The following is a 102,568-nucleotide window of genomic DNA, read 5'->3' as shown; positions in this document are numbered from 1 at the left end:
AAAGTTTGGGGCAGATGGGCAGAATTTGGGTGGGAAAAGGTTACTATCGACAGCAATTCAGTCTGAAAGGCTGAAAACTGCAGAAACTCTTGAGCAGCTTGTCTTGCTCAAAAAAACTGGTGTGAACATCAAGGGTTTTGAAAATGTACAAAGACTGAGAAAAATGTTAAATCTATTGCATTTTCCATAATTTCAAATTTGAAATATGTAGCCCTCAGGTTGTTTACACATTAAAATTATAATTACATTGAGGGGAACATGCTATATAATGTTAGGAGACCGTACAAGGAAGGAACCAAGTTGGCCATTCGGCCCATTGAATTTGTTTTGTCATTTTAATGAGATCATGCTGATCTGATAATCCTCAAATGCACGTCCCTGCCTGGTCCCCATAACCTTCGATTCCCTTACTGATTAAAAATATGCCTATATTCTTAGTGGCCAGCCTTGATAGCTCTCTGCCCCCCTGAGAAGAAATTCCTCCGCATCTTTGTGTTAAATAGTTGACCCCTTCCTCTGGGGTTGTGCCTCTTGGTCCTAGATTCACCCACAAGAGTAAAGAACCTTTCTGCATCTACCCAGTCAAGTCCCCCAAGAATCCTGTATGGTCCAATGAAGTCACCTCATTTTTCTAAACTCCAATAAATAACATGCCTAACCTTCACAACCTCTCATAAGAAAATTCCTCCAATACTGGGATCAAGACCATAAGATTTAGGAGCAGAATGAGATGCTTCAGCCCATTAAGTCTGCTCTGCCATTCAATCCTGCTTGGTATGTATCTCAATCCTATTCTCCTGCCTTCTCCCTATAACTCTCGATTCCCTTACTCGTCAAGAACCTGTCTGTCTGTCAGAAAGACACTCAATGACTTGGCCTCCACAACCCTCTGCGGCAAAATGTTCGGCAGATTGAGCACCTTCTGGCAAATCTCAGTTCTAAAGGGTTGTTCATTCACTCTGAGATTGTGCCCTCGGGTCCTAGTCTTTCCTACTAGTTGAAACATCTTCTCCATGCTCACTTGATCCAGGCCTCTAGGGGATTCTATGTGTTTCTATGAGATCCCCCTCTGCCTTCTAAATTCCATCAAGTACTAACCAGAGCTCTCAACCACTCTTCCTCATATTCCTTACATGACAAGCCCAGGATCATTCTTGTAAACCCCCTCCAATAGCAGCACATCTTTCCTTAGGTACGGGGCCCAAAACGTCTCACAATATCCCAAATACGGCCTGATCAGAGCCTTATGCAGCTTCAGCAGTACATTCCTGCTCTTACATTCTTGTCCTCTCCAAAAGAATGCTAACATTGTAATTGCCTTCCCAACTGCGAACTGAACTTGCATGTTAACCCCTACAGAATCCTGAACTAGGGCCTGCTTTTTGCTTCAGAGTTCTGAAGCCTTTCCCTGTTTAGAAAATAGCTTATACCTCTATTCTTTTTACCAAACTGCATATCCTCTCACTTTCTCACGTTGTATTCCATTTGTCACTTCTTTGCCCACTCCCCTAGCCTGCCCAATTCCTTTTGCAGCTTCCCCACTTTGTCAACACTAACTGCCCCTCCACCTATCTTTGTGTCATCTACAAACTTAGCAACAACACCCTCAACTCCAGATCATTCATGTAAAACATGAATTAACTTAGTGAATCTTCTCTGGACTGCCTCTAAAGCAGTTTATCTACCCTGAGATAAGAAGATCAACACTGTTCACCATATTAATAGGTATGGGCTAACTAGTGCCTTGTATAATTTTAGCCAGATGTCTCAACCTTTATAAATCAATTCCCTTTGAAATAAAGGCTAACCGTTTAGTTTGCCTGCAGAACTTGTATATTAGTGTTTTGTGATTCATGCAGGAACACCCCTGAATCCCTGGGCTGCAGCCTTTCACTAATTAAATAACTTACAGCTCATTTCTTCCTACCAAAGTGCAGAACTTCAAATTTTCCCCACATTATATGCCACCTGCCAAATATTTGCCCACTCACCTTAACCTGTCTATGTCAATGTATCGCGCCTCACATCATCCTCACCCAGTCATAGAAAGAAAGCAGTTTGGCCTATCATGTCTGCACCATTCCATTTTCATTTCTCTACCTATTTTTGTTTCACTTGTAAACTTGGTGACACTTCTATATTTTACATAACTATGACCCCAGCACTGATCCCTGTGGGACTCCACTAGTTACAGGCTGCCATCCTGCAAATGTCCCCTTTTATCCCTCTGTCATCCAATACCTAGCAAATCCTCGATCAGTGCTAACACGCTGTTCCCAAAACTGTGTTCCATGTTTAACATTTCTTGGAGTGCTTAAGTTTTAAAATATCGCGAGTGGTTTATTTAAAATAAATCACTGAAAGTTAACTGTGGGCATTTTGTTTTAGCAAGGGTCCCAAGAAATCACATCACTGTGATAACTGCTTGCCCTGTTGGTACTGCTGGAGCTATCTGAACGGTGACTGGATGGAGGATGAGTTGGTATATTTGGAAGACAAGAAGTCTGCGAGGAAGGGCTACTCAGCTGATCTCTCCTACCTTTCATAAAGAATACCCTCTTATTGAGTTTGGAGTGAAATCTTCCTCTTCCCCTTCTGAGTGATTGGAGGTACAAAGCAAGATTGTATTTCCTGAGAAAGTTGTGTCTGCAAGACTCCATTTAAGGTTCCAAGCAATACAGCCACCACGTTAAGTGAGTGGGGAGCAGTCCAGTAGTCGGAGTGTAATATAGGAGAATTTGAAGTAATTGTTTTAAAAAAATGTTTTTAAAAAAAAAGCAGGGTATTACCTAAATAGAAAATGACTGTGGTACTCCAAGATGTAGGGCTTGAGTCACAAAAAGTTAATACGCAGGTACAGCTAATGATCAAGTCATCCAATAGAATGCTAATCATTATGAGAGGAATTGAACAAAAAGGCAACAGGGCACTGGTGAGACTATATCTTGAATAATGTGTTCAGCTTTGGTCTCCTCACTTAGGGTCGAGAGTGTGGTGCTGGAAAAGCAGGTCAGGCAGCACCCGAGGAGCAGGAAAATCGATCTTTCGAGCATAAACCAACATCGATTCTCTTGCTCCTCAGACGCTGCGTGACCTGCTGTGTTTTTCTAGCACCACACTCTCGACTCTGATCTCCAGCATCTACCGTCCTCACTTTCTCCTCATTTAGGGAAGAACGTAAATGTGTTGGAGGAGGTGTTCAGAGGACGTTTACTTGATTGATACCTGCAATGACATAGGAGGGAAGGTTGGACAGTCTGGGCTTGTTTTCACTGGAATTTGAGTATTGGTTCGAGGGATATAAACAAAATCCTGAATGGGCATGACAATCTAGACTTAGAAATAGTGTTTGCTTTTGTGAGTTAATTAAGAATTAGAGTTTTTTTTTAAATTGGTGTCACCCTTTTAGGACAGAGATGAGGAATCTTTTCTCAGAGGATTGAGAGAGACTTGGAACACTGCATCAGAGGATCATTGCATATTGTTAATGTGGATTCCTTTGACTAATGAGAATATAAGGTAATCAAAGGTAGACAGGAATGTGGAACTTGGAACACAGATCAATCAGCCATGATCTTATTGAATAGAGCAAGCTTGAGAGGCTGAAAGGCCAACTTCTGTTCCCAATTCATAGTCCAGTCTTTTCAGTAACTTAGCTTCATTTCGATTTCTGAATGATTTGATATAGTTTTACACTGCAAGCCTCTTAATCCTTGATTCAGTTTGCAGTATTTGTTAGCTTTTAAATAAGAATTTAATCAGGGTGCAACTCCAAATGTGCTTCATGATTGGATTTTATAGTAGCAAATAGAATCTTACTGTAAAATGCCAACTTGTTGCCTATTTGCCCCCACCTACAGCAAGTACTTGTTGCAGAGTTGGAGATTGAGTGAACAGATATGAACTTGCACAGTGCTACAGATATTGACCTCCTTATCAATTCATATCACAGTGAAATAACAGAAAAATGTGTTGGGGCCAGTAGACCAACCATCATAGGTTATATTTACTGTCAACATGTAGGTGACTTGATAAGGACCACGAGAATTGGACCGAACATAGCACTGTTATCAAAGTGGAAGAGTTTCTGGAGGACATGTGACTGTACATTCATGGATCTGCTGTCCAAACAGCCTGCACTTCATCGACACAAGAAAATAAAAAAGATGAGCTTTGCAGTGAAAGGCAACTGAAGCCTCTGAAGACTGATATAAATTTAGAATTGATTAAATCAATGTTATGAAAGCATTTACTCTGTATATTTAAACTCCGACAAATGCTCAGGCCATTGTATCAAAATTAATTCTGCCTTCATTACAAAAAGGGTGAGCCGTAGCACAGAAGAAACCCATAGTAAGATGCAACTACCATAACATGCTCACTAGTCTTCAATATGGCCATGCTTCAGGATAGATGATCCTCCAGATCAATCTAAGACTCAAAATTACAAGCCATAAGCTGTAGTGCTGTAACCTCTCTCCTGCAGAGGATATAGTAGGCAAAACGTAATCCCAAAGGTGATCTTGGTTACTCGGTCAGTGTTAATATCACTCTTTAGTTCTGTTGTAGGGATGAGAAAATACCAAGTTATCCAAGTAGGCAAATAAAACAATAGGAATACAATAAGCAGGAATAGACTGCACAGAAATCTGAGACGCCAAGAAACACAAGACAAGGGGAAATTGTATCTGCAGAAATGTTACATTGTTCAAGGAATGAAGCCAGCAATACAAAAAGACAAATCCTTTTTAGCCTAACAAACAACTAAATTAACTTAATTTTGAAACAGTTACATTCCAAAATGCTCGACAGCCAGAACTGGCAGAACAATAATCCAGCTTCAAATAAATTACTCACTTAGTAATGTTGAAAATAAGCTCAAGGAAAACCTTTGTCCTATGGCTCAATGTTCAACTTTCCTCAGTGGTCCTTAAAATTCACAGATATACATAAATAAAACAAAAAGGGAGTCTGGTTTAGCTATTTAAGGAAGAGAGAGAAGCTGCACAGGTCATTCCAAAGTGCTTTACAGCCAAAGTGCTGGCAAGCTTCTACAAAAGAAACTTGGAACTCAGTTCAATATTAAGAGTTTAAATAAAGATTCACCACTGAACAAAACAAAGTTTGGCACACATTGTACAATCGATGTGGAGATGAGAGAGAGAGTACGGAAAAGACACATTAGAATATGGTTCAAGAAATGATGGACTTCAGCCATGCAGATAGATTGGAGATGCTGGTGTCCCCCTACTTATAAAAAAAATTGAGAGGTTTGATAGGCGTTCAAAATCACGAGAGGTCCAGACAGAGACAGAAAAACTAGTTTGATCATCAAGAATCAGAGAAGACTGGTGTCAACTGACTGGCAAAACTTAACTGTGACATTAGGAAAGATGTGTTAATGCATTAAGTGGTGAGGATCTGGAATGCACAGTCTTGACACTGTGGTGCAGTGTGGCACATTGAGATTCAATTGTGAATTTCAAAACTGAACTGAAAAAACATCTAAAAAAAGAAAATTTGCAGTGCTACAGGGAAAGGATGGGGGAGTAGAATTCAGTGGCTCCTGCAGAAAGCTGGGGTGGACATGACAGTCTGAATGTCCTCTTGCTGCACTGTAGCCATTCCATGAAATACCAAAAGCCCTACCTCTCACATTCAAAGCTCTGCTTCAGAAATTGTCCAAGCCTCCTCCCTTACCTGAAAAGATGCAGCATTGCTACCAAAGCCCTGTTCTCAGAAATTCTGTCTCTATGTTCCTCAGTTCAAATCCTTCTTCAACTTCAAAAGCTTTCCAAAAACAGAGGTCATTGTTGATCACTTCCCCAAACCAGTCTATGTGAAGTGCCATGGGACATTTGACCATGATACAGACACCGTATAATAATCTGCATCAAACTTAATGCATCTATTCAATGTCAAAAATGGATTGGGGGTCTGCTTGCTTAGTTGGCTGAACAGCCAGTTTGCAACGCAGTGTGATGCCAACAGCATGAGTTCGATTCCTACACCAGTTGAGTATGCTGTTGGTAGAACCGTCGCTGATTCTTCAGCGTATTTGTTTTATTCTTTTATCAATTTTAGTTTTGAGCTGCGAACTGAGAATTGTGAGCTAAAGTTGACTTTGGGACTGTTGCAACAGCTTGTGTTCAAAGGAAAACAGACCAAACAAGCTTTTGTTTTGTTCAAGAGGCCCAGCCAGGAAGTTAATTGCAGGTTGGCTCCTGATCAAAAGTTTCTGGAGACACTTTGTCACTGGGGAAGAGCATTACGTTTAAACAGATCGCAGATGAGGTCAGTACCTGGGAACGGGTTCCAGCAAGTCTGGAGAAAACCTTATATTCAAGCAGATGGCAGATGTTGAATGGTAACAGAGACCTTGTGGAGGAGATGATCAGTTGTCAGGAAGTGGTCAGAGTTCGAATCGGGTTTTGAACTAGTGTCTTCTATGAAAAAGGGATCTGTCTGTTGATGCTACAGGGTTAAAATTTGAAAGCTCTTCACCTAACCTCGCTTCTCAGCTCCTGGAAGTTCAGGGAACAGAAATTCAAGTTATAAGTATTACTGCCGTTTTCTGAGTAAACCAATGGACAACTTCAGAAAAATCAACTAAGAAACCATCATTTAACGCTGTGAAATTGCGCATCAAGAAAACCACTTACATAATCCGGCCAGTTTTGTTATTTTCTTCTATTTATCTCTTAGCTGTATTTAGGAGACAGTGAGGAGTGCAAATGCTGGAGATCAGAGTCAAAAAGTGTGGAACTGGAAAAGCACAGCAGGTCAGGCAGCAACCAAGGAGCAGGAGAGTCGACATTCTGGGCATAAGGCCTTCATCAGGAAGGGCCCGAAACTTTGAGACCCCTGTTCCTCGGATGCTGCTTGACTTGCTGTGTTTGTTCAGCACCACACTTTTCGACTCTTAACTGTGTTTGCCTGTCTTTTGTGTAAATGAGGCAGAAAACAAAGGGTTTTGGATTTCTCGCATAGACAAATTAATTATTTTGTTTAATTTTGCTCTACTAAAGTTACTATTGTTAATAAATTGCTAAATGTTTTAATTAAGATACAAACTGGTGAATGGAAATAATTATTTGCAGAATCTGGGATTGGTTATTTAAAAATCTGTTTAGAAACCACTGGGGTCAATTTTGAGAGTCTTGAAGGTTTTAATTTCACTTTGCTGCAAGTTGAAATTCTGATTTGGTTCAGCTGTCTGCTTCTGTGTTGTAACACCATGCAGGGCTCTCCTTCCTCTCACCTGAGTTGTGGTGATCCTCAGGTCAAACCACCATCAGTTGTCTTTCTTTAATGAGACAGCAGCCCGATGGTCCAGTAGGACTATAACAACTTTACCTATGTTAAAAATACTACACCTAATAGTAATGATGTCCACTGCCATTTTAATCAAACACACTGGAACGAAAAAAGATAACACTTTATTTGGTCATGTGAAAAAAGCATCAGCTGCTTTATTTAAATAAACCAGATCCTTTCATATGGAAAGAGCTATTACAAATCACATATTTGAAAGGATAAACAATAGGTACTGAACTGTAAACCAGAGGCCAGCACACACTCAAACAGTTCAAGCCTCATTAATAAATAACTCCTCAGTGTACACAACATATCCACTGTCTGTCCTTTCAAATATCAAATCTACACGAAAAAAACAAGAATAGATAAGGCCAAAAGACTAAGATGCACGTTTCTGGTTATAAACAAACAAAATGTTCCATGTAAATGTCTATCAAGCAATCTTTTCAGAGCTTCTAACTCTTATTGGAATAGAAGTCGAACTTTATAAAAAAAATATAAAAGGATATAGAGCTGGGGACCAGAACATTCGTAAGATATATAACACATCAGGGAAGTGTAGAGAATGTAAAAATGTCTCTGCTTCCCATCCTATAGCAGGTTTTGATATGAATTTGATTAATCTAGTCATAAACATAAAAAAAATCAACTATAATACACTTCTCCCTTTCTGGCTGAACAAGCTTTTCTGAAAACAAAATAAAAAAAATCATTGAACTGACAAAGGTAATATGTTCAGCACCACAACAGGGGCATACACATTATGACAATGTTGAAAGTGAACCTGCATCAATTAAAATCATGCTGAATATCTGCACTGCACAGGATGCAACAGTAACACACAAGGTAATTGAGGGAGATCTTTTCCTCCCATTGTGGAAACCCTCCTCTGAAAATATCCATGGATTGTTTTGTTTCACAGCAGTATAATTACCGCACTGTCACTGCCTGGAAATAACTCTTGTTAATTGAGCCACTGTACATTATAAAATCAAAACAATTAAAAACTTTAACTACATAATGCTGTACAATATTTAAGTCATTCACTTGACAGCAAAGAACTAAATCAGACACTTTGCAAGGGTTAGTTTAGGAAGGTACAAGCCAACAGATTTCTGAAAACGTGCACATGTCTTTTGGCCCCACCATTACACAGAGTTGTCAGACAATATATAAATAATTGATCACTGTGAAACATACCCTTTTTGCTGGCATATTTCTGCACATCAGTACATATTAAATAATGTAGTGTTCAGAAGAGACCATTGATTCAGAGGAAGAACTCTTCAGTGGGACAGTTTCACTGATTACACGAGCACTCCGAGCAATGCATTAGGGGATATCTATTTTGTAGCAAAACCATTGCCCTTTATAGGGAAAGTTTTTTTTAAAATGTGAAAGGAATCTGTTTTCTTTTATTTAGTCTGCTCGCCATGTTGAATCTGAGGTGAATTATTCCTGCTTAAACAAAAAGCGAGGAGCAAGCCACAGGTTCCCTATCTACAATAATGTCAGACAGTAGCACAAAACAGTTGGGGACTGGCAGCTGTATTGTGGGCTATGGGAGATGAACATCACCCACTTGTTGGCTAGACTGCGACACAACACACACACACACACGCACACAGTGGTGCTTAGGGTTTCAGTGGCAGAAGCTCAGAGACAGAGTCTCAAGCAGAGCATCACAGATCTGTTCATTAGTACTGTAAAAGAAAATAAATCCGTGCGAAATCCTTAAAGTTGTGGAAAAAGCCCAATTAAAATGGGTTACAATGCCAACAGCACACAACTAAAAGAAAACAGACAACCAACTGGATGGCCAAGGATCCAAGTTCCAGAGCTGCTTGCCACTTCACTCCTTGGGAATGCACCTCAGTCGACACATCACTCTCTCTCTTAGGAGGAAGGGAGCAAAAGAAATCAAATATAACACAAGTGTCTGCACTCAGGTTACAAGTGCTTCTTGTGCCAATTGAGCAAAAAGCTTTACCAGAATTGTCATGGAGGGCTTTACAATTTCAGATCACTATGAGCCATGAGCAAGTTTGCTTTCCCCATTTAAAACCTGCAATTCAAACAAACCGTTTTGCCAGAACACAGATGACACCATGTCTACCCGAGCTCTCAGTTAAGCTGCACAGGGAAAGAGCACCATTGCTACTTTCTGAAGCTACAATAAAAATCATGGTGAAGACAACCTCATTTCACAGGCGGTGGCTGTGTCTCTCAACTAAAACACCAGAATCTTTAGGGAGAATCAACAGGCTGATTAACAATGACCTGCAGATGAGTGATCAATAGGCTAGCTTTCGACAAGAGGAGCCCAGGTGACCAGCTCAGGCTCTTGCTGACTCCTCAACCCAATTGAAAATTACTTTTTTCTTTGATGTTCTTGCAAAGTCAATTTCAAAGTAAATACTAAAGTCAATATTCTTAAGAAGCTGACGAACTTGCCAAATTTATAATCTATTGTAAGATCCTGGTCCTTCTAGTTACCCAAGTACTGGTTAATTTTGCCACAATTAATTTCAGCATTTCACAAACATGGTGGGAAAAGATATTAAATTTTAGAGTCACAAAAAAACATCTACAAGAACAGATTAGAGTTAGAATGGCACTGAATGGGGGTTCTGTAAAAATAGGGGAAGACACAAGCAACTCCATTTCTCCTCTCCCACCTGAGAAAAACAAGCTCAATGTGAAAATTATAATCGTTTTAAAGGAAGTCTTGTCAATTGGGCTCACAAACTGATAGATTTACAAAGTTATTCACCCTTTTGTTTGGGCTCTTACCAACCACATGATTCACTGTCTCCTATCTGACCATCTTCCCTTTTCTCTAATTACACATCATCTGTCGCAGGTACTTAAATGACCTTCAGCGACACAGCTTTGTACAATGTTGATCGACACTATATGGAATCCGATGCAGCCAGCATTAGAAGACATTAAGTTTAGACAATCATTAAAATGTTAAATTGGACTTTCCTCATTAGTGCTTGAGGACTAATCATGTTAAAGGAATTACTTTAGTGACAGTCCTGATTAAGTCCTGCAATTTTACTTTCCAAATTTAATAACTATAATCAAATATATAAAAATTATAATTTGATACAACACCAAAGAAAAAGTGAATTGGTAGCTTCCATTTCAGTTAAAATGTTAACTGTTCTGCCAACCTCTGTCACACATTCCATCTGCATTGACAACTTGGACATAACCTGTGTCACACTTGAAAACAAAGGACGCAATTCAGTCTAGAGAATGTCTGCAGTTTTGAACTGTTGTTGCAGAGTTCAGCGTGGCGCTATATTTAGTTATATGCATCAGAAAATCTTGGGATGGCCTATTCCTAACAGCTAGAAGTTCAGCTGAGACACAAACATGAACTTACAGCAGCACTCTGAACCGTTTGGTGGCAGCAAGTTACTGGAACAGCCCCGACCAGAGGCAGGAGCCCAGGTGAAACGTAGCGCACAAATCACATTCAATAGTACAATGTAGTGCTAACTCCAACCCAGCAACAGTGTCAAATAGACCAGTTTGTACCAGTTTGGTGGTGGCAAGTAAGCTGAATTAATTCCTCCCACTAAGTTTGATTTTTACAATAGAGGGCAAATGTCAACACAGATCACTTAGCAGAATACCACTGTGGAACTTCAATCCTTGGATTCTAAATTTCATGACATGGGATTCAGTTGCTTGCAGACAAATGGAGGACAAAATTCATGTTGGATGTGCGCTAGAGAACAATGTACAGTGGAGTGTAAAAATCTAAATACCAAAGATAAGGAAAGTTTACCCTTAACAGGACTATCTGCAGTAGTCCATTAATACTGATGTTAAAGTTGCCAAGTTATTGCAGGAGCCCAGAACTACATATGCACATTTATTTACTGTATTTATCCACATGCATTATACAGGTCATGACTGAAAGCATGGTACTACCTTTAGTAAATGAGTATCTATTCCTTATTTGGTGTCATGCTTCTTCAGGAAAGGATTCTTGATTTGCAAAGTCTCTCTTCTCAAAGTAGTCACATGAACCTCTGTGCTGGATTAGAACCATTTATATTTTACACTTTAAGAAAATACGTGTTAACGGCCAACTTAAAATGGTTCAACTGTCTATTTTGGATATACAGTCAATGACTCCATAACCCATTCTTAATTGTTTTAGGGCAAAGTGTATAGCATGAAGTGGTTCACACAGTCAACAAACTCTCAGGATAGAATTAATCCGTTTATCAAAATTGCAGGCAAGCGAATTTGGGAGTCAATTTCAAAATAAAAAAGTGAATTATTATTATTGATATTTTTGTTGCTGCAGCATCTCAATGGTGCACACATGTGCAAATGAATAGCAAAAGACTACGCAATGAAGTAATCTCACAGCCACCATTCTGTCAAGTGTAAAACGTCTGCTGTGATTGTAATTTAATACTGTTAAATATTGTGCTGTACTGTTGAACATGTACAAAATGTGATGCTTTCAAAACCTGCTACTGTAGAAGTTTAACTTGTCAGTAACGAACAAGCTGAAACAACTTATCCTGAACAGCCTTACTTCTCATACAGTGTGCCCAAAACAAATATAAGTGGATTATTGAGTGACAACCTACAGCTGTGTTCACCTGCATGAATGTCATAGAAATATATTACATATGCCACCATATTTCTGATTTTTGTCCCCCATTCATAAAGTAACTGGTCACTTAAAGTTAGGTAATGCATCAGGTTTTGATGCAGTGACATCAGGCACACCACACTGTATAGGAAAGGAAAACATGGCAACATGCCAACAGTCAGAACTCGAATACATTGCTCTGTATAGCCAGACTACACCACTTCAAAAGGATGCTCTCTTGCCTTAGTGGGGTGGAAATCCTGAATTCAACTGTGTAAGAGTTATTCTCCAATGAGTAGTACAAAAACCTCCAAGAGTTCACATTACCTTGCACTGGTATCCGTTTAACTCTCTGCTTTGTCAAGACTGAGCAGCAAATGAAACATCAAACCTTTTTTTAAAAAAATGAAGTCTTAGCATTCCAGAAGTCCCAAGTCCATTCTGATTTTTATATATAGATATATATCATTTTTTTTTAAACTGCAGGGGATCATTATGCTTCCCCCATCTTCCACTTTAATGTCATGGTACTCGACTGGTCCAATTCAAACAGCTCTCTCCTGTGTCACAGCCTCACTGGCTGGGTCCTGAATATTCGGCACATTTAAGCTTGGGCTCTCTTCTCCACGATCAGCAATAGTGGTGCCTGGTTCTATTTTCTGGCCAAGGTTAGCGAGCTTTCCCTGCTGATGCTGCTCAAAGAACTTCTGGGTTAACTGCAGCACTTCAGCCCTCTGTTTAGCCTTCAAAAATAAATTTAGGAGGCTTTTAGAATACTACTATAAAAATGCCCAGCTCACAAATGACAAAAGATGCGGATTTGAACTGTTCTTTTTTGGAATCGTGCACTCTTCAATTTGACCATTTTATACAACGTCAGATGATATTTGTCAAGTTTACAGTCAGTTAAAAGGCAAAAATTGAACATGTGAGATTTCAGATTTCTGCCTGCAAGTGAGAACAATCCTGTGGGGGGGGGGAACACTATTTTATTTTAGTTTGGTTTAACAGGACGTTGATGAGACCACTTTTGGAATACTCCCTAGTTCTGGCTGCCCTGCTACAGGAAGGATATTTTTAAACTGCAGAGGGTGCAGAAAAACATTTACAAGGATGTTGCTGGGAATGGAGTTATAAAAATAGATTGGATAAGCTGGAACTGTTTTCACTGGAGCATAAGAGGTAGAGGGGTGACCTTACAGAGGTCTATTAAATCATAAAGGCATAAATAAGGTGAATAGCAAAGGCCTGTTCCCCAGGGTAGGTAGGGGAGTTGAAAACTAGAAAGTATAATTTTAAGGTGAGAGGAGAAACATTTAAAAGGTCCTGAGGGGCAGGTTTTTCACACAGGTGGTTTGTGTGTGGAATGAACTGCCAAAGGAAGTGGTAGATGCAGGTGCAGTTGCAAAATGTAAGACATTTGGACAGGTACATGAGTAGGAGAGGTTTAGAGGGATATGGGGAGAAAGTGAGGTCTGCAGATGCTGGAGATCAAAGTTGAAACTTTATTGCTGGAACAGCACAGCAGGTCAGGCAGCATCCAGGGAACAGGAGATTTGACGTTTCGGGCACAGGAAGGGCCTGTGCCCGAAACGTCGAATCTCCTGTTCCCTGGATGCTGCCTGACCTGCTGTGCTGTTCCAGCAATAAAGTTTCAACTTAGAGGGATATGGGCCAAGTTCAGGCAAATGGGACTAGTTTAGTTTGGGAAACTCGGTCAGCATGGACAAATTGGACCGAAGGGTCTGTTTCCATGTATACGACTATCTACAACATAAAGGAATATGATTTAGAGATGCCGCTCTTGGAATGGGGTGTACAAAGTTAAAAATCTCACAGCACCAGGTTATAGTGCAACAGGTTTATTTGGAAGCACTAGCTTTCAAAGCGCTGTTCCTTCATCAGGTAGTTGCGGAGTATAAGATTATAAAACACAGAATTTATAGTAGAAGTTTAGTGTGATGTAATTGAAATTATATGTTGAAAAAGACCTGGATTGTTTGTTAAGTCTCTCATCTTTTAGAATGAACATGTTGGTTTCAGTTCTTTCATATGTAAATCACAGAACGTTTTTAAAGTTACATTCTCAAGTGAACTTTAACAATTGGTGTCATGTAGGCCCAGATAATGCATTGAAGGTGTGAGGCTGTCTGTGCCACAATGTTCAGACTGACTCTAATCTAAAAAAGGAATTTACAGAACTTTACATGGATTCATGTAGTTTTTTGAGCAAAATAAAATGTAGTTCTGTAAGTACAAATTCAGCCCACAAACCTGTATATATGTGTGTACACGTGGGTGGGGTGTTTGCGCGCACACGCGTGCGGGGGAGGGGGGGGGGGGGCAGCGGCCTGAGGGATGGGACATTGGTGAGACCGAGCAGAGACTACAGCAACAGATGAATGGGAACCACACAACAATCACCAGACAGGAGTGTTCCCTCCCAGTCGGAGAACTCTTCAGCGGTCCGGGATATTTGGCCTCAGTCCTTCGGGTGACCTTCCTCCAAGGCGGACTTCAGGACAGGCAACAATGAAAGGTGGCTGAGCAGAGACTGATAGCCAAGTTCAGTACCCATGGGGATGGCCTCAGCCAGGACCTTGGGTTCATGTCACACTACAGGTGACCCCACCACACTAAACACTCACATGTGCACTCATAGACACACATACAGACACTCCTACAGACCCATATACTCATACAGACTCTCTCTCATACACAAGCTCTCTTTCATACGGGCACACATACATTCCCACACTCACTTTACACACGCACCCTCTCACAGACTTATACCTCTTTACAGTCTCACACACATACACACTCACAAGCAACTGACCCCCAACAGACACACACACACACAAATACAGGTTTGTGGGCTGAATTTGTACTTGCAGAATTACATTTTATTTTTATTTTGCTCAAGAACTGCATGAATCCATGTAAGATTCTGTAAATTCCTTTTTTAGATTAGAATCAGTCTGAACATTGGGGCACAGACAGCCTCACACAGGGCACCTCACACTTTCAATGCATTATTTGGGCCTACATGACACCAATTGTTAAAGTTCACTTGAGAATGTAAGTTTAAAAAATTTCTGCGATTTACATATGAAAGAACTGAAACCAACATGTTCATTCTAAAAGATGAGAGACTTAACAAACAATCCAGGTCTTTTTCAACATATAATTTCAATTACATCACACTGTAAACGTTTGCTATAAATTCTGTGTTTTATAATCTTATACTCCGCAACCACCTGATGAAGGAACAGCGCTCTGAAATGTAGTGCTTCCAAATAAACCTGTTGGACTATAACCTGGCGTTGTGTGATTTTTAACTTAATAAAGAATATATTACTTTTTCCCCCTCCCTAGCGCTCAATGCATTGTACACCTCGTTCCAATTTTAACTCAGGTTACTTTGTAAATTGAGGTTTAAGCTAAACATCCGTGCATTACGAAGAATCTAACTTCAGAGCTGTCATTAATGACATCCATATGTTCTATATACAGCATTCAGGTCACACACTTTGCTGCAGCCGCTGTGGCATGCAGACATATGCCCACTGAGAAATTTAAGGTGGGACGGGGAGAAAAAAGGGTGTTGGTATCTCTGCAATATTTACATTTGCTCACCTTGAGATCCTCTTCTCCCCCCCTTTCAGAGTTGCAAGTTCGCATTGTGGCTGCTGGATTCTCTCGACTGGAGCTGTGCATTCGAGGTGGTCGTACTGCAATGGGAGGTGCAATGGGGCCCTTGTTCATCTGTATCACGGGGCGCTGAATGGGAGTAGGGTAGGTTCCAACATTGGGCGGCCTCATGTGCATGATCATGTTGCCCTGCGGTGGGGGTGGCATCTGAGAAACATGAAGTGGGTGATAGTAGGAAAAGAAATTTATAGGCTTTTCAAGAGTGGAAAGTTCATAAGACTCGGTTTTATATTTCTAGAAATTAAATTGTGCCTGCTGTTCACAAACAAATTATGTCAATTGTATTGCTGATATAAATTTGACTGATTGTATCCGTCCAGATGGCCTGTCAACTTCAATCAAGAATACCATGTGGCTCACTTTTACTCATGTGAGAACTTAGAAAGAAATGCTATTCACTTAGTCCAAACGTCTATTATTTCCCATTTCCCACATTCCTCCCACCCCAAAACATTTATGCATTTTCCATTGAGAAGTGTTATTATTGGATCTGCTTTCAATGTCCTTCTAAAAAAAAGTACATGCTTGGTCATGAAAATTGTAAAAAAAATCCTACTGTCACTTGGTTCTTTTGTCAATCACCTTCAATTCATGCCCTCTTGTTACCAGTCTTTCTTCTGATACACTCTTTCCAAACCCTGTATTATTCTGAACACCTTATTAAAACTTCCATAAATCTTCTATGCTCTCAAGAGAACATTCCCAGTTTCCATAATCTCCCTGACAATACTCTATACTAAATTTAATCTGCACGCTAACCAAGGTTCTGATGTTTTCCCCAGGGTGTGCTGACTTGCGATATGTCAAACTGCCTCCATTCAAAGAACTCTATCTTTTTGTGGAACCCTTTGATGTTTTCCCATATGAAACTATTCCCAAACCCCACCCATCCCAATTTTCTGGGTCAGATTCATTTTTGAACTTGCTAATAAATAATTGCTTGGTAACACAGAACATAATCATTAGTTTTGTTTTGTCTTGCCCTCATCAGGATTGGGATGTATGAAGAACCGAAACTTAGAAGAGGAAAACTAATTTATATGATGAAAGACAGCGCTGCTGGACTGGACCGTGGTGGGCATGGAAGGGTGGCAAGAGCTGCTAACTGACAATGTTAGCTGATCAAATACAGACCAATCAGGCAGACTGATGATGAGGGTGTTAAATTATGGTAAACCATCAATCAGAGTCTAATTTCTAAACAAAAAAAAAACAATGAACTGTGGATGCTGAAAATCAGTAATGAAAACAGAAATTGCTGGATAAACTCAAGTCTAGTAGCACCTGTGGATAGAAGTCACTGGACTAGAAATATTAATTCTGCTTTCTCTCTACAGATATTGCCAGAGCCTAATTGTTGGTGCATAGATATCTTAACCACTTACTATCCCCCATCCTTTTCAATTCTTGTTAATTTAATCAACCTTTTTTGACATGTTATGACACAACTTCAAGGCAGGTGGGACTTGAACCCAAATCCTTTGACTCAGACGTAGGGACCTTACTACTGTCAAACGTCACTCCCTTTCAACTCTTACACTTAAACTAATTCTTCAACGTTGCCTTCCTATCCTTATTCATTAGATTCACTTCCCAGAATGACATTCAGCAGTAATAGAACTTAAAATCAAGCAATCAGCTCTTCCTGCACTAGAAGTTTTACTTTTACTGCAGTTTAGTTTTGTATAACTGAAACTACCCACTTTGTCACATAGGGTAATAAAAATAGGAGCGGTAGCTGGCCATTTAGCCCACCGAACATGCTCCACCATTCATTTTAATCTCAGATGGGCTGTAGAAGTTTGGTTATTGAGTATGTTCAAAGTGAGAGGTCAATTGATTTCTAGATATTAAACACATTATGGGAAATGGGATAATATGGTAAAATAAAGGTGAGGCAGAAGATCAGTTGAATGGTGGACTAGTATCTAGGAACTAAATAGCCAAGTCCTGTGTTCCAGCTCAACAATTTTATTCAGAATCCTCTAAATGTGATGCTCAAATCTTGTATTTTCACATTCAATTGAAACTAGCTATCGGGGGGTGCAATTACCAACCTGTTGGGGATAGTGCCCCTGGATGGCTCCTGGTATATTCAAGCCCATTGAGTTAGCAGCTGGTCCAGCTCCAGATGGTTTCCCATTTGGACTTGTGCAACTGGGTCTAAAGCAAGACACAATGTGAACAGGGAATTGTAACAAAATAGGCCTCATTTCGCATATGGATGACAGTTCTGAGCCTTCGCCACTGATGTTAAACTCAAGCACTGTTTAATGAATCTCAAGTTTGCCAACCTTTTAATGATGGCATTTGCTCTTCACTTGGTCAGGTTTCACTACCTTTGGTTTTGTCAATTGGCCAACTGTTCTTTTCCCTTAATAATGCTAAGCTCATAGAGACAGCCTAGCTTTTCTACCTATGGATGCCAGCATTTGAAATAACCACCCTATGAATATTTGCCAGACCAAGAGTTTGAACAAATAAATATTATCATGTTGTAATATTATTCTTCATGTAAAGATGATTCATCACTGACTATCTTTAGCAAGGGTCCAGTACATTTTTCTTTTTTATCTCATAGATCTTAAGTTTACTGGAATTCCATAGGCAACCATAATTTGGCACTGGGTTTCAGTAATAGATCCTGACAAAATCTATTAAAATCACAATTCTGTTTTAAAAAGAAATCGGCATTACATTTAAAACGTCCCCTTCTCGATATCATTAGGAAGATTTGTACCTGAAGAGATTTGGGACAGGACCTCCAGACATCCCAGAGGAAACTTGTTTGTTGTCTGCAAATTGAAATGCTTTAAGATCCATTTGGGGAATCTAAAAAAAGAAATAAATTCATGACACTTTAAAATGGCACTAACTTTTATTCATGCCTACACACTCGTATTAATGCACTATTCTGTAACTTTGGTCATTCAAAATCATAAAAAAGTCACCATTTAGTCCATCAAACTTGCGTTCTACTACTTTTGCTGTTTACTTCTAACCTTTAAAATTTTTTTAATAATTAATTTTCATTTCCTCAATCATAATGGCAAACTTGACTTCAACAGCCAATTAACAAAGCAAGAAAATGCTACAAAAGGCTATTCAGCTCAACTAATCAGTGTTGGTATTTACACACCAGGCCAATAAGCATTCCCAATCACTTTGATCAACACTGCTCTTTTATTCCTTCATTCTGTTTTTCTCTGGCACCTGTCCATTCTATTCAATACAAACCTAGTTTTTTGCCTCCATTTTTAACCCTGAAAGTGAATTGCACTGTCTCACAACCCTCAATGGAATGGAGTTTACCATGCCCTGGTTTTAAATCTCTTGCATTGAATTTTGCACTTATGACAACTCTGCTTTGGATCCCCTCCATCCACTGAAGGGGGGAGACTTGCTGTTGACACTATTTTTAAATGTTTTGCATCACCGCGCTTTCAATCTGCACTGCTGTAATGATAGAAGCCACAACCATTCTGTTTTTGTTCCAGTTTGTACTTTCTAATAGCAGGCAGCGCTTCATTGAATCCGGTTAGCTTGTTTCTGAAGACTTAAGCGTCAGCCTATCTTAATCTGCACTATTCTACAGTGCCTTCAACATATTACCAAGTTCCAAGGTTCTTCATAAAAGCATTACAAAACATGACTGACATGTTTAGAGTTTCGTAACAGCTTCTGATTCTCTGTTTTATATAGCATCCTGCAGCTTTTGTCATAAAACCTGTAAGTCAATTAGCTTTTCTTATTTGGTCAACTGGAAATGTTGCTCTTAGTGTCCTGTGAACCTATACCTCAAAGTCCCTCTGCTCTCAAATAGCACCAAGACCATTTCCATTCTGAACATAACTATTGTTATTTCTTAAAAACTGAAATGCATCAGCTCACATTCACTATCACTTCCCAGCCCACTTCATTTGGTCTTCTACAGAATTAACAAATATTTCTATTTTGGTATCATTTGCAAGCTTCTTCCAGGGTTCAAGTCAAATCATTAACATACAATCAATGCAGCACATTCTACACTGTAATAAAATTACTCATAAAAGGGTTGAAAGACAAGGAAACTTTGCTGCAATTCTATGGGACCTGGACTGGTTATGTACAAATTTGGTCTCTATGTACCTAAGGAAGGATATACCTACTTTAGAAAGGATGCAACAAGTTTCAGAATTTTAACTAGTGGGATGAGAAAACTGACCTATGAGGAGAAATTAAGCAGAAATGGGTCTTCACACTGATGTTCAGAAGCATGAGAGGTTATCCACTGAAACAATAAAATTTTGATCAAGCTTGGCAGGGGAGATGCTGAGAATTTAGGAGACGCAAAGTCCCAAGACAGAAATTACCATTTTCGACAGAGGCAAGCAGTAATTTCTTCATTCAGAAGTTACGAACCTTTGAACTTCTCTATCCCAGAGAGTTATATCCATGCTCAGTCAATCACAATAGGTGCAGGAGTAGGCCATTCTGCCCTTCGAGCCTGCACCACCATTCAATATGATCATGGCTGATCATCCTTAATCAGTATCCTCTTCCTGCCTTATCTCCATAACCCTTGATCCCACTCTCCTTGAGAGCTCTATCCAACTCTTTCTTAAATGAATCCAGAGACTGGGCCTCCACTGCCCTCTGGGGCAGAGCATTCCACACAGCCACCACTCTCTGGGTGAAGAAGTTTCTCCTCATCTCTGTCCTAAATGGTCTACTGCGTATTTTTAAGCTGTGTCCTCTGGTTCGGCACTCACCCATCAGCGGAAACATGTTTCCTGCCTCCAGAGTGTCCAATCCTTTAATAATCTTATATGTCTCAATCAGATCCCCTCTCAGTCTTCTAAACTCAAGGGTATACAAGCCCAGTCGCTCTAGTCTTTCAGTGTAAGGTAATCCCGCCATTCCAGGAATTGACCTCGTGAACCTACGTTGCACTCCCTCCATAGCCAGAATGTCCTTCCTCAAATTTGGAGACCAGAATTGCACACACTACTCCAGGTGTGGTCTCACCAGGGCCCTGTACAGCTGCAGAAGAACTTCTTTGCTTCTATACTCAATCCCTCTTGTTATGAAGGCCAACATGCTATTAGCCTTCATCACTACCTGCTGTACCTGCATGCTTACCTTCATTGACTGGTGTACAAGAACACCCAGATCTCTCTGTACTGCCCCTTTACCTAAATTGATTCCATTTAGGTAGTAATCTGCCTTCCTGTTCTTGCCACCAAAGTGGATAACCATACATTTATCCACATTAAACTGCATCTGCCATGCATCGGACCACTCACCTAACCTGTCTAGGTCACCCTGTAATCTCCTAACATCCTCATCAGATTTCACCCTGCCACCCAGCTTAGTATCATCAGCAAATTTGCTAATGTTATTACTAATACCATCTTCTATATCATTAACATATATTGTAAAAAGCTGCGGTCCCAGTACTGATCCCTGCGGTACCCCACTGGTCACTGCCTGCCATTCCGAAATGGAGCCGTTTATCACTACTCTTTGTTTCCTGTCAGCCAACCAATTTTCAATCCAAGTTAGTACTTTGCCCCCAATACCATGCACCCTAATTTTGCTCACTAACCTCCTATGTGGGACTTTATCAAAAGCTTTCTGAAAGTCCAGGTACACTACATCTACTGGATCTCCCTCGTCCATCTTCAGAGTTATATCCTCAAAAAATTCCAGAAGATTAGTCAAGCATGATTTCCCCTTCATAAATCCATGCTGACTCTGACCTATCCTGTTACTACTATCCAGATGTGTCATAATTTCCCACCACTGAGGTCAGACTTACTGGTCTATAATTTCCTGTTTTCTCTCTCCCACCTTTCTTAAAAAGTGGTACAACATTAGCCACCCTCCAATCTGCAGGAACTGATCCCGAATCTATTGAACTCTGGAAAATAATCACCAACGCATCCACGATTTCTCGAGCCACGTCCTTCAGTACCCTGGGATGTAGACCATCAGGCCCCGGGGACTTATCAACCTTCAGACCTAACAGTCTCTCCAACACCAATTCCTGGCAAATATAAATTCCCTTAAGTTCAGGTCCTTCAGCCACTGTTACCTCAGGGAGATTGCTTGTGTCTTCCCCAGTGAACACAGATCTGAAGTACCTATTCAATTCTTCTGCCATTTCTTTGTTCCCTGTAATGTATTCCCCTGTTTCTGTCTTCAGGGGCCCAATTTTAGTTTTAACCATTTTTTTGCCTTTCACATACCTAAAAAAACTTTTCCTATCCTCCTTTATATAAATATATATGAGTATATTTAAGGTCGACACTGATAGATCTTTGGACTCGAGAGATCTCTAGATCAGACAGGAAACTGGAGCAGACTGCAAAACAGGTTGGAGGTCTGAGTGGCCTACTCCTTTTCCTTATACTCTTACATACGTATCCTTTATATAAGTTCTCAGTTTATGTCTTTTCACTTCACCTTTTATGCTTCTAGCATCTAACGTGCTCTGAATATGCTACTATACAAATGGAAACTTCTATTCTAATCATTCTAATACCCAGAGTGGACATAAAAAAACTTTGGGCAAGGAGGTGGGATGCAGTGGCAATGTCAGTAGACTGGTATTCTAGAGCCATATGCTAATGCCCTGCGGATGCATTCAAATCCCTCCATTACAGCTGGTATAATTTAGTCAATTACTAAAATTTGGAAAGGAAAGCTAGTTTCAGCAATGGTAACTATAACACTGTGGCAAAACTCCATCTGGTCACTAATACCTTCAAAGATGGGTATCTGCCATTTCTACCCAGTCTGGCCTATGTGTGACACTTAACTACCCTCTGACACAGCCCAGCAAACCATTCAGTTTAAGGGCAATTAGAGATGGGCAACAAATGCTGCCTAACCAGCATCACCTATGGTATAAATAGGATAAGAGGGCCCCAAACATAGATTTTTCAAGAAAAACTTAATTTTAGTTGCTGCTTCATTTGTACTATTTAGAGAATCATATAGAACAGACCCTATAGTCTGTACTGCAAAAATACACTGCTACCTAAACTAGTCCCGCCTTCCTGTTCTCACTGGCAGCGGCGATTACTAACAAGTACCATTATCCACCTCGGAAATTCTGTGTCACTGGTCATGGATTCTATGGGTCCTTGTGTGGGTGGTGATCCTGCAGCCACATCTCTGACCACTCACTGGTAAGAGTTTCAGGGAAGCAGCATTGGCCCTTGACCTTGAGATAGCTAGCATTCCCTTCTCCAGTTTATTTTCCATACTGCCTCTTGCTGATGGGTCTTCTCAAAGAATTGTGCCCCTGCAAACAGGAACTTCCTCCAAGACAGTTTCATTTGAACGAGGGTCTCCCACGCATTGACATCTACGTTCCATTTCTTGAAGGAAGCCTTCAGAGAATCTTTGAAAACTCCTTTTGTCCTCCTCTCATTCAATTGCCTTCCTTGAACTTGGCAAAGACAATTTGCTTTGGTTGTGGGAACACAGACACCCTAAGAGCAAAGCCAGCCCAATGCAGTTGGTTTCGGATGACCATGGCCTTGATGCTGGTGCTGTTGCTGCTTTAAGGATGCTGACGTTAGTAAGCCTGCCCTCCAAGCTGACGTGAGGGATCCATCTCAAAAAGCATTGATGGGACATTTCAAGGGTCTTGAGGTGGCATCTAAATATTGTCCCAAGTTTTGGAGCCTTATAGAAGAGTCAGAGGGGTGACGAAAGGATCTTGGTATCAGCACGGATGTCACAGTCATTGAAGACTCTCACCCAGAGATGTCCGAAGGCACCGTTTGCAGACTGGATGCAATATTGAATCTTCGCATTGATGTCAGCCTTAGATGAAAGGTAGCTTCTCTAATTGGGGAAATATTCCAGATCTGGGAGGATTTCTCTGTTAATCTGAATGGAAGGATGGACTAAAACTTGACCTGAGGTGGCCTGGTAAAGCATTCTTGAAGTTCAGGCTGAGACCAATTATTCAGTATGCTTTCATGAAGGCATTAAGCAAGGCTTGAAGATTCTCTTCCAAGACAGCAGAGATGATATTGTCGTCCTCATTCTGAAGTTCCACAAGTGAGGTCAGAGTCAATTTCTTCTTGGATTTCAACCAGTTGAGGTTGAAAAGTTTCACAGCATTGGTAAGATTCTGCTTGATAAGAAGAAGAATAGTGGCGATGAACATAGAGAAAAGGGTGGGTCCAATAACACATTCTTGTGTGACCCTTACATGACTCAAAGGATTCTATCATATTGGCGTCAGTGAGGACCAATCTGACATCTTGTCATGGAAGACACAGAGGATGTTGATGAATTTCTCTGGACTGCCAGCTTTTGAAGATCATCCTGAGTCAACAGCCTTGGTCAGGTCACTGAAGGCTAGATAGACTAATTGGTCTTGTTCCTGGCATTTCTCGTGGAATTGCCGAACAGTGAATATCAGGCCTACAGTTCCATGACGTGGTTGGAAGCCAAACTGGTTTTCAGGAAGGATTATTCTTCAATTGGGAAGTATTTGGGAGAAGGAGCCTAGTGAGGATTCAGGCAATAAACTTCTTAGTGACAGAGAACAAGAAAATGTCTCAAATTTCCTACAGTCCACTTTGTCTCCTTTCTTTAACACTGAAGCGATGATAGCATCCCTGAGATCGGTCTTTTCCTCCACTACGCTCATTCCATTAAACGTTATGGCACTTCAAGTGCTCATTTATGCACTTCTTAAAGGTTGTAAAGTTTCCTATCTCAACTACTCTCTTAGGCAGTACATTTCAAATCCCAATCACCCTCTGGATGAAAAACCTTTTTCTCAAATCCCTCTAAACGTCCCACCTTTCACTTTAAAAATTATGTCCCCTTGCTATCGACCCTTCGACTGAGGGGAACAGCTGCTTTCTATTCACCCTGTCTATAGCCCTCATATCCTTACACAATTCCTTCAGGTTCCACCTCAATCTTCACAGCTCCAAAGAAAACAACCCGCACTTATCCAGCCTCTCTTCATAGCTGAAATGCTCCATCCAGACCACATCCTTATGAATCTTTCTCCCATCAGTGCAATTGCATCCAGAAAGCTATTTGAGTGAATAGAATTGCAATCAATTTTTAATACAGTTTTATAATTATTTAGAGTTACACATTACAAACATACACTCCCTAACCCAACGGTGACAGTTTTAGTTTCTATTTATAGACGCTTAAGTAAATCTCCAGTTAAAGCCCACTATCTGCATAAAATCAGAAAATCAATGTATAATCAACACTATTGACCCATGTCACTACTCAATCTCCAATACCACAGGCTTGAAACTTCACATCTTGTAGTAGTACTCTGTCAACATTTTTTGTTAGACTAAATATACCAGATCACATACATTCTCATTGGCTATGTGCTCGGTAAATTTTCCCACAAGAACCTTTACATTTAATTCTGCACTTATTTACAACTACTGGGCACCCAAAGTAGTTTACAGCCAGTGATGAATTTTCTTCTGAAATATAGTCACTATTGTAATATTCATTTCAGATTCAAGCAACACAATGTGTCCTTTTCAAAGCTGTCCCTGATAAAACTACATCTCTCAAATTTACCCTATTGTGTCTTTCCTTCAAATGGCAGGATTCTAACTGGGTTTGACCCTTTCAAAGCTGGGTGCAACAAACACCACCCACCAACTCTTTAATTCAATTCCTGCAGACAATAAATTTTGATCATGGTTAGCAAGTTAAATTTAATAAATGGTTGAAAAAGGAATCAAAGGGATATGACAAAAGGCAAGAACATTGGATTTGGATGGCCATTTATGGGGAGGATAAACATCAGCAGGGACTGGGTGGGTTTCAGTGTTGTCATTTCTATGTATTTAATAGATTTTTTATCGGTCTCAAAATTAAGCCAATTGATCTGACCTCTCTGCCAGTGGGTAGAATAGGAGGCTGGGATCCTGGGGGCAAGAGCCTTCTGGTCCCACCAACACTCAAGCTCTGTGCTTGGGGAAGCTGGATGGATTGAGTTAACGCAATCAGTTGCTGCTGGCCTGAGCCAAACCTAGGCAGAGTCAGCTGGGATCCGGGCATAGACATGGTCACCTGCACAAGTAGGAGATATAATGAAGACAGTTTAATACGTGAATCAAACCGTACTATTGTCAACTGCACAATACATACATTATATTCAATAGCTATATGACTAGGTGGTGCATTGTGAAAATATTCCAGTGATATCATTCAAGTGTAAAGGGAAGCAGCAAACTGTCATCTGCTCAAATCGCACCATCCAGCACTCACTTCACTGTCATACAATGCAATTTCAGTGATAATTGATTTTCAGCTATGAAGAAAATAATTCTTATTTAGATAACTCTCAAATATATAAAAGCAGTGACTATTGTGAGAGTCCAAGGATTAGATTAAGAGAAAAGGTAACATAAGCTCAGTTCATCTTCCATGAAATATAGGTTAGAAGGTGATCTGATTGAGATTTTTAGGATTTAAGGGAAATGACTGGGTAAATGTGGAGAAACATGCACCACTGGGTCTAGGATACACGAACATCACTTTGAAATCAGAGCTAGGCCATTCATGAGAGAAGAGAGGAAACAGTTCTTCACACAAAGGGTTGTATAAAATGTGGAACACTCTCCCATTAAAAGCTGATGTTGGTTAAATTGATCATTTTAAAACTGAGAGCAATAGAGCTTTTGCTAGACAAGGGTCTCGCCTCAAAGGATATGGAGCCAAGCAGTTGAATGGAGTTAAGATGCAGGTCAGTCATGATCTTAATGAACGTGGAATAGTCTCAATGGGCTAAATTAACTAGATCTCTTCTTGGTGTTTTTAAAAAAAGCTATCTTGCCATATTTACTGGCAGAATCTAATTACTGCAGGAACAAGACCCAACACTGCCATCTGGGATCAATCTGAAAATGTCAGAGGTTACACGAATACATTTCACTTTATTGAACTTGTTCTTTTACAATTTTTCCATTCATTGCTTCTTCTGCTTTACCAATATTAACTTCTCAGTACCGTGACATCTCTCAAACTTGGCTAATCCTGCTTTTCTCACCACAATTTTGCCAAAAATATTTTCTGCATGACCCACTCCTTAGTTCCATCTAACAATGATGTCCACTCAACTCGCACTAAAATTTTATAAACATGTGTCAAGTCTAACCACAAATCCAAAGCCAAAACATAAGTCAAATTGCCAAAACCCTGATTTCACACAAGGACATAATTGATGGAAGGAGTAGGCCATTTAGCCTCTCAAGCAGTTCAGACTGAAGTCATGCCTGATCTTTAATCTCAACTCCACTTTCCTGCCTAAACCTTGTCACACAACTCCCTTCATGACCAAGAATCTATGGATCTCAACCTGAATTCGCTCAACCACTGATCTCTGGAGGAAGAATTCTGAAGACTTCATCTCTCATTCAACTGTTCTCTCAGTCCAGGAATCAATCCAGTGATCCTTTATTACATCCCTCAGAATGTAAGCATGTCCTTCCTTAGTGAAGGTTTTGCGATGCAGTAATAGCGTTCCTACCGCTGGGTCAGAAAGTCCAAGTTCAAGTCCTACCCGCCCCAGAGTTGCATTATAACATGGCCAAGCAGACTGATTAAAAATAACTATTCTTCCTTAGGCATGGAGACTGAAACTGCACATAATTAATGTATAGTTTACATCAGTAAGAATTTTCTGAACCTGTATCAGCTGGGAGTCCATGATCTGTGAAGTGGTGAGTCCAGGCTGGTTCAGTTGGCTTTCATACATGAGGGGCTGATTTCCACCGATTGCTTGGTAATGAGACCCAGGCTGTGGTTTAACCATATCAGAAGCTGGAACAGCAGGGAACGCTGTGTATGGAGTTTTCAGAGGAGCCCCCGAGAGGACCATTGTGGATGGTTGAGACAGGCTGGGGTGCATGTACACTTGGGATCTGTGAACAATGATTTGATTTTAATCGCAAGTGCAATTGACTAAAATCTTCATTTAATCAAATACTCAAGTGGAATAAACCTTCTTGATATCCCAATTTTCACAAGGTGATGCAATTAGCTACAATCCAATTTTAAAGCATGCTAATTTAAAAAAAAAGCGACACATAAAAAGAACAAACTTTTTAAACCCCAAAGTTGAATTTGTGCATACAGAAATTAAATACTGCTATGGGTACCCAATGAACACAGTCCACCGATTTCTCAGCAAAAAGCCCGAACAAGCAGACAAAACATGTCCAGAAACCCTAGCCACATTCCCCTACATCAAAGACATCTCGGAAATGACCGCCAACCTACTCAAACCCCATGGCATCATGGTAGCCCACAAACCCACCAACACACTAAAACAGCAGCTAATGAACTTGAAAGACCCTATACAGGCAACGAGCAAAACTAATGTCATTTACAAAATACCGTGCAAGGACTGTAACAAACACTACATTGGACAAACAGGCAGAAAACTAGCCACCAGGATACATGAACACAGAATACATGAATACTAGCCACAAAAAGGCATGACCCTCTCTCACTAGTATCCTCACATACGGATGAGGAAGGACACCATTTCGACTGGGACAACACATCCAGCCTTAGACAAGCCAAACAAAGACACGCACGAGAATTCCTAGAAGCATGGCATTCCAGCCGGAACTCTATCAACAAACACATCGAGTTAGACCCCCATCTACCACCCCCTGAGAAAAGGAACAGGAAGTGACTTCACCACAAGAAATAACATCACCAACCCAAAGAAATCCAAACTTGTAAATAGAAAGCAGGAATTTTCAGCACTGCTTTGCCTGAAGCCCACTGAAGATGTTACCGAGTAAGGTAACGAAACGTCTGGAAATGAACCTTGCAGCTCAGCGAGCAAACCTACATCCAAATTTACTGAGTATCTGTAAAAATAGGGTAGTATGCATTGGTCCTTATAAAACAATCACTGGAGCCTCAACAATTCCCAACTTTGCTGAAATGATGTAACTTGTACCTGAACGGTTGCATTGAACTGAACATTTCCTGGGACTGAGAGACGGGAAGCCCATTTCGCAATCCAAGGGGTGCCTGGGCTTGTAAGGAAGTGTGCATGGGAATTGGAATCTGATGTGTTGCAGCAGCCTAAAGAAAGGAAAGAGAAGTAAACAGCAACTATGATAACAAACATCCAAGTTCAACAGAATAACCGTGCCCGGTTCCAACCCATCAGCAGTCTCCATGAAGTGGTCATGTTTTAATACTTTCAGTTATGCTGCAAGTACTGGTGTCTGCATTTTGTACAGGGTCGCGCTGTATCTCAGTGATCAGCCATATCTCAGTGGTGCCAATGTTTCAGAACAATCACACATTCAGACTTATCGCAGCAGATGCTGGCACACTACACTGTTTCTCAAAATTTGAGTTAAAAATGCCACTAAGTCAAAGGTATTTTCACAAAAAGATGTGAATGAAAACTTCACCCTTACCTGCGACAGTCCAGCTTGGAAACCTTGCTGTTGTGGAATTGATTGAGGGAGGAGACGGGTCTGACTGGCAAACACATGGCCATCCATATACAAAGGAGAAATATGACTCCCTGAAAAACCACACAGAAAAGGAGTATTTTCTATTTGTAGTGTCTAGGTACACGGTATGAATTAAGGAAATCAAAACTGAGGATTTTTAAAAATAGGGAATTATCTTTGTAAGAGACAATGTGATGCGCTTATTCTCTACAGGAGATTCTTTTATACAAAATGGCTCAGGTTGTAAAGAATTTTCATTTTCACAAAGTGTTGGATCATTTTCTTTTGTAAATTAAATTGTGCATTCAATTGTTATGCAATATGCAGATTTTACAAGTAGAATCTGGGAAACCTACACTTTACTCAGAAATGGGAATAATGACATTTGAAGTAAGCAGATCTCGGAGTATATTTCATATCTTTTTAAAAAGGTAATTATTGTAGATCATCAATTAATTTTATTTACCCAAAGCAGCCAATAAGAACCAGTCACTGATGTGCAACATTAAATTGGAGAATCCATGTAGCTATTTTGCCATTTAATTCTATGATAAACTGATTAAACACATTCTAATAGAATAATCGTGCGAAAGATTGATCTAATTAATAATGGAGATCATTTTCAAAAGCTGTCAATAGGATATAATCCCAGTTAGTACAGAAGATTAAGATGTCACATACCTGGCAAAGACACTGAAGGTGCAACTGACACCATGGGCATAGGTGGTACAGAAGAACACCCAATTGAGCTGTAGCCTACCCCACTAGGAGGTCCTGTGTTGCATGGGGTCTGCGTACTTGTACTATTACTGCCAGGAGAACTCTGTTCAGTAACATTAGGAGAATTTTCCCAGGCCTTACGGGCAGATTCCATCTGACCATATAAAGAAAATGGCATAACATTCAGCTTCCAAATACCACAATGGATCCAGATACATATCATCAGGTATCACTCAATGTCATTCGGGCAGCTTCAAAATTTTAAAAATTCTCAGCTGAATGGACAGCTAATTAGCTCACCAGGTGAGAAAGAATTAACTCCACTCATCAAGTGGTATTAAAAATTATGCTTTTTAACCCTGTAGCAAGAGGTGAGCTTCAAACCAGCAAAACACATTCAGATCATTCCTCTAAATTTTCACTGGTTAAAAACTAACAACATCAGAAATAGAGCTGGAAATGTGTTGCTGGAAAAGCGCAGCAGGTCAGGCAGCATCCAGGGAACAGGAGAATCGACGTTTCGGGCATAAGCCCTTCTTCAGGAATGAGGAAAGTTTGTTCAGCAGGCTAAGATAAAAGGTAGGGAGGAGGGACTTGGGGGAGGGGTGTCGGAAATGTGATAGGTGGAAAGAGGTCAAGGTGAAGGTGATAGGCCGGAGTGGGGGTGGGGGCGAAGAGGTCAGGAAGAAGATTGCAGGTTAGGAAGGTGGTGCTGAATTCGATGGATTTGACTGAGACAGGGTGGGGGGAGGGGAAATGAGGAAACTGGTGAAATCAGAGTTCATCCCTTGTGGTTGGAGGGTTCCTAGCCGGAAGATGAGGCGTTCTTCCTCCAACCGTCGTTTTGTTGTGGTCTGACGATGGAGGAGTCCAAAGACCTGTATATCCTTGGTGGAGTGGGAAGGGGAATTGAAATGTTGAGCTACAGGGCGTCCTTGGTGGAGTGGGAGGGGCAACATCAGAAATAGAGCCTTACAACTGGCATCTTTCAACATGGTACCATAATAATTCAGCACTAAATTAATCATGACCTTGCTAAAAACACCAAAAGTCTGATTTAAACACAAGGATTAAGAGCAGGAGTAAGCCATAAAACCCCTTGAGGCTGCTGTGCTGCTCTGTCTCTTCTGCACAGAGAAGGTAATGGAAATCTAGAATTCTTCCTCAAAAAACTACTGAAACCAAATTAACTGCATGTGTCAAAACAGAGGTGATTTTGTTAGGTGAAGAGCATCAAGGCTTACAGAAGCAAGGCAGATAAATGGAATTTGACACAAATTAGTCATGATTTCACTGAATGATCGAACAGACTCAAAAGTGCGAATGGCCTTCACCTTTTCATACAAAAGCACCAAGATTAGCCCGTTCTAAACCTGAGGCCCATCTAACCCAATCGGGGTAGATCAATAAATTAAAGGAAAAGTGGAACCAAGGTGCCTGGCCAGATCGTTGCTTGGGCACTCCAAGATTAATACAGACACAGTCTATGCAATTTAATGTGTGTCAGTCTGAAGTGATGCATTCTGGGTTAAATAACATGTAGAGGTTGCATAATCTAAATGATGTAATTTGAGAAGCAAGCAGAAGGATCCAGGAGTATACATTCACAAATCTTTGAATGTGTCATGACAAGTTTACAAGGAGGTTAAGAAAGCATATGGAATGCTTTGCTCTGCTCATGGGACTTTGAATAACAAAAATAAAAGACAGATTAACCCTTTTCAAATCTCTGGTTAAGCTTCTGTTGGAAGCCTTTTTGTAGAATTCTAAGCAAAACACTTTAAGAATGGCAAGGCTATGGAGGTGACACCGAAGTGCTTTATCAGGACATCACCAATAATAAGACTTCAATTAAATGGAGAGACTGGGTAAACTAGGATTCTTCTCCCAAGAGCAGAAATCAAAATTTTGAGGTTTGATAGTGCAGGTAGATAGAAATGGTTTCTTCTAAACATGAGTAATTGTCAATAATTACACAGTGGTAATGATCCTGAATGTACGCCCTAAAACTTTTTGGGAGGTGGAATCAGATTCCATAGAAACTTTGAAAGGGCATTTGAACAGAACTACTTTATTGTGTCATGAGGAAGATTCCAGGGTTTGCAACCAAGCTGGACAGCTCTATCAAAGGGGTGGCACAGGAAGAAATAACCAAATGGATGTCTGAACTGTAAGATTTTATGATTTTGAAGATCGGTAATCAGCCTTACACATTAACCTACCTTTAAAGTGAGGTCAGTGCTTGGAAGAGACACTGGAGTGAGGTTGGGACCCTGCTGCAGATGCTCCCTTCGGAGAATCGGGATTGATTGGCTCAGAGTAACCTGGAAAACAAGAGCCTGGCATTAAATAAAAAACTGGAAAAATATCTTTGCACCATATCCTGAGTTCCTTAAGTACTAACAGCTGTAGAAAATTGTTCAAGTAATAGATTAGCCTATGCTTGCATATTAACAACCTTTTAACAGTTCAGAGAAATTTCAAGGACTGCTTAACAGTTGCCAGGTATATTCAAAACATGAGTAAGACAATAATGTATAATTGTTGTCTCTGCACAACAAGCAGCATGTAATCACAAAACAGCAAGTACAGAGATTTACAATATTGTTACCAGGAATGGAGAATTTTAGCTGTGAGGAAAGACTGGATGAGCTGGCAGCATTTATTTTGGAAAAAAAAGTAGCCGAAGGGAGATATAATTGAGGTACATAAAATTGAGGGACCCCAACGGAGTGGATAGGAGGGCTGTTCCCCTTTATGTCAAGGTCAACAATTATTGGCACCAATTTAAAATAATTAAATAAATGGATCAAAGGATTGTTACGGAGAATCATTTCTTCTTCCGGAGGTTGCAGGAGTCTGGAGTTCACTAACTGAAAGGGTGATGGCAGCAGAAGCAGTCATTACACTTAAAGTACTTGGGTATGGTCATGATGGGAAGGCAATAGCCTAATGACATTACTGCTGGACTGCCTATCCAGAGACACAGATAATGTTCTGGGGTTCAAATCCTGCCACAGTAGATGGTGGAATTTGAATTCAATAAAAATCTGAAATTAAGAGTCTAATGAGGACCATTGTTGACGGATGGTAAAACCCATCTGGTTCACTAATGTCCTTTAGGGAAGGAAACTACCATCCTTACCTCGTCTGACCCACATGTGACTCCAGACCCACAGCAATGTGATTAACTCTTAAATGCCATCAAGTAGTAAATGCTCAGCTAGCTAACAACACCCTCATCCCATGAATGAATTTTTTAAAAAATGAAGTGCCACTATGTTCAAGACTAGCAAGAACTGGAAAGTGGTATTAAAGTGGATAGGTCTTTCAGAGTAAATACAGACATGCTGAGCTCCCTGCTGTGAGTTACTTTCAATTTGACTTGATTTTCTTGTGCCCACTTCTGGTAAAACCTTAATGATGCACTCTCTTCTTCTGGCCTCAAATACTGAAATATATAGATGACATAGCAGCTGGAGATCCAAGAATATGGTCAGCAAAGTTCACAAAATGCTCAAGGGTCTAAATGAATGATGTGAGGAAAAACGGTTTGCAGCTAAATCCTACCGAAAGCAATGGCATGCAAATAGACTTTGGTAGACATCAGCATGTGTGCCTCGATATCAAGTTAGTTATTAAATCCTAATGGAGACAGAAGCCTCAAAAATGTAGGAGCATGCATGTTCGAGTAGACTTTTAAGTAGGATATTTATTCTCGACCTTGCATCCCTTTCAGACTGACTGCCTGTGACCTGTTGTTGATCTCCACTGGTTACATTTGCTCCTGGTCTCACATATGTGCACAAGCAATTCAGATCGAAAGAACAGACAAGCATGCACTGAAATTGACATACCAGTCATACAACAAAGCCTTGCATATTGCAAAGCTTGAAACTCTATAAACAAGACCACTAAAGCTTTATAAAATCCTTTATGCAATCTAACTAATTTGAAAACTGGTCACCACCACCACCTCACCCAACCGATCATGGTACCCATAATGGTAGGGATGTCACACCATTCCTTAGCTGGCTTAGTTCCGCAATTAAGTATTTAAGTGACGAAATCTATTGGTAATTCATTGCCTGTCATGTAGGAATGGTGTATTGGCTTGTGATTGTAACTTAATACTCCGCCTTTTGGTCTACCATTTTTGTGTAACCTCATGAATTTATTTGCAACTTTTGTTATTAGAATCGTCACGTCCACATGTTTAAAATTGATTACTTAGTCTATAAACTTTACAAACTTTTGACGCAACTTATATTGCAATTCAGATTTTGGGCTACGAACAGGTTTCTTGAAGACTAACCTACGATAATATACTACTCACATTGTTAGCCAAAACATCCTGCAATTTGGTGATCGACTTGGAAACAGGATTTGGCACTGAATTCTGCGGCAAGTTGAAATCAGAATCCTAAAACAGCAACCAACAAACACTTCTCAGTTCAATCAAACACAATGCATCTTGAACACATCTGGTAAATTATCATTGACGCACACACTCATGGAAAAATTACAAGATTAACTGAACAATAACAGAGCTTATGCGACACAATGCAAGCTAACCAGGGAACTGACCTATTACCGAGTACTATACATGCAAGCTAAGTCAGAAATTTCCAATAAAAGTAAAATGCTAGATGCTAGAGATCTGAAATAAAAATGGGAAGTGCGAGAGAAACTCAGGTTTCTGTGGAAAGATCAGGCATCTGCGGAAAGAGAAACAAAGTTAATGGTTCAAGTCCAAACATGACTGTTCTTTGAAACTGAAGGGGTCTGAAACATGATTTTTAGGCTGTTGACAGGATGAGAAGGAACAAATAGAAAAGGTAGTGACGCTGCTCAAAACAAAAGGCAAAGGGAGTGCTATTGGTGGTAGAGGAGAGATATAGAGTTACTATGAATGGTTGGTAGTAATAGTGGGAAATAGGTCAGCTCTGCTGACAGTAAGCTGAAAATGTGTTGCTGGAAAAGCGCAGCAGGTCAGGCAGCATCCAGGGAACAGGAGAATCGACGTTTCGTGCATAAGCCCTTCTTCAGGAAGGTAAACCCATGAGGGCAGTGGGCATTTTTCAGTCCCTTCAGTTCTGAAGCATCATCATATCGGAGTCCAAATATTAACTTAAATTTCTCTCGTCACAGATATTGCTAGATGTGCTGAGTTTCTTCAGCACTTTCCTTTTATTTCAGATACTTTCTTTACTGAACTTCCAAATCAATCCTACTGCAACGAACATTAAGATTATAGTTCACATTTCGCCTATCTATAGCCATCCAAATTGGTCCATTAGTAATAGACTTCAAGAGGATATAGCTGGTGAAACAAGGTGGAGACATAGCAGATGAAATTCAAAGGAGAAAGATTTGAAGTGATATATTTTGTTAGGAAAACTGAGATAGATCACAATAAATGGTCTAATTTTAAAGGGAGTACAAGACAGAACAAAAGATTAGCTTGGCCCAACCTAAAGAGTTGTGTCCACACAAGGTGCTCTAGGAAGGATGTGAAGGATGTGCCGATAGTACAGAAGATATTTAGGGGAATGATTCCAGATTCTGAGGAACTAGCTACATAAACAGACTCGAGATGCTGCGACTGCTCTCCTTAGAACACTTAAAAGATCAAAGGGCATTTGATAGTAGTTTAAAATCATGAAAGGTTTGGATAGACTATGTGAAAAGCAATTATTGCCTGTGACCGATGGGTTAGCAACTAGAAATTAAGGTGACAGAAAAATCAGAGGTTACATATGGAGACACATGTTTTTAAAACAAAAGTGATGAGAATTTTGAATGCATTGCATGATGGGTTTGAGAATACTGATACAACAGTAGCCTTCAAGAAAGAATTGAATAATTCTGAAGTAGCCGGCTCAGACTTAATGGGTGAAACAGCTTCCACCTGTGCTGCCTTATTCAATGATTCCAGGTGATAAATATCATGCAGCAGATGGTGATGCAATTGAGAAATTAATGAAATTGAAAAACGACATTTAACTTAGATAAATCTAGTATTACACAAATAAAAGGAAAGTGCTGAAGAAACTTTCAGGAAGGCAACAATTTGGTAGACCTGAAGTCAGTTGAAAAAGAAAAGACCTTGGTATTTACAATCATTTTACATCAGTTCACATCCAAACAAACAAGAGTTAAAGGCTGCACTGCTTTTTTTAAGTTCACCAATTTCGCTTGTGTAAGAGATTGGTTAGACCAATATAGAAAGCCACGCCCCACTTTGCCTTCCTCACATAATGACTGAAACAGACTTCAGAGATGACAGCTATGAGAATTATATCCATCTCAAAACAACTTTATTACTCAGATAGGTTTTAATAGCTGTAGCTATTCATTTCTGAGACTTTCAGACTGATTGAGGAGTTTGAGGTAATGAAAGCACTATATCATCTCAATGAGATAGGTGACATATAAAAAGGAGCTATAAGTGCAAGCAATGCAAGTAAGGAACATGGAAATGTCAGTGGCTCTTCATTTCTCAGAGGACTATTGATCTAGTAAACCAACTGCAGACTTGTGCAGCGCATGTTGATTTATAATGGACTTCCAAATGCCCAAATGACATAATATTCAAGACATATTAGAATCAAAACGTTAACACTGTTTCTCTCTCCACAGATGCTGCCGAACCTACTGAATGCTTGTTGCTAATGTCCCTGCAAAATGCAATACCATGTGGACAGGAGCAAAATCAAAATCAGAATGTTGCCTTTAAATGTTCATCAACCAATAGCGGTTAGGAGCAAGAAATTAGCATGGCAATTATGGTAGAAGAGAAAGTCGTAAAGTCATAGAGACGTACAGCACCGAAACAGACCCTTCGGTCCAACTCGTCCATGCCGACCAGATATCCCATCCTAATCTACTCCCATTTGCCAGCACTTGGCCCACATCCCTCCAAACCCTTCCTAATCACATACCCACCCATTTACCCATTTAAATTATGTAATTGTACCAGCCTTCACCACCTCCTCTGGTACCTCATTCCATACACGCACCACCCTCTGTGAAAACATTGCCCCTTAGGTCTCTTTTATATCTTTCCCCTCTCACCCTAAACCTATGCTCTCTAGTTCTGGACTCCCCCACCCCAGGGAAAAGACCTTGTCTATTTATCCTATAAATGCCCCTCATGATTTTATAAACCTCTATAAGGTCACCCCTCAGCCTCCGACACTCAAGGAAAAACAGCCCCAGCCTATTCAGCCTCTCCCTATATCTCACATCCTTCAACCCCGGCAACATCCTTATAGATCTTTTCTGAACCCTTTCAGATTTCACAACACCCTTCCAATAGGAAGGAAAGCAGAATTACACGCAATATTCCAACAGTGTCCTAACCAACGTCCTGTATAGCTGTAACATGACCTCATAACTCCTATACTCAAATGCTCTGACAAATAAATGAAAGCATACCAAACGACTCTACTTTCAAGGAACTATGAACCTGCACTCCAAGGTCTCTTTGTTCAACAACACTCCCCAGGACCTTACTGTTAAGTGTATAAGTCCTGCTAACATTTGCTTTTCCAAAATGCAGCACCTCACATTTATTAAATTAAACTCAATCTGCCACTCCTCAGCCCACTGGTCCATCTGATCAAGATCCTGTTGTAATCTAAGGTAACCTTCTTCGCTGTCCACTACACCTCCAATTTTGGTGTCATCTGCAAACTTACTAACTGTAACGCTTATGCTCACACCCAAATCATTTATATAAATGATCTAAAGTCATGGACCCAGCACCAATCCTTGAGGCACTCCACTGCTCACAGGCCTCCAGTCTGAAAAACAACCCTCCACCACCACCCTCTGTCTTCTACCTTTGAGCCAGTTCTGTATCCAAATGGCTAGTTCTCCCTGTATTCCGTGAGATCTAACCTTGCTAATCAGACTCCCATGGGGAACCTTGTCGAACACCTTACTGAAGTCCATATAGATCATGTCTACTGCTGCCCTCATCAATCCTCTTTGTTACTTCTTCAAAAAACTCAATCAAGTTAGTGGGGCATGATTTCCCACAGACACCATTCTGACTATCCCGAATCAGTTCTTGCCTTTCCAAATACATGTAAATCCTGCCCCTCAGGATTCCCTCCAACAACCTGCCCACAACTAATCTTTTGTTCATTGACACCTTGTAAACTGTGAAATGAGGAACCAGGGATTCTCTCAGTGAACAGGATTAATGTTGTGACAAATAGCATGGGATTAGAGTTCTTTAACTCAAAGAATGCGACTGCCTTGTCTGGATGTAGCAAAAGTTTACTTCGAAATGAGTCAATTCACAAGTGTGGGCCAACACAGCACTGCATGATAAAAGCTTTAATGCCATGGAGGTTTCTTCCATACTTGTGGTAAACTTGCTTGTTGCAAATCGTGGTGACCATATTAATAACTGTGCCTTTTCTTGGGAGTGGTAAGCGACATTCCGCTTTATTTAACATAAAGAATGGGTTTAACAAGGTTGAAATGAAGTGAATGTTTCCACCTGTTGGGAATCCAAAACCAAGAGGCTTGATACTAGTTCGTTACAAATAACTTTAATCGAGAAATTTCTTTGCTGAGATTAGATAGACTGTGGAACCACAGAAAGTTAGTGAGACAAACAACTTAGATGCATTGAAATGGAAACTAGACAAGTAATTGAGAGAAAAGGAAATAGAAAGATATGTTGAAAGGCTGTTACAAGATAGTGGGAATGGGAGGAGGCTCACTGAATATAAACACAAGAACCGATTGGCTGGACTAAATGCCCTGTTTCTGTGCTGTCTCTGCTACTTTAAGTGCCACACTGGGTATCCTTCTTGCTCTCTATGTTTGCTATTAACACCTACTGCTGAACAGAAATGAGTTTGTAACTCAAGTCAGTGAAATATTATGAAACTGTTATTCTGTGACTTCACTGGTCAAGTCATTTAAAGCAAATGCTACACACACCAGTCTTATTTATACAATTTACAATGTTGGTTATCCAATGAAAATTACCTTTGGGCTCACTCCAAACTCGATTGGGGGAACTGGGATGACAGCGTCTACATGTAAGTCCAAACCTGACTTGGTGTTTGGTCTGCTGTCAGCTGTGTTGGTTGAAGTGATGCCACCATCACTGCGCTCTACTCCCTCTGGTTCCAGGCACTCCTTAGCCTTCTTGTTTTTCAGAGACCGTTCATTTCCTATTGGTCCTGGCTTGTGGTCCTTATTCTGTCCAGCGGCTGGCTCTGAAATCTGAGCAAAATAAAACAAATAAAAACACTTGCTCCTGTGGGAAAAGCTGGGCAGCTCTTTGAATACAGGGTCGAGATTAACTATGGAAGATCATCAACCTCGGAATAATCAAATCTGCTTTCCACCCAAAGGCAATCTGGAATCAAGGTGAAATAATATAAAAAATGGGTTAGAAAGAATATACGTGTTTATAAATTACCTTGTAACTTGTTTCAGGACATATCAAAGTGCTTCACCTTCAACTATTTTATCTCATGGGTATATGAGAATCATTGAATTGAACACAGCAGCTAAATAATGCATCGCAAAACGCAGTTACCTATCAATTGTATTCTTGAATCAATCTATCCTAGGCAACAGCACTAGATTCTCTGAACATCCCCCCTAATAATTTCACCAAAAAACAAATGAAAAAGCATTTTGAAGAATCCTCTGCCATTCTGGGGGCTCCCATATTATGATTTCCTAACTTGCCTCAGTTCCGAGCCCGACTGTCAAATTTCACAGCAACCATCAGTGGGCTTCCTTCCTCCATCAACAGCCTCAGCCTGCTTTTGTTTCTTTCTGAACTCCTGTTACAGTTCCAACTTCTTTCTTTGTGCAACTGTACAAACATTTGATCTTTCTGCATGGCAGAGCTGGGTGCAACCAAAATGTGCGTAGTTTGTCAGTGACAGGGTTTCCAACTGCTTTCAGATCATTGCTGTGCTCTATCCAAAGGCCAGAGTTCATGGCTAACAAGATCTAAGAATCCAGCACTAAGCAATGATTTTGACATACTGCCTTACCTTGTTCTCCGGTCTCGTTGGCTTTTGCCGTTGTTCCTTGGGATCATCTGTTTTCCCATTTGATTTATCAACTGATGTGTCTGTGCTAGTTCCATTGATTTCAGTCATTACACCTCCCTCTGGTTTGAGTGCACCGTAAGGTGAGCTTCGCTGAGATGAAGTTGCAGATGAACCTTGGGAATCAGCACTCAGTTCGACTCCGCTGTCAGGCTGACTTGCCTTAAAACTCTGCAAGATGGAGTAGTCGAATGGTTGGGATGCCTGGGCATGCACCAAACAGCAATCATGCATCTCAAATACTTAGATAATTAGCTTTATTCAAATAATTCACTGTATTAGCATATTTTAATATATTAACTATGCTGCCTTTTTGAAAAGGTCAACAGAGGATGGCTTGAGTCATTAACTGCATAGAAGAACCAGCAACATTGCACTATATCACCTGCTGGCGTGATAGAATGCACAACATTTGAAAAAAAATCCTTGCTGAGAGATATTTAAAAACAAACTCCATTAATCTACACAGACCCACTTTATGGCCACTGTACTACAGTCATATACTTATTTCTCCCAAGGGTGTTTACAATGTTGGATTTTTGTACATGTCAAACTGGTTTTGTTCCCTCATGACAATGAAGAAGCTTACTGAGAACCTACAGCCACCTAGCAACTTATACAGTGATTCCTCTGGTGTCAACATTCATAGGTTGGCAGTTAGAACTGAGACAAGGGGAACTCTCCTTACTCAGAGGATCTTAAGTCTTTGGAATTTTCTCGCCCAGAAGCCTGTCGTTACTCAGTTGCTACTGATATTCAAGATGGAGGTCAACAGATTCTGAACACTAAAAAAAATCATGTGATACAGAGGACAAAGGTGGAAAAAAGTGGGGTCTAGGTAGATTAGCTATGTATATTTTTGAATAACAAAGGAGACTCAAAAGACAGAATGGTTTGCACTGCCTACTATTTTCTAAATATTTAAAATGACCAGATCTAGCGAATTCTACTTACTGTTGCAAGATTTGAACATACAACCTTTGACTACCATTTTACTGTATAACCTGGTATTAAATGCAAACTAAAACTTTGCAAAAACCTCCTGGGCCATAGACACATCTTGGTAAAAAACAGTGTTCTCAACTATTTAAAAACAGCATTTTGATAGTCTGATGAGAGAAGTTGGCAATTTATGAAAGTACCTCAGTGCATGCAGATTCAGATCCTGTAAATGAGTTCAGAGGTTTCACCCATGTGTCACCATTGGCAGGCTGAACAGGAACAGCTGTGAAAAGAGACAAACCAGTATTTTCTTGTTGATTCTTTTATGGGATGGGTGCAATAACAGCAATGCTAACGTTTGTTGCCCATTCATTACTGCTCGTGAACTGAGTGGCTAGATGGGCCACTTCAGAGGACAGTTCAGAGTGAACCACGTTGTTGTGGATCTGGAGTCACATATAACAGACCGGAAGAAGATGGCAGATTTTCCTTCCCTAAAGGGCACCAGTTAACCAGGTGGATTTTATGACAAGCCTTGCTATCTTTTATAATCCTACATTTATTAATTGAAAGCAATTTACATGTATAAACATAAACAGAATTTGCAAAGAAGCTGAACATGGTGAAGATCAAGACCTGAACTGTCTGTTGCCATTACATTTTTATTAACTGACTTAAAGTGCTTACTTATTTGTGCACTGGAGAAAAGTACAACCATACTTTGTGCGGTTTACAAAAACAATTGCACAACAGTCTCACGAATGGATGACCTCCTGTGCTCATAAATACAGTACAGTTGGTGTTTCTTACTGAGAGCATGAGGATTATGAAACCAATTGATCTCTTTAGTTGGTATATCAGTGAATCTGTGTCCTCATATCCCTCTCCTTGAGTACAAGTGATGGAAGGGTCAGAAGGATCTATTGGAGCATCATTTATACCAACAAAATGAAGCTGTATAACCAGATTTCTTCAAATCCCATTCGAAAGTTTCTTGAATGGTTAAGCCTTGCAAACAAGCTGGAAACACTCAACAGATCTGACAGCATCAATAAGCAGAGAAAAGCAGGTAACATTTCAGGTCTATGGCCTTCTGTCTTGTGTAAGTTTGGAAGTCATCAACAAAGCTCTGTTTCTCTCTCCACTAACACTGCCTGACAATTCAGCGCGTAGCATCTTCCATTCAGACCTCTGTCACCACTTTCATCTCTGAAATAAGCTGCAAATTATTAGGTGGTCTATTGCCACCCAGGCTTTGCATGGACAGTACTTTAGTAACCATCTTACTTGCACTGGAGTTTTCCCAAATCTCTGTTCCTAGACTATTGGCCTGCCCCTTGGAGAAGGAATTATCCTCTGGCTGTTCAGTGACCGAATTGGAGAGCTGCTGCTTTTTGACAAATCGAGGAGGAATCTTGGATGAAGATGTCCAGCTCTTTTCATTCCTGTTTTTACCAGGTGCCTGCAAAGTATAAAAGTGAGAATCATGTATGAAACATTAAGTAACCCCAAATTCCCATAATCTTATACAAACATAAACATTACTAATTCATGGAAAGCATTCCACATTAATGCATCCAACTTGAGGAGAAAAATCTTGTGTTGTTTTCGCTTCAGCACAAGATTTGTTTAAAAAAAAACATCCAGAATTAACTCTGGTGACCTTATTCAAACTCTCTCCTTGTCTCACTCTCCTATCCCTGTTACGCTTGAAAACTTACAACTGCTCCGAGTCCAGGATGTATCTAAATTAAATTTACTATCTTCCTGGTTAAATCCTTCACAGGTCCCTCCATCTCAATTCTGAAAACATCAACATTTGTACAGCCCTCTGAGATCTCTGCATCCCTCCATTTCTGGCTACTTGTGCTTCCTCAATTTCCTTCTTTCCACCACTGGTTGCTGCCTTATGCTTAGACACCTACAAGCTCTGGAACTCCATCTCTGCTTCTCTCCCAGCCTTTAACATCCTCTTTAAAACCAATTTTTTTGGACCAAATCATTTCAGCCTCGGGCCTAGGATCTTGCTATATGGTTTGGTGTTAAAGTTCATCTGAGAATGATCTTATGTATACCCTGGTATACATTAAGACTGTCATATCAATAGAACTTGTTGCAACTGTATACTAAGTCTCTCTTTTAGATTCTTGATATTGCACTATTCCACTTTAACGTCACATATATAATGTGCACTTAGTGATTGCTCCAGCTCATTTTGTGCAGGGGCTTGTATAGTATTGCATGAGCATTTGGAGCAATCTCACCTGCTTTGCTCCCAGTGATACCTCACTCTGCTCCTGCAACCAAACCCACCCACTTGCAGCCCTTTTCATTCTATTTCTCTCTCTCTCTCTCTCACTAACCACTCCCCCTTGCAGGAAGAAAGGATATGATGAGCAAAAAAGCCAGCAGCAGAGGGCAATGAAGAGCATGCAAGTTTTTTTTTAAATTATCGATTTAAATGGATGCTGATTAGGTTAGCACGAACTATCCATCCCTAATTGCCCTTAGGAAAGTGGCAATGAGCTAGATAGAGCAGATTGACTTAACACACTATTGTTTTTAAATATATTTAACTTCAAAAATTATTTCCTTTAGAATGTAAGAATTTAATAATTACAATTAATATGTAATATAGGCATTTAAAATGAATTAAATAATTGGGAGGGAGGGGGGTATGAAGGACATTAAATAGGAAGATAGCAAATTTAAATTGAATGTAATGGTGGACTGGGAGCCATTGTACAGTAAATTATATGTTTGTTTGTTATTGAGAGCATGTGGATTATGAAGTCAATTGATCTCTTTAGTTGGTATATCAGTTAATCTGAGTCCTCGTATCCCTTTCCTTGAGTACAAGAGATGGAAGGGTCAGAAGGATCTATTGGAGCATCATTTATACCAACATAATGAAGCTAAGTCTTTCAATTTACAGGGTACTTTTTAAAAACTTTTTTCTGATGAATAAGGTGCTGCAACACTTATCTACTGTTTTATATTGGATGCAACAGAAATTGCTTAAGGTTGCTTCAAATAAAGTTTTATTTTCAGATGGCAAACACATAAACTTGAGAATCAACTGTATCAATGTAAGCTCACTGAATAAAAGAGGCAAGGTTTAAAATTCTTACTACAATAGTGCTGCTGTATGACGTCTCAATGAAATGTAAAATGGACATCCACCAAGTACCAGCAATGGTATAAAACGTGAAAGACTACCACAGCTTCTACTATATCCCGATATGATGCTGAAGCAAACCCACATACTTGCGATGTCTGCTCTTTCTTCCTGCGCTCTTCCTCAAGCAAACGGCGGTGTTTTTTTGAGATTACTTCAGTGAATCCATCGTTCACAGTTGACACGGACTGCTGCTCCTCCACAGCTACAGCTGGGTGATCATCAATAATGACAACACCTTAAAGAAAGAAAATTCATCAGGTACTTCAATCAGCATTCAGGTTATTGCTTAGGTAACAGAGATTTTAAAAAATCACTGCACCTTCCTCATTAGTAATAACAGTATGCTGACTTCCTTTGCTCAGCTGTTCTGTGAATGACAACAGTGTGAGGTCTTAGTCGTGTCTCAGTGGGTGGTACTCTTGGTTCTGAGTCAGATCATTGTGGGATTGAGTCTCACTCAAGAGGCTTGAGCAGATAATCCAGTGCAGTACTTGGTATTTTAACTCATTCGTGGAATGTAGACACTACTGACACAGCCTATTCCCTACTGTTTGGGAATGTGATGGTAAGCCACTTTCTAGAATTCCACTGACTGACTTGCAAGGCCATTTTAGAACACGCTGAAGAGCCAACTACATTACTGTGGATCCAAAATCACTTAATAATCCCAGGCTAGGTTATGGCAGATTTCCTTCTCTAATGGACATTTGGATTATTGAGCCAAATGCATTTATAACAACAGTGGTCACTATTACTGATAGAGCTTTTTGTTTCAGATCTTATTTAATTAAATAATTTAAATCCTCCAGTAGTGAGGTTTAAGTCATTATTGCACTGTCTTCAGGAGACAGTACTATTTTAAGGAGCAAGGTGTCCTAGCCAAAATTTATTTTGCAATCAACAGCACTTGAAACAGGTGAGGTGGTCACACTGCTTGTTGAGGGAGTTTGTTTTGTACAAACTGGCTGCTGCATTTCTTATATTACAACAGTGACCAAACTTCAAAAACAATTTATTGCCTGTGAAGCACTTTAGAAATTTCTGAAGTCATTAAAGGCACTGCATAAAACGCAAGTTATTCCTTTTATTCACTCGTGCCAAAGTAAGTATTTGTGATCTCTCTGGAAACTGAAATGAAGTTATATGTAAAATTCAGCGGATTATTGCTTTGGATGAATCAACAGCAGAATTGAACAAAATAAGATTCAATCACAAGGGCACTGTTAAACTGCTCTAAAATCAAAAGCACAATGCAAGTCTATACCTGTAATGTCAACCTTATTTAAATATAAATTGATCGGAACTTACTTGCATAATTATTTAAATCAAATTGAGCTAAAGCATCAGTCTTTTCTTTTGTCTTTTTTACGCCAGGTTTCACATCCTTTTCCTTCTTTTTACTTGATACATCCTTCATCGCATTTTGGACAGCCACTGGATCATGGGGAATGACTCGATCTACACAGTACACCGTGTTGACATTCCCTCCATTCACTGCTATTTGATCACAATGTTGTTCTTCTACATACCTGCTTGAGAAATGGAACAATCAGATGGACTATCACTGGCTCCAACAATTCAACACGAAATGTCCCATTCTGCAATCATCAGTATTGCCACTCTCACTCAAACATAGTTATATCAAGTTGAAAATCACACAACGCCAGGTTATAGTCCAACAGGTTTATTTCGAAGCACTAGCTTTCGGAGCGCTGCTCCTTCATCAGGTGGTTGGAGCAGCGCTCTGAAAGCTAGTGTGCTTCCAATTAAACTTGTTGGACTATAACCTGGTGCTGAGAGATTTTTAACTTTGTACACCCCAGTCCAACACCAGCATCTCCAAATCGTTAGTTGTATCATCTTCTCACGGACTGACTGCTTGGCAGCAGCAGTGTAGTAGAATTACGCCCTTTGTCTTCTGGTTGTGCATAAAGATAAAGCAAAAAAAAAAGCCAGCAGGAGGACTGTTCAATCTCAAACCCACAGCTGTGTCAGTCAATGAAATGTAACATGGGACTGAAGCAGCAAATGAGGCTATATTTTGCAGCCTCCTACTATTTGGGATGAGGGAGAAAGCAATGAAGAACCATCACAAAGTAACTCGTGCTTTATGAAAAAGGGGGGAAGAAAATCTGTAATAATATAATTACTGTTATTTTCTTACTGAAGAACATTAGCGATTTGGACGGAATTAAAGAGAGCCATTATAAAGTTGTTACGTCTATGTTGCAAATCTGAAATTATACTATTCTTGTGTCTTTAAACAGACTCCACTTTCAAGATTATAATAGGCGACACTAAAGGAGGATAGACTGAAATAGTTCTTGCTTTACATAATAAAGGTAAAGTTGTCACAATCTTGCCAGTCCCTAGGGCTACTCTCTCATTAGAGAGAGACTATTAGAAATGGTTTAAGCCGAGGGTCACCTAGTCTCAAATGAGGGGAGAGGTTGGGAAGGAGAATCTTTTCATCAATGAGTGAATTGAACCCATGCTGTCAGCATCATTCAGGCATTGCAAACCAGCTGTCCAACTGAGCTAATGGACTCCTCCATTAGTTAATAACCACAGATATCAGGGCTGGGTACCACTAAGCAGAGCGAAGTCTTGAAGACAGAACTGACAAACACTAAACATTTAGCCTCTGCCTATCAAACTTCCACATTATGTACCTTTTGTTCCTTGATGGTTGCCCAACTGCCTTTTCATTCCTTGAACCAGTCCCATTAGATTTTGGAGTTTTTCCACCATAGCCTGGATTCGTCCTGCGGTTTTGCCTATCAATTGGCCGCTGGCTAGAGAAACTGCGCTTAGCTAACTCTTTCCTCTGTCCCAGACTACTCTCTGGCACATCCACTTCAGGCGGTAGGTTGTTCTGGCATATTCTATTCTCTCTGTCTCGTTTCTCTGTAAAGTCGCTGCTTTCAGAAGCAGTCTCCCACTCCTCATTAGCTTGGTCAGAAGAATTTTGATTAGACAGATCTGGTGACTTATTGCCAGCTACAAGAGAAGCCATTTCCTGATCATCAGTCCTTGCAGTCATATTAGATATGCCATGGTCTGCAGGAACAGCTACTTCACTTTTCACTTCAGTGGCTGCGTCTTTTTCTTGTTTGAGGCGCCTGAATCTTGGAGGTTTGTCCTGCCTGGGAGGGCGTCTCCTCCTTGGGGGCATATCCATCGATCGCTCTCTTTTGGGTGGTTGATCATCTACAACCGAGTTTCCAGAAAGCAGAGTTTTGTCTCTGACTCCATTTTCCTCCCCAGTATTCTCAAGTGCCACTTCCAAAGGTCTGTTCAGCACTTTTGTAGATTCCTTTAGAGGCTGCCTTTTGGACAACAACATGCAGGTGGAAACATCACCATTTAGCTGGTAAGTACCATTTACCTTGCACACGCCGCCTCTATTTTGTCTGGAGGACATCCCTCGAGAGGCAAAGTTACGCCCTCGCCCAGGGTTGCTCAAGCGAGGTGGCAGTGCCCTCTCAAACACTTTGGGGGGCCCTCTTTCATCCTCCACTTCACCAACAATTGGCCCATCAGATGGTATCCTCTTAGATTTCTTGACAGAGTCTTTAAACACATTTTTCCCCTCTCTGTCTGAATATACTATATCACTGGCGCCTTCACTGCCAGTTCCAGATCCCCGCTGTCTCCGTCGTTTTGGTATATCTTCATATTCAGACCCCTCACTGCGTGTCTCGCTAGCATTTCGACGGCGGGAAGAGCTCTTTTGGCTGTCATCTAAAGGATTACTGTAGTCCTTTAGAGTCTGACGAGTTCCTCTGCTCAAGTTGTTGTACAAACCTCTGGCGTCTCCAACCCGGCCATAAAAATCTCCTCTCCCTCTGCCCCTCCCTCGTCCTTGGCTCCTACTACTCAAGTTATGTTCATCATCTTCAACCCAGTTCCTTCTCTGTGGTGTAGGAAAATCAATGCAATCTTTATTCACTGGTCTTACCTCCCATGCCTTATTTTCCTTTTTTTGCAGTTTCTCCATTTCCCATTCAAATTTAGCTGAAGGCACTGGGAGGGCCGTCATTTCAGGTCTAACATTCGATAAAGAAGAGGTTTGCGATGATGACACCATTCCTCCATTGGTTTTCAGCATTTTGTTCTCAGTCTTGGTCTGTTCTGCCTTAGTGTGACTGCTCTTCAGAACAGATTCCAACTTTACTTTTTCCGTTTCTTCAGCCTTCTCAGTCTTGAGGTCTTTAAGTACTGGTTTCTTAATCGGTCCAGATCTTCTACCTGTCATTTTTCCAACAGTCTCACGACGATCAATGTGATTTCCTTTCAGTGGTTCCCACTGGGGTGCAGGCTTAGATTCCCTCTTTGGTAGATTATCAGTTTGCCATATTTCTGCTCTAAAACCTTTCTCCTCTCTGGTCTCTTCATGATCATTCATCTTGGGGCTTGGGGGTTCTTTCTGGTGCACATAATCCCAGGTGTGAGACACCAGTTCCTCAACATTTTCATCAGGTTTTGAGGACTCAATATTGTCCTTCAACAGGGACCCATTCAGCCTGACCTGCTCATTTTCAGATGTGAAAAGTTCTTTATGAAGTATCTGAGAACTTGTCTGATGCTGGAAAAAAACATCCCGGCCTAACACCGACGACACATTTGGAGATACATCAGGCCTTCGGTCTTTTATTAGTTCACTCTGTGGCTCCAAACAAACCATATTCAACAATTTGTCTGTTGGTGCAACCCTGTAATCATCTATCTGCTCCTCAAATGGATCCCGCTGTATCTTCATGGCTTGCTGGGAAATGGAATCTGCCCTCACAGCAGGTGGAGTGGGAAGCCTTTCATCCCTGTAATAAAGAAAGGTTGTTATTGAATGCATCGTAAAACATTGGGGAACACCACAGCAGATTTCTGTAAACTGCAGGGAGAAGTTACTGATCAGAATCACTTCTGTAAATTGTTCAAATCAACTGGACAGATGGAAGTACCCCAAAGACTGTGTACATGGAACACAGAACTGTACAACACAGGAACAGGCCCTCTGCCCAAGATGCTGTGCCAAACAAGACACCAAATTAAACTAATTCCTTCTGCCTATTCTTGGTCCATACCACTCCATTTCTTGCAGTATCCCCACATTTTCTGCTCAGAAAAAGACTGATCTAATCTCATTCCAATTTAAAGTTATTTTAAGGCTAAGGATCAAGCAAACAAACAGAGTCTGTATCATATTTATTTAGCCACATTCTAGTAGATTACTGTCCTCAGGTCATTAGGGGTCACAAACATACAAAATTTCATATTTATTGCTTCTACTGTGGTTCACATCATAAAGACCTTTAGTGGCCTGTTATCAATGCTAACGTGGCACCTATGTTGATCCTTTAAAGGCAAGAAACTCACCTGACATTTCTGTCTTTGGCAACATTATCCTCTTGCGATCTCTGAGAGGTTAACATAAAAGTTCTGTTTGGAGGTGGTGGATAGTCCTCTTGACCCCAGCTGAATTGTGGTTCTGTAGGTGGAGTTCTTCTCTCCTGTAGCAGAATGGGAGACCGGTCATGCTGCTCTGACCCTGAGGTCGCACTGTCTGAGCGATCTGGGCGCATTACAGGCTTCATTATTCCTACAAGAAATAAATCATCCTTAGGTCAGCATAAACAATGTACCTTTAATAGAAAATTATTAGCACATTTTGCCACCTGCCACAATGGCATTTGAACCCATGCCCCTAGAGCATTAGTCTGGGTCTCAATTACTATTTAATTGACAATTTTATTGACAATACCAGTAAGCCACTGCTTCCCCTAAACAAGCTAGTTAACTACTGATGCAGAGTGCATGGAACCACAAATTACATTTCATTTTGCTTATTATGCCATTTATCCTCTGATTTTATGGTTTCATAAATTCCAATAAGTCCAATCTGATTTTTGTACTCCTCTGTTTCAGTCGGTAGGTGACAGATAACAAACACCTGTTATGATTGGGTGAAGGTAAGAGAAGGCAGACAAATAGTGATCTTGTGCTCGTGCATTGTGCGTCTGGAAACTGGAATGCAAGTTGTCAACTACCCCAACTGCAGCTGACTCATAGATTATGCAGCAAACACAATCCATATACAACTCTACTCTTTAGTTATAGCCCCTGCAGATCTAAGTGACAGCATTTGGTGCATTACAATCAGTAATAAAGAACTTTGGAAATTTCAGTATTCACCACATTAATTGAGCAAAGATCACAGAAATATGATCAAGAATGAATGAATGATTATTTCTACTCGAAGTTCTAATGGGCTGCAAGTAACATTCATGCTGACAATGCACAGATCAGATTCCTTTAGAAGGAGAAAATACCCACACTATTCTGTTACTATAATCTATTCCAACATCAATTTACCAGAGGGATGAACACCTGATGGGTAGAAGTCAATTGGTGGCCTTCCTGGGCTCAGTCGAGGATCCATGTATGAAGGCATCATCATCCAACGAGGATCATAGCCAAGCATTTGAGGTGGTGGTGGGCCAACTGGGCTGGCATAGATGTGCCTCTGTGAATGGGAATGAGGTGGTGCAACAGATGGTGTCATGACAGGTCCTTGTTGCTGTTGCCGTTGCTGCATCTTTAACAGCTGCTCCTGGTTAGGCACAAGCAGGAAATAATACAAACAATACAGGTTTAGACAAGTTTAAAATCATGATCCTTCCATCTTACAGTATAGTCTTTCGTCCCAACAAAGACTTGCAAACTCTTTTGGATAAAGCAGAAAATTAAACTCCCATCCCATCCCAGCAAAGACAGGGTTGGAAAATTTAACTGACACAACTACCAAGTCTTTCAGTTCTGGCTTGCTGTTTCTAAAGGATTTTGCTTGCTTTGCTACTTAATCCAATCATCTTCCCAAAATCATGCATCTTGCACATAAGCAAACAGAGGCCTAATAAGAATGAAAGAGTAACGGAAGTTTAGGGGACTACTGGCTCTTAGCAGATTATTCCTTTGCTCAAATCAACTTCACCACAAACCTTGAGCTTAGTGAGCAGTGCCTCCCTCTCTGCTCGATCTGCGCCATAGGAGCTGAACTACTTTTGGGTCTCCAGATCGCAAAAAGGACATTTTTAAAACAAGACTTTCGTCGGAAGCACATCTTTCAGCAAATGCAAATCCAAATCTAAATCCAACATGTTTGTTCATAAAACTTCTGTAGGGCACAGGCACATTTAAATAAGATTTGTTTTCACAGCTTCACCTAGGCCTTAATTCATAATTCAGCAATTTGACAAAAAAAAGATGCAAGGGGGTTTGCCATTCAACTTCTCGACTAATATCACAAGTGAATACTTCAAATCAGCAACCAACTTAACATTAAATTATTCCAAAACATATTAGCTAATACTTCTTTTTTGCAAATTTGTTTATTCTGAGTAGACGACTACTACTACACCTAATAAGCAGGAAGAAATTATGGTAAGCTGTACAGACCGTTGGTAAAGCCACACCTAGAGAAATGCATTCAGATCTCAACACTACAGCTTAGAAGGAAGAGAAACATAGATATGCTATTAAGGCCAGGTCTTCAAGGGTTACATTGCGAGGAAAGATTAAATAAATCAGTTATGTTCTCTGCAAGTTAAAAGATTACGAGGTGATTAGATTGAAACTTTCAAGACATCACTTGGAATTGCTAAATTAGAGAGGGAGGGAAACTATTTTTGCTGGTCAGTAAGTTAAAGGCCAGGGATGTAGTCAAAGCTGGACCCCAACAGCCAAACCTGTCAGGAGTGAGGTTAAGAATTTGTATACACAATAGGAATTTGAAACTCTTACACAAATAGGAGTTGACTTTAGGCCAAATGTATAATTTTAAATCCAAGACTTGTTCGGTTAACAGAAGTCTACCCACATATTAAGGGCAAAGATGGAGGTCAGTCAGAGATTGGCCTGACCTGACTGAACAGTTGAATAGATTCAAAGTATTCAGAGACATACGTTCATTCTCACTTCCAGCAAGTTATGACGATAAAGTACTGAACACCTCTGCTCTACTGGCAGTTACCTGCTGTTGTCGTTGGAACCGAGGTGGCAGAGACTTGTGGAACTTGCTGTAGTTTTGAACAGGCAGTACTGGCTCATTTCCTTGCCTGCTATTTTCTTCATCACTTGCTGCAATCCCTGCAGCAACTTCTTTTTTCACCTTATCCTCAACAGGAAGCTCCACAGGCAGCTCAGACTTTTCTGAAATTCATTATGATAGAAAGTCAACAGTCGTTCAGCAGATTCCACACTCCAGACATAAGTATGTTCAAATCATGAAAGGTAGAAATGGAGAAAATATGCCTTAAATATGACAGATATTCCTTCCTAAAACCAAGCTCTTTCTCCCCAGCCAAAGAAAATACGTCAATACTACGTATATTAAATACAGTCTTATTTTTCACTGACTCCCCAACTCCTGGCAACCTCTTCTTCCTGCCTTTAACTTTCTCCATATTCCTTCTGACTCTGGGCTACAGTGTGTCACAACAACTTATATCCATATCCCAGTTCCTGCACTCTTCAGCCTCTACGCTTTCCTAAATCTGTTCACTTCATTACCACCTTTTCAAAATCTACCCACCGATTGCACCATCAGTCATCCTCCTCAACTTTGCCGTTTCCTGCTCAGACATCTGCTCCCCTGACAAGTACCTTGGAACATTTCCCCCTGCAAAACATAATGCATAAAACAAGTATCTGTGACTCTGGCCAGATGTATCTGAGGTTTTCTTTCAGCATTAACATATTTCACACAAGGTAAACACCCATAATGGCAGGGTTGGGTCTCCAACGAACTACCAGAAAGGTGATGTAGATTAATCTGCAATTTTGTACCTATTCCCATGCAAGTCACTCCCAATTTTCTCCAGATTAATTAATGGTTGATTCACTTAGTCAGAATTGCAATGTGTGTTGCACTTTCATTTAAGCTAAGTTACCATTTTGATCCAATAACTCAAACTTGCTCAAAAGTGAAAGCTCAGTTTAACTGTACAATAAAAGGAGAAGATTTGTAGCTCGGGTGCTCGTTGTTGTGGTTCTGTTCGCCGAGCTGGGAATTTGTGTTGCAGACGTTTCGTCCCCTGACTAGGTGACATCCTCAGTGCTTGGGAGCCTCCTGTGAAGCGCTTCTGTGATCTTTCCTCCGGCATTTGTAGTGGTTTGAATCTGCCGCTTCCGGTTGTCAGTTCCAGCTGTCCGTCGCAGTGGTCGGTATATTGGGTCCAGGTCGATGTGCTTATTGATAGAATCTGTGGATGAGTGCCATGCCTCTAGGAATTCCATGGATGTTCTCTGTTTGGCTTGTCCTATAATAGTAGTGTTGTCCCAGTCGAATTCAAGAAGCACACCGACCACTTAGCGGACAGCTGGAACTGACAATCGGAAGCGGCAGATTCAAACCACTACAAATGCCGAAGGAAAGATCACAGAAGCGCTTCACAGGAGGCTCCCAAGCACTGAGGATGTCACCTAGACAGGGGACGAAATGTCTGCAACACAAATTCCCAGCTTGGCGAACAGAACCACAACAATAAAAAGGAACTGCAAGATTTGATGATCACAACATATTTTACACAACTTTAAGAACCAACAAGGCTGAATAAGATTATTTCCAACAACCAGTCAGTAAAACTGTTCGATTTCATTGAGGTATGGTTATGTTGTCAATCAAATAAGAAAATCTTTCAAATCCAGAACTGCCATTGGTACCTTTTGGTAAATTCTGCTTGTTGTCAGTGTAGGGTTTCTGCTGTGCAGATAGAGGCATAAAGTCCTTGCTCTCCTTAGTTTCACCATCATCCTTTTTCCGACCATCAAATTTAACAGAGTTCTCTATCACTCCACGTTTTTGATCAAGTTTCTTCAGTTTTTCAGCACAGGCGGCTAGTCGCTCTTCCTGGGCCCGTCGTTCCTCCTCTTCACGCCTTCTCCTGACACGTTCCAATGCCTCAGAGCGTTCACTGGTGCCAGGATTTGGCCGCTGTCGCCATACTTCATCTTTCTCAACATGAGTGTCTGCCCATCTATTAACTCCCGCTAGTTTTTGGAAGACTCCAGCCTGAAGAGAGAAATGCAAGAAGTGAAACTTTTGTAATGCAGATAAGGAAAACATTTAAACTGAAGATTTATAATGCTCAATAATTCGTTTTCTATTTAAACCTTGCTTGGCCCACTCCAAATCCCATTCCTACTACCATTCAAACTCATGCTTCAACAGCTCATGACAAAAAAGGTTTGAATCCAAACACTTATTCTCTAACCTTTCTGGATGAGCTGCTGTTGTTACAAAATCAGTGACCAATTTCATTCTAGATTATACATATAGATAAGCAGTAATTCTTCACCAAGAATGGTAGGAAATCTGATTTATGGTCGGGGATATTTAGGAGAAAAAAAGTGGTTCAAAATATGCGAGAGCAAATTGAAGAGAGCCAGAGTGACCTCACTCAAGGTTGGAATCTGCCTGCCGATTAGTCTCAGATTTTCTGGCATTGCACTTCCCTGGGTCAGGAAGTAATACACACATTATTTTATCTTTCCATCAGATCCATTCTATAAACATTCTGAAATAAGACTGCTATGTATATGCACATCTAATCATCATGACCTACTTAAATGTCTGGAATGTGATGCTAAACCTTGTACATCATTCATCACACCTCAGTTAGAGTATTGTGTCTGTTACTAGCTCCACACTATCAAGGGCTTGGAGCAGGTTCTTATGCAAGAACAAACATAAAACTCGAAGAAATAGAAGCAAGTGTAAACCATGGGGCCCTAGAGTCTATTTTCCTCATTTAACACGACTAACCTTCTGCCTTCATGCTTCAGCTTGTTTCCCACATCTCTGGGTCTCACAACCAAAATTCTAATTATCCCAGCCTTGATTACATTTAACCCTGTAATACCCACAATCTGAATTCTGTTATGTGGAAAGACTAGAGAAGCTGGGGTCATTCTCATTAGAACAGAAAGATTAAGAGGAGATTTTATCATGAATGACTTTTTAATTTAAAAAAAAACTATTTCAATTGGCAGGAGGTTTAACAATCAATCAGAGCACCTAGATTTAGAATAATTAATTCAATAAGCAAAGGGGAGAAAAGGAGGATTCTGTTTTCAAGCAGACCGAGTTGAGATAATTCAGAAAGCACTACCTAAAAGGACATCAGCAGTTATTGCAATTCTAAATACTTGTAAAGATAAAAAATAAATGGATGGTCATGAGGGAACAGCTGCAGGGAGCACCAAGTAGAGAGGCAAAGAGGAGATTTATTGGCAAAGATAAAAGTCTTCATTGCATGTGGAAAGAAGGTGGCAGGACGGAAATCCAGGAGCACAAATTTAAGGTAAAAGGTTTTTTTTATTGCAGCAATTTGAAACGTGCACTGCCTGAAAGGCTGGTGGAAACAGACTTAGCATTATCTTCAAGATGGAACTGGAAATGCATTTTACTTGGAAAGGAGAAATTTGCTGGGGCAAGTACCACATTTAAATAGCACTATTCAAAAAGTTGCAAAGTCACAATGGACCAAAACACCTCTTTCAGTGCTATACGATTATAGGACTCTCGCGGGATTGCAGCACATCATAAGCACATTTCTTTTCCAGCGGCAGTTGGAGTGGGAGGAGTGGCAGCAAGGACCAGAGGCCCAACAGGAAGGGAAATTTTAAAAGATTTAAAAGCTTATCTTGTGTATAGGCAGAGCACACACTGAGCAGAAGTGGACACGGGACTGCTGGGTAAATGAGGTTTTATATTTGGGTGGGTTACTTTACCCGAAACACTACTCGGGGTAGTGTCTCCCAGCCGTCCTCCTCTAACCAAAAAGAAAGGTTCTGTGCTCTGGATTGGTAAGGTGACTAGTTTCTTTTTTTCTTAGTTTTTCAGCAGTCTTGTTGGGAATTTAGAACAGTGGGAATGGAGGTTAGGGCAGTTGAATGTTCCTCCTGCAGAATGTGGGAGGTAAGGGTCGCCAGTAGTGTCCCTGTTGACTGCGTCAGTGGGAAGTGCACCCTCCAGCTCCTCAAAAACCACGTTAGGGAACTGCAGCTGGATGAACTTCGGATCATTCGGGAGGCGGAGGGGGTTACTGAGAAGAGTTAAGGGAGGTAGTCACACCTCATGTAAAAGAAGAAGGCACATGGATTACCGTCAGGGATGGAAAGGGTATCGGTAGACAGTGCAGGGATCCCCTGTGCCGTTCCCCTCAACAAGTATACTGTTTTGGATACTGTTGATGCGGGGGGGGGGGGGGGGGGAGCGATTTACTAGGGACAAGCAATGGGGCACAGGTCTCTGGCACAGAGTCTGTCCCTGTTGCTCAGAGGGTAGGGGTAAGAGGAGCAGAGCATTACTACTGGGGACTCCATAGTTAGGGGGACAGAAAGGAGGTTCCGTGGGAACGAGAGAGACTCACGTTTGGTGTGTTGCCTCCCAGGTGCCAGGGTTCGTGATGTCTCTGATCGTGTTTTCAAGATCCTCGTGGGGGGAGGGGAGGCAGCCCCAAGTCATGGTCCACTTCGGCAGGAAGAGAGATAAGGATTTAAGGCAGAAATTCAGGGAGCTAGGGTGAAAGCTTAGAGCTAGAACAAACAAGAGTTGTCGTCTCTGGTTTGTTGCACGTGCCATGTGCTAGCGAGGTGAGGCATAGGAAGCGAGAGGAGTTGAACACATGGCTACAGGAATGGAGCATGAGGGAGGGTTTCGGATTCCTAGATAAATGGGGGTCATTCTGGGGTAGGTGGAACCTCTGCAAACAGGATGGGCTTCAACTGAACCAGAGAGGTGCCAATATCCTGGGATGGGGGAAATTTGTTAATGCTCTTCAGGTGGGTTTAAACTCATTCGACAGGGGGATGGGATCCAAAATTGTAGTTCAAGTATACGGGAGGTTGAGAGTAGTGAAGTCAGAACTAAAATTTCAAGATCACAAGAAGGCACTGGCAAGCAACAAACTGGCTTGAAGTGTGTCTACTTCAACGCCAGGGGCATCCAGAATAAGGTGGGTGAACTTGCAGCACGGGTTAATATCTGGGATTTCGATGTTGTGGCCATTTCAGAGACATGGATAGAGCAGGGACAGGAATGGTTATTGCAGGTTCCGGGATTTAGATGGTAAAAAAGGGGGTGGTGTGGCACTGTTAGTCAAGGATAGTTTTATGGTTGCAGAAAGGACGTTTGAGGACTCGTCCACCGAGGTAGCATGGGCTGAGATTAGAAACAGGAAAGGAGAGGTTATCCTGTTGGGAGTTTTCTATAGGCTTCTAAATAGTTCCAGAGATGTAGAGGAAAGGATAGCAAAGCTGATCCTCTATAGGAGCGAGAGTAACAGGGTAGTTGTCATGGGAGATTTTAACTTTCCAAATATTGACTGGAAATACTGTCGTTCAAGTATTTCAGGTGGGTCAGTTTTTGTCCATTGTGTGCAGGAGGGTTTCCTGACACAGTATGTAGACAGGCCAACAAGAGGCAAGGCCACATTAGATTTGATCCTGGGTAATGAACCCAGCCAGGTGTTAGATTAGGAGGTAGGTGAGCACTTTGGTGATAGCGACCACAATTCAGTTATGTTAACTTCGGTGATGGAAAGGGATAGATATATATATCGCAGGGCAAGAGTTATAGCTGGGGAAAAGGCAAGTATGAGGTCATTAGGCAAGATTTAGGATGCATAGGATGGGGAAGAAAACTGCAGGGAGTCGGCACAGTCGAAATGTGGAGCTTACGCTGCGGAGTTGAAAAATGTGATGCTGGAAAAACACAGCAGGCCAGGCAGCATCCGAGGAGCAGGAGAATCAACATTTCGGGCATAAGCCCTTCTTCAGGAATCTTCAGGAACCCATGCTGCAAGTTCACCCACCTTATTCTGGATGCTCCTGGCGTTGAAGGAGACACACTTCGGTGGATCCATCGAAGGGAACTGATGTATTTTTTACAATTAGGATATGCATTCTGAATCTTTGCCAGTATCTGTAATTCTATTGTCCAAGTATAAATTATACTAGCATTGATAATGGTAAACATCTACATAGGTTTAAATAAATAAAAATATCTTATCTGCCATTCACGGAGACCAAGGTGTGCATGGAGATACAGTAGGATTTCGTAATAAAGTTGGATACTATACTGTGAAGTATTTGCTCAACAGGTAATTTTAAGTATATGATTTCAGTTAAGTTGAAAAAATACAAATTTGTGAAGTGAACTGAAAATACCCTTGTCTCAGCAGTAGATAGGTTCCACCGTGGCTCAGGATCCTGCAGGACATGGTTTGACTGGCTGGAGGATAATGGGTTACTCCAAATGGATTCACTGCACATAGAAGGCTCCACTTTTTCATCAAGCTTAGTAGTTAAAGACCGATGCCGTACTATTTTCATGTCCCTTTCCCTATAAAGCAAAAGGTTTTGGGTGATATATATTATTTCACAGCCATACACACATTGCAAATTAAACTGAGAGCTCAAATGTAACAACTTCCAGTTAGAACTTATTCTGCCTTATTCAGCACAAAGGATGGACTAACACGCACAAGTTAATAATGGTCCTTGTTTGTAAGAGTGTAATCAAAAAATACCAGACGTGGAGACTGAAGGAACAGTGTCACGAGCAACTTTATTCTGGGCTATTTCAATGACAGCAAATAGCCAAATGGAGGTCATGATGGGCAAAGATTAAGACACAACAGTATGCTCACACAGAGAGAAAGGAAGGTGGACATGCAACTGGTTTTCAAGGGTTTTATTTGGGGATGATATCGATTGCAAATTCAAGAGGTAGTATATTTGAAGGGGGAGCTTGTTACATCATCTATTACCAAGGGTCAGTCAACAGCTAATGGGAATGGAGACAAAGCTGCATTTCACTGACTGTAAAGTGCTTTGGAATGTTAAGAGGTCATGACAGATGCTACAGAAAGCAAGTCTACATAACAGAAAAAGAGATTTTATTCAATTGTTTATAAAATTTTTAAAATGCTCAAGGTTTCCATCTGCAACTGTAATCTAAATTAAATACAAACCATTTCTCTTTTCGCTCTCTTGACATTTCTTCATCTTCATCATCACTGAATTTCAGCTTTTCTGAGTAATCTACCTCCTCGTGTTCACCTAAATAAAAAAAATAAACAAATGATTCAAGATGGGACTAGGAACCCAGACTGCACTGTTCCAATTTAAACTTCCTCAATGCATCACAACAAAATGTAAGTGCTTTTTAAAACATGTCAGAATTATTGCACCACAGATCATAAGCATAAAGTGAGCTGGTAGAGCATACGTCTATCACTGAATTCCCCAGTATCAACATCCTGGGGTTACCACTGATCAAACATTCAACAGGTTTCGCCATATAAATACAGTGGCTACAAGAGCAGTCAGAGACTAAGAATCTTGCAGCAAGTAACTCACTTCCTGACTCCCCACAGTCTGTCCACCATCTATAAGGCACAAATTGGAGTATAATGGAACATCCCCAACTTGCCTGAATGTGTTCAGCTCCAGCAACACTCAAGAAGTCTGACATAAGCACCCTTGAATTGATGCAGTGCGTTTTGTAGATAGTGCACACTGCTGCTTTTGTGTAAGTGGTGGAGGGAGTTAATGTAGTGCCAGTCAAGCAGCCTGCTTTGCCTTTGATTATTAGATTACTTACAGATTAGATTAGATTACTTACAGTGTGGGCGGCACGGTGGGTGGGCGGCACGGTGGCACAGTGGTTAGCACTGCTGCCTCGCAGCGCCAGAGACCCGGGTTCAATTCCCGCCTCAGGCGACTGACTGTGTGGAGTTTGCACGTTCTCCCCGTGTCTGCGTGGGTTTCCTCCGGGTGCTCCGGTTTCCTCCCACACTCCAAAGATGTGCAAATCAGGTGAATTGGCCATGCTAAATTGCCCGTAGTGTTAGGTAAAGGGGTAAATGTAGGGGTATGGGTGGGTTACGCTTCGGCGGGTCGGTGTGGACTTGTTGGGCCGAAGGGCCTGTTTCCACACTGTAAGTAATCTAATCTAATCTGTAAGTAATCTAACAATCAAAGGCAAAGCAGGCTGCTTGACTGGCACTACATTAACTCCCTCCACCACTTACACAAAAGCAGCAGTGTGCACTATCTACAAAACGCACTGCATCAATTCAAGGGTGCTTAGACAGTACCTTCCAAACCACTACCATCTCGAAGGCGAAGGACAGTAGATACGCAGGAACGCTACCAAATATAACGTCCTCTCCAAGCAATCCACCGCCCTGACTTGGAAATATAATCACCAACCTTTCAATGTTGCTGAATCAACTTCCTGGAACTTACCCCCTAACAGGATTGTTGGTGTATCTACTCCATAAGGACTGCTGCAGTTCAAGAAGAAACTACCTTTTCAAGGCAACTAGGCGTGGGCATTAAATGCTAGACCAACCAGTGAAGCCCATATCTCACGAATGAACAAAACTCGGCCATTCTTACTGTATTGGACCTACCTGCAATACAACCAACTCTTTCCTGCCCCTTGAAATGGCCTGGTAAGCCGTACAATTAAAGGCCAGTTTAGATGGGTAATAAATATTGGCTTTTTGAGCAATGGTTACATCCCACAAAAGAATACAGGAGAAAAACAGCTAGGTGTGTTAGAAGCTGCTATTTCAGACATGTACAAATTAAACAGAACAGACAGCTTTAATTCTACGTGCAGCCATCCGACTCTCTACTGTATACCTCTACAGATTTTCAGACACTGGTGCACGCACTGTGGTGCTTATCATTCCCTAGTCGTATGAGAATATTAAGTAGAAATACATTGCAAATCAAGTCAAGAAGGAAATCAATTATTTCCTATAAATTAAGTACCACACAGGTACGCATCATCGACACTTGGTTAAAGTTCTATGAAATCTGCACTTTGAGTTCCGCTCTCACCTGCCCATCCATCTTCTGTTTCAATGTCCAGCTGATCCAGCTCTTTGAGATCATCCGGATTGACAATGGCAGGTCGATCGGACAGCTCACCTGGTCGCCGGGTGGGCCTCGCTGGGCGACTAGGACGAGCCACTCCCCGGGGATACCTGTGGATATCCACATTGGGAATCAATCGTTGAAGCATTAAGAATGCCAGGACTCAAACTTACAAGATCACAGTGAACAGTATGGGGGAACAGCCTTTGGTAAGGCAACAGGAAGCAAGTATGAAATTCAAGTCAGGCGATGACACAACCTTGCACTGTAAGCTTTACACAGAAACATACTTGGATCGAAACAAGCATCCTGCTTGTATCACAGGATTTAGGTTCCAGTCAGAATGCCGTGCAAGTCACCAATGTGTAAGATTAATCTCTCGATACAAATCATGGTTAAAATAAATTATCAAACAGCCCAAATTTGATTCAGTTGTCAATGATCTAACGAAGACATAGGTTCTATCCATAATAAATATACAAAGTAAAGTCACCATAGCCCCAGAGGACCATAGGACTGTTCTCTCATTAGGGTCACTACAGCTTAGGCAAGGGGAGAAGTTCAGGAGTAGAGTCTTTCATGATAACCTCAGCCAGTGCGGGAACTGAACCCATGCAGCTGGGATCACATTGCATCACAAGCCAACAGCCCAGCCAACTGAGCTGACCAGTTAACTAATATGCACATTGATTGTTAACATACTTCTTACCTAATTGGCTCAGGTGGCTGGAACGGATACTGCAAGGACCCTTGTGGACCAAAGACTGGAGTCGGCTGAGGACCCCGTGATTGTGGTGAGCACATCTGCAGGGGGAGAAAAATCCATTTCAGACATTGATTCGGTGGTGATTAACTGGTGAAAACAGATCTTATGAATGATAAAGACAATGTTCACACCCTTCACCCAGACAGCGAATAATAACCCCTTCACCAACCAAGATTGAACTGCCCCTACAGCCACTGAGACTGAATAATATAGCCTTCACCCCCATGAGTGAATGATATTGCCTGTTCCATCATTACTCCCACACTCAAAAGTGTACAATCCCTCTTCTCACCTGGTGACATTCCACAGTGAAGGCAGAGTGAGCTTTAATAAAAATTTCAGCTTTTTTTTTGGTAAATGGTCTAAGTAGACCATCAAGATTATGAAAAGAACACGAGACAGAAATAGCAGTGCAATGTGTACAAAGTTTCATGTTATTTCCAATTACAATTCTTTCTATATTGGACAGGAATGTTAACGATCACATTTACTAGCATTTAAGGGGGTGCAATATATCTGCGATGTACAAAGGTAAGTGGGAAAAATCACTGGGCCACTGCTGTTTTATGTTTAGTGTCACAGATGCTATATGACAAAATGATCTTTCTCCATCCAAGCTGAATGTATTAAGCTATTGTGGCTGGTACATTTTCCTATTTTTAAAGGCGAAGAAACAGTCAGCCACACTGATAGAGAGAACAGATCAGCACAGATATTCCTCTCAAGACAAGACTGCTGTGAACTATACTATAGGAAATATGCTGACAGGGCAGTACGAACGGCTTCAAGACAAATGAGGCTGATTTCTGGAGAAAGGGACTGAAGAACAGGTTGAGAGTTAGATTTTTGTGTTTTTCTCAATCCTCTCCCCAAGTGTGTTTCTGGCATGGCAGACTACTGAGCAACTACCTACATCAGTTTTGGAATTGAAAGCATCAGCTGCAAAACATTTACTTGAAAACAACTGTTACTGTCTCTGACATCACAAAGCACAAGCTACTGAAACACAAACAACTTGTCCCCACTAGGTTTCTTTAACAAGTTAGCACTAATACACTCTAATGCTATGTTATTTCACCAGCTAACTATCATTAACCTTTCCATATTTCTTCCATCTGACAAGACCTGCAGCTATGCTATTGCTGGCTCAAAATGCTCTGTCTGGCGATGATGCCAATTTGGAAGGACAGAGCTATAATTGCTGCAAAGTTCTAGTGAAACAGCCCAAAAATATGTACAACTTTGTTTTATGTTGCTGAAATCCTAATAACAGGAATAAAGCAGTTCTGTATCTCAAATTAAAATACTGCTCACCAGGCATCAACAATAGTAATCTAGTAAACTCACGCTGCTCAGGTAATGGAAATTACTTTGTGGACTTACCTCACTTAGGGTATGTTAATCAGGTTCTAATCTTCTGTTATCCCTAACTGTAGTTAACCTTCACATTACAAAGAGCCATATCTGCTTGTTCAGCACTGAAGGGAAGGCCACACATGCAAGAGAATGTCAGTGTGTCAGACTTGATCATTTGCCACATGGGAACCTTCCTTATTATGTTCTCTCAGAATCTGGAACCAGCACAATTTTACTTCATCCTATCTCTTTGGCTTCAGGCCACAGTTCTCGTTCCATTTTTTAATCTAAACACTGCACCTTTCAAGGTAAAATGGTCAAGATTGATGCAATTTAGAATGGCTCTGGGAAAGTAGAGGAGATGTCAGCTAATCACTATCAACAGATGACTAGAGAGGAATAATTCATCTGGTAAACTGTACAACTTAAATAAAGCCTTCAAAATTCCACATTGCACTGCACCTACAGAATTGGCAAGGAGACCAGAGAAGATAGCAGCTAATTGTTTTGTTATTTCTGATCACAACCTTTCTTCTATTAGACAGGACTGTCAACTATCACATTTGCTTGCACTTAAAGGGGTGGTATTAACATTAAGCTACCCATAGTACGCTCTCCCTCATTCTTGAATGTAGTTTATCTGCCATGTACAAAATTAAGTTGATAAAAAACATTGAGTCATTGCTGCTTTATGCTTGGTATCACTGATACTGTCTGTATGATCTTTCACCATCTCTAATGTGGCTGGTACAATTCACTATTTCTGAAAACAAAGAGAACACAGCCTTATTTATAGAACATTACAGCGCAGTGCAGGCCCACCAGCCCTCAAAGTTGCGCCAACCTGTGGAACCAGTCTGAAGCCATCTAACCTACACTATTCCATTCTCGTCCATATGCCTATCCAATGACAATTTTACTTCCTCCTATCTCTTTGGCGAGTCTACTACTGTTGCAGGCAGTGTGTTCCTACTACGCTCTGAGTAAAGAAACTACCTCTATTTAACACGCCTCAATTTAAAGCTATGTCCCCTTGTGCTAGCCATCACCATCTGAGGAAAAAGGCTCTCACTGTCCAACCTACCTAACCCTCTGATTATCTTATATGTCTCAGTTAGATCGCCTCTCAACTTTCTTCTCTCTAACAAAAATGGCCTCAAATCTCTAAGCCATTCCTCGTAAGACCTTCCCTCCAGATGAGGCAACATCCTATTAAATCTCCTCTGAACCCTTTCCAAAGCTTCCACATCCTTCCTATAATGCAGTGACCAGACCTTTACGCAATACTCCAAATGTGTCCGCACCAGAATTTTGTACAGCTGCAGCATGATCTCATGGTTCCGAAACTCAATCCCTCTATTAATAAAAGCTAACATACCATATATGCCTTCTTAACACTATCAACCTGGGTGGTAATTTTCAAGGATTTATGGACCTGGACAGAGATCTCTCAGCACATCCATATTATCAAGAATCTTACCATTTGCTCTGCATTCCTGTTACTCCTTCCAAAGTGAATCACCTCATGCCTTTCTGCATTAAACTCCATTTGCCACCTCTCAGCCCAGCTCTGCAGCTTATCTACGTCTCTGTAACCAACAGCATCCTTCGTGACTATCCACAACTGTACCGATCTTAGTGTCATCCACAAATTTACTAACTCATCCTTCTATGGCCTCATCTAGGTCATTTATAAAAATGGCAAACAACAGTGGAACCAAAACAGACCCTTGCGGTACCCCACTTGTAAATGAACTCCAGGATGAACATTTCCCATCGACCACCACCCTCTGTCTTCTTTCAGCTAGCCAGTTTCTGATCCAAACCGCTAAATCACCCTCAATCCCACGCGTCCATATTTTCTGCAATAGCCTACCATGGGGAACCTTATCAAATACCTTACTGAAATCATATACGCCACATCAACCGTTTTACCCTGTTTAGTCACCTTCTGAAAAAACTTTATAAAGTTTGTGAGGCACGACTTACCCTTCACAAAACTGTGTTGGCTCTTCATAATCAACTTATTCCTCTCTAGATGATAATAAATCCTATCTCTTATAACCCTTTCCCCAACACTTTACCCACAACCGAAGTAAGGCTCACAGGTCTATAATTACCAGGGTTGTCTCTAATCCCCTTCTTGAACAAGGGAACAACATTTGCTACCCTCCAGTCTTCTGGGACTATTCCTGTAGACAATGACAACAAAGATCAAAGCCAAAGACTCTGCGATCTCCTCCTTGGCTTCCCAAGAATCCTGGGATAAATCCTATCCAGCCCAGGGAATTTATCTATTTTGACACTTTCCAGAATTGCTAACACCTTCTCCTCATGTACCTGCTCCTCGACCAATTGTCTTCTTCTAATGTGAATACTGATGAAAAGTATTCATTTAGCGCTTCCCCTATCTCCTGTGACTCCATGCACAACTTCCCAACACTATGCTTGATTGGCCCTAATCTTACTCTAGTCATTCTTTTATTCCTGAAATACCTATAGAATGCCTTAGGGTTTTCCTTGATCCTATTCGCCAACAACATCTCATGTTCCCCTCCTGGTTCTTCTTAGCTCTAAGTTAACTCTTTCCTGGCTAACTTGTAACTCTCAAGCGCCCTTATATTGATATCAAAGGTAAATAGTGTTATAAATAACATTTGGTCTCTGCGACCTGAGCTTGGTTACTACTATGTCAACACTTCCCATTCAATGCCAGTTACGCTAACTGTCATGCTTTCGCTGCAGGCTTTGGTTGTGAAGTGGCAGCGTGGAACAAGTTTCTGAAACGTCTCTCTCAATTTCATTGTAGCTGTATTTATAACCTTATGAACTGAATGCCATGGACAATATCACAACAATTTACTGGTTCTGCAATTAACTTACAAATGTAGGCAACATATCACGGTAGGTGGCGGGGAACTGGTGAGTCCCAGCCTGCAGAGGTATTCCCAGTCCCCTCCTTAACGGAGTTGCAGGGCGCAGCGAAGGCTCCTTAGGGTCACTTGATGACACTGGTGTGTGCACTGGATCTTCTTGGTCTGAGCCTTTGGTTTCCACCTCTGGTAGTGGTGCAGGCGGCGGAGTCGGTGCTGCCGTGGGGTTCAGGTTTCGCCCACCGCCCTCCCTCCAAATGGCTACATCTGCAAGCAAAATACAACTGCTCAATTGTAGACTGGTACGGAGATGAGCGTACATCAAGTAGAGCCTCCAAACAAGTGCCACCAGACATGTTCCAGTAACTACAGTCCTAAGATCCAATACAACCTAATGGACCAGCTAATTGTAACCGGACCTTATCGAACATAGATGCTTATTAGGGGGGACCTGTGGTAGAGTGGTTGTGTCCCTACCTTTGGGCTAGAAGGTTGGAGTCAAGCCCCACCTGCTCCAGAGGTGTGTCAATACAATTCTGAACAGGTTGATTAGAAAATATCTAAATTGTAAATCTCCAAAACTTGCAGGTCCATGTAAACTGCTTTGCTCTTAACTTCATAGGAACTCACTCTCATTAAGGCTGTTATGGTGAAGTGACAGTGACCCCATCTCTGGGCCAGGAGGCTTACATAAGGTCCCACTTACTTCAGAGAGATGTACTACCATATCTGAAAAGGTTAATTAGAAAATATCTACAAGTTTCACAATGGGGGCTCTGACAGTAAAGTGGCAGCAGCCTTACTTCTGATCCTAGAGGCCCAGGTTCAAGTCCCAGCTCTCCCAAAGGGTGCAACAATATCTCAGAACAGATTAGAAAGATATCTACAACATATTAGGTGAATCCACCCATCCAGCCTATGTCGATGCTTTAAATCAACTACTGATCAGTTGCAATCTTCTATCTTTTTAAGAGTTCTTGTGGCATATTGGTAGTGTCCCTGCCTCTGAACCAGAAAGCCCAGTATCAAGTGTCACTTGTTCCAGAAATGTGCAGTAACACCTCTGAACAGGTTAATTAGAAGGTTTGACAAGTTACATCACCTTTTAAATGGCATTCCACAAAAGAGGAATTTCTGACAGGATACTTCCCATTATTGCATTCAAGAGAAATACTGATCTCGATGTGACCAGATTTCCTTCACCAAACAAGTTAAGATATGTGATTATCGTTACCCTAGCTCTAATTCCACAACCAGTTCTAAATTAAGGAAGAAAACACATGTCATGGGTCAACATAACTCATTCACAGAGATGCCTTTACACACCAGCACCAAAAGGAATTAGTTTCCTCCTATCACAAGGTTAGCTGATAAACCGTTTTTAGCAAGAGTTTTTCATGCAGAGTTTTTAAAATCAGTTTTAAATTGTTAAGGTTGAATTTATTTGTTCTGCAAAGAACTAGATCTGTATTACAATAATCGATATCACTGAGGAGGAAACAACAGGGCTACTTGTTTGGAAATATGCAAATTTGCACAGCTTTCAAGGGGTTAGTGTAAGATCCATAGCCTTTTTGAACTGGCGATTATCAGTTATTAGATTCTTTTAGACATACATGATTATTGTTTTAGAGCTTTTAAAAATATTAGTATCAAAAATGGAATTATGTCTCAATTGCAAGATTCCTGAAGTTCAGGGCTCACCAAGTGGATTTTAGTAAACAAAGCAGCATGTCATCACGTAGAAACTCATCTTAGAAACTGAAAGCAGTATTCCTTTACCCTTTGGCATCAGATGTGAAATTTTCTCTGCTATAGCTCGTCACTTGTACAGCCTTTCTAGACACACGACAAGTACTCCAAAAAATGAGAACCACCAGAAATGTCAGATCCTGCATATAACTGTGAGCCTTACTCTGTGGGCGGAGGCTTGGTCCTGGCCCATATGACTGATCTGTGATGTCCTTTTCTTTTCCAGCCTTTTCCTGGTCTCCAGCTGCTTTCAATGTTGGAAATTCCTCTTGAGAGAATGGTAACTGCTTGTTTGATCCTCTTCCGCCTGAGGCAAATAATGACAATGAAAAGTCACTAACAATCAAACACAAGATTTATTTAAGACGTCACACAGCCAGTGTATGCTTTTACTGCCACCATTGGGAAGGGAGAGAGAAAAAGGAGCCCAAGAGACATGAATTGGAATAATAGGACTGAGGAGACAGCAGAGATGGGTAGGATTAAACCTTGTAAGACTTTCAGAGAATGACATTTATAGACTCCCTTGTGGTCAGGGAAAAAGTTAAATCAGTGAGGATGGGTGTTGGTCAAAAGACCTGGGAAGTAATAGTAAGCACCAAAACATGTCAGATGGCTTCATTAATTATTTTTAAAATCTCAAACCAGATGCCACTCAGCTCATTTTTGGGTTTGACAGAAGCAGGTCAGAGGGTAAACAACCAACAGCCTTCCAGGAAGCAGAATGGCAATTAAAATATTCAGATGGCAATGGAAACCTAATACTGTATTGAACGTGCTCCTCGGGTTTAACCATTGGTTTTCCAGATGTAGAGGAAAAGGTAAATTTGCTTTACTGTGCCCACCCCTCAACCAATCCCCTCCACTCCCATTCTCCTCCTGCCAATACTGGGGCCTCAGCGTGGGAAAGGAGCAAGGGCCTGAGTTCTGTATAGGTTGTAATTCTACACAGCGTTAGCAAATACTTCAATCCAGGAGGTTGTTTTAAGAAAATACTATCACTCCTTTAGTGCTTTTGACTAGAACCTCACTTTCCTGTTTTTTCTCCTCATTTGTTTTAATATTTGGCTGACATCAGGACCCATTAGAAAGAAATATCAAAATTAAGCCTGACTGTAGATTCTAGGAAGGCATAAGGTAGAATCAGCAACAAGCACAGAGTAATAGCCTAGTACAGCTGTAAAGATTGGGAACAGTCAATACTGAGTACACTGGTCTGCAGAAACTGCAGTAATAAATGGTGGACTTGCTATTAGTTCTAAGGATGGTATCTAGTGTCTTTGGCATTCACTCAATCTGAATTGTCTGCTACAAATCCGTTGTAAAGGGTCTTCACAGAGGGATGGGTGGAGTTGGGAATGCCTGTGGTTTAAAGTATTGAGCCTTGTGTATAGAATAAGATTAATACAGATCACTAAAGCCTACAATGTATTAATACTGCAACACACTATTTTGAGCAGATTCATAAAATTGTACACAGAGTGATTAGGTTACCAAAATATGCTGGAAGACAATTAACTCACCTCCTGGTCCTACTGGCTTTGCCTTCAATTGTGCCCATGACTTTGCTCCACCTTGTGCTGAATTTGTGTTCTGTTAATTTTCAGAGGAAGAAAGCCCATTATATCCCAGGCAACAAACTGTCCAAACACACACCTACTACCATTCTTGATCCTGAATTACTAACATCCACCACCAGTGAAGTGATTCCACATGTTAATCCAGGTGGAACAGTACGGTAATGCTGAATGCAACACTTCTTTTATCGCTGTTATTTATTGTGTCTGGAAGCAATTTGCATCCTTTACATCAATTCTTCATCCAATTGATTTGAACACAATTTAAAACTCTTAATATTAAGATACAATTCTGCACTGAAGTGAAACAGAAGAAATCAATTTTGATCAGCTCAATGTTGCCATTTCACAGATCACAATAACCCCTTGCCTGTCACAGCTGAGAGACTTGCCAAATGCTTGTATCTTACCTCGTGGACTGGTACCGGCTTTGGCGCACTGCAGGCAGATGTCTGCGAAGCCGGCTGCGATGGCAACTCTGGCTGCTGTACTACTGACACAGCGGTACTGCAAAACATAATGGCACATGGTCAGGAAAACCCACCAGGCCAGGCTCTGGTTAGAAGTTATAAAAGTCAACACCAATGAAAGTAAACAGTACCCTTCTCCCAAAGTCCGAGTTGCACAGAACATAGAAAACGGTGAGTTTTGAAATTTGGCAAATCAATTATTTAACCAAACCACTGACATGGTGTGACTTGCAGCAAAAGAATTAAATTGTAGCTCCATTTAAAAGAACTGTCAATAGTTTACTTTATATTCAGCTTGCTTTAGATACTGACAGATTTGACTATCCCAATCCCCACATGGCCAGCCTCCCATCTTCCAACATCCACAAACTTTAGCTCATGTGTAACTCTGCTGCTCATATCTCAATTCACATCCAGTCTCATCCACCAATCACCTTGCACATTCACTTTCTAAAGACTATTCACAATCCTGTATCCAAGACATAAAAGCCTATCAGAACCTCAGGTTCTAAATCCCATTCAACATAGAGGTTCATTCAGCACAAGTCCCAATAATCTGGTTTCTAATATACAGCCATGGTAATCTGGTTGCTGATATGAATACTGTGGCTATAATTAAAGGTCTAGGAACAATGCAATATCAAATGATGTACAGGAGATGCCCCCAGTGGCTAATGGCCAGGAAAATTTAAAAAACGCTGCAGTGGCAGAGGAATGCTGAGAGGAATGTTACCAGCTTTTAAGAAACTATTTTGAAGGAGAAATTAGTATTTCAGCAAGTAAGGAGATTGAAATAAAATTGGTCAAAACTAGGTCTGCTCCAACCGAGACATAACAGACTATGCTGCAGTTAACCAGAGGCACACCATCCTCTCCTAACCTGCTGGTCCCAACAGCAAATTGGCAGGGATGGGGACAGGGTTAGTTACTTAACTCTGCCTTCCCTCCCGTCAGTGTTAGTATTATAGAGGTAATCTAGGGTACCACTTACCATTCGAGTTCCCTATTAAAGCAGGGAGAAAAATGCTACTCACTACAAAGGCAGAGACAGGTATAGGGTCACAGAGATGTACAGCACGGAAATAGACTCTTCTGTCTAACTCATCCATGCCGACCAGATTATCCAATCCAATTGAACCATGCCTGCTAATAACCGGCCCATATGCCTCCAAACCCTTCCTATTCGTCTCCTCATCCAGATGCCTTTTAAATGTTGCAATTGTACCAGCATCCACCACTTCCTCTGGCAGCTCATTCCATACACGCACCACTCTCTGCGTGAAAAGGTTGCCCTTAGTTCTCTTTTATATCTTTCCCCTCTCACCCTAAACCTATGCCCTCTAGTTCTGGATTCCCCCACCCCAGGGAAAAGACCTTGTCTATTTATCCTATCCATGCCCCTCATAATTTTATAAATCTCTGTAAGGTCACCCCTCAGCCTCCAACGCTCCAGGGAAAACAGCCCTAGCCTATTCAACCTCTCCCTATAGCTCAAATCCTCCAACCCTGGCAACATCGTTATAAATCTTTTCTGAACCCTTTCAAGTTTCACAACACCTTTCTGATAGGAAGGAGACCAGAACTGCATGCAATACTCCAAAAGTGGCCTAACCAATTTCCTGTACAGCCGCAACATGACCTCTCAACTTGTGCTCAATCTCTGACCAATAAAGGAAAGTATACCAAACGCCCTCCTCACTATCCTATCTACCTGTGACTCCATTTTCAGGGAGTGGTGAACCTGCACTCCAAGGTCTCTTTGTTCAGCAACACTCCCTAGGACCTTACCATTAAGTGTATAAGTCCTGCTAAGATTTGCTTTCCCAAAATGTAGCACCTCACATTTATCTGAATTAAACTCCATCTGCCACTTCTCAGCCAATGGTCCATCCGATCAAGATCCTGTTGTAATCTTCTTCGCTGACCACTACATCTGACAGTTATGGCATATTGGTATTCCCTATCCCAAAGCTTGTCAACAGACCAACATCTGTATGACAAAGTATATAGCAGACAAACTTCCAGAGATTTACAAGGACTTTACTGTCAATCTATAGCTCAGCACTAGCACCAGGTTCCACCTTTCCCTACTGAAACCGTTCCCTGTACAAAAACCAACTCCTACTGGGGGAAAAACTTAGTTAAATACAAAGTCCAAAGAGATTGACTGGCTCTCAATCAACACTGGAGCTGCTTTAATAACCCTTGAAAGGGAATTGCTATTGTCACACTGTCATGTTGTACCATCCCCAGCAGTGGGCAATTTAAACAAGAATCCAGCCCAGGGTCATTCAATCGTAGAGTTATAGAGATGTACAGCACGGAAACGGACCCTTCGGTCCAGCTTGGCCATGCCGATGCAGCTCATTCCATACACATACCATTCTCTTCATGAAAAAGTTGCCCCTTAAGTCTCTTTTATATCTTTCCCCTCTCACCCTAAATCTATGCTCTCTAGTTCTGGACTCCCCCATCTCAGGGAAGAGACTTTGTCTATTTATCCTATCCATGCCCCTCATGATTTTATAAATCTCTTTCTGCTGCCCTTGTCACTTCCTGGACTTTCTGTTCCTTCATGTGAATTCTTACCTCTGGAAGTGAGTTTTTAAACTCCTCCAGCAGAATATTCTCTCAGAGCCTCAAATGTCCCATCTATTTTCAAAGCACGCACACTTCGATCAAAACGACTATGTTCAATTCTTTCAAACTCAGCATAAGTCTGACCTCGTTCTTCCTTTGTGTTTCTCAACTGCTGTCTATATGCTTCTGGTACAAACTCATAAGCACTTAAAATAGCCTTTTTAACCTCTTCATAATCTCTTGCCACCTCACCTGACAGTACCTCACTAGCTCTACCTACCAGTTTCGTCTGAACTAGCATTAACCATAAATCTTTGGACCACTCCATCTGCCTAGCCAATTTTTCAAATGAAATAAAGAAAGCTTCAACATCTTTCTCATAAAAATGTGGCAGAGTTTGGACATATTGATATATATAACTACTTTCTCTTTTAATCTCCATCCTGTTAACTCGACTTTGCTGACTAAGTCGCAAGTTCTCACATTCAAATTCTCTGTCTTTTTGCTCAGGTAAGAATTTTCACTCTTCTTCCTCTCTCCCTCTCTCTCTCTCCCGTTCTCTCTCCCTGTCTTCTTTCTCTTTGCTCAGCCAAGAACCTTCTCTCTCTCTTTTCCTCTCTCTCTGTTTATCTTCTAACTCCATTTTCCTCAATTGTAATTTAAGTTTATCTACCTCTACTGCACTTGTCTGTTTCTCGGACACACCTAAGTGTTTGAGTAATTCCCTTACAATTTCAGCTTTACTTTTGTCCTTGGTAAAACCCAAATCTAACTTCTTTGCTAATTCTAAAAGTATGGCCTTTTTCTTTCCTTCTAAACTTTCTTGGCAAATCTGAGAATCATCTTCAAACCCCAGAACCGCTTCAGCAATTTTAAAAGTAATTTATCCCACTTTTAACTTAATCAACCACAAGTCACTGATAAGCAAATTGCCTCACCTTTGTTTTATTTAGATATCCAGGACCTGCAAGTGTTTAAATCTGTTGGGATTTTTCATCCCCTCAAATCTGTCTAAAACAGTTCAAATCACGGACCCAAACCCCCAAACTGTTATGACACGGGGTAAACCCTTCTGCTAATTTAAAACCAGCAACACGGAAAAGATTTATCCCGTGCAGTAATCTGTGAAAATCTGAAAGGCCAAGAACTAATTAAAGTAAAAATTAACAACTTTATTTCTTAAAGTATAACAGAGAATAATTAACTAACAACTATTTACAACTCCTTCCTCTAACCTACCTTTTACCTTCCCTTCTATAATGCTAGTCCGATAAACTCCCAATAAAAATTTACAAAACAAAAATTCTCTCAAAACTAGGCAGCTTCTAGTTCTTCTCTGTATTCCTGTCTTCTATTTCTTCTTCTTGGGAATTCTGCTTCACAGGTTACTGATCAATAAAGGTAGCTTTAAGAGTTATTTTTCAGACAGTCTTTACATGCTGGTAGCTTGGCAGTTCTCCTCTCAATTGTTCGAGTTTTCCCACTTCGTGTTAGCTGAGCACCTACCATAACTAATATTTCGAAGACGACTTCTATCACCACCAGGGAGAATAAGAACAAAACAGACCAGGCTCAAAACCAAATCTGCAACAAGACAATCTTACTTCTTTTGGTCCTGCTGCTCCTGTTTGCTTGCCCATCCTGTTCCGTCTTTTGGTACAATGGTCACGTTTGGGTCGTTTCCTTTGTTCTCAGCCTTTAAGCTGGGAAGGTTGGCAGGCGGGGGCATGCGCCGGGCAGCAGCCACTTTGCCAAGACTCTGCAAGCCATGTCGAGGGACAACTACAACACATTAGAGAATGTTCAAGAGTCACCACTGAACAACAGGACAAAGTGCAACTATCTGCACTTAATACCTGAAGAATGACCAAAAAAAACATTTTCTGAATATACGGTGAAGAATGATCCAGGTAGCAACTGCATATCTCCTTTGTGGTGACACTATAGTTGCAACACAAGTAGAGTCTTATACTACACCCCACAGAACTCTTTTAATAATACAAGATCTTAGTTGAACTTATTGTAACTCAATCACAGATGTAAAAATAATCATCCTCAAGAACAACCATAAAACTTGCAAAGTTTTATGTTTAAATGGCTCAATGCAAGATTCAATTGTGGTGAGGAAACTTCAGTTAAAAGATAGTTTGAACATTTCAGCAGCCGTGGGATTCCTGGGCTTCAACGCAGTGTTTAGAATTTGAATGTGCTATAAGATCATTAAAAATGCACAATCTATACAGGGAAATACAAAGAAAATCAACAACTCATTATGGAGTGTTTGAGGGTGAGAAAGAGAACAAAATTGTGATCAAGACTGAGCAACTAGGGAGACAGAGCATATGGTGAACAGAATGTACATCGCCACAATGTAACTGAAGACAGGATAGGTCTCAGCAGCAATGCTTTGGATAGTGGTCACAGAGTTCGCGAGTGACAGCCACAGAACCTAGCTTGTTGTCATCAGAAATCAAAAACAGACAGATCCCAGTAAACACTGTACCTGGTTGAGTTTCCTCCTTGTTACATACCTCCTGAATGCTTTTGGGTTTCTAGTGACTTTCCTTTGTATTTATCGAACAGACTGAGAGAGGAGTACTTCGATTTGCCATCCTTCCCCTTGGTAGTTTGCCCCAAACGATCTGACATTGCGCTGGAATGTCATCGAGTATGGTGGTTGTTTTCAGCACCGCTGAGAGCGTGCCGCTCACTGAGGGATAAAACACACAAATATTATTCCAAAACAAACTTCATTCCCCAATTTTAATCTCAACACAGTAAACCCATTTGCTGTTCCCTAAAAGAAATGACAACAGTGAACACAATCCAAGGGCTCCTGGAGCAGCAGAAACTCGTGGACAGTATGACTCAATGATTCCCTTTGCTGGAGTCCATGCCTTGATCACTGAAGGGTACAGTGCTGCACCTGACAAAAAGCTGCATGTTGGAAATAAGCACATCAAACTGAAGAATGGTGTAATCAGGGCTGTTACTAGCCATAAAATAATAGCTGGCTGAATTTTTCCCAGATTCTTGAGTTTATAGCTCTTCCAGAGTGCACAGTCTTGAACTAGCTGCTCTTTGCTGTTTTTAATTAAGTATAAAAGATTTTTGGATTACTGATCCTGAAGAGCAGACAGGAATTACACAAAAGGAAAGCAAATCAGGAAGCAGACTAGAAGATCCTTTCGGATGCCTTTCAAGTAACCTTTCACTGCCAGCAGACTATATCATTTACTGAATGCCCTAGGGATCTCCTGACACACCTCTATTAAAACCTTTGCCAACATAAACAGAACAATCATAACACGCAAGTGTTCAGTAAAATACTGCCTCACTTTGTTTATCCTCCCAATGTAGGCTTATATTGGTGCTATATAAACCACGACCCTCAGCTGGAGGCAAATCTAGTATATGAATGAGGCACAATGGGTCTAAGGGGATCAGCGTCCTTCAGTCCTCTTGGAGTTGACTGTTCTAGCAAACGCAGATGTGGTTAACTGCTGCTGAGTTCAAGGTTCACATACTTTTCCAGAACAAAATCTCCCTTATATTCTCACCCTGGAATAAGTAAGGGCTGAGCAGGAAGGCAGTAAATCACCGCAATTCTCTGCCACAAGAGCTGTGGAAGATCAGTAAATTCATTCAAGGCAGAGACTGGCGGGTTTCTAGTTACTAATGACATCAAGGGAATGTGATGTTGAGGTACTTGATCAGCCATGATCTAGAATGACACAAAGTCTGAGGGGCTGAATGATCTCCTTCTGATCATGTTTCCTATGTTGTAATAAACCCAATTGCTTCTCTCACAGTTTTACTAGTTTAAATATTGAATACCTTATGTACAATGGATTGTAGCAGGTACTGTACTGTTCCTGCCGACTATCAGATACTTACGTTTGATATCCTAGTGATGACAGCACTGGATTAGCAAACCAAAGGGACAGAATACAGACCTTTCCACAACTAATTGTGAAAGTGAATTCAACACATCTCGTAATTTGGATTCAGATGTTGAAGAATAAAAACAGAGCCTCATTTCTATACATTTATTTACAGCAACTCATTACAAACACAACCTACGTCAAAAAAGCAAATATTTTTTTAAAAAAAGAGACTAGATCTCTATGACTAACATGGCATGGGTAATTGCAGCTGATGGTCAGCAAGACTGATTGCTGCTACTGTCTTGTGTTTAAGTGGTAATGTCCCTACCTCTGAACCAAAAGGCCCAGCTTCAAGTTCCACCTGTCATGTCTGATCACGGTGATTAAAAAAAAACTAGCCATCCAGCTCACTGCCACTCACTGTCATCGTCTGGCTATGGAACTGGATCCCAGCAAGGACTAACTTTTGGGATAGGAAACAGAAATGCAGAGCAAACGAAAAAGAGACTAAGGCCTTTGCATTCTAAGGCCTGCAAATAATAACTCAAGACCTAGCAAGACTTAGTGTTTTGTTTCCCAGGCAGAGTCTGTAATACTACTACCCCAATTCATTCTACGGAAGCTCTTTAGTATATAAAGAGTTTAATTTTGTTACCACATGACTTCATTTCCTGAAGATTCTTCAGTGATAACAGTAATAAATAACTTTCACAAATGATCTCTCAAACTCATGTACAGTTGAACCTGATGCAAGCAGTATTAAAGCAGTATGTATCAAGTATACGAGTAAAGTTACTTGCATGTTTTAGTAAAGCTTTATCACAAAAACTAATCAATGAAACGATAAACACAAAGTTTCCCATAAAAATGTAAGGCTGCTTGAGAGGAGAAATTGCAAGCACATTCACAGTAAAAGGTATGTCTTGGATGATAGGACCAATAGAGACCATTCAGATTATAATGTGGCGATGATGAATTTTACTGTTTTTTTCCATCAAACATTTAGGGTGCAGACTCAACAGTTCAGGATTCTGTGTATATTAGGACCTGGGTCAGGCTGCAACATCATTGATTTATAGGAATTGATTTTTTGCCAGCAATCATCGAGAAACTGAAATCTTACCACTAGGATTCAATTATCTCAGTTAGCACAATTATTTGTATACAGTAAGCACTGAACTTAATGCCAGGATTAATAAAGATTATTAAAGGTGGTTAATAAAGTCTGGGACAAGATTGACTTGACAGAAGATTGACCATAATTAACATGTGTCCATCAAACCATAGTCAGTTCCTCAAAAAGATAACCATGATCCAAACAGCAGCCTTCCCGCTCAGGTCAGGATTAACAGAGGCAAAGAAATCTTAGAGCAAAGATCAGCAGCAGTGCATTCAGTTATGGGCATCCAATGAAAGGTGTGACATTACCCTGATGAAATGTCACATTACAGTGATTCTCAGAAAGGGAAACAGTGCTTGCCTTTATGGAAGAAATCACATAGTCAATTTAAGGCTCTTCTTAGCCAGCTGCTAAGGATCGAGGATGACTTGCTTATGCCCGAAACGTCGATTCTCCTGCTCCTTTGATGCTGCCTGACCTGCAGCGCTTTTCCAGCAACACATTTTTCAGTTTGTTTCCAATCTAGTCTGCTGCATTCTGAAATAGCTGAGAGGCCCACTGAGTGATTTTCAGACTCCACCACATCAGAGCAGGTGGCACTCAAAGGGTCAGGTAGAAGGGTTGTTAAGAGGCTAATGCACTTTTTCTGTTGTCTCAACTTCACCTCTGCATGTTACCAATAAAGTCACTCAGCACTTTCACTGCTGTCCTGACATAGATCAGGGTTCCCCATCAGTCAATGGGGTTGTATGATCCATACAGAGACTTGACTTCATCAGGTTTGCTTTCAAGACACCCCTACAGCAGTTCTTTTCCCATACTGGGAGTTCCCTGCATGTTTTGAAAGTCCGATGTTAAGCACACAAAAAGATGGAGCTGGTTTTGGATGATTAACACCGAGCAAGTTGTTTTGAGAAAGGACATTGCTGTTGAACTGCCTCTCTTTTCACTGGATTTGAACAATCTACTGCGGGCACTGCTGTCGGCACTGCAGATGTCTTACTGCTTAAAGTACCTGCAGTAGGATGTCCAAGTCTCAAAGCATATAGGAGCATAATGGTCAGTGCTGCCAGTAAACCATGACTTCAGACTCAGGTTTGCAAACCTGTCCCTCAAATATTCTTAACTTCAGTCAGCTGAAAACTGAGTTACAACATTGGAGATAATTATGAATTTCGTCAATATAAATGACAACTTCGAGGTTGGCAAGAAAGTGGGACAACTGACAAAATTGCTCACCTTGCAATCTCTCAAGTTTTTGGTTATTAAATAAAGATGTCCAATCATTTATTTCCATTAAAAGGGTTGTCTGCAGGATCTAATAGGGACAGAGCAATTTGGCTTTTTTTTTAGATTAGATTACTTACACTGTGGATACAGGCCCTTCGGCCCAACAAGTCCACACCGACCCGCCGAAGCGCACCCAACCAGACCCATTCCCTTACATTTACCCCTGCACCTAACACTATGGGCAATTTAGCATGAGCTGAAAAATGTGCTGCTGGAAAAGCGCAGCAGGTCAGGCAGCATCCAAGGAGCAGGAGAATTGACGTTTCCTGAAGAAGGGCTTATGCCCGAAACATCAATTCTCCTGTTCCTTGGATGCTGCCTGACCTGCTGCGCTTTTTCAGCAGCACATTTTTCAGCTCTGATCTCCAGCATCTGCAGTCCTCACTTTCTCCTGGGCAATTTAGCATGGCCAATTCACCTAACCTGCACATTTTTGGTCAGTGGGAGGAACCCGGAGTACCCGGAGGAAACCCACACAGACATGGGGAGAATGTGCAAACTCCACACAGTCAGTCGCCCAAGGCGGGAATTGAACCCAGGTCTCTGGCGCTGGAAGGCAGCAGTGCTAACCACTGTGCCACCGTGCCACTTTCTGAAGCAAACAGTTATTGACTTCCCATTGGAGAGAAATGTCATCACATTTGAGGTCATGTCAAAGTGTTTACTGCAAACAAATTCCTTTGAAGTGTTGCGATTATTGTTGTGAAGACAAATGTGACAGCCAATCGTTGCAAAGCAAGATTCCACAAACAGAGGCTGAGACAATTATCCAGTCAATCAGTACACCCTGCAAGGTACCAGTGGAGACAGCTCCTGCATCGCTTCAGCTGTACAATTAATATCCTTCAAAAAGTCGATGTGCAGAAAGCTATTCCAGAATGAATCACATCACAAGGTCTTTCAAGTCGCCTTGGACCAAAGCCTCACTGAGGACACATGGAAAAGGACCAGAGGAAATATTACCCAGAAACTCCCTGAATGCATGTGCTCTTCGTACTGCTTGCTTTGCACTTATGAACTCCTCAGTAACTCCTCCTCATACCATTGTCTTGTGGGCAGATAGGAGCCCTACTAAATGCTCAGACAGTGCTCTCAACACAACGTAAGTGATCAACACCTGTACAATGGCTCCCAAACTGGGTAACATTCTCACTTTCTCTTCCACCACAAGACGATAACTGAAAGGCAATGAAGTCAAGCCAGAGCTGCCAAATTCACAAAGATCCTGAGAGCCTACCAAATACAAACCATTCTGGAAATGTGAAAATACTTTGAGCAATGAAAGTTTTGACAAAAATATACATTCTGCAACCTCTGGGCTGACACCAGTATCACTAACCTTAACCTAGGGAACAATCTGACCAAACAGCCTCCAGGCTTTGACATCCCTTAAACACAGGTCTACACTCAACAAGGTTCTCTGAGCCTGGACATCCCACCATCTCCACACATGGACCTCAAGGACAATCCAGCATTTGACTGCAAACCTGGATCAAGCAGCCCCCTACAATGTGAATGGCCAATAACCATTCACGGCGGTATTCATAGAAACATTGTCTTTAGCAGAAACTAGCTACTTGGTCCCTTGAGTTTGCTCAGCCATTCAATAAGCTATAGTTGTAGACTTATCTTCAAATTCCTCTCTGCAACCCAGAACTCTTGACTCCTCTGCTTTTCAAAAATCTAACTCAGCCTTGAATAAATTTAAAGACCCAGCCTCCACTACGTCCGAGGAAGATAATGACCCTCAGAGAGAGAAACACTTGTATTTCTGTCTAAATAGAGAAAGCTCTTGGTCCTGAATGATATTCTCTAGCTCCAATCTCCCCTACAAGAGGAAACATCTTACAGGTATCCAGATGATCTAGCTCCCTCAGGGTGTTATATATTTCAATGAGATTACCTCTCGTTTCTACATTTGAATGGATTCAAACCTAATCTGTTTAACCTTTCCTCATATAATACCTTCATCCCAGAACGAGTCATAGAGTCGTACAGAATAGAGTTCATTCTAGATAATCCATCTAACAGCACTATGTTACAAGCATTTAGCAGAATGGGCAGACAAGTGACAGATGGAATTGAACACAGAGAAGTGAAAGTTGATGATTTTAGCAGAAGGGATAAGGAAAGGCAATATAGACTTATTGGCACAGGTTGTCAAGAATAAGAAGGGATAAATGCATATGCATGGATATTTGACGCTGGCTGGATATGTATGAGTGATCAGCAGAGCATACAAGATCTTGGGCTTCATAAGTACAAGTATTGAGTATAAAAGCTGGTAGGGCAATTTTGTGGAAACTTTATAAAGATATAAATACCCTAATTGGATCAACTTTATGCTTTCAATTTCCATGGGGATTCAATTCTAGTCCTGGGTGCATGCCCAAAATAGAGCTCTTTGGTTCAGGAATTTCCCCAGTTTAGAAATATGAGGAGACAAACTTTAGCCAGGTCAAAAGACAGTTCAGGCAGCTCTTCACACAAAGCAAAGGGGAAATCTGGAACCCTCTATCCTCCTGTTTTCACTCCCCCCCCCCCCCCCCCCCCAAAAAAAAACCTGTTGAGGTCAATTGAAAATGTCAATATGGAGTCTGATAGGACTTTTATTTGATAGAGGGATTTAAGGATAATGGAACCAAAGGAAGGAGATAGGGAAAAGGTACAGAGCAACCATGACCTCACTGCGGAGTAGAAAAGGCTTGAATATCCTCCTCCTGCATCATTGTTTAGCACCATTAGACTTGGAACTCAAGAGTAAGGGAGGAAATTTAGCTTCTGATTAAAATTAAAACCCAACAAGTGGCACAATTTCTACCACTCATGGTGCCAGAACAAATTACAGCTCATCACTAGTTAGGTCTCAGCTCCACAGGGTTTGAGTTATAAGGAGAGGCTGGGATTTTTTTCACTGGAGCAGAGAAGGTTGAAAGGTGACCTTACAAAGCTTTCATTGTGCCTCAGTACATGCGACAATAAATTCAATCCAGAGGTTCACAAAGTAATGAGGGGTATGGATAAGGTGAGTGGGCAGGTGCCTTTCCTCCAAAGTAGGAGTTTTCAAAACTAGAGGGCATCGTTTTAACGTGAGAGGAGAAAGATTTAGAAAAGACATGAGGGGCAATTTTTCTTTTTTTTTAAATACTGAGTGGTTTGTGTGTGGAATGAAGTTCCAGACAAAGTGGTAGATGCAGGTACAGTTACAACATTTCAAAGACAGCTTGTAAGTTTGCTCACAGAGCTGGCAGGTTTGTTTTCAGACGTTTCATCATCACGCTAGGTAAGATCATCAGTGAGCCTCCGGTGAAGTGCTGGTGGATAATTTGGATAAGTGCATGAATAGGAAAGGTTTGGAGGGATATGGGCCAGGAGCAGGCAGGTGGGATTAGTTTAGTTTGGGATCATGGTTGGCATGGACTGGTTGGACTGAAGGGTCTGTTTCCGTGCTGGATGACTCTATGACTCCAGTATCTCATTCTGACAGTGTACTACATAAAGAAAATCAAGGCATTGAAGACAGTGATGAGATTTTACTCCGGCAGTATCAGGAATGAGAGTTTTTGATTGCGACACATCAGGGGAGGCATCACAGCCTGAAAAAGCGATGGAAGCAGGCTCAACAGTAACTTTCATCTGAGAACTGGGCAAATAGTTGGAGAGGAAAACCTTGAAGAGACATGGGGATGAAGTTATGTTTGTGGGACTCTCCTTCAAACAGCTAGCAGAGGCACCAGGGTCAGAGGCCCTAATCTGTGCAGCATGATTCTTTATGGCTCAGTCAGAACCTCATGTTAAACCTCACTCGAAACAAGTGGGCAATCAGACACACAGCATGACACAGAGCATCCTGTTTCCATGACAACATCCTAAACAGGTCACACCTTACTCTCAGGATCAGTTGCTCCCAAACCCTATTGTCTTATTTGCTCAAATGAAGACTTTTGCGAGACACATAATTGTGCTCAAAGTGAAGACAGGTACCTCAACACTAAGTTCCTCAATTGCAAAACTGAGAGGTACACAGACACACACAGCTCACTCACTCATTAACACCACAGCCGGCAAGGCGAGAAGCCACCAGGTCTTTCATCCAGCCTCCCGGAATCCTTATATGCTTCCCTCTCCACCCTGCAGCCTCCCAGAGCGCTGTCAGAGCTTCAGGTATTTGCAATTCACGGCGTCTAATATGGATTTGAGCTCAACGAACAGTCCAAAGAAACTGGGAAATTATCTGAAAAATCTCATTTCTGATGCAGTGACCCAATACTTCAGTGCTGCAAGGATTTCACAACAAAGATCGAGGGCAGCAATGCTCTGGGAGGGCTGCACTGTCAGAGGAGCTGTCCTCTGGATGAGACCTTTAAGAGGCTCTCACTATGTGAGAGTTATCTGAGATCCAGTGACAATGCTTGAAAAGCAGAGGATTTACTCAGAGTTGGATTCTCCCTTCACCATCAGCAAATACTGATGACCTGATCAGAGGCACCAGTGCTTCCTTTTAGTCTGAGGAAGATGGTGTGAATTGCACAGAATAAAAGCCAGACATTATCAGAGACATAACAACAACCGAAGGAGTCAGGTTAAATTACTGCAGCTGCAAACAACAATACAGGATAACTCGCTGTCTTCCTAATCTGCCACTGACACTTGGGAACAGAGGGGGGAGATGGGGGGGTGGGGAAGGGAGGGGTGGGGAAGGGAGGGGTGGGGAAGGGAGAATGGGGGGTGGGGAATGGGGGGTGGGGAATGGGGGGTGGGGAATGGGGGGTGGGGAAGGGGGAATGGGGAATGGGGAATGGGGGGGTGGGGAATGGGGAATGGGGGGTGGGGAATGGGGAATGGGGGGGTGGGGAATGGGGAATGGGGGGGTGGGGAGGGGGGAATGGGGGGGTGGGGAGGGGGGAATGGGGGGTGGGGAGGGGGGAATGGGGGGGGGGGAGGGGAGAATGGGGGGGGAGGGGGGAAGGGGGGAATGGGGGGGGGGAGGGGGGAATGGGGGGGGGAGGGGGGAATGGGGGGGGGGAGGGGGGAATGGGGGGGGAGGGGGGGGAGGGGGGAATGGGGGGGGGATGGGGAGGGGGGAATGGGGGTGTGGGGAGGGGGGAATGGGGGTGTGGGGAGGGGGGAATGGGGGTGTGGGGAGGGGGGAATGGGGGGGGTGGGGAGGGGGGAATGGGGGGGTGGGGAGGGGGGAATGGGGGGGTGGGGAGGGGGGAATGGGGGGTGGGGAGGGGGGAATGGGGGGGTGGGGGGAATAGGGGGGAATGGGGGGGTGGGGGGAATGGGGAGGGAGGAATGGGGGGGTGGGGGGAATGGGGAGGGGGAATGGGGAGGGGGAATGGGGAGGGGGAATGGGGGGGTGGGGGGGTGGGGAGGTGGGGAGGTGGGGAGGGGGGAATGGGGGGGTGGGGAGGTGGGGAGGGGGGAATGGGGGGGTGGGGGGGTGGGGAGGTGGGGAGGGGGGAATGGGGGGGTGGGGGAGGTGGGGAGGGGGGAATGGGGGGGTGGGGGGGTGGGGAGGTGGGGAGGGGGGAATGGGGGGGTGGGGGGGTGGGGAGGTGGGGAGGGGGGGAATGGGGGGGTGGGGGGGTGGGGAGGGGGGGGGTGGGGAGGGGGGGAATGGGGGGGTGGGGGGGTGGGGAGGGGGGGAATGGGGGGGTGGGGGGGTGGGGAGGGGGGAATGGGGGGGTGGGGGGGGTGGGGAGGGGGGAATGGGGGGGTGGGGAGGGGGGAATGGGGGGGTGGGGGGGGTGGGGAGGGGGGAATGGGGGGGTGGGGGGGGTGGGGAGGGGGGAATGGGGGGGGTGGGGAGGGGGGAATGGGGGGGGTGGGGAGGGGGGAATGGGGGGGGTGGGGAAGGGGGGAATGGGGGGGGTGGGGAAGGGGGGAATGGGGGGGTGGGGAAGGGGGGAATGGGGGGGTGGGGAAGGGGGGAATGGGGGGGTGGGGAAGGGGGGAATGGGGGGGTGGGGAAGGGGGGAATGGGGGGGAATGGGGAAGGGGGGAATGGGGGGGAATGGGGGGGAATGGGGGGGTGGGGATGGGGGGAATGGGGGGGTGGGGATGGGGGGAATGGGGGGGTGGGGATGGGGGGAATGGGGGGGTGGGGATGGGGGGAATGGGGGGGTGGGGATGGGGGGAATGGGGGGGTGGGGATGGGGGGAATGGGGGGGTGGGGATTGGGGGGGTGGGGATGGGGGGAATGGGGGGGGTGGGGATGGGGGGAATGGGGGGGTGGGGATGGGGGGAATGGGGGGGTGGGGAAGGGGGGAATGGGGGGGTGGGGAAGGGGGGAATGGGGGGTGGGGATGGGGGGAATGGGGGGGTGGGGATGGGGGGAATGGGGGGGTGGGGATGGGGGGAATGGGGGGGTGGGGAAGGGGGGAATGGGGGGGTGGGGAAGGGGGGAATGGGGGGGTGGGGAAGGGGGGAATGGGGGGGTGGGGGGAAGGGGGGAATGGGGGGGTGGGGGGAAGGGGGGAATGGGGGGGTGGGGGGAAGGGGGGAATGGGGGGGGGTGGGGAAGGGGGGAATGGGGGGGGGGAATGGGGGGGGAATGGAGGGGGAATGGGGGGGGAATGGGGGGGGAATGGGGGGAATGGGGGAATGGGGGGGGAAGGGGGAATGGGGGGTGGGGAAGGGGGAATGGGGGGTGGGGAAGGGGGGGAATGGGGGGTGGGGAAGGGGGGGAATGGGGGGTGGGGAAGGGGGGGAATGGGGGGTGGGGAAGGGGGGGAATGGGGGGTGGGGAAGGGGGGGAATGGGGGGTGGGGAAGGGGGGGAATGGGGGGTGGGGAAGGGGGGGAATGGGGGGTGGGGAAGGGGGGGAATGGGGGGTGGGGAAGGGGGGGAATGGGGGGTGGGGAAGGGGGGGAATGGGGGGTGGGGAAGGGGGGGAATGGGGGGTGGGGAAGGGGGGGAATGGGGGGAGGGGAAGGGGGGGAATGGGGGGAGGGGAAGGGGGGGAATGGGGGGTGGGGAAGGGGGGGAATGGGGGGAGGGGAAGGGGGGGAATGGGGGGTGGGGAAGGGGTGGAATGGGGGGTGGGGAAGGGGTGGAATGGGGGGTGGGGAAGGGGTGGAATGGGGGGTGGGGAAGGGGTGGAATGGGGGGTGGGGAAGGGGGGGAATGGGGGGTGGGGAAGGGGGGGAATGGGGGGTGGGGAAGGGGGGGAATGGGGGGTGGGGAAGGGGGGGAATGGGGGGTGGGGAAGGGGGGGAATGGGGGGTGGGGAAGGGGGGGAATGGGGGGTGGGGAAGGGGGGGAATGGGGGGTGGGGAAGGGGGGGAATGGGGGGGTGGGGAAGGGGGGAATGGCGGTGGGGAAGGGGGGGAATGGCGGTGGGGAAGGGGGGGAATGGGGGTGGGGAAGGGGGGAATGGGGGGTGGGGAAGGGGGGAATGGGGGGTGGGGAATGGGGGGTGGGGAAGGGGGGAATGGGGGGTGGGGAAGGGGGGAATGGGGGTGGGGAATGGGGGGAATGGGGGGTGGGGAATGGGGGGTGGGGAATGGGGGGTGGGGAAGGGGGGGGTGGGGAAGGGGGGGGTGGGGAAGGGGGGGGTGGGGAAGGGGGGGGTGGGGAAGGGGGGGGTGGGGAAGGGGGGGGTGGGGAAGGGGGGGGTGGGGAAGGGGGGGTGGGGAAGGGGGGGAATGGGGGGTGGGGAATGGGGGGTGGGGAAGGGGGGAATGGGGGGTGGGGAAGGGGGGAATGGGGGTGGGGAATGGGGGGAATGGGGGTGGGGAATGGGGGGAATGGGGGTGGGGAATGGGGGGTGGGGAATGGGGGGTGGGGAATGGGGGGTGGGGAATGGGGGGTGGGGAATGGGGGGTGGGGAAGGGGGGTGGGGAAGGGGGGGGTGGGGAAGGGGGGGGTGGGGAAGGGGGGGGTGGGGAAGGGGGGGGTGGGGAAGGGGGGGGTGGGGAAGGGGGGGTGGGGAAGGGGGGGTGGGGAAGGGGGGGTGGGGAAGGGGGGGTGGGGAAGGGGGGGTGGGGAAGGGGGGGTGGGGAAGGGGGGGTGGGGAAGGGGGGGTGGGGAAGGGGGGGGTGGGGAAGGGGGGGGTGGGGAAGGGGGGAATGGGGGGTGGGGAAGGGGGGGGTGGGGAAGGGGGGAATGGGGGGTGGGGAATGGGGGGAATGGGGAAGGGGGGGTGGGGAAGGGGGGGTGGGGAAGGGGGGGTGGGGAAGGGGGGGTGCGGAAGGGGGGGGTGGGGAAGGGGGGGGTGGGATGGAGAGGGGGGTGGGTGGGTGAGTTTTGTGGGATGGGGGTAGGGGGTGAGTTTGGGGGGTGGGGGAGATGGGGGTTCGGGTGTCGGGGAGGCGGGCGCTGGGAGGAGGGAGGGGAGGTTTATTTTTCTCTCGCAGGGAGATCGGGGAGAAAATGGCGGCCGGATGCCACCGGGAACAAAGCGGCCGAAAGCCCCGGGATTTGAACCAAGAAAAGATCTTTCACGGCAGAAATACCGACCTTGGCTCGTTCTCGGGGTTTAATCCGGCACAATTCGCACAACAAAGAGAAACTGGCACCGATCCGCAGGCCGATGGAGACGGATAGAAGAGAATCCTGGGCCTATGCGAAAGGATTAAACTGAAAACCGACTCCGGCCTGAGAGACCGGCCGCAGGGTTTGAGGCGCAGCGCCGGCACCCCACCAAGCGGCCGGAGGCGGGACTGCAGTTACAGCGCCGGCACCCCACCAAGCGGCCGGAGGCGGGACTGCAGTTACAGCGCCGGCACCCCACCAAGCGGCCGGAGGCGGGACTGCAGTTACAGCGCCGGCACCCCACCAAGCGGCCGGAGTCGGGTTTGCAGTTTACTGCGCCGGCGCCCCACCAAGCGGCCAGGATCGGGACTGCAGTTACAGCTCGGCGCCCCCAACAAGCGGCCGGAGGTGGTACTGCAGAGACTGCACCGTTGCCCCACCTGACGGCCATTGGTGGGAGTGCAATAACTGCGCTGGCGCTCCACCTAGTGGCCTGAGGTGGAGCTTCAGGAACTCAGATATATTCCTCATCACCCCATATATTCCTGGGGTGTACAAAGTTAAAAATCACACAACACCAGGTTGTGTAGGGGATAATTCCAATGTTTATGGGAAGACACAAAATTTGGGAGCATTGTAAGTTGTGAAAAGAACAAGTTGGTGGAGAGTGTGGTTAGTTGGGAGATGAAATTCAATGTGGAGAAGTGTGAAGTGACACAGAACCTTTTTAAAGGGGGTGCAGGAGCATTTATTTTTTGAATAAGTCAGTAAAAGTGTCAGGATAGGAAGTGATGAGTTAATGATAAAGTATGCAGTACTGTAGGCTTTAGCATTAATGGCATAGAGAATAAGAACAAGAAGGTTATGCTAAACTTACACAAGACATCAATCAGACATCAGTTGGAACGTTGTAGGGGATTCTGGGCACCATGTTATACAAAGCATCATGGAGAGGTGATGGCCCAGTGGTATTATTACTGGATTGTTAATCCAGGGAATGTTATGGGGAACTCAGCCCAAACCCTGCCATGGCAGATGGTGGAATTTGAGTTCAGCAAACATCTGGAATTAAGGGTTTAATAGTGGTGACCATAAACCCATGTTGATTGTTGGAAGAAACCAATTTGGGATTCCCCAATGTCCTTTAGGGAAGGAAACTGCCATTCCTACCCGGGCTTACACGTGACTCCAGACCCACAGCAATGTGGGTGACTGTTAAACAATAAAGTTAGGCAATAAATGCTGGCCCAGTTAACAACATCCACATCCCACGACTGAATTAAAGGGAGTGGCTTCAGTCTGGAATGCATTGCCAGGAAATGTGGTGGAGGCAGGTTCAGGCTGAGGTATTCACGAGGGGCATTGGAATACTATTTAGAACCTTCAAGGAGATTGGCGCTCGGTACTCCGAGAGCCAGTGCAGGTATGATGGACCATAGCAAACCTGTGATTACTAATACTCCCAGTGGTTTAAATGTCCCTGCTCACTCATGGACTCCCTGAATTATGTTAAACAGAAAGATGTTCGTGAGTCTGGGGAAGATTTGTAGCTCAGGTTGAGGTTCTAGATGTAAGTTTGCTTGCTGAGCTGGAAGGTTTGTTTTCAGATGTTTCGTCACCATACTAGGCAACATCATCAGTGAGCCTCTGGATGAAGCCAGATATTGTTTGGTTGATATTGTTTGGTTTACAATCAGCAGAATAAAATAGAATTTGTTTCCAGTTCAGAATTTTTTGCATGAGTGAGCTTTTGTTTTTAAAAAGGAAGCTCAGAAGCGAGTCTTTTGGTTCTGTTTAGAAGACCCCAGCATTGCGTTGGGAAGCTGGTTTCGATTCTGTCCTGATATGACAGTTCCCAGAACGAGTGACCTCAGTAGAAGGGGGGGGCAAAGTTTGTGAACCCTCTGGGCCAGGAGAGTTTGGTCAGAAATCTGCAGGTTCTTGGTACCCAGAGAGTTTAAGCTTTCGATGTGGGAGAACTTCATGTTTGGAAATGACTCATTAAATTGTCCACTCAGTCTGTAGCAAAGAAACTGTCAGATGCTAGTTATGGAGAACCCTAATGAGTTGAAATAGGGATACAATTTCTCTGGAGTGAGTCTCTGTAACAAATACTGTCAGGAAACTGGTTGAAACTGTGTTTTGCTGTTTTTCAAACTCATACTATTTGTCTCCCACATTTAAATAGCTTCATTTTTTGTAATGAATGTCTGTTCAGTTATTAAAGAAATTCTGCAATTTTGTGTAAATGTGCCACCACTTTGTCTTTTTATTTTACTGTATTTCTGATTACGGACCGAAATGGGTAAAGGATTGATTTGGAGGCAAGGCTTGTGAGGGAAATGCTGCACTCCTGAAAACAATCATTGATGACAAAAGACTTCTGCCTCCCACCAGCCGTCTGATTGGTTTACAGGGTTCTGAACCATTTGTGAATAAGATAGTGAGAAACCTTCAGATCTCCACCAGCTGAGGAACTCTGTCTGTTCTCTGCAGTAAAAGCTACTTTCAGCTTGAAGAAACCCAAGTTACATTTCCCCAAGCAGTTACTATAAGCTGTGTCTTTTAATGAGTAAGTCAGAGACTTTCCAAAGTGCGAACCAGTCACGCTGTCCCTCCTGATAACAAATGAAAATATCTGGTGAAGGAAGACTGAGAAATTCTGATCAACTCAAGAGCCATCCCAGCAGATCCTGGGAACACACACCATCGAACTGCTTCACTGTTTCCCCTCCATCCATTACACCCATGTCTTTTTTTACCATCTGTGTGTGTGCCCATGTCTGTGTGTGTGTATCTGTGAGTATATCTACGTGTGAGAGTGTGTGTGTGTACCTGTCCATGCCTGTTTGTGTGTCTGTGTCTGTGACTATGTCTATATATGTGTGTGTGTGTGAAAGTAAGGTGTCTGTGTATGTCTGTTAGAGTGTGTCTGACCATGTGAGTGTGCGCATGTCCATGTGTATTTGTGTGTGTGTGTGTGTGTTTGTGTGTGCGCGCGCGTGTCCATGCCTGTGTGTGTGTAAGATGGGATTTTAAATTAGATTCCCTACAGTATGGAAACAGGCCCTTTGGCCCAACAAGTGCACACTGACCCTCCGAAGGGGATTTTAACTAGTGGGGTTATATGTTGTTGTGTGAAAGTTATTCACCTGCAGCTAGAATCTATTTAATTGGAATAAAGAGACATTCTTGTTAAACATATAAAAGCTAGTCTGGGGTTTCTGTTAACCTGGGTCTGAAAATTGGATAAATTTGGGAGCTTTTTATACATCTACCAAATCTGTAAGTTTTGTGATGACACTGAGAGTACAGCTAAGTGTTATACAGCACAGAAACCGACCCCTCAGTCCAACTCATTTGCACCGACCAGATATCCCAATCTGACCCAGTCCCATTTGTCGGCATTTGACCCATTTCCCTCTAAACCCTTTGCAACTATGCACCCATCCAGAAGCTTTTAAAATACTGTAATTGTACCAGCAGGAGAAAGGGAGGAGTGCAGATGCTGGAGATCAGAGCTGAAAATGTGTTGTTGGAAAAGCGCAGCAGGTCAGGCAGCATCCAAGGAACAGGAGAATCGACGTTTCGGGCATGAGCCCTTCTTCAGGAATGAGGAGGGTGTGTCCAGCAGGCTAAGATAAAAGGTAGGGAGGAGGGACTTCGGGGAGGGGTGTTGGAAATGCAATAGGTGGAAGGAGGTTAAGGTGAGGGTGATAGGCCGGAGTGGGGTGGGGGCGGAGAGGTCAGGAAGAAGATTGCAGGTTAGGAAGGTGGTGCTGAGTTCGAGGGATTTGACTGAGACAAGGTGGGGGGAGGGGAAATGAGGAAACTGGAGAAATCTGAGTTCATCCCTTGTGGTTGGAGGGTTCCTAGGCAGAAGATGAGGCGCTCTTCCTCCAACCGTCGTGTTGCTACGGTCTGGCGATGGAGGAGTCCAAGGACCTGCATGTCCTTGGTGGAGTGGGAGGGGAATTAAAGTGTTCAGCCACAGCTGGTTGGGTTGGTTGGTGCGGGTGTCCCCGAGGTGTTCTCTGAAATGTTCCGCAAATAGGCGGCCTGTCTCCCCAATATAGAGGAGGCCACATCGGGTGCAGCGGATGCAGTAAATGATGTGTGTGAAGGTGCAGGTGAATTTCTGACGGATATGGAAGGATCCCTTGGGGCCTTGGAGGGAAGTGAGGGAGGAGGTGTGGGCGCAAGTTTTGCATTTCCTGCGGTTGCAGGGGAAGGTGCCGGGAGTGGAGGTTGGGTTGGTGGGGGGTGTGGACCTGACGAGGGAGTCACGGAGGGAGTGGTCTTTACGGAACGCTGATAGAGGAGGGGAGGGAAATATATCCTTGGTGATGGGGTCCGTTTGGAGGTGGCGGAAATGACGACGGATGATACGATGTATATGGAGGTTGGTGGGATGGGAGGTGAGGACCAGTGGGGTTCTGTCCTGGTGGCGGTTGGAGGGGCGGGGCTCAAGGGCGGAGGAGCGGGAAGTGGAGGAGATGCGGTGGAGGGCATCATCAACCACGTCTGAGGGGAAATTGCGGTCTTTGAAGAAGGAGGCCATCTGGGTTGTTCGGTATTGGAACTGGTCCTCCTGGGAGCAGATGCGGCGGAGACGAAGGAATTGGGAGAATGGGATGGCGTTTTTACAGGGGGCAGGATGGGAGGAGGTGTAGTCCAGGTAGCTGTGGGAGTCGGTCGGTTTACAGTAGATGTCCGTGTTGATTCAGTCGCCTGAGATAGAAATAGAAAGGTCGAGGAAGGGGAGGGAGGAATCTGAGACTGTCCAGGTGAATTTGAGGTCGGGGTGGAAGGTGTTGGTGAAGTGGATGAACTGTTCAACCTCTTCGTGGGAGCACGAGGCGACGCCGATACAGTCATCGATGTAGCGGAGGAAAAGGTGGGGGTGGGGCCAGTGTAGTTGCGGAAGATGGATTGTTCCACATATCCTACGAAGAGGCAGGCATAGCTGGGGCCCACGCGGGTGCCCATGGCTAGTCCTTTGGTTTGGAGGAAGTGGGAGGATTGGAAAGAGAAGTTGTTCAGGGTGAGGACCAGTTCAGTCAGTCGAAGGAGGGTGTCAGTGGAAGGGTACTGGTTGGTACGGCGGGAAAGGAAGAAGCGGAGTGCTTTGAGTCCTTCGTGATGGGGGATGGAGGTGTACAGGGACTGGATGTCCATGGTGAAGATAAGGCGTTGGGGACCGGGGAAGCGGAAATCCTGGAGCAGGTGGAGGGCGTGGGTGGCGTCCCGAACGTAGGTGGGGAGTTCTTGGACTAAGGGGGACAGGACCGTGTCGAGGTATGCCGAGATGAGTTCGGTGGGACTGGAGCAGGCGGAGACAATGGGTCGGCCGGGGCAGTCAGGTTTGTGGATTTTGGGCAGGAGGTAGAAGCGGGCGGTGCGGGGTTGTGGGACTATGAGGTTGGAGGCGGTGGATGGGAGATCCCCTGAGGTGATGAGGTTATGGATGGTCTGGGAGATGATGGTTTGGTGGTGGGGGGTGGGGTCATGGTCAAGGGGGCAGTAGGAGGAGGTATCTGCGAGCTGGCGTTTGGCCTCAGCGGTGTAAAGGTCGGTGCGCCAAACTACTACCGCGCCTCCCTTGTCTGCTGGTTTGATAGTGAGATTGGGGTTGGAGCGGAGGGAGTGGAGGGCTGCACGTTGCGAGGGTGAGAGGTTGGAGTGGGTGAGAGGGGTGGAGAAGTTGAGGCGGTTAATGTCGTGGTGGCAGTTGGCTATGAAGAGGTCGGGGGCAGGTAGGAGGCCAGCACGGGGTGTCCAGGTGGATGGGGTGTGTTGGAGGTGGGAGAAGAGGTCGTCAGAGGGTGGGCAAGAGTCCTTGTTGGAGAAGTAGGCGCAGAGGCGAAGGCGGCGGAAAAAATGCTCGATGTCTCGCCGCGTGTCAAACTCATTGATCCGGGAGCGGAGGGGAATGAAGTGAGGTCTGGTCTCCCACCAGAACTACCCCTCTCTGAGGATGAAAGATCAGTCCTGAGGGAGCGCTGTACTGAGGGAGGGCTGTACTGAGGGAGGGCTGTACTGAGGGTGGGCTGTACTGAGGGAGTGCTGTACTGAGGGAGTGCTGTACTGAGGGAGGGCTGTACTGAGGGTGGGCTGTACTGAGGGAGTGCTGTACTGAGGGAGTGCTGTACTGAGGGAGGGCTGTACTGAGGGTGGGCTGTACTGAGGGAGTGCTGTACTGAGGGAGCGCTGTACTGAGGGAGTGCTGTACTGAGGGAGCGCTGTACTGAGGGAGGGCTGTACTGAGGGAGTGCTGTACTGAGGGAGTGCTGTACTGAGGGAGGGCTGTACTGAGGGTGGGCTGTACTGAGGGAGTGCTGTACTGAGGGAGTGCTGTACTGAGGGAGGGCTGTACTGAGGGTGGGCTGTACTGAGGGAGTGCTGTACTGAGGGAGTGCTGTACTGAGGGAGGGCTGTACTGAGGGAGTGCTGTACTGAGGGAGTGCTGTACTGAGGGAGGGCTGTACTGAGGGTGGGCTGTACTGAGGGAGTGCTGTACCGAGGGTGGTCTGTACTGAGGGTGGGCTGTACTGAGGGAGTGCTGTACTGAGGGAGCGCTGTACTGAGGGAGGGCTGTACTGAGGGTGGGCTGTACTGAGGGAGTGCTGTACCGAGGGTGGGCTGTACTGAGGGTGGGCTGTACTGAGGGAGTGCTGTACTGAGGGAGCGCTGTACTGAGGGAGCGCTGTACTGAGGGTGGGCTGTACTGAGGGAGTGCTGTACTGAGGGAGGGCTGTACTGAGGGTGGGCTGTACTGAGGGTGGGCAGTACTGAGGGAGCGCTGTACTGAGGGTGGGCTGTACTGAGGGTGGGCTGTACGGAGGGAGTGCTGTACTGAGGGAGCGCTGTACTGAGGGAGTGCTGTACTGAGGGAGGGCTGTACTGAGGGTGGGCTGTACTGAGGGTGGGCTGTACTGAGGGAGTGCTGTACCGAGGGTGGGCTGTACTGAGGGTGGGCTGTACTGAGGGAAGGCTGTACTGAGGGAGCGCTGTACTGAGGGAGTGCTGTACTGAGGGAGGGCTGTACTGAGGGTGGGCTGTACTGAGGGAGTGCTGTACCGAGGGTGGGCTGTACTGAGGGTGGGCTGTACTGAGGGAGTGCTGTACTGAGGGAGCGCTGTACTGAGGGAGTGCTGTACCGAGGGAGCGCTGTACTGAGGGTGGGCTGTACTGAGGGTGGGCAGGACTGAGGGAGCGCTGTACTGAGGGTGGGCTGTACTGAGGGTGGGCTGTACTGAGGGAGCGCTGTACTGAGGGAGTGCTGTACTGAGGGAGCGCTGTACTGAGGGTGGGCTGTACTGAGGGAGTGCTTAACTGAGGGTGGGCTGTACTGAGGGTGGGCTGTACTGAGGGAGTGCTGTACTGAGGGAGGGCTGTACTGAGGGTGGGCTGTACTGAGGGTGGGCAGTACTGAGGGAGCGCTGTACTGAGGGTGGGCTGTACTGAGGGTGGGCTGTACGGAGGGAGTGCTGTACTGAGGGAGCGCTGTACTGAGGGAGTGCTGTACTGAGGGAGTGCTGTACTGAGGGTGGGCTGTACTGAGGGAGTGCTGTACTGAGGGTGGGCTGTACTGAGGGAGTGCTGGACTGAGGGAGTGCTGTACTGAGGGAGCGCTGTACTGAGGGTGGGCTGTACTGAAGGAGTGCTGTGCTGAGGGTGGGCTGTACTGAGGGTGGGCTGTACTGAGGGAGTGCTGTACTGAGGGAGGGCTGTACTGAGGGAGTGCTGTACTGAGGGTGGGCTGTACTGAGGGAGCGCTGTACTGAGGGAGTGCTGTACTGAGGGTAGGCTGTACTGAGGGAGTGCTGTACTGAGGGAGTGTTGTACTGAGGGAGGGCTGTACTGAGGGAGTGCTGTACTGAGGGAGCGCTGTACTGAGGGTGGGCTGTACTGAGGGAGTGCTGTACTGAGGGAGTGCGGTACCGAGGGAGTGCTGTACTGAGGGTGGGCTGTACTGAGGGAGGGCTGTACTGAGGGAGTGCTGTACTGAGTGAGCGTTGTACTGAGGGTGGGCTGTACTGAGGGAGGGCTGTACTGAGGGATTGCTGTACTGAGGGAGCGTTGTACTGAGGGTGGGCTGTACTGAGGGAGCGCTGTACTGAGGGAGCGCTGTACTGAGGGAGTGCTGTACTGAGGGAGCGCTGTACTGAGGGTGGGCTGGACTGAGGGAGTGCTGTACTGAGGGAGCACTGTACTGAGGGAGTGCAGTACTGAGGGAGCGCTGTACTGTGGGTGGGCTGTACTGAGGGAGTGCTGTACTGAGGGTGGGCTGTACTGAGGGAGCGCTGTACTGAGGGAGGGCTGTACTGAGGGAGTGCTGTACTGAGGGAGCGCTGTACTGAGGGAGTGCTGTACTGAGGGAGCGCTGTACTGAGGGAGTGCTGTACTGAGGGAGCGCTGTACCGAGGGTGGGCTGTACTGAGGGTGGGCTGTACTGAGGGAGGGCTGTACTGAGGGAGTGCTGTACTGATGGAGCGCTGTACTGAGGGAGTGCTGTACTGATGGAGCGCTGTACTGAGGGAGTGCTGTACTGAGGGAGCGCTGTACCGAGGGTGGGCTGTACTGAGGGAGGGCTGTACTGATGGAGTGCTGTACTGAGGGAGCATTGTACTGAGGGTGGGCTGTACTGAGGGAGCGCTGTACTGAGGGAGTGCTGTACTGAGGGAGCGCTGTACTGAGGGTGGGCTGTACTGAGGGAGTGCTGTACTGAGGGAGCGCTGCACTGAGGGTGGGCTGTACTGAGGGAGTGCTGTACTGAGGGAGGGCTGTACTGAGGGAGTGCTGTACTGAGGGTGGGCTGTACTGAGGGAGCGCTGTACTGAAGGAGTGCTGTACTGAGGGAGTGCTGTATTGAGGGTGGGCTGTACTGAGGGAGTGCTGTACTGAGGGTGGGCTGTACTAAGGGAGTGCTGCATTGAGGGTGGGCTGTACTGAGGGAGTGCTGTACTGAGGGAGCGCTGTTCTGAGGGAGTGATGTACTGAGGGAGCGCTGTACTGAGGGTGGGCTGTACTGAGGGAGTGCTGTAGTGAGGGAGTGCTGTACTGAGGGAGTGCTGTACTGAGGGAACGTTGTACTGAGGGTGGTCTGTACTGAGGGAGCGCTGTACTGAGGGTGGGCTGTACTGAGGGAGTGCTGTACTGAGGGAGCGTTGTACTGAGGGTGGGCTGTACTGAGGGAGCGCTGTACTGAGGGTGGGCTGTACTGAGGGAGTGCTGTACTGATGGAGTGCTGTACTGAGGGAGCGTTGTACTGAGGGTGGGCTGTACTGAGGGAGCGCTGTACTGAGGGAGTGCTGTACTGAGGGAGCGCTGTACTGAGGGTGGGCTGTACTGAGGGAGTGCTGTACTGAGGGAGCGCTGTACTGAGGGTGGGCTGTACTGAGGGTGGGCTGTACTGAGGGAGCGCTGTACCGAAGGAGTGCTGTACTGAGGGAGCGCTGTACTGAGGGTGGGCTGTACTGAGGGAGTGCTGTACTGAGGGAGCGCTGTACTGAGGGTGGGCTGTACTGAGGGAGCGCTGTACTGAGGGAGCGCTGTACTGAGGGTGGGCTGTACTGAGGGTGGGCTGTACTGAGGGAGCGCTGTACCGAGGGTGGGCTGTACTGAGGGTGGGCTGTGCTGAGGGAGCTCTGTACTGAGGGAGCGCTGTACTGAGGGTGGGCTGTACTGAGGGAGCGCTGTACTGAGAGCGGGCTGTAGTGAGGGAGCGCTGTACTGAGGGTGGGCTGTACTGAGGGAGGTCAATACTGAGGGAGCACAGTACTGAGGGTGGGCTGTACTGAGGGAGCACTGTACTGAGGGAGCTCTGTACTGAGGGTGGGATGTACTGAGATAGCTCTGTACTGAGGGAGGGCTGTACCAAGGGAGCACTGTAATGAGGGTGGGCTGTACCGAGGGAGGGCTGTAGTGAGGGAGCACTATATTTATGGTGGGCTGTAATGAGGGTGGGCTGTACTGAGTGACCGCTGTACCGAAGGAGGGCTATAATAAGGGAGCGCTGTACTGAGGGAGTGCTGTACTGAGGTTGGGCTGTTCAGAGGGAGCACTGTATTGAAGGAGGGCTGTACTGTGGTTGGGCTGTTCAGAGGGAGCACTGTATTGAGGGAGGGCTGTACTGAGGAGGGCTGTACTGAGGGAAGGCTATACTGAGGGAGCACTCTACTGAGGGTGGGCTGTACTGAGGGAGAACTGTATTGAGGGAGTGCTGTACTGAGGGAGGGCTGTATTGAGGGAGCGCTGTACTGAGGAAGGGCTGTACTGAGGGAGAACTGTACGGAGGGTGAGCTGTACTGAAGGAGGGCTGTACTAAGGGAGCAATGTACTGAGGGTGGGCTGTACTGAGGGAGGGCTGTCCTGAGGATGGTCTGGACTGAGCGAGCACTGAACTGAGGGTGGGCTGTACCGAGGGAGCACTGTACTGAGGGAGTGCTGTACTGAGGGTGGGCTGTACTGAGGGTGGGCTGTACTGAGCGAGCACTGAACTGAGGGTGGGCTGTACCGAGGGAGCACTGTACTGGGTGGGCAGTACTAAGGGAGCACTGTTCTGAGGGTGGGCTGTACTGAGGGAGGGCTGTACTGAGGATGGTCTGGACTGAGCGAGCAATGAACTGAGGGTGGGCTGTACCGAGGGAGCACTGTACTGAGGGAGTGCTGTACTGAGGGAGGGCTGTACTGAGGATGGTCTGGACTGAGCGAGCAATGAACTGAGGGTGGGCTGCACCGAGGGAGAACTGTACTGAGGGAAGGCTGTACTGCTGGAGCATTGTACTGAGGGTGGGCTGGACTGAAGGAGGGCTGTACTGAGGATGGTCTGGACTGATGGAGCACTGTACTGAGGGTGGGCTGTACCGAGGGAGCACTGTACTGAGGGAAGGCTGTACTGATGGAGCATTGTACTGAGGGTGGGCTGTACTGAAGGAGGGCTAACTGAGGATGGTCTGGACTGAGCGAGCACTGAACTGAGGGTGGGCTGCACTGAGGGTGGGATGTACTGAGGGAGGGCTGTACTGAGGGAGCACTGTACTGAGGGTGGGCTGTACTGAGGGTGGGATGTACTGAGGGAGCATTGTACTGAGGGAGGGCTGTACTGAGGGAGCACTGTACTGAGGGTGGGCTGTACTGAGGGAGGGCTGTACAGAGGGAGCACTGTACTGAGGGTGGGCTGTACTGAGGGAGGGCTGTACAGAGGGAGGGCTGTACCAAGGGAGTACAGTACTGAGGGAGGACTGTACTCAGGGAGGGCTGAACTGAGAGGGCTGTACTGAGGGTGGTCTGCACTGAGGGAGCACTGTACTGAGGGTGGGCTGTACTGATGGAGCGCTGTACTGAGGGAGCACTGTACTGAGGGAGCGCTGTACTGAGGGTGGGCTGTACTGATGGAGTGCTGTACTGAGGGAGCGCTGTACTGAGGGTGGGTTGTACTGTGGGAGCACTGTACTGAGGGTGGGCTGTACTGAGGGTGGGCTGTACTGATGGAGCGCTGTACTGAGGGAGCGCTGTACTGAGGGTGGGCTGTACTGATGAAGTGCTGTACTGAGGGAGCGCTGTACTGAGGGTGGGCTGTACTGATGGAGCGCTGTACTGAGGGAGCGCTGTACTGAGGGTGGGCTGTACTGATGAAGTGCTGTACTGAGGGAGCGCTGTACTGAGGGTGGGCTGTACTGATGGAGCGCTGTACTGAGGGAGCGCTGTACTGAGGGTGGGCTGTACTGTGGGAGCACTGTACTGAGGGTGTGCTTGACTGAGAGAGCATTGTACTGAGGGAGCACTCTACCGAGGGTGGGCTGAACTGATGGAGCACTGTACTGAGGGTGGACTGTGTTGAGGGTGGGCTGTACTGAGGGAGCGCTGTCCCGAGGGTGGGCTGTACTGAGGGTGGGCTGTACTGATGGAGCGTTGTACTGAGGGAGCGCTGTACTGAGGATGGGCTGTACTGAGGGTGGTCTGTACTGAGGGAGCGCTGTACTGAGGGTGGGCTGTACTGAGGGAGCGCTGTACTGAGGGTGGGCAGTACTGAGGGAGCACTGTACTGAGGGTGGGCTGTACTTAGGGTGGGCTGTACTGAGGGAGCACTGTACTGAGGGAGGGCTGTACCAAGGGAGCACTGTACTGAGGGTGGGCTGTACCGAGGGAGGGCTGTAGTGAGGGAGCACTATATTTAGGGTGGGCTGTAATGAGGGTGGGCTGTACTGAGTGAGCGCAGTAATGAGGGAGCGCTGTACTGAGGGTGGGCTGTACTGAGGGTGGTCTGTACTGAGTGAGCGCTGTACTGAGAGTGGGCTGTACTGATGGAGCGCTGTACTGAGGGAGCGCTATACTGAGGGTGGGCTGTACTGTGGGAGCACTGTACTGAGGGTGTGCTGTACTGAGGGAGCACTGTACTGAGGGACCACTCTACCGAGGGTGGGCTGTACTGATGGAGCACTGTACTGAGGGTAGGCTGTACTGTGGGAGCACTGTACTGAGGGTGGACTGTACTGAGGGAGCGCTGTACTGAGGGAGCGCTGTACAGAGGGTGGGCTGTACTGAGGGTGGGCTGTACTGATGGAGCGCTGTACTGAGGGTGGGCAGTACTGAGGTAGCACTGTACTGAGGGTGGCCTGTACTGAGGGAGCACTGTACTGAGGGACCACTCTACCGAGGGTGGGCTGTACTGATGGAGCACTGTACTGAGGGTAGGCTGTACTGTGGGAGCACTGTACTGAGGGTGGACTGTACTGAGGGAGCGCTGTACTGAGGGAGCGCTGTACAGAGGGTGGGCTGTACTGAGGGTGGGCTGTACTGATGGAGCGCTGTACTGAGGGAGCGCTGTACTGAGGGTGGGCTGTACTGAGGGAGCGCTGTACTGAGGGTGGGCAGTACTGAGGTAGCACTGTACTGAGGGTGGGCTGTACCGAGGTAGGGCTGTAGTGAGGGAGCACTATATTTAGGGTGGGCTGTAATGAGGGTGGGCTGTACTGAGTGAGCGCTGTAATGAGGGAGCGCTGTACTGAGGGTGGGCTGTACTGAGGGTAGTCTGTACTGAGGGAGCGCTGTACTGAGGGAGCGTTGTACTGAGGGAGCGCTGTACTGGAAAAGCGTTGTACTGAGGGTGGGCAGTACTGAGGGAGCACTGTACTGAGGGTGGGCTGTACTGAGGGAGCGCTGTACTGAGGGTGAGCTGTACTGAGGGAGCTCTGTACTGAGTGTAGGCTGTACTGAGGGAGCACTGTACTGAGGAAGGGCTGTACTGAGGGAGCGCTGTACTGAGGGAGTGCTGTACTTAGGGAGCGCTGTACTGAGGGAAGGCTGTACTGAGGGTGGGCTGTACTGAGGGTGGGCTGCACTGAGGGAGCTCTGAACTGAGGGTGGTCTGTACTGAGGGAGCACTGTACTGACGGTGGGCTGTACTGAGGGTGGGCTGTACTGAGGGAACGCTGTACTGAGGGTGGGCTGTACTGAGGGAGCTCTGTACTGAGGGTGTGCTGTACTGAGGGAGCTCTGTACTGAGGGAGGGCTGTAGCAAGGGAGCACTGTACTGAGGCTGGGCTGTACCGAGGGAGGGCTGTAGTGAGGGAGCACTATATTTAGGGTGGGCTGTAATGAGGGTGCGCTGTACTGAGTGAGCGCTGTACCGAAGGAGCGCTATAATAAGGGAGCGCTGTACTAAGGGAGCACTGTACTGAGGGAGGGCTGTACTGAGGGTGGGTAGTACTGAGGGAGCGCTGTTCCAAGGGAGCACTGTACTGAGGGCGGGCTGTACTGAGGTTGGGCTGTTCAGAGGGAGCACTGTACTGAGGGAGGGCTGTACTGAGGGAGAACTGTATTGAGGGAGCACTGTACTGAGGGTGGGCTGTACTGAGGGAGAACTGTATTGAGGGAGCGCTGTACTGAGGTAGGGCTGTATTGAGGGAGCGCTGTACTGAGGAAGGGCTGTACTGAGGGAGGGCTATACCAAGGGAGCGCTGTACTGAGGGAGGGCAACAATAAGGGAGCGCTGTACTAAGGGAGCACTGTACTGAGGGTGGGCTGTACTGAGGGTGGGCTGTACTGAGGGAGGGCTGTACTGAGGGTGCGCTGTACTGAGGGTGGGCTGTACTGAGGGTGTGCTGTACTGAGGGACGGCTGAACTGAGGGAGGGAATGTACTGAGGGTGGGCTGCACTACGGGAGCACTGTACTGAGCAAATGCTGTACTTAGGGTGGGCTGTACTGAAGGAGCGCTGTACTAAGGCAGCACTGTACTGAGGGAGCACTGTACTGAGGGAGCACTGTACTGAGGGAGGGCAACAATCAGGGAGCGCTGTACTGAGGGAGGGCTGTACTGAGGGTGGGCGATACTGAGTGAGAACTGTACTGTTGGTGGGCTCTACTGAGGGTGGGCTGTACTGAGGGAGCGCTGTTTCAAGGGAGCACTGTACTGAGGAAGGGCTGTACTGAGGGTGGGCTGTTCAGAGGGAGTACTGTACTGATGGAGGGCTGTACAGAGGGAGCACTGTACTGAGGGAGGGCTGTACTGAGGGAGCACTGTACAGAGTGAGCGCTGTACCGAGGGAGCACTGGACTGAGGGAGTGCTTTACTGAGGGAGCACTTTACGGAGGGTGAGCTGTACTGAGGGAGGACTGTACTGAGGGAGCACAGTACTGAGGGTGGGCTGTACTGAGGGAGGGCTGTACCGAGGGAGGGCTTACAGAAGGTGCGCTGTCCTGAGGGAGCGCTGTACTGAGGGTTGGCTATACTGAGGGTGTGCTGTACAGAGGGAGGGCTGTAACAAGGAGTACAGTACTGAGGGAGCACTGTACTGAGGGAGGGCTGTACTGAGGGTGGGCTGTACTGAGGGAGCACTGTACTGTGAGTGGGCTGTACTGAGGGTGCACTGTACTGAGAGTGGGCTGTACCGAGGGAGGGCTGTACAGAGGGTGCGCTGTACTGAGGGAGCACTGTACTGAGGGTTGGCTGTACTGAGGGTGTGCTGTACAGAGGGAGGGCTATAACAAGGGAGTACAGTACTGAGGGAGCACTGTACTGAGGGTTGGCTATACTGAGGGTGTGCTGTACAGAGGGAGGGCTGTAACAAGGGAGTACAGTACTGAGGGAGCACTGTACTGAGTGAAGGCTGTACTGAGGGTGGGCTGTACTGAGGGAACACTGTACTGAGGGAGCACTGTACTGAGAGTGGGCTGTACCAAGGGAGCACTGTACTTGTCTCCTCCATCGCCAGACCATAGCAACACGACGGTTGGAGGAAGAGCGCCTCATCTTCCGCCTCGGAACCCTCCAACCACAAGGGATGAACTCGGATTTCCCCAGTTTCCTCATCTCGCCTCCCCCCACCTTGTCTCAGTCAAATCCCTCAAACTCAGCACCGCCTTCCTAACCTGCAAT

General features: G+C 44.4%; 1 protein-coding gene and 2 non-coding genes across 7 annotated transcripts; all 3 read right to left on the bottom strand.

The window, feature by feature from the left end:
* Positions 1-4,682: 4,682 nt before the first annotated feature.
* prrc2b (proline-rich coiled-coil 2B) lies at positions 4,683-87,334 on the bottom strand. Of its 5 annotated transcripts, none has more exons than XM_087998215.1 (34): positions 87,170-87,334; positions 74,938-75,116; positions 74,011-74,188; positions 69,767-69,863; positions 69,303-69,372; positions 67,943-68,086; positions 66,038-66,294; positions 61,742-61,836; positions 60,997-61,142; positions 59,115-59,202; positions 58,309-58,483; positions 53,800-54,148; positions 52,670-52,756; positions 52,109-52,287; positions 50,452-50,689; positions 49,456-49,678; positions 46,752-48,899; positions 45,388-45,608; positions 44,166-44,314; positions 42,186-42,360; positions 41,099-41,181; positions 39,900-40,160; positions 38,872-39,111; positions 34,196-34,282; positions 32,082-32,183; positions 29,821-30,013; positions 29,101-29,210; positions 28,629-28,756; positions 27,342-27,576; positions 25,544-25,723; positions 18,396-18,487; positions 17,713-17,818; positions 15,581-15,802; positions 4,683-12,687 (listed from the first exon to the last, which is right to left on the bottom strand). In XM_087998215.1, exons 2-34 carry the CDS (start codon positions 75,053-75,055, stop codon positions 12,490-12,492), a joined length of 7,374 nt encoding a protein of 2,457 aa, XP_087854341.1. In that variant the 5' UTR covers positions 75,056-75,116; positions 87,170-87,334; the 3' UTR covers positions 4,683-12,489. The 5 variants fall into 5 exon arrangements, with proteins under 5 accessions (XP_087854341.1, XP_087854342.1, XP_087854344.1 ...); XM_087998216.1 differs by having other exon boundaries at positions 39,900-40,127; XM_087998219.1 differs by having other exon boundaries at positions 12,549-12,687; positions 15,571-15,802.
* LOC122565034 (small nucleolar RNA SNORD62) lies at positions 41,752-41,838 on the bottom strand. The gene has a single exon (XR_006316068.2). It is a non-coding gene; the product is annotated as a small nucleolar RNA SNORD62 (small nucleolar RNA).
* On the bottom strand, positions 43,713-43,799 carry LOC122565035 (small nucleolar RNA SNORD62). Its single transcript, XR_006316069.1, has one exon. It is a non-coding gene; the product is annotated as a small nucleolar RNA SNORD62 (small nucleolar RNA).
* Positions 87,335-102,568: the final 15,234 nt, after the last annotated feature.

The sequence above is a fragment of the Chiloscyllium plagiosum genome, unplaced genomic scaffold (genome assembly GCF_037043375.1).
Source record: "Chiloscyllium plagiosum isolate Xiang-an unplaced genomic scaffold, Cpla_swu_hap1 HiC_scaffold_21, whole genome shotgun sequence".
Lineage (NCBI taxonomy): Eukaryota > Metazoa > Chordata > Chondrichthyes > Orectolobiformes > Hemiscylliidae > Chiloscyllium > Chiloscyllium plagiosum.
This window is presented reverse-complemented; position numbering and strand designations above follow the sequence as displayed.

Coding starts and splice junctions, on each gene's coding strand:
- prrc2b (XM_087998215.1), bottom strand. CDS start 75,055: ATGTCAGATCGTTTGGGGCAAACTACCAAGGGGAAGGATGGCAAATCG. Junction 74,189..74,937: donor AACCCAAAAGCATTCAGGAG/GTATGTAACAAG, acceptor AATGTGTTGTAG/TTGTCCCTCGACATGGCTTG. Junction 59,203..60,996: donor AACAGAAGATGGATGGGCAG/GTGAGAGCGGAA, acceptor TTTTTTATTTAG/GTGAACACGAGGAGGTAGAT.